Source organism: Hylobates moloch, unplaced genomic scaffold, assembly GCF_009828535.3.
Source record: "Hylobates moloch isolate HMO894 unplaced genomic scaffold, HMol_V3 SCAFFOLD_5, whole genome shotgun sequence".
NCBI lineage: Eukaryota > Metazoa > Chordata > Mammalia > Primates > Hylobatidae > Hylobates > Hylobates moloch.
In genome coordinates this window covers 110,017,797-110,161,975 of record NW_026652280.1, presented here as the reverse complement: position 1 = coordinate 110,161,975, position 144,179 = coordinate 110,017,797, and the positions used below count along the sequence as shown (strand labels likewise).

The window sequence follows — 144,179 nt, the reverse complement described above, 5'->3', positions numbered from 1 at the left end:
CAAAACTGTCATCTGGTTTTTGTTCCTTTCCAGAGCTTGGGGTCCTCTTCTATGCTGACGTGGTCATTGGCAGAATTCAGTTGTGGCTGAGGTCCCACTTTCTTGATGGCTGTCAGCAAGGGGCTGCTCTCAGTTTCTAGAGGCCCCTATAGCTCAAGGGAGAGTCTCTCATTCCAGTTGGCTAAGACGGAGTCTTATGCAAAGTAACATAATCATAGAGGTGACATCCATCACTGGTGCCATACTCTGTTGGTTAGAAATAGGTCATAGATCCTGCCCACACTCAAGAGGAGAGGGTGTAGAGCCAGGAGGCAGAGATCATAAGGACCATTTAGAATTCTGCCTACCTCACCTCATCACATTTCCCATATGACCTAGTACTTCCCCTCTGTATTAGTTCATTTTCATGCTGCTGATAAAGACATACCTGAGATTGGGCAGTTTACCAAAGAAAGAGATTTACTGGACTTACAGTTCCATGTGACTGGGGAGGTCTCACGATCATGACAGAAGGCGAAAGGCACATCTCACATGGAGACAGACAAGAGAAGAGAGCTTGTGCAGGGAAGTTCCCCCTTTTAAAACTATCAGATCTCATGAGACTTATTCACTACCATGAGACAACATGTGAAACACCTGCCCCCATGATTCAGTTACCTCCCACTGGATCCCTCCCACAACATGTGGGAATTTAAGATGAGATTTGGGTGGGGACACAGCCAAACTATATCATTCTGACCCTGGCCCCTCCCAAATCTCATGTTCTCACATTTCAAAACCAATCATGCCATCCCAGTAGTCCCCCAAAGTCTGAACTCATTTCAGCATTAACTCAAAAGTCCACAGTCCAAAGTCTTTGGACAAGGCAAGTCCCTTCTGCCTATGAGTCTATAAAATCTAAAGCAAGCTAGTTACTTCCTAGATACAATGGGGGCACAGGCATTGGGTAAATACAGCCATTCCAAATGGGAGAAATTGGCCAAAACAAAGGGGTTACAGGGCCCATGCAAGTCCAAAATCTAGCAGAACATTCAAATCTTAAAGATCCAAAATGATATCCTTTAACTCCATGTCTCACATCCAGGTCATGCTGATGCAAGAGGTGGATTCCCATGGTCTTTGGCAGCTCCACCCCTGTGGCTTTGCAGGGTACAGCCCCCCTTCTGGCTGCTTTCATGGGCTGGCACTGAGTGTCTTTGGCTTTTCTAGGCGCGTGGTGCAAGCTATCAGTGGATCTACCACTCTGAGGTCTGGAGGATTGTGGCCCTCCTCTCACAGCCCCACTAGGTGGTGCTCCAGTAGGGGGGCTCTGACCTGATATTTTCCTTCCACACTGTCCTAGCAGAGGTTCTCCATGAGAGCCCTGCCCCTGCAACAAATTTCTGCCTGGACATCCAGGCATTTCCATACATCTTCTGAAATCTAGGTGGAGGTTCCCAATCCCCAATTTTTGACTTCTGTGCACTCGCAGGCTCAACACCATGTGAAAGCTACCAAGGCTTGGGACTTACACTCTCTGAAGTCATGGCCTAACCTCTACATTGTCCCCTTTCAGCCATGGCTGGAGCGGCTGGGACACAGGTCAGCAAGTCCCTAGGCTGCACATAGCACAGGGACCCTGGGTCCAGCCCAGAAACCACTTTTTCCTCCTAGGCCTCTGAGCCCGTGATGGGAGGGGCTGACATGAAAACCTCTGACATGCCTTGGAGACATTTTCCCCATTGTCTTGGGGATTAACATTTGGCTCCCTGTTACTTACACAAATTTCTACAGCTGGCTTGAATTTCTCCTCAGAAAATGGGCTTTGCTTTTCTGTCACATTGTCAGGCTGCAAATCTTCCGCTCTGCTTTATGCTCTTTGTGCTCTGCTTCTCTCATAAAACTGAATGCCTTAAACAGCACCCAGGTCGCATCTTGAATTCTTTTCTGCCTAGAAACCTCTTCCAGCAGATAGCCTAAATCATTTCTCTTAAGTTCAAAGTTCCACCAATCTCTAGGGCAAGGGCAAAATGCCACCAGTCTCTTTACTAAAACATAACAAGAGTCACCTTTGCTCCAGTTCCCAAGTTCCTCATTTCCATCTGAGACCACCTCAGCCTGTACTTTATTGTCCATATCGCTATCAGCATTTTGGGCAAAGCCATTCACAACAAGTTCCTCATTTCCATCTGAGACCACCTCAGCCTGGACTTTATTGTCCATATTGCTATCAGCATCTTGGGCAAAGCCATTCAACAAGTTCTAGGAAGTTCCAAACTTTCCCACATTTTCCTGTCTTCTTCTGATCCCTCCAAACTGTTCCAACCTCTGCCTGTTAACACAGTTCCAAAGTCGCTTCCACATTTTGGGGTATCTTTTCAGCAGTGCCCCACTCTACTGGTACCAATTTACTGTATTAGTCCATTTTCACACTGCTGATAAAGACATACCCAAGACTGGACAATCTGCAAAAGAAAGAGGTTTATTGGACTTACAGTTCCACGTGGCTGAGGAGGCCTCACAATCATGGCAGAAGGTGAAAGGCATGTCTCACATGGTGGCAGACAAGGGAAGAGAGTTTGTGCGGAGAAGCTCCCCTTTTTAAAACCATCAGATCTTGTGAGACTTATTCATTATTACAAGAACAACATGGGAAAGACCTGCCCCCATGATTCTATTACCTTCCACCAGGTCCCTCCCATAACACATGGGAATTTAAGATAAGATTTCGGGGGGGCGGACACAGCCAAACCGTATCACCCTCAGAGGTATTTACCCAAGAGAAATGAAAGCATATGTCCACAGAAACCTGAACACAAATTATCATCAGCACTTTGTTCAAAATAGCCAAAAACTATAAACAACTTGTATGTCTAACAACAGAAGAATGGAAAAGCAAACTATGATATATTCATGCAATGAAATACTAGTCAGCCACAAAAAGGAATGAACTGCCAATATACATTTTGATATAGATGAATCCAAAAAATATGCTGGGTGAAAGAAGCTGGCCACAAAAAAGTACACATGATATGAACTCAATTATATAAAGTTTGAGAAGAGGTAAAACTAACCTATGATGATAGAAATCAGATCCGTGGTTGTTTAGGAGGTAGAATTGACTAGGAGGGGGCATGAGGCAACTTTCTGGAATAATGGAAATGTTCTGTGTCTTGATATGCATTCATTAAAACTGACAAGTTTGGGGTTCACTATATGTAAAGTATACCTCAATTAAAAGGCACACATTATTTCAGAGCAAGCATTTATTGGATATGGGATTTTGGCAGGGGTCATTAAACTTTAGTGTATATAGGAATCATTTGGGGTGCTTTTTAAAAGTGCAGATCCCTAGGCTTCACCCTAAAGATTCTGATCTAGGTCATCTGCAGTGGTGCCAGGGATCTGCATTTTTAATAAACAATTCAGGTTATTCTGGCACTGCTGGCCACTGGAATAACCTTGGAGGAACACTGTTTAAGATATGTGCTCCCACGAACTGGCTCTCTCCCTCCATCATTCTCATTCTGAGCAGGGGCTTCTCATAGCTATCATGCCATGGCAAGGGGACCTAGGACAAATTGCTCAAATCTCAAGCAGAGAGAGGAGGAGAGACAGCTTGTTGTGCCTCTGGTGGGCCAAGGTACTCCTTACTCCCTGAATTTTTATATATCTTCGAGGGGAACTCTCTTGCATGAACTCTCCCTGGGCACCACTGAAGAAAGCTCGGGTGTGTACTGCCTAGGCTGTGCCTCAGACAGGCTGGAGAAGGAGCAGCTGTCTCCTCCCCACTTGCTCATGACCAGCCCCAGCCCTGGCCTAAGAGTACAGCCTTCACTGAGCATCAGCTCAACTGTAGCTAGGCCCGGAGCCCAGCAAGTCTCAGAATGGGTGCTCTGAGAGTGTCATCTGGGGAGCCTTGAGGCTCCTAGGGGCTCCATGGCTACGCTTTTGGTTTGGCCCAAGATTAAGTTTTACTGTTGCTCCACAGTGTACATGAGACTTTTGTCCATGAGGCTTCCTCAAAGGTAGAGCCGTCTTTTCAGAAACTCATGACAGACAGCAATGGGTGGACAGGGGTTGTGGGGCCCTGTGTCCATCTGCAATGACCACAAGATTGAACGTGATGAGCCCAGGCAGGTGCTGTGTGAGTCAGATTCAGTGTGTACTTGTCATCCCAAGGCCACTCTTGGCATCAGATGCAAGGCATCCACCTGCCCCAGGGGGTTGATGGCTCTCCCTGCACCCTGCAGGTATTAAGCTGTGCACCAATTCTGGCAGCCAAGATAAATCAGAAGCCAAAGATGGAGGATGGAGTAACTTGAAAGCACTCTCTACTATGGGAGCTTCCTATGTGCCAGCAAAGAAGCCTTATGGTTTCTGGGGCCCAGGCTGGTCTCACCCAATGCACAGACCCATGTTTAAGCAGAGAGGGTTGTGTTGGACCAGGATGCACCAACCACAGGAGGGAAGAATAAATACTTGACAAATACCTACTAAGTGCCAGATGCCCTGCTGGGTGCTTTACATGCATTTTCTCTAAGCCACGCAACAGCACTGTAGGCTAGGCCTTGGTCCATCTTGTAGATGAGAATCTGAGGCTTAGAAAGCTTAAGTAACTGGTCAAAAGGCACACAGTGCGAAGTGGAAGATCAAGGATCCATCTACCTTCACAGCCCCATATTTCTTCACTAAGGTTCCCCTGGCCCATTACCAGAAAGAAGTGTGAGGTGGGCAGCTGCTGGAGGCTGAGAGCTAGTGGTTGGTGCAGAGGTCGCAGGGAAAAATATTCTAGAACCTGTGTGCTCCCAGAGCACAGCCACAAGACTGGGCTAGAGGCTACTCAGCAGCACAGCAACACTTAGGAAGTTTCAGCAAATGCTTTCACCTTCACCACCATTGTCGTCATTGTCATTATTGTTGCTATGCTGCATAGCCTGATGACTGACGAAACCTGTGCACATCCCTTCTTTTATTTGAACTTACCCGGGGAAGTAGGTGTTACTATTCTGTTCATTTTTCAGATGCACAGAATGAAACTCAGAGCAATCCTGTCTCTCGGATCCTTCCTTCCTAGCAAGCTAGCTTTGGGCTAGAGAGCTCTCAGGACAGCCCCTCTCAGGGATGGTTGGAGGGCCTGGAGCAGGTTCCCCATCCCCGTCAGTGAGGGGCCCTGCCAAATATGTGTGGGTGTGAGCCCTCACCCAGGTGAGGGAGGAAGAGGACAGGCTGAGTGGATTACTGAGCATTTGAACTCAGCCTCAGAACAGCAAATATTGATTCAAGAAGCTGCCCAAAGGAGCTGACATTTTTATAGTCAACAAATAAAGCGGAGCCCCTCCCTGGCCCCTCAGTCAAAGGCCCTTTCTCTCTACAGCTGCCAGGGTACATTTCTGTCACCGCATGTGAGAAGAGGAGGAAGAGCTGGTGGGAAATGTCCACAGGGGCCTGGCTGACATCATCACCCCACCTTTAGAGAGAAGTGGGAGTCCCAGGCCCCAGGGTGCGACCTCGGTGAACCAGCCAGCTATCTGACAGGTACCAGAGTCCCTTGGGGTGGAGCAGAACCTGACACTGGAGCCCCCAAAGACAACACACCCCTCCCACACACAGCTTCCTCATGTGGTGGCTTTTGGCAGCCTACACAGTTCTGGTTCCCTCATTCATGGATGAGGACCTGAGCTCCAAAGAGAGAGATGGCTTTCCAAGGTAAACAGCCAGAGAGCAGTGAGGGCTGCCCAGCTCCTCTGTTTCAAGGCAAAGGGAGGGTCTGCGCTCAGTAAGCTACTCAGCTGGGAATGAGAACTCATCATCTGCCAGACAGCTGTCCTTGCCCTCTGGGCTCGGCCAGCATGACCCACAGCCTGGCATTCCTGAGCCTGCCTTCACGCTTTGTCCAGCAGGTCCCTTTACCTGAAATCCTCCTACCCAAGCACTTTTGCAGGCAAACTCATCACGCATGACCCTGCTCACTTTTCACCTCTTCAGGGAATCTTCCTAACCCATTCCCCACCCTCACTCCCACCTCTGGCAGGCAGAAACCACTGCTCCTTCCTTGGTGCTCCCAAACCACATGCTTCCTTCCTGTCTTGTGGCATTTATGCTATTTTGCCTTGGGTGGATCATTTCTTGGATACTTGTCTCAGTCCTTCTTGGTCAAGAGCTCCAGCAAGAGGTTGGTTCATTTCTGTTGCCCCAGCGAGCCTAGAAAAGCCCCCAGCACTTGGCAGGTGCTCAGTCAATGCTTGCAGCGTTGAGTTAGAACAATCCAAAACATGTGGCTAAGAAACCAGAGTTGCAAATTCAGCTGCATCTAGACCAGGGAAGGAAGCTGGCCATGCCTCAGGCAAGCCCTCCCTCTGGAGGGAGATTTGTGCAGGCCCCAGGAACTCAGCCATTATTTCCTTTACTGGCCTACCCCGCCTTCTATTCACCCATCTATCCATCACCTAGGGGTTGAACTTCTACTCTGTGTCTGGTGCTGGTTGGGTGCTAGGAAGGCAAAGGCCAGGGCACACACCTGTGAACTCTGCCTGGAGCTGCTGGAGCATGCCAGGGTATGTGGTGAGGGGAATCTAAGAGGCCTTTTGCTTTCAGACTGGTCTATGGGTCAATTGCGGTGAGCTGTGGCTCCAGGGACTGTGGCTTTTGGGCTTCAGGGAAGAGAGGGCAGCTCTTCTCAGGACTGGCCCCAGGCAGAACTGTGGAGTAAGCCCCATTATCATTATTGCTATTCACCGAAAGTCCTTCCCCTTCTAGGCATGTGGCAAGATTAGATTTCTCTGCCCCTGTGATTGGGTCGGTCCATGGAGCTAGCTCAGGGGAGCAGTGGCACCGATCACTTCTGAGCTGGATGTACAACTGGCCAATTTAATTGCCCATGTAAGACCCTCAAAGGTGCTTTTCTCTGAAGTAGGCAGTTCTGTGCCTTGAGGTTATTCAAGGATCAGCCGTGGGTCCCAGCAGTGGATCTCTGCATCGAAAAGTGTCCAAGGCAGCTCTCCAAGTGGCACCATTTCCCAGATAGCAGGAAGGGGAGCCAAGCGTGCAGGCCAATGACTTATCTTTAGGAAGATGACCTGGAGGTGTCTTTGTTCATGTCTTTTAGCCTGTACTTTGTCACATGACCACACCCACCCACAAAGGAGCCTAGGAAATGTAGTTTCTAGTGGGGCAGATGTGTGCCCATCTTAAACTCAGCCATGTTCATTACTAAAATGAAACAAGGGAGAATGGATACTGGGGACAATTCGTGGGCTTCAACAGACTCACTCACCATCTCTCTCTAAACAAATGCCTGATTCTCCCAGGCAAGCCCTGGCTGCCCACAGCCCCTCCCTGAAACCGGCTGAGCTGCTGACCTTTTCTCTCCTCTCACCATCAGCCTTCCAGCTCTGAATGGCCATGAGCAAAATGCCTCTCTTCCTAGGGCTTCCTTTCCTTATCTGTCAAAGAAGGGTTTAGAGCAGTTGATTTCTGAAGTTCCTTCCAGAACTAACATTTGACCACTGTGGTTACAGGCAAGTCCTTTAACCTCTCTGGATTTCAATTTCCTCATCTAGAAAATAGAGATAAAAATAGTTCTTACCTCCAAGGGTTGTTGTGAAATCATCTATGGTTATGCCTGACATTTAAGAAATAATCAATAAATGTTTGCTGTAATCAAAACGATATGAGTTTCACTTGTCACTTCCTTAGAAAGAATCTGACGTACTCATTCATACTAAGGTCTAAGGCAGGGTCAGCAAATATCTGGCACAAGGGCTGTCATAACCCTCCCTTCTGTTACCGACATCACTGATCAATGAGGGCATTCTCTGCAGTAAGCGAGGATACAGCCACTGGATGCAGCCTCCTGGCTTTTCTCAACCTAGGGCTGCGGCAGCCTCCTCCTCTAGGAAGCCTTCCTGGTTCAACCCCAGGCATGACGAAAAACAAGAAGCCCACACATACCCCTAAAATGGCTCTTGTTCCTCCATATTATATTTTCTTTTTATTTGTTAGTGCCCCAGCTAGCCTGTGAGTTCCATGCTAGAGGGAGTAAAATCAGTTTCTCTATAGCCTAGGTCAGTCCCCAGAACATTGTAGATGCTCAAAAAAGTGAATTCTAGATCCTGTGGCTGGCAAATAGGGGATGTTTGGGGGACGGGCAGTGTGCTGGCTTTATAAAGTGGATGGCTTTATAGAAGCCCATGTTCCTTGCCTCTGGAAGCTTCTGCAGGAGCTGTGGGGAGGGTCTCCCTGCCCACATTTCCCCTGCAGGGCTCCCTGGGCACCTCCAAGTGAGCTGGTGCAGCCACCACACGTGGGGAGAGAACAAGGCCAGCAAACATGGAGGCCCCAAGACTGCTCCGAGGGAGATGCCCTCCCCAGGCCCTGTGGGTATCTGCTTGCCCTGCAGGCTCCCAGCTGCAAGGCAGTTCCAACTTAGCAACTAATGGACCTGGGAGAGCTCAGGCACCTGCCTTCTGTTCTCGCAGACCCGTGATCAGCATCACCTTGGCGATAGAGTGGAACATGGGGTGGAGTGGGGGGAGCTGCCATCTGTCCAGTCAATGCAGAGAGGTGCTCCCTGCTGGGGCTCAGGCAGACCAGGGAGGGGGGAAGGGGAGTGACAACACTGCCTTTGGGGGATCCTGTTGAGCTGCGTGGAGTGCTCATGGACACAGGAAAAGCATGGACCTGAGACCTGGTTTCCAGTGTCCTGGCTCATGGCCAGACAGTGTCGTCTGATTTTTTTGTCTGTGGAATATGGTTGCCAGACCTGGGTCAGATGTGACCCATGCAGAGCATGTGATGAGAGCCCCGGGAAGGCCTGTGTGTGCCATCTGCCTACCCTCTGGCCTGTCACAGGCCCTGAAATACCAGAATCAGGGCAAAGCCAGGAGGATCCCCTTGCTAAGAAGACTTCCTGGTTACTCAATCTATTATTGCAGCTGAAGAATCTGAGACTCAGGGAACATTAAGTGACTTCCAAAAGTCACACAGCTTGGAAAGCAGGCCATATACCTCCAAGCATAGGGCTTGCCTCACTCTCCCGCGGGACTCTGTGGCAGGGACCTCCATTTCTCTGCCAAATCCTTGATACCATGCTCTTGTAGCAGACACAGAATCCAATGGGCAAAGGGTCACTTAAGAATAATATTTTTTAAATATTAAAAATGTTATGTCCATGAACTGGAGTGATCCAAACAGCACCCCTGAGCCAAGTGCCGGGGAGTGGGATAGGTGTAAGCCACGGACTCTGACCTCCAGGACCTCGGGGCTGGAGATGGACTCACAACTACTGGATGGTGGCGCCTCACGTGTTCAATGATGGGTTGGTGGCATTGCCCCGGCATCCTTGGATAAATAATAATATTAGCACAACGTACACCTGTTGTGCAGGGAGAGTATGTGTTGAACTGTGTTTTGGGCTTTCCCCTCACTCCCACTTCTTCCACGTTTGCACCAGCCTTCTCCAAGGTCAGACAGAGCCATCCATTGCTTTCAAGAGGACTGGGATGTTACAGCAGGAATACAAAGGAAAGAAAGTCATTACGCAGATTTTTTACTTCCAAAAGAGGTTTTTAAGTCTCCCTTTCAGAAGCAATAGTTATGAAAGTCATTGCTTTTAATTTATAAAATCAAGGAGCATTGAGAGGTAAAAAGATTTTTTTGCTAATCCAAATTGATCACACTCACTTATTCAACAGGTATTTACTGAGAACCTGTTTTGTGACACACTGTTCTGGATACTAAGGCTGTTGTTTGTCCATATACACAGTGGGAAAGAGAACAGACAAGGAATTATTCTGCCCCAGGAGGGGTTGGCATTACCCTGCCTTGTGGGTTTGAGGTTGGGGGTAAAGTTGAGGTGGGGAGTGTGGAAGGAACAGATGGAGTCCAGTGGAGCCTCCCAGACCAGGCGTCTTTGGGAAGAAGAGGGAGTCAGTGTGGAGGACACTGTCCAGCTCTGCCCAGGCACCTACAGGCTCCCGTAGACATGGCATTGCCCTTGGGGGGGGGAGTGTCCATAGTGCACGGAATCTGTGCCAAGAACTGGCACAGCCCCTGACATCCCATGGTGTCCTGGACCTCCAGGAAGAGAGGTGTTCCTCCACGCCTCCAGACTTGAGCCTGCATGGCAACGCCTCCTCTTCAATGGCCCAGGACACTCAAAAGCCATGCCCTCCTAGAGGATGGGACCCAGGCTGGCCGGAGGGGACATACTTAGATGGAATTGAAGAGAAGCAGTAGAATTTCCCTCTCAGCGCACAGTGGGGATCACACATTCATACTAGCACTGTCTGCCTGACACCTGTTACAATTCCCTGTGCCATGTCACTGCCCCCTGCTCATGATGCTCCCTACCTTTGGGTCCTAGGTACTGCCACTATTTCCATTATGGACAGAAAGCTGAAATTCCAAGTGCGTGGACTCCTTTACCCAAGGCCATATGTTACCAGGTGTCAGAGCTGGAATTCACCCCCAAATCTGATTCCAGAGTTCTGAGTCCCTGGCACCATTGCACTGCTTCTCAGGAATGTTCCTGTCAATGGACTAATAAGCTGGACTGCTGGGTAGAACATTTGTTGGTGACAGAACCAGGGTCCAAAAAGTTTTGTCTAGCCAGAGTGACGGTGACTCTAACAAGATGAGTATGAATCAGGTCCAGCTGCATAAAAACCCAATGCCTGAGGCATGGTTGGTTGGCAGCAGGGCCAGGGCTCCCCCTTGGCAGCAGTGCAGGCGTGGGGGCCCAATGGGACATGGAGCCAAACTGGCCCTATTTGATCCCTGGCCACATTGGAGCCCAGAACAAGAGAAAGAGAAGTCACTTTCACTCTGCATTCATCAGTCCACGCAGAGAAGGCAGAAAACCTGGAGCCTCTTCAGGGAAAGAAAGTGTAGAAAGAACCTGAGCTCAGGCAGGCCTGGGTTCCCATATCCCTCCACCACGTACCTGTGTGTGACATTTGACAAATTACTGATCTCCCCGACCCAGTTTTCTTGTCCTGTGAAATGGGTTTAGAAATCTACTTTTCCTGGTTGTTGTAGGGGTTAGAGCTAAATTAGCTGTAGAAGGATACCTTCTAAATGGTATTATTCAGAGGAAACCGATCAAAATGTTGATAGCTGACTTGTTGAAAATCAGTCACCAGGAAAAGGAATTAAACTTGTTCCATATCCAACCAGAACCAAAGAATGATTAGAAGTGGCCAGGAAATCGATTTTGGTTGGACTTAAGGCAGCGATTCCTGGCCTGGGCTGCGTCAGGAACAGGGAAGCAGGTAGGCCCAACAGCTGCTTGGCCCATATAGGAATCTGGAGGATGGAAGGTGATGTTGGGCCAGAGCACTTCACAGCTCTTTCTCTTGAGGAACTTAACATAAGCTAGTTTAGAAAGGAAATTAATTTAAAAATCCTTTCGCCTTCACATTCGAGAGAAGATGTCTGCACATAAATCTATGTCTTCATCTGTACTTATCCTCAGAATAGATCAATAGAAGTCCTGGATCAAAGGGCATCAGCACTTTTAAGACTTGCCCTACATACTGCCAAGTCGTTTTCCGGAGAGATTGCACCCATTAAAAATTCTACCAGTACTGGGCAAGAGCACCCCGTTCCCTGTGTCCTCCTCATCATGGATAGTTAGCTTTCGAGATCATTTCTGAGTTGGTGGTAAGAAGGCACCCCATTGTGGAGATTAAGCATGGTGTCTTGGTTTAAGTTCTGGGGGCTCTGCCCCCTACAGGCTGTGGGACCTAGGGCCGGCTCCTCCGCTTCAGTTTTTTCATCTGTAGGATGGGAATACATCACGGACTTGTTGTGAGGCTTAAATAAGAAAATGTCAGCTGTGTGCAGCATAATACCTGCATTATAACATATAATATATAAATTATGTATAATTATAAATGATATATAAATTATAACATATAAATAAGAAGTACATTATTTGCATTCCATGTGCATTATTTGCATTCTTTAGCTAATAGTGAAGTTGAACTTTTTTTCATTTGCTTTGCCTAATAAAGGAGAACTCTGGCAAAAAAATGTGCTTATTTTTTGCCCATTTTACTGTTGGAGCACAGGACTTTTCCTACTGATCTTTTAACACATCTTCCTCTGCTAGTTATGTAATATTAGACCCTCTAAATTTTGTTACTATACACATCGGCATCACCTGAGAGGTTTTGAAAGTTAAATCGATGTCTGCAGGTAAAGCCAGGGCATCAGACTGGACTTGGGACGATTCTCCTTTGGAGCCAGGGCTCAGATGCAGTGTTCTATTTTAACATTGTCATTTGCTTGCTAATTTTGTTTATATACACTTGAGGTTCAGAAGTTTAAATGTTTGTGTATGTAGCCATATTTCTCTTCCTTGTCTTTTATGATTTCTTCAGTATCCTTTATGTTTAGGAAGTTCTCTCCTATGCAAATAGTCACAAGCTTCTCCTGGCTTCCTGTGCTGTGATGGCTTCCCCTGTCACCTGCTTGTGTGATCTTGGCAGGTTGCTGAACCCTTCTGGGCTTCCGTTTCCCCTAAGGGAGGGAGTTGGACTAAATCAGACTTTTCCAAAGTCTTCTGAGATGCTCTTTTGGAAAAAGAATTTCCCAGCCAAATAAGTTTGGAAAAAGCACATTAACATGTCAAAAGTTCTGAGAAATATTACAGTAAAGAGAGATTACCCAGCATTTCCACTCCTGGGTATATGCCCAAGAAAATTGAAAACACATGTCTGCACAAAACTTGTCTATGAATGTTCATAACAGCATTATTCATAATAGTCAAGAGGTAGATACAACCAAAACGTCCATCAACTGATGAACAGATAGCAAAATATCTATACAATGGATATTATTCAGCCATAAAAAAGAATGAAGTACTGATTCATGCTAACCTGAACAAACTTTGAAAACAATGCTAAATGATCACAAAAGATCACATAGTCTAATTCTATTTATAGGAAATGTCCAGATCAAGTAAATCTATAGGGATAGAAAGATTCATGGCTGCCTAGGGTGGAAGGAATTGGGAGGAAATGGAAATGACTGCTAATGGGCATCTGGTTTCTTCTGGGGTATAAAGATGTTCTATAATTAGATTGCATTGATGGTTGCACAAGTCTGTGAATTACTAAATATTAAATAATACTAAAGACAACTAAACTGTGTATTTTGAAGGGGTGAATTTTATGGAATGTGAATTATATTTTATAAAGCTATTTAGAAAAGAAAAGAAAAATTAAGACTTTGGAAGAGGTGGGTCCTTCCCAACTTTGTCTCTGGCTAATCCCAGGACCTTAAGAAAGCTTTCTTCCCGGCATCTTCAAGCCTTGGAGTGCTTATCTGAAAAACATGGCCCATAACACCACTTTGCATTGTGCAGTTGAAAGAACACTTCATACCTGCTTCTTGCAGCATCTCCAAGAAGAGGTTAAAGCAACAAATGAAATCTGAGGTGCTGTGAGGGCGAGTTGCCTTGGCTTGCACAGCTGCTAAGTGGTGGTGTGTGGATTTGAATTCATTTCCGTCAGGCTGGGCGCTGTGAATAATATCTGCCCAGCCTGGGTCACTGGGTTGCTGAGAGTTTGTAGCAACACTGTCTGAGAACTTGCTCTGAGAACTGGCAGGTGCTCTGCCGTGTGGTCTATCGTTCTAGCCAGTGACGATGGGAGAGGTGTGGTCTTGGAGAGTCACTCCACACCCACTTCTTCTGAGGATGGAACAGCATTGTTTCCACCGGAGTGGCCTCTGGTCAGCTACTCTGAGCTTTATGTTCGTTTTTGTTAACGTGGGAAGGTTGGTTCTTATTTCACGGGAGCTGCTGGGGACTGATAATAACTGGTTTATTGAGTGCTTACCCGGTGACCTGCACTCCACTGGACACAGGACCTGCAAATGCAAGTGGCAGCCTCAGTAAAGCTCACAGCAACCCTCTGAGTGAGGTGAGGTCACTCCCTTTCACAGAGGAGCAATTGGAGGCCTGATTTCTTTCCATTAAACTTTATGTTCATTGTTGGTCTTTGAAGAGGTTACTAAAGGCTATATAGTACTCTGTCATAGACATGTAGCTCCTTTAACCATTTCCCTTGTATTTGACACTTATTCCTACATTAAGCCACAGACAGTGCTATGGTGGACAAACTCATAAAATTCTGTGCATCTCTATGCCTATTTCCTTGAGGTAGATTCCTAGAAGTGGAGTTACTAGGTCAAAGGGCATGAACTCATTTACTGCTGCCTGTGTGCTGCCAAGCAGCTTTCCAGAAGAGAAAGGCTGAGGCCCCGACACTCCCACAAAAGGTATACAGGACACAGCCATGCAGGAGGATTGGAAACCAGGCTTAGCTCTGTTTTTTCTCTCATCTGTTCAGATGATCTCACAAAGACTGATCTTATCCAACCTCAACTTGTTAAAACGTACGGTAGCAAGTAATTTGGAAGAGTCAACTCTATGGGCCTATTCTGTGGATCTCTGAACATCCACGGGCACCTTCCCACAGATGCTCCTTGGCCAGTTAGGCAAGTCAAGGGGGTGTTAGTCCTGCAGGAGGTCTCAAGCCAGAGACCCTGTGCTGAGATCTGAGGTGTCATCTGCCACATGAAAATGCCAAGCCTGTATGTAAGAAATACAAGACTTGTCACCAAACCTGCCAGTAATGATAAATTCTAACATTTATTGAGTATTTACTCAATAAATTATGCATATTTATTAGTGTAATCCTGATATTAATCTTAGGAGGTGGACTTTATTAGTATGCTCATTTTAATAGTGGGAATGAGGAAACTATATAAGATGCAGAAAGTGGCTTGTCTGAGGTCACGCAGTCAGTAAACAGGTGGTGGATCCGGACCGATTCTGGTCAGTCTGACTCTATGGGCCACACACCCACCAACCATACTATACTGCTCTACTGTCTGGCTGATGGGCAACAGATACTCTAGGCCAACCAGTCTTGAGTTCCTGGTAAACACTGCTGAGAACAGCACTGGAAAGAAGCTTTGGCAGCACCTGAGGCAATCTGATGAGGTGCTGTTGCCCACTGGATGAGACGAAGTATGAAACGCAGATGGCAAATGGTTTTTATCCCTTTCCTTGGCATCCAGTAAAGGGTACATTCCTTGTACCTCTTCCCTGTGCTACCAAGAGTGACCAGGACTAAGAATCAGTGTGGCCACCAAGATCCTCTGGCTTCTGCTTAACCATGCCCATCTGCTCTCCTCCCTCCTGCGCAGGGCTGTGGGGGGTGTGGTGTGCTGGTCATGTTCGCTTCCTGGTTTGCTGGTGCAGCAATGTGCAACACTGAGACCTGGGCCCTGTGTGGCAGGAAACACTGTGCTAGCCCGGTGTGGTGGGGGCACAGCATGTGCTCCAAGAGATGGATGGAGAGAGGAAGGGCCAGGTATGTGCATGGATAGAAAAATGAATAAATAGGTCAATAAAGAGCTCAGGCCAGGTGCAGTGGGTCACACCTGTAACCCCAGCACTTCGGGAGGCTGAGCTGAGAGGATCACTTGAGTTCAGGGGTTCAAGACCAACCTGGGTAACATGGTGAGACCTCATCTCTATAAAATATATGTGTATTAGCCAGATGTGATGGCACATGCCTGTGGTCCCAATTACTTGGGAGACTGGGGTGGAAGGATCCCTTGAGCCCAGGAAGTTGAGGCTACAGTAAGCCTTTTTCGTGCTACTGCACTCTAGCCTGGGTGACAGAGTGAGACCCTGACTCTAAATAAATAAATAAATAAAGAGCTCAGCACCATTTTTTTCACTTGTCTGCACTAGACTATGAGAGCTGGGGCCCTGCTACTTCATTACCTATGGGGTATCCAGGGTCTGACACTAATTGATGCATGGTTGGTAGGGGACAAATGTTAGATGAATGAATGGTGGCAGGTGCTGTTAGACTGTCAGACATTTGAATAAGGCATTCCATTTTTTGGAGTTAGGAAGGATGTCCCTGCATGCGGCTTTGCCCCAGGCCCCAGCCAGCTCTGGGCCTGTGGGTCTGTGGAAGGGATGAGGCACTGCTTCCACCACCCAGGTCCAAGAAGCCAGGCTGCAAAACCCAGCAAGACAGCCTCTTTTCATCTGTGGGGTTTCCCTTGAGGGAGGGCGTGACTCACAGAGGAAAACCACTCCAGCTTCCTGTGGCCTTGAGTTCTGCTCAGTCTGGCTCTCAGAGGCCCAGCCTTACGGGCCCAGCCTGCTCTGATCCCAGCCCTCGGTAGGATGTTGGGTCAGGGGTTATCATGTCAGGGATTCCATTAGTCTCGTCGTTTTTAAACTTGAATGTGCATGGGAATCCCCTGGAGGTCTTGGAAAAACACAGATGCCTGGGCCCCACCCCTGGATTTCTAATTCAGTAGGTCTGAGGTAGTACCCAGGAATCTGCATTTCCAACCAGTTCCTGGGTGATTCATCTTTTGAGAACTGTGTTAGGCCCACCTCTGCCAGGCATTCTCAATTCCACGTAAAAGGGTGCTGAGGCCTGATGTCACCAGCAAGGGGTTCTGGGAGCCTCTGTAGGCTGGTGGCTGCTGTGTGGCTCAGCATGGACCCTCAACACCTGCTGCCGCTGCAGCTGCTGGTATCTGTCATGGCTCTGTCCCATGGGCCCTTCCCTTCTACCATTCCTCCCTGACCACTTCTGCTTCCTTAGCCCTCTGCTCGGGAGGGTGCTCACACCTGAACTGAGCTTAGGAGCTCCCTGCCCAGTGGAGAGAAAGAACCACTCACCCTCCTCTCCTCCCTCAGCCTTTGCTAGGACCCAGCTCCATCAGCCTTTGGGGCCCCTGTGGAGCTTCCTGTCATGGCCAGGCCCACCACGCCCCGCAGGATTGCCTCCTTTCACAGGGGGCTTCCCTCGGCTGCCTCTGAAGCCCCATCCTCCTGGTCCTGCAGCTTTCCCTCCTGTCTGTCCTCCCTTCCCACACACACCCAACTCTCACCAGCCTGGGCCTTTGTCTTGCTGGGCCCTGTGTTTGGACAAAGCAACTTATTTGGAACTTTCCTCCAACTTTGTGAAGGGGACAGTAAGTAAAGGGACCACGACCCAAGGCTCAGGAATGTGTTGGTCCTGCTGGGAAATGCTTGCTTCCTGTGGACCCAGCTGAAAAGTACATAGGAAGCAATTATTTAACAAAAGGAAAGGTAATAAAGGAGCTCAATAAATATTTGTCGAATAAGGGAACACAAAAGCTGCTTTCCAAATGCACACCCAAAAACACCTCTTTAAAAAAGCACTTTGCTTCTGTGAGAGCCCTGCAGGTATGCATGCAAAGCCCTCGATCATTTGACCCCCAGTGGGGAAATGAGAATCCCCTACACAGGACATTTCTAGGTTGGAAATTTCTCTGGCACAATGATTGCTAGTGAGTTCCGTGGTAGCTAGTGCCCTAGGCTAATAGGTGCTAAACATCAAAAAGCATCCTAGAGATAATAAATTTGGGAAGCACTAGCGTAAATAAATATAAAGTAGTCTATGTAGTGGGGGGACTTCTCTGAGCCTGGGGTAGGGAGGGGTTGCCTCAGGCCATTCCCAGGTTCTTAGACCATGAGAACCTGCCCCCAAGCCATCTGCCCAGGGGCTTGCATCTGCTCGCTAGGGCTGGGAACCTGGGGGAGGGTAAAGGTAAGGGGTAGGATGGGAATGAAGGCAGTTTTCCATTTTCTCACCTAGCTTCTAATTTCTGCCTAGGAAGGAAAAGATTTCCTTTTCTTCCAGGCTTCCATCAGCAAGGCCTTAGAGAGGCTTTCCCCTTCCCTAGACTCCCACAGAGATGCTGGGGCCTTGGGGGTGACTGCCAAGAAACCTGAGTAGCCTGATACCCGGGTCAGAGGTCTCTCTGTATACACACACACACACACACACACACAGAGATACACACACACACAGATACACACACACACACACACTTGTAAGCACGTGAGCCTTGCAGCCACAGGCCACTGGAAATGGAGTCATGGTCACCCCATGTGGGGACCCTTGATATAGAGGAAGACTCTAGTGGGAATATGGGCAGACAGCTGGACGACAGTTTGGAAGAGCGTTCCCTATGCCCTCGATGTGCACTCTCCTCCTGTCTGGACACAGAGCAGGCTGTGTTCTGACAGTCCAGGGATGTGAGGTCAGGAGCGCAGAGCAGGGTGGAAATCACCAATAAGAGAGTGAGCTGGAAGCTGGCATTTTGGGGAAGGTAGTGCCATCCCATCCTCCTCCTTCCCAGCTTCATGGCAGCCAGTAAGCTTTGCCCTCTTTGAGGACCTGCATCCTCCAGGGACCCGGTCAAGGCAGGGTGGGGGCGGGTGGAGCCCCTGTCGGGGAGAGCTGGGCTATGCCCAGGCCCTGCATGGGAGATTAACCACCAGGGAGGGCATCTGTGCCCAGCGTGGGAAGCTTGGGCTCCTGGTCCTGCCAGTTCAGGTTCCTCTTCTAGAGAAATGTTTTCTCTGGAGCTCTGGGAAAAGAAGTTTTCTGGGACACCTGTTGAATGTTACACTCACCCTTCTGTGGTTAGAGGAGAGGGTGTGCAGAATCCCTTGTCACCCAGCTGGTCTGAGACAGCAAAGGTCAACACCAAGCCTCCTTGGCCTCTTGCCCTGTTGGGGGGCACCCAGAGGACGGTATCCCAGCTCCATTGCAGTAGAGCTGCAGGAAGAAGAAGACGACAGGGTGATTTTGACTCCCAGGAGGGGACTTTCAATTTGAGACCAGAGTAGGGTTGGAATGGGGTGGGAGGTAGTCCTAATTGCTCTGGAGAGAAGCTCAGAGATGGGGAGGAGTGGGGATAGAGCAGAGTGGAGGCAGGGGTAGACCAGAGTCTCCTGAACACCTGGTAATGGCTCACACCAGCCCAGAACCTCATTCACCTCAGTCAGTCGTCATCCAGTGAGAGCCCCACTGGCCTGGAGTGGGCCCCTTCCCCCAAGTGGCCAGTGGATGTATGGCTGTGGGGCCTCTGTTTATGTCTTCCCAGGCCACCCTCCATGGGCACAGTGTGGTCGCAGGTTCGGCCTGTCCATCATAGCAGCCCCCATCCCTGGAGACCACTGGAGAGCTGTTCCTCTCTTTGCCCCCATTCATCTGGCACCCACCTGGGACAGGCTGTGCAGCAGCATGATCTCCCACCTGCCTCCTTGGCCGTCTTCTTGCCTACAGCCATCCCAGGGCCTTCACCTCCTCTTGTCCTCATCCATCCTGTTTGCTTCATGTTTGGAGTCTTGGCAGGGAACCTTCATGCTTCAGAAGGGAGTGGGACATTAAGAAAGACAGACTGGTGCTGATGGGAGTCCCCAGGCTTTTGCTGAGAGGCAGTGACACCTCATTAGACAGGCACAGATGGTTATTCAGGGCCCCCTTGCCTTCTGCTATGGCAGTGCTGGCAGGGAGGACCACGTGTGTCTAATAACAGCCAGAGTTCCAGCTGCCTTAGCCTTTCCCCTCCGGAAGCTCACTTTAGTCTGTCCTTCAACTCTTGGTGGCCCTCATTGCTTCAACTTGTGGCCTCCCAGAGCCGCGGCTTCCTTGGCAGTCAGTGGTGAAAAATCTACAAAACCTGGAGCCCACGGAAGGGTTGCTATGTAAAGAAATTGTCCCTGGAGCCTTACAGTCAGAGACTCCATTTGCCCTTGGCCTCTCCATGGGTAACTGGAGCACAGGTACTGTCCTGGTGTGGCAGCCCTTCTGGGATGGTGTGATTCTCCCTGAGCTGATGTTGGCACTGGTTTCTAGGTTTCCAAAAAGCTGTTCAGGTCTAATTGTGCAGAATAGAGGGGAGAGTGTCATTCTCCTGCTAAGAATCTGGGGCTACCTTTTCCCCCTTCCTCCTTCCCAACAGCAAAATGTCCTACAACAGTGATGGGCAAGGCGGGGAAAGGCCCCTGTTGTCCAGTCATCTCCCTTGTGGCCTGTGGAGTCTGGGATTTTTGGGGCTCAGCTGTGTTCCTGGCTGAGCCTGAGGCCTTGAGCAGTGCTCATTCAAATCTCTAGAGTCTAAGTCCTCACCTCTGAATCATGGGGCAGGGATGGGACCTCTGCCTACCCTCTTCAGAGTTGCTGGGAGGCCAGTGTGGGCCCACCCAATGTGTGTTTGCTGTGGTCACAGAGATCCTGGGCACTCCAGTGTCACAGAGATGGTATAGGAAGCTTTCAGACAGTAAAATCTGAGAGCTGGCCCTTTAAGAGATTGGTAGATTCCTAGCTTAGCCCAACAACCAGGCCAAGACCAGGAGGACTGCAGCAAGAAATGGGAAAGCACTTCCGCCAAGCTCTCTACCTAGGATTGCACCCTGTTTCTAGGTTACTGGAATATACTGGGGCCTCAGCTCACCTGCACATGCAGGGAAGTCCCCAAGCCCTACAAATGCTATTTACCCCGAGTGACTGCAGCTGGACTGTGTGTGTGTGTGTGCAACAAGGCCCCTCCAGGCCCATGATTTGGAGACCCAGGCAGCAGGACACCAAGCCCCCTGTGGGTAGTTCCAGCTTCTCAGCAGCTGAACAGGGTGGAGCTGGAAGAGCTTGGAGCCAGCTGGCCCTTAGCACTGAATCACCCAGGGGCGGGACCTCTTGGAAATGTAAGTCTGAGCTCCTAACCCTCTACTCAAAGCCCTCAACAACTTTTCTGTCCATTGTCCTCAGAAGAGTGAGGCCCAGGGCCCTGCCTGGTCTGGCCTCCCAGGCTCTGGCTGTCTGTGCTCCCCACTCCTTCCCATTCTCTCAGCCCAGCTACACTCACATGCCTCCGTCACTGTCATTGACCTGCTGCTGCACACCCCAGGAGCCTTGGCGGGTGCCGTTCTCTCCTAGTGATCCTTCCACTCCTCTGCTCATTACCTACTCTTCCCTCAGACCTCCTTGACCAGGTCAAATCCTCATTTTAGAAGGTAATGTCTTTGTTCTTCGAAGCATTTTTTGTTGCTGCAATGTTGCTTGTATTGTGCTCCGCAGATGATATCTGGTTCCCTGACTGGGTTGCAGAGGTTCAAGATGATCTGGCTTTTGCCTCCCAGAGTTCCCCAGTGCCAAGCTATGAGCAAGGCTCAGTTTGTTAGATGAATGGATGGATAGATGGATGGATGAACGGAAGGAAGGAAGGAAGGATGAGTTGGTGGACAGAGGGATGGATGGATGGATGGATGGATGGATGGATGGAGTGAAGAAAGGATGGGTAGATGAATGGATGGATGGATGGGTAGATGATGGACGGATGGATGGGTGGATGGATGGAAGGATAGGTGGATGGACGGATGGATGATTTTCACTCTGTATGTTTGCCATCCCCAGTGCTAAAATGAAATGCATCCCTCAAACCAAATGGCCACTGACTGAACTCAGGACCATTTGCTTTGGCCAACTCAGCCCTTAGCCCTAGGGAGCACGAGTAGGGAAGAGTGATATTATTCCTCCAAAGGCTGAGATCCTGACATCCTTGACCTGGTTTAACCCTCCCACCTCCCATCCAGGGCAACCCAGCCTGGTAATTCAGGCCTTCTGGAGGCACACAGACCATTGATACAAGTGGGCAAGGGAAAGGATACTGTCCTTTGATGGGCCTGCTTGTGCCTTGAGTTTGCCACCTACTCTCTGTGGGACCTTGAACAATCACTTAACTTTTCCTGGGTTTAGTTTCCTCATGTGCCCTGATAGCTTTACAAGGCTGCCTTTGCAATGGAACATGGTCATGTATGAACACCTGTAGGTGTTGTGAAACATGGCACCCTGCAAAGACCTGAGAGGCTGTGGCTGTGGCCCTGCAGCGGAGGTCTGCAGGTATGGGGGCTCGCCACACTCAGGTTGAAAGTGAAGTCTCCCAGCTCCTCTCTATTGTGTGCTCTCTTCCAGCCCCTGGCTGGAATCCTCTCCTGGGACCTCTTCTGTCCCCAGGCCCCTAACAGGTTTACTGGCCCTCACCATGGGGGAAACATGGCCTTCTCTGCCCAGAGCCCCAGGCTCAGCCCTTGGCTTCTGGCCAAAGCAACCCTTTGCAGCCACTGGGCCCACTCACCCTGTGCCTCCCAGCTCCTCTAGGGAGCATCTTTCCTCACAGCGCCCCTTCCTTACTCTGCCTCTGAGGGCGCTGACTGTGGGATCAGAAGAGACTTGGTCTGAACCTCAGTTCTGCCACACCAGCTCTGGGCAATGACTCAGTTGCTCTGTGACGGGGTTTCTGCATTTGTAAAATGAAGACCCAGTGCCCCTAGCAGGTTGCTGTGAATATGCATCAATGACAGAGGTGAAGTGCTGGCTCAGTGCCTAAAACATGGCATTTGCTCAAGAAACGTGGGGTTTCTTCTTCTCTCAAAGTCTATCTTTTCCTCACAACTCTGTTCTCCAGAATTTCCGAAGTGGTGCCGCCTGCACCTCCAGTGACAGACACAGTCACAGGCAGTTAAGGCCTCTGCCAGCCAACCTTGTGTGATCTCCTGAGTTGCCCGGCTGTCTTTTTCTGTCCTCTTTCTTTGTCCCTGAAGACCGACAGGCCCCAGGCTTAGGGCCACTGAATACAGGCCCAGGCTGGGGCCTGTGGTGTGAGGGCAGAGTTGGGGGAACTTAGCATACTTGAGGGTGTGTAGCTAGACATGACTGGCAAGAAAGGTGAGTCTAGCGTCATCAACTGTATTTGCCTCAACTGTCCCTCCTTACATATCACCCAGGAACATTTGAGCCTGGAGACAGGGTTATCATAGCACAAAGCCACAGCGAGCTTTGCTGGGCCCCGCTCCTCCAGCCTGGGGGACTCCCACTGGCACAGACAGTTCAAATCCTGTCAGCGTGATTCACTTTGAATCAACACCATTTAAATCCACCCACCATTTACCAAGCACTCTTCAGTGCCAGGCATGGAGGGAGACCCTGGGGATGCAGAGACGGCCCAATCCCCACCCTCCGTGGGCTTTCAGCATAGTTGGAGAGCCAGCTACCAATAAGCTCTATCCACACCAGTGGTGCTCAATCCTGCAGAAGGTTGTGAGACTGATACCTAGGCCCACTCAGAACATGGAATTGGAATCTGTGCCCCCTCCATGATCTGCACACACACACACACACACACACACAGGTGGACACATGCACAGACACACTCACTCATGCACACACATGCATCTGCTCTTTCCTCTCCACAGTGACCAGCTTGGGACTCCTTGAATCCTGCCTGAACCCACCCAGTGCACTGCTGCCTCCATGCTTCCTTTTAACTCACCCCTTCTCAAGAGTGGGCATGTCCTGGTTCCTCCATGAAGCCGTGTGATGCTTGGAACCTTGTCTTGATGCCCATCTAAGATGTCCAGCCCCATAGAGGGCTTGGGCTAGGAATACATTTACTTTGCTAGGAGGCCATGAAAGATTGGTCAAAAGGTATCATACATTTCAGCATATTTTAGCTGAGCCTCCACCCAGTGCCAACCTCTGTGATAGGAGCTGGAGATGTGGAGATGGACAAGACTCACTCCCTGACCTGAGTAGAGCAAGGGAAGATGACATATGAGCCAACAGGGCACAACACAGAGAAGAACAGAGATGCAGAGGGCACTGTGAGACACCACAAGAGGGTGTGATTAACTGTGGAGGGAGCGTTCAGAGAAAGCCTCCTGGAGGAGGTGACATTTGAGCTGGGTTTTGAAGGATAAATAGGAATTCATTCATGGTGTGTATTAGGGAAGGTTGGCAGGCATTTTACGTACAGGAAACAGCTTCTGCAGGGACAGGGAGGACTGGAGAATGAAGGGTCCAGAGCTATAATCACTGATAATGTCCTTGCTGAGTTGCTAGAGTTCAAGAGCAACTCTGGGAAGCAGGGTGCTCATCGTGGGCAAATGTACACTGACTGCTTTGCAGCCTCAAGCTATGTCTTGTCTGCATTCCTCTGAGTTCTGCTTCATGCCATTCTTTTCCTGGGCCTTTCTCTTTTCCTCAAACTCCCCTGACTCTCTGGGTGCAAGTCACTATGGGACTTTCTCAGTCACACAACAAGGCCTGGAGAGGTGAGGTGCAGGGCAGGGATCCCAGGAGGTAGTTGATACTCAGGGGACAGGTTGGGACCTCTCTGTGGGTGGCAGGCCCCCAGTTGTGGGGTCAGGCAGAGGGAAGGACAGGCAAGCACCCTTCTTGCTCACTGATCACCAAGTGGAGCTTAGAGCAGGGTTCTACCTGAGAGGGCACCTGGGGTATCAGCAGGGTGGAGGGTGCCTGGTCAGAACCAGCATAGGAACTGGGATAGAGAAAACGGAGCAAACTGAGGTGGTGGGGTGAAGGCATCGGTTCCGGATGCCTGGTCCTGGGGAGCAGCAGGGGGGTTAGTGCAGAGTGAAGCTGGGAGCCCCATGGTGAGGCTGAGCCCACTGCTAGCCGTTCTTCCTCTAGCATAGTTGGCTGAGACCTTGGCGAGGCTGGAGCCTACAGGCAGGAGGGAAAACAAGCTCAATGGCCTCGGGGAGGAGAGTGTCACTTCGGGTTTTGTCCTCAAAAAAATGTCCATGGCTTGGCAGGTGTGACAAGCCTAACATTTCACATTAATACCCAATACTGACGTGGAGCTTCCCATGTGCCAGGCACTGTGCTGTGTTTGGAAACCTTGTCTCACTTAATCTTCGCACCAACTCTGTGGGAGGTGGTCATCATCCCTATTTTAAAGGCAAAAAAGCAAGGCACGGGGATGTTTCAGGACACAACAAAGGCCAAGCAACTCCAAGTGTGGGGCATCTGGGAGCTGTGAGCTGTGCCCCTAACCACTGCACGGCACTCCGGCCCGTCCCCAGGCACTGAGCTGCCCTGCTCCGCTCCTCCCTTCTGCTCCCCATTTCCTGTAGCTTGGTGATGGGGGTGGGTGGACTGGGCTGTTGTTGTGGGTAGGGGTGGGAAGAACAGGGCTGCTCTAAGCTGATCCATCCTGTTCTGTCCTCTCCTCACCCCACGGAAGGAGAAGCTAGGGCCTGGGCATCTGTAAAGTGGGCTGGCCCTCCTGGGGCTGCGGAGCCACTGGAGCTGAGTCACAGAGGATTTCCTTGGGATTAAGAATCCTCTGAAGTCCATGGTACCTGGTTGTGGTGGAGGCAGTTGGCTCTTCCAGCCAGGCATTAATCCTAGTGAAATACATGGTATTTCCAGTCATTCCAGCCGGAATTAAACTTAAATCAAGTCCAAAAGAGCACAGCCAGGAGAATGTGAGTGAGCCTGCCAAAGACACCAGGCATCCAGCCTGCTCTGGCTTCTCTGATGCTGGCCTTGCTTCTCAGGAGCTGTGGGCAGTGGAGGAGGATGGAGTGGAGCACCCCACTGCACCCCAGGCCCTCCTATCTACCATGTGGCCTGGTAGCGGGCATCTCAGCCAGGTGAGACAGCAGAGTGAGGCAGCCCAGGGTCAGAGGGCTGGGATGGAGCTCTTGCTCTGCTGCTCTAAGTCCCTCTGCCCAGCTCACACATATAGCTGGTGGCAGATAAGCAGCACAGCTCAGTGGGCAGGAGCAGAGGCACTGCAGCCAGTGGGCCTAAATCCCACTCTACCACCGGCCATGTGACCAATAACCAATGACCCCTCCATGCCTCAGTTTCCTCCTTTGGAAAACAAGGATAATAATAGGTACCTCATTGTATGGTCATAAGTATTAAATGGGTTCATACATACAAAGAGCTTAGAACTCTGCCTGGCACACTGTGAGCGCTGTGTGTTACCTATTGTTATTCTCTGGGCCTCAGTTTCCTCACCTGCAAGTTGGAGCTGAGGGTAGGACTTGACCACCAAGGGCGGTCTTCATGCTGGGGTCCTCTGGCTGTGGGAGCAGCATGGGGTTCCACAATGAACAAGGCCCTGCCCTCAGGAGGGCACCTACCCTCCAAGGAGGAACTGGCTGGACAGACAGCACTACAGGTCCCACAAGCCACACCCCAACCTGTAGCTGTGCAAGTAAGGAATGTGTGTGTGTGTGTGTTTGTGCATAAGTATGTGTATATGTATATGTTTGTGGGTGTGTGTGCATATATGCATGAGTATATGTATATGTAGACATTTGACCCTTGGACAACACAAGTTGGGGCACTGACTCACGTGCACTCGAATATCCACATACAACTTGTGACACCCTGTATTAGTCTGTTCTCACGCTGCTAATTAAGACATATCCAAGACTGGGCAATTTATAAAGGAAAGAGGCTTCATTGACTCACAGTTCCACATGGCTGGGGAGGCCTCACAATCATAGCAGAAGGCAAGGAGGAGCAAAGTCACATCTTACATGGTGGCCGGCAAGAGAGCTTATGCAGGGGAACTCCCCTTTATAAAACCATTAGATCTTGTGAGACTTATTCATTACCACGAGAACAGTATGTAGGAAACCACCCCCGTGATTCAATTATCTCCACCTGGCCCCACCCTTAACACGTGGAGATTATTATAATTCGAGGTGAGATTTGAGTGAGGACACAGCCAAACCATATCATTCCCCCAAAACTTAAGTACTTATAGCCTACTGTTGACAGGAAGTCTTATCGATAACATAAACAGTTGGTTAATACATATTAGATACTGTATTTTTACAATGAAGTACTTTAGAGAAAAGACAGTGTTACTAAGAAAATTATAGGAAAGAGAGGAAATATTTACTATTCATTAAGTGGAAGTGGATCATCATGAAGGTCTTCATCCTCATTGTCTTCATGTTGTGTAGGCTGAGGAGGAGGAGGAGAAGGAAGAGGAGGGGTTGGTTTTGCAGTCTCAGCAGTGGCAGAGGCAGAAGAAAATTCGTGTAAAAGTGGACCCTCGCAATGCAAGTTCGTGTTGTTCAAAGGTCAACTGTATATGTGTTTGTGAATATGTGTGTGTTTGTGTGTATGTACATGTGCATATTTGGGTTGATGTATACATGTATGTACACGTGTGTGTGTGCATGTGCATGTTTGTGTGTATATGTATGTGTGTGTTCGTGTGCATATCCACGTGTATGTTTGCACATGCATGTTTGTGTATATGTATATGAATGTGTATGTGTGTGTTGGTGTTCATGCATGTATGTGTTTGTGTGTACATGTGTATGTGCATATACATGTAAGCATGGTATTTGCATGTCTGTATGTGTGTGCATGTATCTGTGTTTGTATGCATATGTGTATATGTTTGTGTATGCATGTGAGTTTACATGGATATGTGCCTGTATGGGTGTATGTATGTGTATGCATACGTATGTTTGTGTATGCATGTGTGTATACATGTTAGTTTACATGGATATGTGCATGTGTATGTGTGTATATATGTATAAGTGTATATACATGTGCGCATATGTGTGCATGTGTGTGTATGTCCGAGTTTGTGTACACATGCGAGTATGCGTGTGGGAATGTGTATGTGTGAGTGTCCATGTGGCGAGCACAGAGAGCCAGCCCATTTGGGTTCTTTGTTGGAGTGCAGATGGGAATGTGCCTCCACCTCATTTCTCACCTTGGCATGAACCTGTCTGAGTGGGCAGTGGAAGTAACTCAGACCCAAGAAGGAGGGATGGGGAAGATGGGGGTGGCAAGTAAGAAGAGGTACGAAAGTGTTTTGGCCAAAGAAATTCAGCAGGATTTGGATTGAAGGGACTGAAGGATGAAAGGAAGGCCAGTTACTCTGCAGTGGATGCTGTACTCCAAGCTCTGGGGCTCTTATGTTACAGCCAAGGAAAGTAAAGTTTAGAGAGGTCAAGGAACCTTCCTCGAGTCATCAGTAGTACAGCCAGGACTCGAGCAAGAGTCTGTCTGACTCCGGGGCCTGGGCTCCTTCACCACCCTGGTTGCCTCTTAGGGAAAGGGAGACAGATGGGGACAGTGCAGTCACTGGGCCTCACTCCACACAGCTCCATGTGCAGAGGATGCACTGACCCCTCATACTGGGGACGGCAACTGGCTCCAGCGTGGGGAGTGGTCGATGCTGGGCACCAAAGAGCAAGACTCTGCCTTGCTGGATGACAGTGCCCCAGCCTGCAGTTGGGGAGGAGTTGCTGAGCAGAAGACAGCCCTGAAGCCTTTGAAAGCCAGGGCAGGCAGGAGGGCTCCAGGAGGCCAGTGGGTGAATAGAAAAGGGACTCAGGGACTCGGCCTAGACACCAGGGTGTTTAGTTGTGTTCTAAGATATATATCTTTGGACGAGTCAAATCACCTTTCTGAGCCTTAATTTGTATATCTGCCAAGTGGGGCCACTACCCCTACCCAGGCCCAATCCTGCCTCATAGGAAAAAGCAGATTAGTGTCGGGATTATAAATGCAGCCTTTCATACCTTTAGATCTTTAGCTGCTGGTCAAGTCACTAAACTGCTCAGTCTGTTTTCTAGTATGTGAAATGGGGATACCAGTGGTCTCTACCTCATAGGGCTATAAGGGTTAACTCAAATAATGCCTATAAAACACTCAGAACCACACCTGGCATAAAGAAAGGGGCTAGTAAATATTAATTACCATTGATATTGCTTTTTCTGTGAGACTCTGTCACCCAGGCTGGAGTGCAATGGCACAATCTTGGCTAACTGCAACCTCTGCCTCCTGGGTTCAAGCGATTCTCCTGCCTCAGCCTCCTGAGTAGCTGAGATTACAGGCGCCCACCACCATGCCTGGCTAATTTTGTATTTGTAGTATAGACAGGGTTTCACCATGTTGGCCAGGCTGGCCTCTAACTCCTGACCTCGTGATTTGCCCACCTCAGCCTCCCAAAGTGCTGGGATTACAGGCGTGAGTCACCACACCTGGCCGATATTGCTATTATTTCATAAGATTCTTAGAAGAACAAAACGAACTTGCACAGAGGAGACTGCTGAGCTATAGAAAGGTCTGTTGGCCGGGAAGTAGACTGTATTGCTGTTTGCAATTATTCATGCCCTTGTTTCCATTGAAAGTGATATACATCCTCACCCCTTTGACTTTGGGCTTCACTGCATGGCATGCTTCAGCTCACAGAATGTGAAAAGACATGACATATGCTAGGTGTTAGCAGAAGCTGTATCCCCCTGCTTGCTTTATCCACTGCCATTAGAATGGCCTGCCCACTCACTGTGATGTCAGTGAGAAACAAATGCTCATAGTTGTGAGCCACTGAGACTTTGGGGTTGCTTGTTATCACAGCCAACCTGACACATACAGTATGAAGAAGGAGAAGGGTCTCCAAGGAGGTGTCCTGTGGGCTAATGGGGAGAAGAGGTACTTAGTCCTGGCAGCTGAAGTCAAGGAGAGGATTAGGGTAGACAAAACACACATGAACCCCATACACAGAAGCCCTCAACACTGTCTGCCCTTTATTTACACAAGTCACTGTTAGACTTAGCAGGACCCAGGAGCTAGCTAGCTTTCCCATAAGGTCTCCTGGTCCCCACCTCAAACCCAGGAGCCCCTCTCTTATTCCTGGCCTTGATTCATGGGTTGTTCTCACTGAGAAAGGCCAAGAAGCCCTTTGCATTGGCTTCTGTTTTGTTTGTTCTCACTTGTGCCATCCTGTTGTGGACAAGAAGGAAGCACGCCAACATCAGCCCCCACCACAGACCAAAGGAAACATTTCCCGGCCTCCGGTTGGCCGTGGCTCCCTTCCCGTGGGTCTTCTTTCTAGAGCCAGGTCTGTAAACTTGGAGAGAAAATGGTTTGTTGTCCTACTTTGTCCAATCCAGAAGTGGGAACCCAAGAGGGAGAGGCCAAGGACTGTGCTGTGGTGCTGCCCTCCGGCCAGTGGTCCTCACAAGTGGTCACATAGGGCCTGGCTGGCGGACCCCGCCATCTTGCTCTGTGGAAGACGGGCTGCTCGTGGATTCTGACCTCACAGGGCCAGGAAAGTTTCCATGTGGAGTGCTTTCCGTCCAGGAGGCAAAGCAAACATCTGGTTGCATAGCTCCCCTTTCCCTGCCAGCCACCACGCGGGGATTCCAGGCATTGTTCCATCGTTTCTCCATTTGCTTTCCATACCATCTCGCTGAGCTCTGGTGGCTTTGCTCATCCCTCCCAACCAGGCAGCCATTCACAGCCTCTCACTCCTCGTGTCTGCTACTGGCCCTGACAAGAATTTTCCTGTGGCTTTCTGTGGTCTCCAGTCCTGTCATTTACCATCCAGTGCTTGCAGGCTTTCACTGCGCTGAAGAATTTCTGGGCAAATTTTGGTCCATGTGGTCGCTCTGGGCAATTGTCACAGAAAGCCTTGGAGAAGCCGCCTGTGCAGCCCAGCAGCACCCGGCCCCCACCCAGCTCGTGGCAGTGTGTGCTCTGTTGTGTTTGGTGCTCTCAGGGTGCAAGGACCAGAGATGCACTCAGGCACTTTTGGGGGCTGCCAGCAGGATGTGGGGAGCAGGAGCAAAGCTTAGCCACCTCAGCCACCTTGGTCCTCCCCGTTCAACCCACAGTAGTACTCCTCAAGAGCACGTAGCTGGGGCGATGATTTCTTTCTGGCTCTGAGTTCTGTGTCAGGCCACTCACAGGTCTCTGGCAACATCATCATGAGCCTACAGATGGCTCTCTTTGAGTCAGGTGCTGAGCCACAGATCAAGTGGTTATGTACAGCTATAATTGCAGGGTATAAGGAGCTGCCTGGGACTGCTCCGCTCTGAATAGGGTGTGGGTCTGGTGGGCACCCATGGACTTCCCAGCCATCTAACAGCACCCCACTGCACTGGGCTTCAGGCCCCAGTTCCCAAGACAAGCAAACCATCATGTGTCCCACTTAAGACCAGCCCTCTGTTCTCCTACTGTTGCACAACACACACCTCCAATGGCTTCTTGCGGGTGGCCCCATCACCCCCTATGCAGTCCCACCTCCTTGATTCCATCTACCTCCTGCTCAACAGTTCTAGCTCCTCCTCAGTGTTCTTCAATCGCCTTTTCTTTCCAGGGGGCCTGTTAACCCTGCAGAGGGATGGTCCTTGCACAAAGTTTGTCCTGTACTCTTTTCCACGTGTCACCCCCACACTGCTCCTCCAGTGGGGCTGGAGCTTGATAAGGGCCACTGTGGGGTGTCAGTCGTCAACACTGTGGCATCCCACTAACCGTCCTGCTCCCTTCCCTGTGGTCCAGCCTCTACAGACGCAGAGAGGAGCGAGACAGGAGCTCTGTGTCTAGTGGAAGTGGAGAGATCAGACAGGAACCCAGGAATGGTTCAAGAATAACAGCAGTATTTGTGAAATCAGATTATGTCACTCCTATGCTTAAAGCCTACTAGTGGTTTCCATTTGTAACAAGCGTCACACTGAGCCCTCTATGTGGCTGACAAGCGCCTGCATGACCCAGCCCTGCTGACTTCTTCAACTTTCCTCTCAAGCTACACTCCCCTAGCTCACCCGGCTCCATGACCCTGGCTTCTAGTTCGTCAAAGACACCGAACTCTGCTTCTTCAGCTCATCTACAAGCTCCACAGGATGGACACTGGGCTCTTTCATTTTCATGGTACCTGAATTGATCCTTAGCACACGTAGGTGCTCAATTCATATTTTCAAGTGTCTGAATGAGCAACTTCCACACTGATGCATTGATGTGAATGGAAGTGAGAAATCACTAGGTATATTATGAGGCACAGGAAGGAGGCTGACCTGGACAGACTGAAGGGGTCAAGGGCAATGTGAGGAGACCAGGCTGAAGGGAACGTGGGTCAGTCTGTGAGGCTTTAAATGCCAGGCCTAAAGTCTGCCTCTGACCCTGTACCTTGCAGTGAGGGGCTGGAAAGCCTTGCTGAGGATGGAGCAGGAATCATTCAGGAAGAGACCTTTGGCAGCCACCAGCAGGACAGATGGAAGCATGATAAACTTGGAAGCTGGGACCCAGGTTTGGAGGTTTTGGAAATACTGTGGGCCTAGCTAAGGAGTCACATGGACTAGGGTGGGGTGTGAATGGACTTGCCGAGGCCTGGAGAGGAACCAGCAGGACTTGCGTGTGGAGTACTGAAGGAACCAAGTCCAGGAAGATGGGACTTAGGGGCTCGGGGTCTGCGATGGTTCATTTTATGTGTCAACTTGACTGGACTAAAGGGTGACCAGATAGCTGGCAAAACATTATTTCTGTGTGTCTGTGAGGCTGTTTCCAGAAGAGATTTACATCTGAATCCATGGACTGAGTAAAGAAGATCACCCTCACCAATGTGCGCGGGCAGCATCCAATCCTTTGAGGGCCTGAAGAAAACAAAAAGGCAGAGAAAGGGTGAATTCTTTTTCTCTCTTCTTGATCTGGGACATCCATTTTCTCTGCCCTTGGACATCAGAATGCCTGGTTCTTGGGCCTTCAAACTCTGGGACTTAAACCAGCAGCCTCTCTTGTTCTCAGACCTTCAGACTCGGTCTGAGTCACATCACTGGCTTTCCTGGTTCTCCAGCTTGCAATTGGCATATTGTTGGATTTCCTGTTCCTCATAATCACGTGAGTTTATTCCTAGAATATATATATATATCTCCTACTGGTTCTGTTTCTCTGGAGAACCCAGACTAATACAGGGTCTGTCCATGGATGCCACACCCTGGTCTGTAGGAAGGCAGGACCCTGGGGCGTGGGCAGGATCTGGAAAGGGGGGCAGATTATCAAACCAGGGACACAGGATGGTGGCCATGTCAGTGCAGCATGGGCTTTACCATCCAGAATCCCTGGCTCACTCCCAGCTCTGTCACTTGCTGGACTTGGCTAATCACTTAACATCTCTGTACCTCAATTTCCTTATCTGTCATATGGGAATAATAATGGTTCTAGTTGTGATGATTCCCTATGATAATGCAGGTAGAGCACACAGCACAATGCCCAACAGCCAGTCAGTCCTCAGTTAAATATTAACAACTCTTTTGCAATTAATATTATTCATAAAATAATGTATGTTACACAAACTGGAGACCTAGAAAGACTCATGCTTGGAGATTTAGGCACAAGAGCTCATTTGCAGAACGGGAGTTCCCAGGAGTACCAGTTGGGCCATGGGTACACTGTGGCCTGTGTCTGGGCTCTCAGGAAGGTCACTAAGCTTCTTGATGGGAGCTGAGGCAGCTGAAGGTTGGCCTCTCAGGCCAGTGTGGCTTGAGGGCTGGGTGGAGCAAGTCTGCAGATGGTGATGTTGACTCAGCTGTGAGGAGCTGGGGGCAAAGGGAACAGAATCAGCATGGGAGGCTGCTCCAGGGCCATGATCTGATTCGATGTCTCCATGCTCCCTGGTAATGCTTCAGACAAAACATAGGATGGGAGGCAGCAGTTGAAGCCACTGCCCACAATGTGGTCTCAGGTTTGGCTGAAGATTCTAGTCACCCTGGGGTTCCCTATCTGCAGGCTGGAATGCATGCAGGTAAAAAGTGTGCTGCATGCCCGAAGTGGCGGTTTTGATCAGCAGGAGACGTTTCTCAGGGTTTCCTGTGTGTGGAATGGTTCTTATGCCTCTGCTAAGCATCTCTGCTTTGCCTGATCTCTAGAATGTGGGGCTTACCTCACAACAGGTACTGGATCAGCATGACATTGCCCTTGTGTGAAGCCAGTATTTGGAAGGGAGGTTAGCTGATTTAGACTGAGCCAAGAGCAAGCCTGGGTCCTGCTACTTCTAAGCAGTGGGACCTTGGGCCATTCCTGAGCTTTCCTGGGCTGTCTGGATGTCTTAAAAATGGAGATAATTCTTGTCAAGCCCTGAGGTTGAAAGTTCAGTAATTGTTAGCTAGTTACCAAAATTCTTTAAAAAGCTGTTGCATACGTGATCACAGTTGCCCCTCCCAATAAAGCTGTGGTGTGAATGAGGCATTATTATTGTCCTCATTTTACAGAGGGAGCAAAGGTTCAGAGAGGTTATGTGGAGGGCTGCCTGGCACACATGCCCAGGTCTTTCACCCAGAAGCTGGGTGCTTCATTCCCTATGCCACGGGTTCCCAAATATTCCCCCCAGCTGCTTAAAATTCTGATTTAGAGGGTTTGAGGTATGTTCAAGAGGTGATCTTTTTAGCAATCAGCCCTGTTGGCAACCTGGGAGCGTTCCTACAGTTGGTGCTCGATGGGCGGAGGCTCTGCCCACTGCCTGTGGCTCCTAGCCGAGACTCTTACACCCAAGTCCCTCAGGAAAAAAGGAACAAAACAGGTTGTACTGTGTAAACAGTAGAAACTTCTCCAGGTAGAGGTCTGCTTCCCTCCAGGGCTCAGCATTAAGCTCCAAGAAAGGAGGGGGACAGGAGGAGAAGAGGAGAGGGAGAGGAGGGGAAAAAGCAGGGAAAAGGAGGGGGAAAGGAGGGTGCCAGAGCTACCTTGGAGCTGTCCAGGGGTCACCGTCATCCTAAAAAACACACTGCTGTTGAAGAGTGGTCAGCTCTGGAGCCACCTGGCCTGAGTTCAAATCCTGACTCCTCAGCTTACTAGCCCTGAGGCTTTAATAGGTCATTTAATCGCTCCAGCCTCACTTTTTTCCATATGAAACAACAGATCCTACCTCCAGGAAACAGCCCTGGGTACAGGCCCCAGCACACATGGGCACTTAATAATTGTTAGCTACTATTGTGGCTATCGCTACCAGACCAGGCAGTCTCTCCTCGGTTTCAGCTGCAGCTTCTCCAGTGTATGGCCAGGTTCAGCCAGGAAGAAACAGGCACAAGTATGAGTGTGGAGATGAGGCAAACCCAACAGAGAATTCAGGTTAGCTTTGCTCAAAAGGCCCCGTCATCCACCCTCCAAAGCCCTTCCTCAAATCAGTGTGACAGGGGGCCCACTGAGGCAGGCCAGATGAAGGGACAAGCCACCTTCCCAGCCAGACCCTCAGGCTGACATTGCCAGGTGCCACTTTGGAAATGACAGCTGCTAAGAAGCCAGCCCTGCCCTCCCAGACGTGACCGTGCAAGGCCGCTGCTTGGCGCCCTGTGACCAAACAAGTGGGTGCCCAGAGGAGCTGTCCACTCTTCCTCTCACTGTCCCGGCGTCAGGAAGACTCGGCTATTGTTTTTGGTCCTGGAAACTACGTCCTCATCTCGGGCTTTCTCCGTTACCACCAACCCCGCTCCGCTTGGATGGCTGCCCTGGGGAATTTGTTCTGTTCAAAGCAAATAAAAACATATTTCGAATTGGATCACCGACAGCAAGGGCAGTTCTAACTGCCCTCTAACCTGTTAAACTAGAACAAAGACCAAGTGTCATTCCAAGGAACCATGAAGGCCAATCCCCCACCCCTCAAGAGATACAGACGACAGGCCAGAAGGGCCTTGGGAGCTAGGGATAACACCCTTGCTGTGTGAATGGGAACCCCAAACTCAGAGAGGAGAAGCAGCTTACCCAAGGACATACAGCAAGTTACAGAGAGCCAAGACTGGAACCCACACCTCTGAACTTCTCTCTACCCAGGTTCCCCAGCTGGTTTTGTGTGGGACAGATATAATTCTTAGACGCTTTCCAGAGCTTTAAGCTCAATGAAGTAGAAGCTGGTTTACGCTGAATTCTAACTATTAGAAATGCCCATTTAGGAATTCTCAGAAATAATGATAATGGTTATCCATAATAAGGACAGCAAAGCTTTGGAAGATTAAAAAGTAATTTTTTCATCTCCAAAGATTAAATTATGTTGAGCAGAGTTTGGGAGTTGCCAAATGCTCAATATAAAAGTAGCCATCTTCAGGCTGGGTGCAGTGGCTAGCACCTGTAATCCCAGCACTTTGGGAGCATAATTTGAGCCCAGGAGTGTGAGACCAGCCTGGGCAACATAGGGAGACTCCAACTCTACAAAAAACAAAAAAGATAAAAATGATCCAGGCCGGGTGTGGTGGCTCACGCCTGTAATCCCAGCACTTTGGGAGGCCTAGGCGGGTGGATCACGAGGTCAGGAGATCGAGACCATCCTGGCTAACATGGTGAAACCGCATCTCTACTAAAAAAATACAAAAAATTAGCCAGGCGTAGTGGCGGGCGCCTGTAGTCCCAGCTACTCAGGAGGCTGAGGCAGGAGAATGGCGTGAACCCGGGAGGCGGAGGTTGCAGTGAGCCGAGATCATGCCACTGCACTCCAGCCTGGGCGACAGAGAGAGACTCTGTCTCAAAAAAAAAAAAATGATCCAGGCATCACGGCACGTGCCTGTAGTCTCAGCTACTCGGGAGGCTGCGGTGGGTAGATCACTTGAGCCCAGGAAGTTGAGGCTGCAGTGAGCTATCATTATGCCACTGTATTCCAGCCTTGGTGACAGAGTGAGACCCTGTCTCTAAAAAAATTAAATAAATAAAAGTAGGCATCTTCAAAGATTAATGTGCATAAAATCAGTGAAGCATCTAATTTGTACCATCTCTCAGTGTGCCCGGACATTTGGCAACACAGAATATCCTATTTCTCCAATGATGGACATGGGTTTTTGGAAGACTATTTGAAAAACCAGAAGTCTAAGACTTAAGAACACTCACAGTGGCTGCATGGGCATGTGGACAGCTGTGATGTGAAGGTGGGGGATGTGCTCCTGGCTGAGGAATAGCCTGTGCAAACAGGCATATGGAGCACTGGGGGCTTCCAAGATGGGTTGGAAAGAGAAAGAAGGAGGGTGTGAGTATGCCCGGGGCTGAGGGGTGTTAGGGTTGACTTGTTTATCAATGAAGATTTTGAATGGAACTGCCTAAACTGGCATTTCTTCAGGACATTAGAATTAACACTCATTCCTGCAGAACGTGGGCTATCAGGGGCTACTTATAAACATCAGAGACCCCTGGGTCCCATCCCTGAGCTACCGAATAAGGGGTTGAATAGGCCGGACATGGGAATGCGCCTTTATAACAGGTGCCCCCAGGTGGTTCCAATGGTCTCAATGTTTAAAGAACAATGTCTTCAATGAAGGAATAAACTTAATGCTCACACATGGGCCTCTCTTGACCCTTCAGGTCAAGACTCAGGGGAAGGACTTCCTCCCTGGGAGCTCCGCACAGTTTCCAATCTGAGAGACATGCCTTGTATCTGGGTGACTGACACCTGGAGATGAGACCCTCCATCCTTTTCCAGGGCAGCCTCGTCCTCAGTGTGGGTCCTCTGTCCAGATAGAGCACAGTGATCAGAGCATCTTCTGTCAGCACTCAGGGTGGGTCATCCCCTGACTGCTGTGACTTTCGGCTCTCTACTCTGTCTTGCCCTCTGCCCATCTCCCCCAGTAAGCAAGAATGAGAGGCAGCTGTCACCTCATTCAAGTTTACATGGCTGTGAACCTGACGGTTCAGAAATAGAAACAGGTTCCTAAACACTGTTACAGGAAACCTGCACCCCCAGAGGCCAGGCCGCAACAGGCATCTCACCCTCTGCTTTAGCTAATTTGGCACAGGTTAGGGCCAAAGTGGTTATAAAACCTTCCCTGTACAGTCTGCAAGTGCCAGGCCTGTGATTATTTTACTCTTTCATACAAAAATGAACCACTGGGGAGACAGGCTATAACAGCTCACAGACTCATAGCGCAGTAGTCCTTTTTGCTTTGAGAATGTCACCAGCTTGGTTGGAGAGGATCTTTGGCCTGGGATGGCTCTCCCCAAAATAAAACAATGAGAAAGGAGGGAAGGCCAAAGCCAAGTAATAGCTGCATCACCTGGCTGCTTGTAGATACAGATGTGTCCATGGAGCTGACAGCTCAATTCAGCCGTGAACCCTCGGGCTCTTGGCATCTCTTCTGCTGAGAGAAGTTTCCCTGGGCTGTACCTTAATCACTTGTGCCTTTTTCTGTGCCCTTTGATCCACCCCCATGCCCTCAGCTGAGCACATTTGGATGAAAGACACCCAACCTAGAAGCTTCCAGAAACAAACTTCATTCCCAAATAAAGTTGCTGGTACCAGCTTACCCTGTTGGATTCTCTCTGGGAGTTTGAACTTTAGACAGCAAAGGAGGCTGAGTGTGGTGGTCATGTCTGCAATCCCAGTACTTTGGGAGGCCAAGGCTGGGGGGTCGCTTGAGCCCAGGAGTTCAAGATCAGCCCTGGCAACATAGCGAGACCCCGTCTCTACAAAAAAATAAAAAGAAATTAGCCAGGTATGGTGGTACACACCTGTAGTCCCAGCTACTCAGGAGGTTGAGGTGGGAGGACCACTTGAGCCTGGGAGGTTGAGGCTGCAGTGAGATGTAATCATGCCATTGCACTCCATCCTGGCCAACAGAGTGAGACCTTGTCTTAAAAAAAAAAAAAGGATACAAAGGAGTTGAAAATTTGTGGTGGAAAAAGACTCTAGGAAAGAAAGTAGTCAGGTCTTATTAATAATCAGAAATCATTAATATGCTGCTGAGAGGGCCATGAGATAAATGGATTCCTAGATTTGCCAGGACACATTTGAGTCCCCAGATTCAGTCCTGTAAAGTCAGCTTTCCCTTACCTTTGTCTGGGGTCCCTGTGAGACTCCTGTCTCATTACCCCAGCAACTTTAAAAGAACTCTTCATTATCTGAAGCCAGCTGCAAGAGCTTATTCTGTTGCAACCTAAGGTAGAGCTCTGTCCAACTCTGTTCCTCATTACAGTGGTAGCTGGTGGCCTCAGGTTCCAAAAAGAGGAAGGAAAACAGATATGCACCAGGTGCTGTGATGGGACACACACTTTCACAGGTCACACAGGTTATCTTATGTAATTCTCATGGTCACTCCAAGTGACAGGCAGGGTGACCCTATTGTATGGATGAGGAGCCTGAGCCCCACAGGATGACACAATGTCTTAGACTGCGTGCTCAGCCCTGCTCTTGATATACCATGTATGTGATGATCAAGGTGGACTTGCCCTGTGTTTCTCTGCTACAATTTCTACACTGAAAACAAAACAAAAACAAAACTAACATCAGTGTCTTCCCTGAGGGGCCTGGGGGGCCACCTAGCAGACAGTCCCTGTGACCTCACGTGGTGAACAGTGGGCAATGGCTGGTCAGGGTCCCTTGCTCCTCAATGAGAGGGTCTTTGAAGAAGCTCCTGCCTCAGCTCCATTCTCTGCCAAGAGCTGCATGTCAGGCTGGTAGGGGCCCTGGAGATTTTCTGGAACATTCCCTCCTTTTTCAGGAGAAGAATCGCAGTCCCAGAGAGGGAAGCCTCCTGAATAATACTAGCTGACATTTTTTGATAACTTCCTGTGTGTGAATTAGCCCACTTCATCCCCACAACATCCGCATAAGACAGGTATTCTCATATCACCATTTTATTGTGTTGGGATGGGGAAGTTACTCTGTTCTAGGACCTGGCACATGCGTCGGCTTAAATGCCCATCACGATGCTGTGGGGCTGCCCTCCTAGGCTCCATTTTCCTTGACACTTGAGAAACATCGATCCCGGAGGCTGAAGTTTCTGTTGCTTCGTCACCACACAGTAAAACACGGAGGGAGAGTTTATTTGGAAAGAAAAACAAAATCGTTACAGGAAATGCCTACGTGGAAGGTCAAGTAGGGGGACTTTAAGTCAAAGAAGACGTCATTTGGGAGGTCAGCTTCAGTGTGGATGATGTAAAATCAGGGTTGTCCTTAATCGGTCAGATTTGACAGTTTTTCTTGGGTCAGCATCATAGTCCCACTTTTTCCCTGATAATATTTGAATTGGAAAATATATTTAATTATATCAGACACTCTTGGTTGCTAAGCATCAGAAAATATAATTAAGTTGGCTTAAACACTTCTAAGGAGCTGAGCTGTGTGGGCTTCTGGAAGATGAGAGTCTGGGGGCAGTATGGTCCCCTGGCTTGGTTGTCCTTGAGTTTTTGGTTCTGCCCTTGCCAGTGTGTAGAATTCATCATACCCTGGCTTTTCTCAGGGCAGCAAAACAACACAGCCATTCCAGCATCCTGCCCAGACAAGATGAATGCTCTCTGCTTCTCTTTCTCCAACCACTGAGTGCAGGCATGAGATACCTGCCCATCCTTGAACGATCACAGGGCGATGGAATGACACTGATGGGCTTAGGCCAGTGAGGACCCAGCCCTGGGGCTGGCGGTGTCAATTCTACTCAAGCGGTCTGGATCCCCAATTAGGGAAGGAAACATGGATGCTGGGCACCAGCCTAGAGTGCCCATGACATACATTTTCCTATTTTTCTCTCTTAAGTAAGGAGCACCAATTATTTTATACCCTACCTAGTATCCTATTCCAGCCTTTCCCTAGGAGTGTCTAAAATTCATTTGTTACAACTCCCAATATCTACTATTAAAAAGCAAATTGCTATTATTTACTTCTTATTTCATAGACTGAAAAAACTAGGGCATATTACAAGCATGTTTATAATTCTTGACAAATAATCAAAATTATACTCTTCTACTGAAAAATGCAAAACCATAAACTTCAGTCTCCATCACAAATGAGAGGATAAATATTACTGTTGTGGTCTTTAAAGAGGCAAACTAGATACTCTCAATTCCCTTGGAAGATTTCCAACCCTGACCTGATGTGGGCTTGGCCCAGGGGTCTTGGATGAGACTGACAGGGCCATCCTGGCCACCAGCAAGCCCATGAGGCAGCCAGGGGAAGGGAAGCCCACGGCCCACTTGGAGTCACCCTCCCCAAAGCCAAGAAAAAAAAAAAGGGCCAGATGACTTCTCCATGTTCCTGCAGACTCTGTAGTTTTCTAATGTAGAATCTGCTTCGTATTCATCTATGATTTAGGCAAGGGAATTAGTGACAATCAGTTTGATCCCATAATCTAATAGGATTCTCCTGCTCTGAACCCCCACAGGAAAAGAGTAGTGCAATGGTTCTCAAATATTTTGGTCTTCAGACCCCTTTATACTCTTAACAATTGCTGAGAATACAAAGAGTTTTTAAAATCTAAGTTATTTCCATTATTGTTTACTGTATTGGAAGCTCATAAACACACATAAGAAGCGCACTGAGACCTCTCCATTTGGCTATCCACACCCTCTCTAGACAACATTCTAACTCTGCGGGGTCTCTGGAGGCTGACTCCTGGTTGGGTTCTGCCGTGGGAGGCACACACAGGCAGTCAGAGGGCAAGAAGAGTTCAAGTGTTTCTCCTCTGGCTCCCTCCCTGCTGGGAGCAGATTAAGGGTGACCACAATCTTCAACCAAAGGGGGCAGCTCCTTGGAGCTGCAGTGAGTCTCCCCAGGTTCTGGTAACTTCTCTCCTCTCATCCCATCAGGCCTAGGTGGAAATGGTTCCCCACTGGTTGCCAGTCCTATGGGGCCACCCATGCCTTAAGGTTTCCCTTAACCTTGCCCCCACTAGCTCTCCTCAATCCCCTGTTCCAGTGTGTGCCCTTCGTTTCCTCGACTGAGACAGGAATAGAATGTGTGAGTCTGAGTGGGTGTGTGAGTGCACACACACACATGTGGATGGATGAACACCAACATATTAACAGAACAGTTGCTGTGGGGTTAGTCATGATTTATCTCTTCCTTTTGCTTCTCTGCATTTTCTGATTTTTCTGTAATGTAATTTTACATATTATTTATGTAAAATTTTTTTAAGAAATAAAGTAAAAGTTCACAGATTTAAAAAACAGTTTCTATGAGGATCAGACTCAGGGGAGACTAGAAGCCCTCAGATCCAATCCTTTGGGGACAGACCTGAGCCCAGATCTACTTTGGTGGAAAGAAACTAACGACACTAGACACTACCCCTGGCTCAGAGGCCATGAGGATTAGTGAGAGGAACATGTTGGCACCTTGGAATTCTTAATGTGATTAGAAAGGAAATAAGCAGCCCATTATCATTCCCTGACTTTGGGAAGGTCCTTTAACCTGGGTTGCCCTGAATCTTGCTGCAGCCTGACTGTGCTCTAACTATACCAGGTACAGAATAGACGCAAGAGGAAGAGTCTATCACCAGCAGGAGGGTGGCTTAGCCTGGCAGTGTCCAAGCTTTAGCATGCATAGAATGGTCTGAGGATGCAGATACGAGGGCTCTTCCCCCAGAGGTTCTGATTCAATAGGGCTGAGATGGGGCCCTGGACTCTGTATTTTAAAGCGACTGGATCTCCTCCCTCCCCTCTCCTCCCACCACGCACATCATGAGGAATAGAGGTGCTTGGGCTACAGAGTTTGGGGTGCAAGTCCTGTTTCTTTTGGCCCCTCATCACTAAGACTCAGTGAGCAGAGGGAGTGGAGAAGGGAGAGAGGAGGAGGAGAACCAGGCTGCTGAGAGGGGCAGGCGGAGTAGGCCTAAACCAACCTGGTCATCACCCAGGAGGAAACCCACAAGCAGGACATTGAACCTCGCCTGGGTGATTAGTGCTCCGGAAACCACGGGGAACCACTGGAGGCTTTGACTGATGCCGTGTTCTTTTCCATTTCTTCTCTGATTACATTGATCCTGTACTTTTGCTGATGTTGTGACAGTCTAATTATAGACTTCTCGGCTGCTGAGCAAACAGTCGTCCCCTCTCGGTAAATCCGCCTGTTACACAAGCGCCAGCTCTGGGACACTGTCATTATGTGCAGCCAACCTCATGAAGCACCGTGGGCGGGACAGCCCCACACCCTTTAGCTCCTTGACGCTCACTGCTGGAGCTGGAGGCACTGCAGGCTAGCCAGGCTGGGTCTTTTTTTTTTTTTTTTTAACAGATGGGGAAACTGAGGCCCATTGCAGTGAAGTGAACCATATCACACAGAGCCAGGGATGGATCCCGGGACCTGAGGGAGGGGTGGTTACCCAAGGCCTCTTTTTTTTTCTCCTTTCTTTTTTTTTTTTTTCCATCAGATATTCACTGAGTGCCTATTCTAGGAATTCTAAAGAGGAAAAGTATCACCTGGCCAAAAGCAGAAAGTATTGGCAGGGCGAGGTCAGCTGGATGGTGTCCCTCCTAGGAGCTTCCCAAGAGTCCATTTTTCTGGCCCTGAGATGCAGAGGCTTCGGAATCCTGTCTGCATCTGTGTCCCACAGCTAGCTGGATTAAAGAATGCTGATTTGTTTAGGCAATGCTCACAACAGACCGTGGCGGAAGGCTGGAAGGGAGATGTGCGTATTCTGGCCATCCAGCATCTGAACCTCCTTCCTCTGTTTGGAGAATCCTCTACCTTTAAGAGGCAAAGTCTACTTCCCAGAGTTAAAGCTCAAAATATCAGATGATCTGTTCACCAGCCTTCTTTGCAGCCAAGCCAGGGCTTGGCCATACCATCTGGGCTTTGCTGATTTGAGAGAATCCCACCCACTCTGGGTTCGCATCAGAAACCAGTGATGGGAAGAAGCAGGGACACAGGTTCACAGAGACTCTGACTATCTACGGGTGACAGTGTGGTGGCAGAGACAATTACATCCAGTTTCCAGAGGCAGGAGTGGCAAGGCTGCCTATGTCCTTCATGGTGTTTTCCTGGGCTAGTTCCACAGCACGATTTTTCAACCTTGTTTCTGGTAGCAGAGCCAGTTGGCCAAGTTCTAAAGCTATTCTGCTAATTCTGTGGGCTCACCAATATCTTTGAAATAAATTCCATTTTGCTTAGATCAGCCAGAGTCATTTTTGAGTGCTTACAACTAAGAATCAAGACTGATATGAGGACTGGAAGACCAATGTCTGTACACTGAGAATGACATGTGTTAGGGGAGTTCGCCATCCCTGGCAGTCGGCGGTATTCTTCCTCTGGCAAGCTATGTGGGAATGACCAGAATCTCTTCCCCAACAGGAATGGACTCCAGTGCTGGGAGCTTCAGGCATTCTGGAAGGATGGTGGGAAAGACATCCTGGGCCTAAATATAAGGCAAGCTCAGAGTGGACCCAGTGTTTGGTCATGAAATATAATGAAATAATCAATTCACAATTTGCATTTTTGTGAAATCCCTTTTCCCAGAAGGGAGATTTGAAAAAATGTTAATCCTTAGATAAGAAATCTGGGGCTCTAGAAGTGATGGTAGCCACAGCAAGGTATTCAGAATCTACTATTTCCTGCTCTCATCTGACTTGCTTCCCCAGGTGTCCTGACAGTGAAATGAGAAAGGGGTATGAGGTTGGCAATGAGACACATCTTGTGAATGCGGTGACTGCTTTCATATGTATCATTACTTCATTTGATCAGCATACAACCCCATGAAGCAGGTAGGCTAATTGCTGTTAGCATTTCCATTTTTTGGATTAGGAAGCTCAGACTCAAGAGATGTTAAGCCATTTGTCTAAGGTTTCACCTTGCCTGAAAAAAGGATTGCCCGCTGTCTGACTCAAGCCTACATCCTTTCTCCAGGGACATACTGCTAGTGAGGTGGGCAGGAAAGGAGTCTAGAGACACCTAGATTGGAGGGATAAAGTCAGCACTGCTTATATTTGGCATCATCTTTTCCCTGGCACTGCCACCACCACCACCATCCCCCTTCTGGATCCCTACCTTACCCCTTCATGCTGCTCTGGTGGCAGTGCCTCTGCTGCCGTGCTGTACTTGAGCCTGCTGCTACAGCCATGCCTGAAGATGCAGCCCCTTCCTCTCTTCCTGTCCCACCAAATATGACCAGCTCTAGGTTCCATTACTTCTGGACTTTGCTCCAAATAAAACTTACACCATTTTATTCCAAACCCAGTTCTCTTTCCGCAACACCCGAGAAAAATATTGGGCTGCAGGAGCCAGAGAGGAGAGAGAGATTTACTGGTGAGAGTTGTAGGTGGGAATTGAAAAGCCAAGTCACGTCTTTGCCCCACCAGAAACTCACTAGGATGTACACAATGACACTGTGATGGTTTTAAAATATGTAACTAACCTGCACGTTGTGCAAATGTACCCTAAAACTTAAAGTACATATATATAAAAAAAAGAATTACTGATACACATAATATCATGATAAAGACCAAATAAAAAAATAAAAAAATAAAATAAATAAGATAAAATATGTCCACAAATGCTTTGATGTTCCTTTGTTTCTTGATCTGTATGCTAGCAACATAGGTTCATTCCGTTTGTGAAATTCATTGAGCTGTGCTCTTATGAGCTGTGTACTTCTCTATGTGTATGTTAAATGTGGACAAGAACTTCACATAAAAATCACTTTAAGAAAGATAAAATGTTTAGATGAGGGCATTTGAATAAACATTTGTAATGTTTTTATTACAAAAAACGCAAGACTTAAGAAATTGCTCAAAGAAACTGATAGATCAGGAGATAACTAGACACTACACAAAAGGTCTTTCTTGACTTACAGTAGGACTACGGTAGAATTTCTTTGCTTTTCTGAAGTATTAAAATAAGAATCTATTGAGACGTAAAACTCTTTCAGGATCATCACTACAAGTGAGGTACGCTTGCATTTTAAAGACTGTTTTGTCCCTCGGTTTCCCTAGGTATAAATCAGTGAATCCAGTGAATCATTCAGAATGCAAAGAAGGTCTTTAAACCATTCCGATTGGATGTGCTCAGCAGGGGCTGGAATTTGGCAAGAAGGAGGCACCAATAATCTAGGAAGAAGAGTTTGAATATCTGGTTCCGTGTCCAACGGGCAGAACTTGGCCACTTTCTAAGACTCCTGCCAGCTCCAGAATGCCAGTTTTATGAGGCAGAAAGAACACAGTGTATTAAAAAAAAAAAAAAAAAACTCTGAAACAAAATTCTAGAAAAGTCCATTAATGCATCAGGAATACAAAGGGGCCCAAGAAAAAATATATATATATACATGTATATATATTTGAGAAACTCATATATAATGAGTTTCTTTTCTGGCTCTTAGTTCTCACCTCTTACCTACCATAGAATTGCCTGATTTTGTTCAGAAGGTTGAACAAAATTTCACCCAGGAAAAGGTGGAACTAAACCATGCTGGGTCAAATTTTAGGTTAAGAATTTCTGTCCCGTGTTCTACCTTGAGGCTAACTGTACTAATGGTTTCCAAGAGGCACTGAGAGAGTAGAAATGGTCCAAAGGCCAATGTAATAATTCGTATTAACTTTATTGTGGTTGGAGGTTTATGGAAGGATGGTTGAGTTACTTGCCCAAGGCCTTACAGATAGTGAAAGTTAAAACAATGAAGTTCTTAGAAGAAAACAAAGAAGATTATTTTTATGGGCTTAGGATTATTTTAAACAGGACGTACAAAACACTAGTCACAAGAGATAAGATTAATATTTTGAATGTCTTTAAAATTAAGTGCTTCTGTTCATCAAAAGATAACATTAGAATAATTAAAAGTCAACACAGATTGGGAAAAGATATTTGTTATACATATATTGGACAAAGGGATCATATTCAGAACATGTAAAGAACTCTTATAGGTCATTAGGACAGACAACTCCCTGCAAATGAGCAAAAGACTTGAACAGACACTTTATTAAAAGGGTATTGAAATGAACAATAAGCATCTGAAAAATTGCTCAACATCCTTGATCATAAAAAAAATGCAATTTTAAATCACAGTGAAATACACATCCCCCCACTTTTTTAAATTAAAAAGACTGAAAATACCAATACTGGCAAAGATGTGAAACAACCGGAAATCTCATATCACTGGTTGGAAACTTATTTGTTATACGAATTTAAAAAACTGTTTGGCAGTGTATTTAAAGTTTAATACGTGAACACTCTATGAACCAGGAATCCAATCCTAGGTATATATATATACTATATATATATATATATATACACACATATATATATAATATATATATAGTATATATATATATATATACTCAACATAAATGAATGCTATGTCCACCAAAAGACATGTATAAGAATGTTTGCAGCAGCTTCATGAAAGGCAGAAACATGAAGCAACTCAAATGTTCACCAACAGTAGGATGAGTACACAAATCGTTGAATATTTATATAATGAAGTAATACACAGTAGTGAAAAAGAATGGACCACTGTTATACACAACAATATGGATGAATCTCATAGACGCACTGTTGAGCAAGAGAAGCCAGACATAAAATTGTACGTGTTATGTATTTCATCCATATCAAGTTCAAATATTGGTAAAACTAATCTATGGTGAGAGGTTAAAATAGTGGTAACCCTTGTGGGATACTGAATGACAAGGGGCATGAATGAGCTGGAAAGGTTCCACATCTTGATATGGGTGGCAGTTACATGGGTGTATGCATATGTAAAAAATTATCATTCTGGACACTTTTGATTTGTGTACTTTACTGAATGTTATACCTCAAAAACAAAAAGTAAAACAAAAAATCAGATCATATGTCTTGATTTCGTGTCTAACAATAGGCTCACTGGCTTTCCTTATAAACACTCATATTGATGTCCTATCCCATTAAAGTTCCTGGATACTCACTGTCCTCTCCCTCGCTGGGAAAGACATATTTGAGAACTCTTCATAGTCCGACAGACAGGAGAACCACACTTATTTCAGGCAGGGATGGAGGAGTAGGTCGGAGGAGATGTAAATACTGCATCTGGGAAGTAATCTTTTTCCCCAGCACATAGTAGAGGATCAATACAAGTACAATAATGTCATTGATAAATAACATTGTCCAACATTGGCTACTATCTGATACATACAGCATTTGCCACACACTTTCTAACAGGCACTAGGCACTGCACTAATTGTTTCCCACGTATTTTCTTAATACTTATATAACTCTACAAAGTTGTCCCATTGTTAGTCTTGTCCTACAGATAGGAGACGCAGGTTTTTGGAGGGTTGTTTCAGTTACTTGCCTAAGGCCTTACAGAAAGTTTAAGTGGTGAATGGAGATCTCGACTCAGATTAGTCTGAATTCAGAACCTGGGCTGTAAACCACTTGCTATGGAATGAATGGATGGTGTCCAAGCCCTGCCTGCATGTTATATAACACACTGGACCAAGTGCTATGGCATTCCGAGTGGGGCCGAAGCGGCTGCGGCTGCCGACGTTGGCGATGGACTCCCCGAGGCCCTTCGTCCCACTAACTGCACACAGGTGGTCCCCGGGGCCAGAGAGCCGCCGGCGCTCTCTCCCCGAAGACCACGCCTTCACCTCCAGCCAGTTAGCTTGGGGAATCAGAAAGGTGCCCAGGGCCCGGAAACCATTAAGTTTTTTCCGACTTCAAAAACACACACCAAAGTAGGCGTGGGCGTCACCCGCCTTACTCCTGGGGGCAGGGAGAACCAACGCGAAAATCCCCAGAGAGGCGGAAGAAAAACGGGCCTGCGAGAGAACAGGATGGAGATGGGAAAAGCCTGGGGAAGAGAGAGTTATGCGGCAGGAATAGCAGAAAAGCGTACTAAGCAAAAAGAAAGGTGTCCCACTAACTCCGAAGTTAAGGAGGTGTCGACGCAGCCCCCTCTGTTGCGCTTGCGCAGTGCTGCCTCCCTGTGCACCCCGCCCCTTCCCGCCGCTGAGGATTTACTCGTCTCTTGGCAACCATTCACCCGAGGAGCCAATCAGAGGGCAGCCTTCGCCCCGCCCCTGCCGTCAGGGCCGGGCGGAAGGGTTCCGAGGGGACTGGCACCGCCCCGCCCCGCCCCTGGCTCCCCAGGGAGGGCGGCTCAGGGGCGGGGACGGGGGCGTGGTCTCGCCGTATAAGAACGGAGGGGGCGGCGGCGAGGCGGCTCAGTAGGTGCCGCTGCCTGGGGGCTGTAGAAGTCGCGCCGCTCCTGCTGGGGCCTGCCCACGCCAAGGACCTGCCTCTGTCGCCTCCTCTTCCATCGCCCAGGTGAGTCCACGACCCCCTCCTCTAAAGATGCGGGGATGCGGCAGCAGCCCCAGTGAGCCGCGAGCTCTGCCCTGGCGGGGGTCCGCCCCCACTAAGCGGTGCTCAGGTCTTTGCCCAGCCTGGTAGGGGGCAGGCGGACCCCAGGGGAGCTGCGGACAGGTGCCGAGACTCGGTGCTCCTTTCCACTCCTGCTCCCTCGAGGACCCCCGCCCCTGACACACCCGTCCCAGAGAGCCAGAAGAGATGCTCCGAAAGGGAGCTACAATTTTCCAGAGACCTGGGGCTTGGCAAACTCCAGCGAGTTCCTGCTCCGCGAGTCCTGCAGGCTGCGCGCTGGCCGGGCGCTGGCAGGGCGTCCGAAGAGTGTGTGATCGGCGCCTCCGCTCCTATCTGGATCAGACGGCGCCCCCCCGCCGCCCCTGCCTCCCTTCCTGGCTTGCAGTCCCTCGGGCTCGCCCCGGCGCTCCCGCGGGCGCGCACACCTTCGCCGGCCCGCCGAGTGCGAATTCGAATTCGGCGGTTTCACTAGGCGCAGCTGGAGACGCAGCGGTCCGGGGCTTGGATCTGGTTGGGGAGGGGAGGGGCGCTTCCTAGGCTCATTGCCAAGACCTGGGTTTTAAGGAGAAGGGCGGAGATCCTTAAGTTTAATGCGCTCACATCCGACTGTGGACACCATGAGCAGCAAAGGGATCCAAGCCAGTGACTTGTGCGCTGCGCGTCTCTCAGAAACTTCTCGGGAATGCGGTGTCTGTGAAACCTGCTTCCTCCCCTTTTGAAAATGAAACTTGCTTTACTGCGTAGGTGAAAAGCCACGGCAAGTGGGTCGACTCGGACGGATAGCGGTGTGGCTGCCCCGGGAGGTGTCGCAGTTCGGGGACTCCCTTCGCACTGGTCGCGAGGCAGGAGGGAGCAGGGTGGGAGGCGAGTCGGAGGGTGACTTACCTGAAGAATACAGGTTGGTAGCCTGCACACCTGAACTCAACGCTGGCGGGCGAGAAAACCAAGCAGCGCTACCTCCAAGTACGGGCGCTCCCCTGGAGAAATGAATGCCTGGCGAGCTTCTGGAGAACCCACTATTAGGGCTGGACCCTGCGGGAGGGATAGTGTCAGCTCCCTTCCCCTTCGCCCTTTTTTGTCCGTAGGTGGACTTTTGTAGGGCTCTAACCAGTTCCCTGGCTTAATTAAGTAGGGGCCTGCTTCCTTTTTAACATTTTTGCTTTCTTACGGAGATATAAAGTGCATACAAGTGAAGTGCTTAAAATGCACTTATAGTAAGAGAGCTTTTATAAATACTATGTGCATAATTATTTGTATTGCGACAACTTGGCCTTCAGGTTACTTTGTAGGTGAGTTAGGAGACTGAACCAGCCCAGGAAATAAAGTTAGGGTGATTAGATCCTCCCAAAGTACACTTCTGGCTGGCTCAGCTGCCCTCTGCATGCAGGAAAGAGGGTGACCGTTGTTGGCGACAGCAACCTTTCAACGTGAGTAACTTGGCAAGGAAGTGAGCCAGGAAGTAAATTGGGCAGCCGCAAGAGTGGTAGGAGAGCTTACCCAGAATTTTACTGTCTTAAATCCCCAAGGGTATTATTGAGGGTGTGAGACCAGCCACGTTAGGCCCTGCAGTGGAAAAGGGAGGGGGATGGGGAGTAAAGAATGCTGACTTTTCTCTGGGCTTTTAGGGAAACCTCTGAGCTGGGCTGCAGGGGTTCTGTCCTTTGGCATTCTTGTTTTTGAAGATAGAAAATGATCTCTGGAGTCAAGCTTAGTTTATTTCAGATAACAAACTTTTTCTCTTAAGGTATACCCATAGCTTTAGAGTACATATATTCTCAATAAAGAGTTTTTAGGAAGATTTTGGTATATTATATATAATTGTTCAGGTAGCTATTTGGGGGGTGGGGGGCTCCCATAACAAAGTTAAAAAAAAAAAAAAAAAAAACTCTGCCAGGAGGCCTCTAAATTGTTACCAAAACAAAGGTCCCTAATTTCATAAGCAACTTTAGTGAGCACATAGAATTAACAGCCATATTTCTTATGCTGTTTTTTCCACAATACCTACCTTGTATCCAGGGATTAAATTCATGTAACTTTGAAGGAAAGGATTTGGCTCTTGGCCTGCTTGTCAGAGTGAGCATGACTTAGTTGTGCACCTGTGGCTATCTCTACCTGGTTTCTTCTGTTCTACTGTGAGCACAAGTAGCCACTGAAATCTCCCGAGTTCCAGAGGCCCGTCCCCACTCGGCTGTATCTCCCCATAGTGCACACATTCAGCCCACATTCCCCTGTGTTCAAGGCCAGGGCAGATCATGCACATCTTGCACTGCCAGTCAGAGAACAGAATTCCTCATATTTCTGAAAGTCCAAGGAACAGCGCAGCAGTAAAGATAACTTAAAAGTGGACTGTAGTGCTCTTGTTTTCACAGTACCATTAACCAGACACATTTGATAGAAAATTTAAAAACTTCATTTAAAAAACTTTTTTTGTTGTTTTTACTGCTCAAGTACATAGGACCTTGTCTTCATCTTTTGTCTCTGATCGATGTGTTCATGGAGTTACCTACTAAAAAAATGGCAACCCAAAGGTTCTCGGTGGATGAGTTGAACCTTTTTTTTTTTTTTTTTTTTTGCATTACTGAGAGAAGTCGTGGAGGCCCAAAACTAGTTTCATGAGTTAAGCTAAACTTATGTTTTGGGGTTTCTTGGTTTCACACCTGTCTCTGGGTGTAATCTGCCATTTTGTGTGCGTGTGTGTGTTTAGGAGTTAAGGAGTAATGTGGAATGTGAGGTTACTTGGAATAAAACATTACTTGGGTTAGATAAGGTCTGTTGCTTTTTGTGTTGTCATTGAGGTAAACAAGGCACTGTAGGAAAATGCTTCCTGCCATCTTGGTGTTTTGACTATAGTACATTAAATTGGCATACGTTGTATTAGAATGAAGCAGACACCTCTGTGTTTAAAGAAATGTTCATGTGTTTAAAGCTGCTTGGGTACATTAGTACTGCTGATTTCTTGTGATGTTTTCAGGCCATAAGATCTCTCAAACGTTTTTACGCTTTCATTGCAGGCCTCATAAAGAAGCTTACATTTGGAATTCAAATAGTTTAGAGGAAGCATCTTTATATAGCTCAACTAGGTAAGGAAGCCTTAAGAATTGTTTAGAATTAATAGATTTTGTACAGCTGGCCCCTACAGTCTGTTCTAGAACTGCTTGAAAACTTCTTGGAACAACAGAAAACCAAATATGAAAAAAAAAAATTGCTGATGTTAAGCAACTCTCTGCATGTAGGATGTTTTTTAGTCTCGGAGCTTGAGACTAAAGTCTTGGAGTCTTGGTCACAAAACTGCATGGAGTGTTGTTTATTTCTTGGATAACCATGATTGAGTCAGTAAGTAGTTAAGTGCTTCCTAGGCAGTAGTTAGTGCCAGGTGCTGAGGACGCCAAGGCAATGGTGTTTGGAAATGCCTCTGGAAGAGCTCTGGATGCGAGAGGAGCTGGGCTGGCTGTATCATGCAGTCGAGGCACTCCAATTTCTCTCATTAGTCTCAGCCACTGGCATATGAGTGCCGGAAGGCGGGATCTGTGCTCAGGGCTGACTCCCCAGTGCCTGCTTATAGAGCTGGCCTGGCACACAGAAGGTGTTCTATCATTTGGATACATGTTCGGTTGGCGGCTTGCAAAGAGGGAGGCATACTTGAAGTGGGTGTTCTCCTGGTGGACCGAGGCAGGCAGGCCAATGGCTGAGTCCTCTTTTAAGCAGAGGCCACAGGGGTATAGGCTTGGAGCTGAGGGGCAGTGACTAGCTAATTGACCAACAGCTGAAACTCCTCAAGCTGAGCTCCAGACCCACTCCCTTAAGCACTTCCCATCCTTCCCACCCTCCCTGACACCAGCCTCACACGGCTCACTCAGCCTTTTCTCTCTCTCTGTTCACTCAGTTGCTAGTTCTGCTGATTCTTTCTCTTTTTTATTGTTTCCCACTGTCATCACTGACCTGGTTTAGGGGCCCCGAGACAGCAACTTGATGAGGGCAGTAAGTGAGTCTGGCTCCCCTGCCTCTGGCAAGTACTATAGTCCGTGCATTTGGAACTCCATCCAAGTGCACAGGGACTGCCTGCACCTCTGGAAGCTGAGCCTCCTCTTCAAGACCGTGCCTTTCTGACTCTTTACTCTTGACCCCCTCCCCACCGCATGTCAGAGTCTCCCTAACTGCCCTTCTTTGCCTCACAGAACAGATACTCATATCTGCACAAAGGAATGATACTCCTTTCTCACCAAACTTTGAATCCAGCTTCAGGCCCTTCCCACAGGCTTCTGACTGACCTTATCCCATCTGAAGACCCGCTCATTTCACACCTCGCTTCATTAATACTTTGTTGTTGTTGTTGTTCTTTTGAGACGGAGTCTTACTCTGTCGCCAGGCTGGAGTGCAGTAGCACGATCTCTGCTCACTGCAACCTCCACCTTGTGGGTTCAAGCGATCCTCCTGCCTCAGCCTCCTGAATAGCTGGGACTACAGGTGCATGCCACCACACCCAGCTAATTTTTTGTATTTTTAGTAGAGATGGGGTTTCACCATGTTGGCCATGATGGTCTTGGTCTCTTGACCTCGTGATCTGCCTGCCTCAGCCTCTCAAAGTGCTGGGATTACAGGTGTGAGCCACCATGCCCGGCCAATACCTTCTTACAGTTCTTCCTTCTACCTTCTTTTCTAGTTCTTAAATTTTATCTTTGATTGGATAAGCACGAAGTCCCATACTGTTGCCATACTTAGCCTCCTATAAAAACATTTTGAGAAGAAAATTATCCATGAACCTGGAACTGCCCACACCCTCTTACGTTGCCATAAGGTCTCTCAACTTGTTTAGCCCTTATGAAGGTAGAAGAGGTAACCCTCCACCTTTCCTGGCTGCCTGCCCCTGATCCCCAAACACACTTTGTCCATCGTTGCCCTCTGCTCGTCGTAGTTAGAGATGGGCATTAGGATCTCCACAGCTAGCCAGTGCTATATGGACTTGGGCAGTTTCAATTATCATTCCTGTGGAACAACTGCAGCACGGCAGTAGCAGAAAGAGGACTGATCCAGAAGCAGAGATGACGTGTACACTCATGAAGTGCCTGATATGTGTCTAGAGGCTTGCTCACAGCTGCTCAGCTAGAGCTAGCACCACTGCTATCTCCTGTGCCCAGGCTGTTTGTCATCTTTTTACCTCCTCTGCTTCTGAGGCTGACTTTAGCTGTGGGGAGACCTGGGCTCTGGTCCTGGCAGATCCTTTACCTCTTCAGCCTTCAGCTTCTTCATTATAATAAGGACAATAAATTAGATCAGTGCTTTCCAGTAAAAATGTGAGAGACACGATTAACTTCCTAGTAGTCCCATTAAAGAGTAGAAGTAGGTGAAATTTGGCCAGGGGCAGTGACTCACACCTATAACCTCAGGACTTTGGGAGGCTGAGACAGGAGGATCCCTTGAGTCCAGGAGTTCCAGACCAGCCTGTATGACACAGCAAGACCCCATCTGTATAAAAACAATTTTTTAAAAAATTAGCTGGGTGTGGTGGCACGTGCCTGTGGTACCAGCTACTCAGGAGGCTGAGGCAGGAGAATTGCTTGAGCCCAGGAAGTCAAGGCTGCAGTGAGCTGTGATCGAACCACGGCACTCCAGCCTTGGCAATAGGGTGAGACCCTGTATCAAAAAAAAGTGAAATTCATTTTAATAAGTGTATTTAATCTACCATATCAAATTTCATCATTTCAGTATGTAATCAATATAAAAAATCTAAATGAGGTAGTTTACATTCCTTTTATCATACTGAGACCTTGATATCCAGTATGTGTTTTTGCACTTACACTGGTGCCTACTGTATTGGGCAGCACAAGTCTAGACCATCAGCAAAAATGTTTCACTCTCAAGTTCTGATTCTGCATGTGTGGGAGGCAAGAGTTAACCCAAAGTTATGGAAGGAGAATATGAAGCAGGATATAAGCTCCACAGGGCCAGGGATCTTTATCTCTTTCTTCCGTGCATCACAAGCTCCTGGAGCAGTGCTCGAAACATAGTAGACATGCACATTTTTGAAAGAGTGAAAGGAAAGTCAGTTATGGCCAACTTACTGACAATCATTCACACTGTGCGTCAGACTTGACACTAAAACACGTGGTGTTGGATTCCTAGCCCAGTGCTCATTCTTTTTGTTTTTTTATAGTTTCTTAGAGAATAATAATAAGGCAATAGAATTTCGAGGAACTGCTGATAAAATCTTCTGAGACTGGCAGGGGACCAGGACTCAGTTTATCAACAATTAAGTTTTATCAACAATTAAAATTTGAGTGAAATTGCAAGAGGAAGTAACATTCAAGTCAAAGGTGTTTGAGCTATCTAGTGACAGCACATTAATTGATGAATGCTAAACATGAGCTGCTGCTGTGCGCAGTACCTGGAGGCCCGGAACCTGCAACTTGAATGCCAACTCCTAAGGGAAGGATCCATGCAAAACAAAAACCTAGATGGAACTATGCACGTAATTAGCATCTGCTCTGAAATGGAGGTCAGCTCACACTTAGACACTTGTGAATGGGGTGTGTTTATGGTCTAACGTATGATAAGGGTGGCATTTGAGGAACTAAGAGTTGCTTGTCCCTTTCCTGATAAGGCCTGGGCAGGGAAGCTGCTAGTGATTAGACAGGACTTTCAGCTGACTGAGGTCTTCCTTTTGGACAACTGTTTAAAGCTGTAGGCTGGAGAGTTAGATGGTAAAGTAGCCTGTGGAAGCAGCCTTTGATGAAACCCGGAGGCTGTCAGCTCTTAAACCCTGTGGATTACGTGTAAACTGAGTCATTCTTACAGTAAGCAGTCTCCTCCTTAGGAATCATCTCATTTTTCTCAGTCTAGGCAATCTCTAAAACAGAAAGGCAGGCTCTCTTTGGGGAGCTCTTTAAATGAATTCAGACCAGTAACACCTCTGATTTAGAAAGAAGCAGTTGATGGTGGGAAGGTGGTTACCAAGTAGCAACAAGGATTATTTCCATTTCAAGTTGTGTGTGTAGCACTTAATGCTGACACCTTGGAAAAAAATCAAGGCTTTTATGCCCTGCTTCCATCTAAAGATGTCTGTGTCCTGACCTTGTTAATATTTCCATTTGCAACCACGTCAGAGTATTCCTTTCAACACTTGAACTTGTGTGGCATCCCTGTTGTAATATCTAGGCCAGTGTTTTGATTCTGTTTGCTGTTTTGCAGCCACAGCATTAGTTCTTCCAGCATTATCTCCCCACCCACACTTGCCTAAGCATCATATTTTCAAAGGTGGGAAAGAGCTTTCTATTTGGAGTTGTCATTGGTGGGTGTCTGTGGACGGAGCCCAGTGATAACCATTCAGACTGTGTGTTGGCTTCTAACTTCTTAGTGGGAAGTGAGAATTCATGGAGGCCCCTTGAACAGCCAAGATCACAGCGTGGTTCTGTGGCCTGCCTGAGTTTCAGTCCAGGGCTGCTTTCCACAGTTCATGTGGGAATCTAACCAATTTTTTGACTCTAATAAACATCATTGGTAAATGGCTGGAGGATGATAATAACCTTAAGAAAATAGAATGAGACGCTGGCTGAATGCTGTGGAGCTGAGAATGAGAGAAGACCAACTGTGGGGTTTGTTGTGTCACTGACTTAGAAATGTTTTCTGTGGGCACAGCTTTGTGGCCTGGGGCAGTTACTTCTTTGAACTCAGGTGGAATGTGTTGCGGGCATTTAAGTGGGCAACTGTAAAAATAACATCTTGGAAAAATAGTGAGCATAGGATATATTTTATTGGCCTTTTAAAAAGTAAAGCATTATGTTATCTGGTTTTATTGCTTCAGGCCATTCATAATCTAAGCTGCTATTCCATGTACATGAAACACTCGAGTGTCTGTTATCTGTAACTTTCATGTGTTTGTGGCTGTGGAGGAGTCTCCAGAACGTGGGCCCCTCCCTATGTGGGGGGTCTGGCCCTAGGGAGGAGCTGGCAGACAAAAGGCTTCCTTAGACTGCCTCCAAACCCTTCCTAGATAACTTTTGGCCTTCATTCCCCAAGGAATTCAAGGAGTAAGGGAGGAGGATTTTTTTCAGAAGGCCATATCCATGTTGACCCTGGTTTTTCTCCTTTCTGCCCAGTTATCTGCTGCTGCACATGCCAAGCAAAATGACCAAGGTCCATGGTCATTCGAAGTGCCTGGCTCTTTTCTTATGGGTGAAAGAATCTCAAGGGTCAAACTACATGCAGGTGGGGGAAGTGACGGTGTCCAGTCTCAGGTTCAGCATTCATGAGGTCCTGTGTAGGTTCCAGACTTTCTGCTTTCAGTTTTGTTCCAGCTCTCCTTCCTGGGCTGGTCCTTTAAGTCCTGGTCACTGCCTGCAAATTTATCCACGATTTCTCTGTAGCTCCGGCTGGGTTATTGGCTTCTTTGATCTGAGAAGGTTGCCATCTTGATGGTAGCTAGTGTCCTGTTCTGTTGCTTCATCAGCCTATCAACACTGATCTCCCAGGCACCAGAGGAGTCTCAGTAATTGTTCCTTTATTCCATGAGCAAAGCAGCATGCCTTAGTTTTCTGGATCAGGATCAGCCCATTCCTGATCATCTCCCTCCTGTGCCATTAATTTTTCCTCTTATTACTAGTTCAGCAAGGTGACTGTCCAGCACCTTCCACTCTTGGGTTCTCTCTCTCTTCTAGACTTGGTTTCCCTAAAATCACCACTGTTCTGCAACGTAGCCAGCATCTTGGAGCTCCCTGGGAAGTTAGGATCCTAGGCCTTCATCTCCCAGCCATTGTTCCTTTAAAACAAACAGTAGCATAACGATGAGCATTTCTACACTTAATCACCTTCAGTTCTGGTGGCTCCAGCCTGGAGTTTCTATGCTGACAGTTGTTAGATACTTCAGTTCTAAATGCTTCTCCCTTGCTTTCAGAATTTGCCATCTGGCCTTACCTCACTCGGGTGGCCTTAGTGGTCTAGCCAAACTTCTTTCCTACCATCTTATTTTTAAAAAATCTTTATACCTTCCTTCCTTTTCTTTCTACTTACTGCCATCTCCTTCCTCTGACCATCTAAGCACAACCAGCTCTTCTTCAAGCTCCCTGCCCCACCAAAGCTATCCACCTTTTAGGAAGACTCTTAAATTCCATTTCTGCTACTCACCAGCAGTGCATCCTTGGACAGTTTACAGTTTGCACGTCCTCTTTGTTCTCCTGTTTTCCCATTTGTAAGTGGGGGAGTAGGAGGAATGGTATCTCTTTTATGGGGCTGTTATAGGAATCAAATGATTGATCCAGATAGAGCCCTGCAAGCACTGTTTTGCTGCCTATTTGTGATGTTGTAAAAGAGTTTGGTGGCTCATTAGGGTACCTGGCTAAACATCTAGTCACATTTGGTGTCCGCTGGCCATGGCTGTGGCTGCTGCCATATGAAGAGCCCTTGGAGGGCTCTGCATGTATTAGCCACCTGCCAGAGAAAAGGATGTGGGCAGAAGTAGATGTTTATGTTATGAAACAATTGATGTGCTCCCCCACTGAGAAGTGGGATTTCCCACACACTGTGGCAATATATTATCTTCCTTGGTGTCTCTGTGGCGGGGGGGGCACCTCTAAGCCACTTGGCATCTTTTGCTTAACTGGAATCTGCACAAAAGCAGAGAGTAAAGGCTGACTCCAGCTTTTTGCTATCTTCGGTGTGTATGGTGGGGACGGGGCAATGCAAAGATTAGGTCTCACGGTTACATAGTGAACAGAAGGTTTCTGTGTCCTTTTTTGTTAGGACCAATAACGTCTGTTTTAGAAAAGATCACTTTAGTGGCTATGAGAACTGGTGATCCCAGTGCACATGTGGGTTGTGACATGTGCTTGTCACTCTGTGTCCACCTCCCATCCACCATGGCAGACCTTGAGCTTGGTGGAAGGGAGTCAGCAGTTTCCAGACACTAGTCTCGCAGTTGAGGACCTGGGGTCAATTCGCTTAATCTTTTCTGAACCTTATTACTTAATTTGTGAAAAAGGGATAGTTGTAGATTCCTTAGAGTTCCTATGAGGATTAGATGGGAATTGAAATGAAGTGGCTCATACTAAGTACTATTTCATTTGCTTTGACACACACCTCTACACCCTTCATTTCACAAGCAAATAAGAGATAGACTTGGAGTCGTGTTTGTCATTCACTCTTGTTAAGAGAAGTGGGATGGGATAGTATGAAATGTATTGCCACCACTTTTATTTCTGCTTACATTCTCTAGGTTTTCATATGTAATGGAATGGTCTCTTTTTGTCTAAAGTGTCCTCTTGTACACGGGGGAGGAGTTTGTGTGGAAGATGTGTGGGAAGAGCCACAGGTGCACGGGTCCCCTGTTGGCCAGGAGCCAGGGCCCACAGGTGTCTTTGTTCCATGTACACACTTCTCTTGGAGTCTGTCACCAGGCTTGGCCCATTGCCCAAGATTCCAGCTCTTACCTTGGGTTAGAAAGTTTTACTGGGAAGAACCACACATTTGAGGTAACATCCAGAAACAGTGAAAGACAATTTGTCCCCAAAGGAATGCTGAAATGTGTTTGATTTTCTTTTGTATTCATAAATCCTCAGGAGGGTCAGAAGAAGGTAACACTTAGTTGCCTCTGGACTGCTGAAAGCCCTCAATAGCTGACAGCCTCAGTTCAAGCCTCAGCATTTTCCTGAAATTTTCTAGACAATCACTTCCATAGCTTTCATGTTAAAGATCACAGACCTAGACTTAGATATATGCAGTCCTTAACTTGATAGATGTATGTCTCCACACAACTAAGAACCTCGTGGACAATTTCTGTGTCTAATGCCAGGCACAAAATAAGAATTAATGTTGCTCTGACCAAATTGACTGCGTGCAAATGTTATAAATGCTCAGTTACCTCCCCTCCAGCTCATGCACCTGCCTCTCCCACTCGCCCACCTTGGGTTCCTCACGCTTTCATCGTGTTTCTGGAGTTCACTGGCTAGTCCAGAGATCTAGATAAGCTATGAAGCAGGACTAGAAATAGCTTTTTTTTTCTTTTTAGTGCTCAAACGTACGTTTTCAGACCAGTCTGCATTGAGCAGCTCTGTCCTGGGCAGTGGGAAATGATTAGATTAGACATCAAACTTTTTCTCAGGGACCTTGGTTTAACCTTCTGGCCTAGTTTGTCTTTTCCTTTCTTTTGCTGCTGTCTCTGCAAACCTTTTTTTTTTTCCTTCAGTGCATGTATTCTACCTTTACTGCAGTCAGATAATAGAAGAAAAGGGAGTTCAAAAGTACCTGAGATAGTTGGTCATCTTGAATTGTCAAAAACAAACCCTGAATTCTCAAATCTGCAGGAACAAATTATGGTTTCCACCTTTCCCCATTTCTACTGTGCAAATACAATGAAATCTGTTTCTCAAACAGTAAAAGGGAAATGAAACACTTTAGTTTGAATTTACTAGGCTTCAAATTAATTTGTTCTCTATTTTGTTAATTCTACTAACTAGAATTTGCCTTTAACCAGGGCCTTTCATGAATTGGGAATGTGTGTTCCGCGTGATTCTTTTATGTGGGGATTATATCAGTGTTGATTTAACGTGGTTAATTAAAACTAAAAACTGTTGGACTAAGCACTGATGTGTTACCTAAACACTGAGGGCCTATGACTTGGATTTATTCTAGTAATACCAATGTTTGTCTAAGTAACTTTAAAATGTACTTTTGGTATTTGAAATTATTTGGATGAGTGAGGGACAATGAAGAATCCCTTTCTAATAGGCACAAGTGACTTATTTTATGCTCTTCTAATGAGCTAAGCACTTAGTATGAACTCAGCCTAAATTTGTGCCTTCAGTGGCTTAAACTCCTCTCTGTGTAAATCATGGTGAATTGAGAAAATGAAAAACTACACCATGGACTTGGCATTTGTCATGTCCCACACTGTGCTTTTATACAGACTTTTTCCCCTAGAATTTAACTCCAATGTTCATATATGTATGAGAAGAAGTTGGCATGGAAGATGCTAACCACAGGCATATTGTATTTCTGAAAAAAGCGTTTGTTAAAGTTTTTGCAACTGTAGCCAGTAACCAACTTAACAGTATCAAAAGGGTAGCTACTTGTTTGAAATGAGAAATAGCAATTATGTGAAACTGAAAAAAAAATTTTCTTTTGGTTAACATAGAATGAGATGAGAGGAGATGGATTTGCATGATTTAGAGAGTTTGAGGTTTTTTTAATGAGCATCTTCTATTAAAAAGTATATGAGTAGAAACTTGGTAGAAAGGCATTCTAGAGGAAAAACGTCTCTCTTCCTCTGTTCATCCCCTTATCTGTAGAGATCAGCGTTTACGTCTTGGCGATGAAGCTTCCAAGTGTATTTAATTTTGTCACATGGATGTGGAAATGCAGAATGTGGAATGTAGAGGGGAGGGGTAGGAAGGAAAAAGGGGATTGAAGAAGTTCAATAAGGCAGCAATAGAAGACTCCTAAGGGAGAAGCTTTAGGACATGGATCATAAGGTTTTAATTTTTCTTCAACTAATACATATATCGATTCCAAATTCAGAGGGCACAAAATAAGTTTTCTTCTTCTAACTTTGAATCTACTTCCCCCAAATGAGAGGAAGTATTTGGTACAGGCTAAAACTACTACCTGTGTATGTTTCCAGAGACTTTATATGCTTATGTAAGCATAGACTTTAACAGTTTTGCTGTTAACAGTTTTGCTATTAACTTGTTTTTCTATTAATGAGTCTTGATGAGCATTTCACAGTCATACAGAAAGAACAGCCATCTTGAATTGTTATCTTGAATTGTCAAAAACAAACCCTGAATGCTCAAATCTGTAGGAACAACTGCATGCGTTTCTGTATTGTTTTATACACACATCAGATCATTTAAGTGTCTTCTATTGGTGAATACTTACAGCTTTATAAATAATTCTCCAATGAATATTTTGTGTATACTTGCAAATATACTAATGATATAATTCAAAGTAGACTAACCAGAAGTAGAATCCCTATGTCAAAGAGTATATCTCCTTAAAATTAAGTGTCTTGTGTCCGGAGAGAGCCCACAAGCAGTATACTAGAGGGTGTCTCTGATTCCCACATGTCAGACTTACTGATCTTTGCCCATTTGATGGATAAAAATGATACGTTGAGGTTTTAATCTGCCTGTCTCTTAGGTAAGGTTGTTGACTGTAATATGTGTTTGAGATATAGTTTGTGTCCTTTGTGTCTTCTCTGTTGGGGTTCTTCTGGTGTTTCTGATTTGTTGAAGCTCCTTATTCATTAAGGAAATGAGTACTTTGCCTAATGTTACAAATATTTTTCCTACTTTTGCCTTCTGACTTTATGGTGTTTTTGAATTATATAGTCTATAGCAATTTTTGAGGCTTTTAGGTTTTGTGTGACTTATTTAAAAAAAAAAACTACCCACTCTGTAAGTATATATAAATGCACTTCCACCTCAGTACTCTTAGAGTTTCATGCGTTTACATTCAGTCTTTGATCTGTCCAATCTAGATCTTAGTTTGGCATGAAATAGGGAGTCCCTTATATTTTTTTCTTTTTGATAATTTAGATAACCATCCAGATGTTTTTCTTCACTTTACTATTCTGAAATGCCTCCTTTAATTATATACTAAATCCCTTTACATATCTGATTTTGTTTCTAGATTTAAAAAATTTTGTTCCATTGATTTGTCTTTTTGGGCCAATAACATGCTGTTTCAATTATTGTGGTTTTGTGATATCTGTTACAGGCTAGTACATATCATTCCTATTTTTCACAATGTTTTCTTGCTATTTCTGCCTCTCCTGCCTCACCTTTCTGCCATATGAACCTTACAAATTCTAAAACAAATTCTAACTTTGAGTCTACTAGAAGTTCACATACTTTAAAATACATGAAAACTCTCAACCCTGTGTACTTCCCCCCCACCAAAAAAAGGCTTGTAGCTTCCAGGCTATCACTAGTCTCAGATGTCCCTCCTCTATGTTCAGAACCACCGTTCTAGCATAGGCGTAGTCCTGACTTTAATCCTATGTGACATCTTTTTGAACAACTCCTTAAAAATAGACTTGAGTCAGAATGTATTCCTACAGTTATTCTCCTCTGTAACATTATTGAGGTTCTTGCTGGAGATTTTTAAAAAATTGTTGCTTGTATCTCAAGTACTGATTGCATTACAGCTTCTGGTTACCATGTGACTTCTCATGCCTGTGTCATAAAGATGAGCTTTGAAAGCACAACAGGTGATTCACACTAGCAAGTGAGTTGTATTTCTTTAGGTAGACCAACATACCTGAAATCTATAAAACCCATGCCACCAAATCATAGTCTAGCTCTGGTCACAGTAAAGCCAGCACTGTAACTTTCTGTAATTATTAGAACTTAATTGTGTAGCTCAGGGTTCCCCACCCCCCAGACCACGGGCCAGTACCAGTCCGTGGCCTGTTAGGAACTGGGCAACACAGCAGGAGATGAGTGGCAGGTGAGCGAGCATTACCACCGGAGCTCTGCCTCCTGTCAGATCAGCAGAACATTAGATGCTCCTAGGAGTATGAACCCTAGTGTGAACTGAGCATGTGAGGGATCTAGGTTGTGCCCTCCTTATGAGACTCTAATGCCTGATGATCTGAGAGTGAAACAGGAACAGGTTCATGCTGCAACTATCATCCCCCCCTTCCTGGTCCATGGAAAAATTGTCTTCCACAAAACCGGTCCCTGATACCAAAAAGGTTGGGGACCACTGGTGTGGCACATACAGTGGACACAAATGTACTGTGTGCTAATCATGGGAGACCACAAAGAACTGCTAAGTGTTTAAAGGGCATGGCAAAAAGAGAACTCTACTATCCCAAATCTGCCTTGAAACCAAATGCCAGTCACAGTAAACATTATTCATCACAGATTTTTGCTTGGGATCCATAACCTAGGAGTGCTTTGTAGGATGATCTAGATAGCCTAGGACTTTTTAACGCTGTTCAGAGGCACTTTTGTCTTCCCCTCCACGAGTACTCTGTAGCGAGCAATAGAGCACTCATCCCCGGATTGGTCCTGCAGAGCCTGCTGTGATCACATACTCAGCCCACTGCTTTCTGCCTCTCGGCTCCAACCAAGAGCTCATGTTGTCTTTCTGTTGGCTTGTGTGCCCTCTCCATAAGTGAACTCTGTGGCCTTCCTGTTCACCCCAACCAGGGACATCCTTTCTTCCACTTTTATATTACATTTTATTTCCACCACTGGAGTTGTCTACACCACACACTGCCTTGTATTGATACCTCGTATTTTCACCTTCTTCTTGATGGGAGAGCCTGAAGAGCTCATCTCCATGTGCCCAGCAATGCCCTGACAACCAAGTAACAACCATAGGAGATCCCTGGCACCGGTGCAAGGCCAGAAATCCATGTTGGAACCCCAGGAGAATGCATGCCTATGCGTATTCAAACACAGCAGCTTCCAAACAATGAAACTGCAGAAGTCACTGGGATGCGTTTTGTGTGGGTCTAGCAAGTCAGAAAGGCGGAGGGGGTGGGAAAACTGTTTACAGTGAAATCTGAGGACAGCGCCTTGACTCTTCATTCTGGGTTTTACATGCATCTAGCAAATATTCGACTCGTGGCTCTACAGGCACCTTGACATTTTAATACATGAGTATTTGTTTTTAGGATTTCCAGGGATCCATTGTGTTTTATTTTTTGATAAGTATAACGTAGCTGAAAATTACTTGGGAAGCTTTGTGATCCTAGCAGATGAAGTGGTGTTTTTCTCCTAGTACTTATTGCCAACTTTATTCTCCTTGGGTAGCTTTAAGGTACTATTTTTTTCCCAAGTACACTTGAAGGCACACACTGCCTGGGGGAAGTTGGCTATGTCCTGTGTCGGGCATCCTTGCCAGGAAGAGTGGTTCCACTACATAGGTGACCTAACCTTTTGTTGACTAGAAATTTTGTCATAAAAACAACTCCTTGGTTCTACCCTAGATGACAAGTACTTGTTAGGATAGACTTCTCCTATAAATGAAAGGGACATGGGAATTTTGCTAAGAGAACATACTTTATTCTAGTAGAAGGGGTTAGACTCCCACTTGTTGGTGAGATTGTAGCCCAAAGTTGAGAATCCATCTACTTGTGGAGTGAAGGAAGTCGTGTGTGTGTGTGTGTGTGTGTGTGTGTGTGTCTGTGTGTGTGTGTGTTGTATATTCTGTGTGTGAATGTTGTAGCCTAGAAGAATGTAGATATTCTTCTCTTTTTCACTATAAGACACCTTCAGCCTGGGTGTCAACCAGGTCAAGATGTGGTTAGGGAGCCAGAAAGCTGGAGAAGTAACTAATTCTATTGTGGTCCTATATGGTTTGCTAACATTCTGTTTTCAGAACATTTGAAACACACTCCGTTTCAGCACACTCCACCATCACCCAGAAAAAACAAAACAAAACTGTGAAGTAATCTAAAGTAATGTAGAATGAGTTTGTGTGTTTTTGTCCTTCTCTGCAGAGTCACTGTTTTTTACATATTTAACTCATTGAGTCCTCACGGCAACACTGAGCAGTAAGTGCTATTTATCACCATTTTACAGGAAGATGTTCAGAGATTGAACAGTGTGAGTTCCTCGAGCTGCTTTGCTATGCAGAAGTGAATCCTAACTCTGTTTCTCACCCCTCACTTTCAGTTTCCCCAGCCAGAACATCCCCCGAAGATGGCAGAGGAGAGCAGCTGTACCAGGGACTGCATGTCCTTCAGCGTGCTCAACTGGGATCAGGTTAGCCGGCTGCACGAGGTCCTGACTGAAGTTGTACCTATCCACGGACGAGGCAACTTTCCAACCTTGGAGATAACGCTGAAGGACATCGTCCAGACCGTCCGCAGTCGGCTGGAGGAGGCAGGCATCAAAGTGCAGGACGTCAGGCTGAATGGCTCTGCAGCTGGCCACGTTTTGGTCAAAGACAATGGCTTGGGCTGCAAAGACCTGGACCTAATCTTCCATGTGGCTCTTCCAACAGAGGCAGAATTTCAGCTGGTTAGAGATGTGGTTCTGTGTTCCCTTCTGAACTTCCTGCCAGAGGGTGTGAACAAGCTTAAAATCAGTCCAGTCACTCTGAAGGAGGCATATGTGCAGAAGCTAGTGAAGGTTTGCACGGACACTGACCGCTGGAGCCTGATCTCCCTCTCCAACAAGAATGGGAAGAACGTGGAGCTGAAGTTTGTCGACTCCATTCGGCGTCAGTTTGAGTTCAGTGTGGACTCTTTCCAAATCATCCTGGATTCTTTGCTTTTCTTCTATGACTGTTCCAATAACCCCATCTCTGAGCACTTCCACCCCACCGTGATTGGGGAGAGCATGTACGGGGACTTTGAGGAAGCTTTTGACCATCTGCAGAACAGACTGATCGCCACCAAGAACCCAGAGGAAATCAGAGGCGGGGGACTTCTCAAGTACAGCAACCTTCTCGTGCGGGACTTCAGGCCCACGGACCAGGAAGAAATCAAAACTCTAGAGCGCTACATGTGCTCCAGGTTCTTCATCGACTTCCCGGACATCCTTGAACAGCAGAGGAAGCTGGAGACTTACCTTCAAAACCACTTTGCTGAAGAAGAGAGAAGCAAGTACGACTACCTCATGATCCTTCGCAGGGTGGTGAATGAGAGCACCGTGTGTCTCATGGGGCATGAACGCAGGCAGACCCTGAACCTCATCTCCCTCCTGGCCTTGCGTGTGCTGGCGGAACAAAACATCATCCCCAATGCCACCAATGTCACCTGTTACTACCAGCCAGCTCCTTATGTCAGTGATGGCAACTTCAGCAACTACTACGTTGCCCATCCTCCAGTTACCTACAGCCAGCCTTACCCTACCTGGCTGCCCTGTAACTAACCTTGAGACCTGAGGGTTTCCACAGTGGGAACCCCAATAGGGCTAGGGCTCTCAGGTAGGGGAGCCTCCTTCTAGATGTAGGTGTTTGGCTTTTAAAGGGGAACTCAGCTCTGATTCTGCTTTTTTTTTTTCTTTGTGTACCCATTGGAATGGGTCTACAGTGTATCATGAGCCAACCCTAAGAGGACCCGTATTACAGTGCCACATTGGAAAACGCTACAGGAAGCATGACCTATCCACATCTTTCCAAGATAGACACTAACATGTCACGTCCCAAACATTAGCACGTGGGGATTGAGCTCTGTGCAGTAATTGAGATTGGGAGAACTTGGGCAGCGTGTGAGAAGTGCTAAGCTACTTGTTTTCTCACTTGAGCCTGGGTAGGCTGCGTTGGCCCTCACTTAGGATTCTCAGCAGTTACTGAAAGTTGTGCTGATAATCTCTTGTACCAATTTTAGTCAGGCAGAAAATGGTAAACATGAGGGTGCTGTTGTGACTTAATTTTTGTTCAAGGGACTAAATTGCTTATGTTTATTCCCTGTCAGTGGAGCGGAGAATGTCATTCATCAATAAACCAAAGCCAATAGCTGGAGAATTGAGATCTGGTTGAAAGTGGTTTATGGTTTACATGCTGTACTATCCTGAGGAATTGCGAGATATTGCTGAGGAAAAAAAAATGACCTTTTCTTGAAATGTAACTTGAAAACAAAATAAAATGTGGAACATAATGTTTAATTAGAATTGTGGTGGTGGTAGTGGAAGGGGATAATTGTAAATACGAAACATGAATGTTCATTTTTTTCTTTAAAGAATTCTTATTAAATGGCTCCCTGCCTTTTTTTTTTTTTCTTTTTTCCTCATCAGCTCTTCATGGCTGAATTTTGTTTTATTCTTCCTAAGACTAAGGATTGTGCTGAGTCCAGAGTCATTGTGGTAACTGACATGAGGGTCTTCCCATGTTTTAATTGGAAACCCATTTTGGTCACATTCCAAGTATGACACAGCTGTTCTTCTGGAGTACTTTAGCTATTTTTTGTTTTTGTTCTTTTCGTTTTTTGTTTTGTTTTTTTTTGTTTTTTGTTTGTTTTTTGTTTTTTTTCAAAAATAGTGACTTCCTTCTCCAGGTGTGTTTGACAGCAACTCAATTCAGGAATTTCAGTAGAACTGAGTGACCTGTGGAACTGCTTTAGAATCTAATCTGCTGTCTTCATGCTCTGTGTGACGGGGAAGCTGGGGGTTAGCATGAAGTCTGGCCTTGTGTGCATTGGAGCTTCCAAGGCACTTTGAAATCATTCCAGTATATTTGGGAAGAATTGAGTGAATGAGAATGCTCTTCCTTATTCTGGTAGATTTGACTTGTTTATATTCTGCACTTTAGAAGGAAAACAGTGTTAATCTGTAGTCGAAAGAAAGCTTAGTAGGTGAGAGAGTTCTAGGCTACTGTGGCTTTTTCCAGTAGATTTAGATGAGATTATGTGTTTTGAAATGTTTTGTGGGATCCCTTAGAAAGCATCACTTTAGGGCAGAGACACTCAATATTGCCAGCCAGCTTGGGTTCTAAAGTGATTTAATCAAATTTATGCTCCTGATTTTTTTTTTCCCTTCCTTTGGCTATGAAAACCCAAAGCCCAGAGTGATTGTTTTCTCCTTGCTTTAAGCAATGAAGTTATCCTAATGCAAAAGACCTTAGTAGCAAATGAGTGGTTTACCTTTTTCTAAAAGTATATTTTCAGGTTTATTCTGGAATGTGATATCTTGGTCCTCTTAAAAGCGGATCAGCCATGACTGAAACTCAAGGCTTAGCTGGTATCTGTGTTGTGCTACATTAGGTGACTAGAAGCCACTTCTTAGTGTAATCAGCTCCTGTTTCCCTATGAGCCTTAGTTATATTTGAATTCAGTGGCTTTGAGTCAAGGCCGGTTCTAATTGAGGGGACCCAGGGTGCTTCAGTGTTAAGAGTGGGGCAATGAAGAATGAACCCCAATGAAGAGTGATCCCAACTTTGAAAACTATCTGGTCGTTCATGACCTTAAAAAGCTGCCACGGTGGTCAAATGGCATGTGTTTGCACAAAAATGACCGATGTGTTTAACCAAAGCTTTGAAATGTGATGAAGCCACCAACATAAGCACTTGCCTAACAGAAATCAGTATTTCTTCTACTTAGAAGGCTTGGGGCCCAGGGTAATGAGGCACCAGATGAAGATAAGATCTGCATCAAGGAATTAAATTTCCAGTTTGTCCTTGGGGTTCTTTCTGCTTATGTTTTTTCCCCCCTATCTGGTAATAGTCCTCTTCTGAGAATGGAAGGAGGTACAGAAGTTGCGAGAAAGACCCAGTCCCCAGTCTTTGCCACCATTGCACCATGGTTGTCTCGGAGTCCCTTCACCTGACCTTTTTAGTCAGCTCAGATCTTCCTGTAGTTTGAGAACAGACGTGTTCAAGAGCTATCAGGGTTAAAAGCTGCACTGACCAAAGCTGTACTTTCAAAACACAACCCCTGGGCTAGTGATGTCTTTACTTGCTCTATGAGCCTTTTGCCAGCCTCAGAATAGGTGAGGTAACCTTGAATTTCAGGTCCCTGGAAATTCTAGCTGAAACCTGCCCTTCCTAATGCTCACACAAGCACCAGGTACCCTGAACTTATACTGAGTCCAGTGGTTCCTATTTTATGTGTGTGTGTATGTGTGTGTGTTGAGTAACATGAAACTTGGCAGTAGCAGAGAGCACTGAAGTTCACATGCAAGTTCTAATCTAAATTTAAGCAGTCTCTTATTTGTTTAGGGACTCTAATTTGACTCTTTTTCTGATGCTTTCGGCATGTCTGCAGCCTGTTCTCCTAGCCTGCTGCTTGGAGTCAGGTTGAGCATCAGTGAGATGAAGACAGTACCTTTTCCTCTCACATTGGCAGAATAGCATGCACTAGATGCTTGACCTTGAGCTCTAGTCTCCCCTTTAAATCTTACCTTGGCAGTAACACGCTATTCCTCATTCAATAATTTCAATGCTGAAACTGAACTCTATTACTAATGCCTTCCAATCAGAGTTCCTGATGGGATGCCTATGGGATGTGGCATGGCCCATACCTGGGGGACCTGGCAGATGGGGTGAGTTGGGTAAGGAAGATGATGCTTAGTTCCTGATAGATGCTACAGATGTAGTTTGGCATTTCAGTTTTTTTCCAGTTTGATTTTCACTGGGGTTTGAGTCACAGCAAGCTGTGTATGAACTTGTGTTTTGTGGTGACACATTAATAATCAAATTGCTAAAGCCCTGAAATTCTTCAGCTTCACCTCTGCACTAACCCCTTACCCTTATGGTACGTTAGGATTTTAACTAGTACTGCTTTGTTGACTTTGGGAAATGGTGCCACTCAAAAGCAACTTCCTAACTTTAGGAATAACTCCTTTGTAGTTTACTTTCTGGTACTCGTTGGTGCCTTGTATTGGGATACAGCTATATTCTTAGCTCGAATGTCCTCTTTTAGAGAGCAAAGTAGTTATCCAATGGTGAGAAGAGACCCTGACGCTCATAGGGGCCATTCCTTCCTGGGTGTCGGACCAGGGTTCTGTGTCAGGGAAAACCTTCTGGGTGGATTTTGTAAGAATCCAGTTTCCAAGGTTAGATTCACATCCTTAATCTTGCAGAGACTAGAATTTCACAGCTCACTTTGGAACATATTCCAATTCAACCAGTTAAAACCAGAGGACCAAGTCGTGGGGCAGGGGGGCGGTGTTGAGGAGAGGTATTTTTAAAGATCTGGCAGCTTTTCAGGATTATTTGTGGAGAACTCTAAGGTGAAGATCAGGAAATAAAAGACTGTGTGTGTGCGCGTGCGTGTGCGTGTTCAAGTGCCTAAATCTTGTTTACCTATCACTTAAAAAAAAAAAAATTGAAGTGTAAGCTAAATAAAATTCTTGGAGTTTTGCCTGGGCTAGTGAGAGTTGGTGCAAATTCTCGTGTGTGTTTGCATAGGAAGGTGAGATGACCATCTACTAAAGAGGAAGTAGCTAAATACAGATCTGTGGGTGTTTTTAAAAAAACCTATCTGGTATTTTATTTTAATGGATAAAAATGTAATTTTCCTAAGGTAGCAACTTATTTCCAAATTAATATAGATGAAAAATAGATACCCATTAGACTAAATTGAAAGCTTTTTGTTCTATGTTTATATAGCCTCTGAAATATTAATTTCTTGGTGTCTAGGAGGTCTGGGGATTCCTCTTTCGTAGTGGTCACTAACCTTACTTGATGCAGATAAAATCACTTGTCAATGCAAAATATGTTAGAACTTGATAAAGCTTTGAGTTTGAGAAATAAAGGTATATTTAAAATTTAAATAAAACTTGTCATTTATGCTCATTGATTTGTTTCTCCTCAATGATGAATTTTAGGTTTTAGGAAACATTGAATAGAAATAGGAAGCTGTCAACATCAGCCTTGGATGCTTCTCTGAAGGACAGATGCTTTTTTGGGGGGGAGGACTGTGTGGTTACCTTGGAGACCACAAATCCCTTAATATTTGGGTTCTTTTTCAAGGTGCCCAGCTAACTTAAACTAGGCTTGGTTGTTGACCACAGCCTTCCAGGTAATACCCACAGCAGGTGTAATCTTGCAGTCTGCCTTTGCTGGCACCTTGTTTAATTCAGTCCCCTTAGCTCCTAGCCCACTTCAACAACAACAAAGGAAACAACTTCAGCCATACATGTACAACTACTGTAGTTTCTTCACATTTTTAAAGAAGTATAGAAGTGAACAAGTGATACTTGGAGTGATTGATAGATATTTGAAGGGTATAAAGAGATGCTGTAGACTTTGGTTAGCAACCTTCCTCCTCATTCCTTTGATCTAATTCACAATAACCCCTGCCCACCCCAAGTCTTGCCCCTTCCGTGGCCTCCCTTCTGTGTGGAATTTCTTTGAATTCCTATGGCATTCTCCTAACTGTCCTCATGAAACTTACGTCTTTGTGTAAAATCCTTCATCCCCTTACCTCCACCTGTCCCTGCTCCTCCTCAAACCTTTCACCCAAGGATGTGCATGCTCTGGAGTCTGGTAGGTGTGGAGTCCTTCCGATCACATCTTTGGCACATTTACTCAGTAAGTAACCCTCACTCCTCTTAAGCCCGGACTGCCAGCTCACAATATCCATGTTGCCTCTTCACTCCTCCCTTCATTCTGCCCATCCACATCCATGTCAGTGGCCTCTTTAGTTTTATGATGGACTACCTCTGTTCTAGTCATCTACTCACATCGGTTAGACACTGTCTGGATCTAGAACTGTTCACGAAGGCTAGAGTGACGTTCTTCTCTTTTTCACTACAAGAATTGGGATCATCAAAGGGCAATTTTCTGATCTTATGCTTGCCCATCAGCCATCCCCAGGATCTTCTTCCTCCTCATTTTTACTGCGTGTACCTTCGGAAAAGTTCCTTGACTCTGCCCTTCTTGGTTGCCTTCAGCTCTTGCTTGGGCTATTTCATGAGCCTTGTCTCGTTTTTGTTGACTCTTTCAAGGGCTCTTTCTAAAACAGATGTGCCTGGGCCCCTCCCATACATTAAAACCTGTGTAAGACCCTACTGTGCAAGAGCAGATGTCAGACTCAACATGTCTGTGCAAGAGCAGATGTCTGGAGCCCTTTGTAGCTAGCTAGCCCCAGTCTACCATCCTATCCTGTGACCTATAGTACTAAGCTGGCCTACTTGGAGTTCTGGAGCACACAGCTTCTTCCATGTACCTGACCCCACAGCAGGCTTCTAAAATCTCAGCTAAATGTCACCCCCATCTTCACCTCCTCTGGCTTACCAAGCCCATTTCTGCCACCTCCCCCTTCTTGCTCTTTCTATTCATGTTCTTACTGGGTTGTATCAGCTCTTCACCCACATTGTGAACACCTGCATGCTTCATTCTCTGCCCACTTTTCACGTAACTGGCATAGATTTGGTGCTTCAAATGTTGAACTGGATGGGTTTTTCCCTGGAGGACTTGTCCTTGGGCCACTAGCCACTTAGAGGGCTGAATCCTGGATATTTACCTGAATGTGTTGTAATGCCTCATTTTGGTGCCAGAAACCATTTCAGTCCCAGACATTGTCCAGACCAATATTTATACGCAGGACAACTTGTGTGGGATGTGCTGGTGCTCAGCTTCCTGGAATGAGTAGTCATGTCCTGGACACTAACACAATTGAACACAAGCTCTTGGCCCCTGAGCAAGGTCAGCACTAAGGGTTGCAGTCTTCACACTCAGCAGTATTATTTCGAACTCCCCACCCAGCCAGTCCTCCTGGCAGACCTAACCTTCTGGTGTTTTAGTTGAATTCCTCTCGTGACATCTCCAAGTGTTCATTCCTCAGCCTTGGAATGAAGGTCCCGTTGTTGCCACCCGGAACCTCTAGGGTTCCAGAAGTACACTTCTAAATGAGCGGGGATTCTTTTTCTCCTTCACTGTCCGAGTGGTCGCCTGGGCAGAATAGTAATGTGCTTGGTTGTAATCTGGGGTTAGTATCAGCTGGAAGATGCTGAGAGCATCAGCAGGAGCTGCGGGGGTTTCACACATGACCTCTGAGCAGCCAGAGCCTCAGTGTGATGGTCCCATTCTGCCAACTTACCTTGACCTGGAGCCTCATCCTCTCCAGAGGCCTTCAGCTCCATATGAACTTCTGGCAGATGGAGTCAGAGGCAAGTCAGGGCTGGTGCCCAGACTGGGCTGAGTGGTCTACCCCTGCTCCCTGCCTAAAAGCTGAGTCAAGTGACTTCCTGTCCGAAGTGACGGCATTGGAGCTGGGGCCATGGTGCTGGTTTGCTGCCTCCTGGCCCTGTGCCTTCTGTAACACGGGACTGTGTCCTTCCCTGGGGATAAGTGCTACCTGGAAGCATGTGCTGCCTTGGCGATGAGCCTCTCTTCAGACTCTGACTGTCATCACTCTCTCAAGCAGGTTTCTGTCAGTGCTGCCCAGAATCCAGGGAGCTGGAGAAAGTCGGGAGGCTTGGTTTCATACCATTCCTCACCCAGCTCAGAGCAACCCAGGCTACCCGTTCTGGCCATGACTGGATCACAGGTCTCCCAACTCAGGGCATTTTCACCACAGCAGGCCATCCCAGAGCCACCTTTTACTTAGGAAGTTTCTGAAAATGGGAAATGTCCCTAAGGGAAAGGCATGAGAAGCTGGAGTCGCCACCTTTCTTTCGGACGCTTCCCTGGGAAAAAGGTATCCAAGGCTATAGTGTTCGAGAGAGAGAGATGGAGACGGGCAGCACCACAGCAACTTTGGCCAGGCTGTTTTCAACCATTTCAATCCATCCCTTCCATATGGATAGTGCATGAGGTTTTGCTCAAGAGGCCTGTCGGGAACTAAACCCATGAGAAAATGGAATGAGAACTCCTCGCTTTAGACTAAGGCTTTAGGTTGACCAAGTACACATTGCATATACGTAGCTTGCAGGCCTCAGAAACGTGGGCTAGGTAGCAGTGTTTCCACTGTACACAGGAGCCAGAGGCTCAGTGCGCCTCTGAGTTGCCCAGGGTTACATATCTTGTAAGAGACAGAGCCCATGCACAAAGATTTGACTGCAAAGCCTGGTTCCCCCACTATTATAACACTGAAAACACTCTGTAAACTATAACTCACCCTGCAAATATTAGTTTTTATGTCAGCCCCCTCTCAAGGGCCTAAGAGGTGTTGAGTTGCCTGGTAATAGATCCATTTCCACTTATCCAGGAAAGGAATTCCTTGGACAAACCAGCAGCTTTCCTCAGACAACCCTCCCTTTGTCAATTAGGTGTGAGGGGACCCATTGCAGGCTCGTTAACATGTTTGGGGAATGCTCATGGAGCACCAGGTCCCGTGCTAAGCATTAGCATTTAATCTTCCAAAAAGTCTGAGATAGGATGATTAGGTTTACAGGTGAGGAAACCTAAACGTCATACAGCTGCTGCAGCCAGCACCTGGCTCTGGGGTGTCTGACTCCAGGGCTCCAGCTCTCAGTTCTGTTACAGTATGCTATTTTGTCTTTGTCCTGCATTTTACAGGGTGGCACATGGAAGAGGCATGGGAGAGCAAATATCCTGCCTTCCAACAGAAGCCTTTGAAGAGGAATGAGGAGGAGGACAAAGCCACTGATTAAATTGATTAGTTAAAATTAAAAATTAAGTCAACTGACGAAGTTAAAATGGGGTTCCTATTGTGGTTGGCATGACGTTTTAAATTAGAATTGAAATGGAAACAGCATCACAGTTTCCCCATGCCTTATCCAGGCAGCCATGTACTATGGGGGTATTTAAACTACCTGCAGGCTGGAGAGGAGGGCGGGGGAGTGCAGGAGGGCTTTTGCAGAAGTCAGGAAACCAGCTCACCTGCAATGCTGAAACAATGAAACCAAGAAGGGAGGGGACTCAGAAAACTAATAGCACAAACCCAAGCAGTTCCTGGAGTCAAACACCTGTGGTTTTTCATGCACTAAATATAGTGGAAGTTGGATCATCTTATCCTTAAATAAACACTACAGCTAGCAAAGACTTTTTTGAAAAGAATCTTTACATTGGCTCAGGTAAGCGGGAGCCTGGGAGAAGCAGCGCTTGGGTGGCTGTGAATGGTCTGCGGCAGCCTCTGGTCCTCACATCCCCTGCCATCTCAGGATCCCACACAAAACATTCCTCTGTGGTTTTTTCCCTGCTCTTAAGTCAACTGCATTTACCTTGTTGTCCCTATGCCCTTCATCCCCTCCCCCTATCGTGAGAGATCAGTTTCCTTGGCCTTCACCTGATCTGACCAGGGATAGCAGGAGAGGTGCCCCCTCTCTCTCTAGCTCTGGCAAAAGAGGCAGCTTTTCAGCAGGCTTATTTTCCAACCTACTTTAGATATTACTGAAAGGAAATGAACTCTTCTTTGACTTTGCCTTTTGAATTTTGGATGCTGCTGATTTGGGCACAGTCCCTACTTTAGGAAACGTTAAACCAGAGGCTTGTGGCCAGGTTTCTGGCTTGCTGCTTGAGTGGCAGTTTGGTGCCCAGTAGGGTTCAAGGGATTCAAAGTGAAGAGGCCTTTACAGACAGGCAGTGGGGCAGAAGAGCTGGAGCTTTGGAGCTGGAGACTCCAGCTCAGCATGCTCCTCTGCTCCCCTCATGATTACATAAACCGCTCCAAGCCCAGTGTCCTTGTGGGTACAAGGCAGGTGATGATGATGCCGGCTTTGGGGTTCCTAAGAATTAGGAAAGCCAGGTTTTTTTTTAATAAAGCTCCAAGCCCAGTACCGGGTGCCCGTAGACGGTATCTATTACTTGATATCCTCTGCTCTAGAGGAGTTTACAGTCTGCTTGGGGAGTTAAGAGAAATGTCTAAGTGGTATTTAAAGCATTGACATATGTGTGCCACAGATTCTTTGGTTCTGCTGGACATCAGGAAGTAAACCCTGGCTACAATTTATTAAGACCTAAAGAGGCCAGTTGAGGGCATGATACACACTTTCACGATGCTCGTGACAGCCCTGCCAGCTAAGGGCGGTAGTCTGTCCCCCTACTCCACCTGCTACTTAACGGAAGAGAAACTAAGGCTCAGAGAGGTTGAGCAACACACCACAGCCTGCACAGCTTCCTGGGCTGGCAGTTTCACACCTGGCGCCAAGATAGTGTGGACCGTGTCCAGCTGCTGGGCTGGGAGCCTAGGGCAGCGGCCAGTGCTCTGTCCTGGCTGACTGCCCTGATGCCCATTGGCCTGTGGGTTGCAATATCATCATAATTCCTACTAAGCAACCCATTAGCCTCACTCTCGAGGTATTGCCGAATCACCGAAGTTTCCCAGAACTTCAGACCCACTTCTCCCACTCCTCTGCTGAGGGTAAGCAGAGAATGAAAGGTACTGCTCTGGAGGACTGTGGCAAACTCTATACAATGAAGTCATTTCGTCCTTTCACTGAGCAACTTCCCTGTACCAGGAATTAGAATCTGCACATTGAAAAGGCCCAGAACCCTCCTGCTCTAGTGTGGCAGGCGCTTTTGTAAATGTGTGACCTGCTGGTTTTGCTGGGATGTGCACATTTCTAATAATGGTGTTGATCAACAAAGAGGACTTTGCATGGCAGGGGCGTGCCCTCCCTCCAAAGCTGCTGTTTCAGAGGTTCCTCCACCATGGAAGCCCTGGACCTGGGACACACTCACACTCCCTAACATGGTTATGTTTCCTGTGAGACAAATGCCTCTTCCACCCTGAGAGTATTTAGTGACTTCAAATAGGGTCAGCAGTCCAGGCCTGGTGAAAGAGGGCAGGGAGAGAGACCCTGCCCAGCCACGGAGGGTCAGCTCAGGTGAGTTTCTGACCCCAGCACGGTGGAAACCGATTAGAGAAATAACTTATTGGGGACGTGATGAGGGTTGTTCTGAATCCAGAGGCAGCAATCTTTTTCTGCAAAGGTCTAAATAGTCAATATTGTAGGCTTTGCGGGTCTCTGTCACAAATATTCCACCAATGTTGTATCATGGAAGCAGCCATCAATGACACACAAATGTAAGGGCAAGGCTGTTCCAATAGAACTGTATTTATGGACACTGACATTCGAATTTCATGTCATTTTTACGTAGCATGAAATATTCCTTCGATTTTCCCTAATCATTTAAAATCCAGCCTATTTTGGCTGTTCACAAACCAACAGCAGGACAGATTTGGCCCACTGGCTGGAGTTTCCAACCCATGAACTAGAGCACAGGGTGCCTCACAGCAAGACCCTCCGCCTGTTTTTTTCTGCCTTTCCCCCACCCCCACCATGTTCCTCAGTAAGGTAGAACGGCAGACTGCCAGTCCTGTTAGCTGGGTATTACCTGCCTCCTTAGTGGTTCCTCCATTGCACCTCCTCAGGGTTGGTTGTGGTTACCTGTTGACAGCATGAGTTGCTGTCACTGCAACTCTGAAGCTGGGCCTTGAAGTTCCAACCACGTGGGCGTCACTGCCCTCTGGTCCCAGATGGTCCTGTTGGCCCACCTTCCACCATGCCCCTCACCACTGGAGAATCTCCTCTTCCCATCAGGGTCACAGTTTCTTATGTTCCCAGCAAGTGTGGACTTCCTTCCCCGGTTCTTCATAGAGCCCCCAAATATTAGAACGCCTGCTAGGCAGGCTGGTTCTACTCCTTAGAACTCCTCTGAAAGAGCTTGGGACAATTTGTTTGGAATTTAAATTACGCCCCATATTGCTGGGCCAACATATCCTTCCTGCCCACAGTCCCCAGGTGCACCCCCGAGGCTAACTTAGCAAGCCCTTTGTTCTGGTGTCCTGAGGGTGGACTGCAGAGCCCTTTACCACTTTCCTGAGGGGGGCGGTGGGTAGGGACTGTTTGAAAATGCCGCAGCCCACTGGACCCCAGGCGTGGCCAGCAGAGTCGGCCCCACTGGAATCAGACTCCTGGCCCTGGGAGCTCAGCCTCTTTGCCTGCAGCAGGCCTGCAGTCTGTCGGAAGTTGGAGAAATGAAATCCAGACATACCAAATGCTCCCGATGAGAGGACATTCCAAATGGAAAACTATCCATTCAGATTCACCCTTGATGAGTCCAAAGGGGGATAGGGAGGACCCTGACAATATCAGTATAACTCTGTGGGCCGTTCAGGTTTGCAAGGGAAAAGATGAAGGAAAGGCCATCATGAAAAAGGCTTCACTCTGCCAAGAATAAGTCAAGAATACTCAAGTTGGCCGGGAGCAGTGGCTCACGCCTGTAATCCCAGCACTTTGAGAGGCCGAAGCAGGAGGATTGCTTGGGCCTAGGATTTCAAGACCAGCCTGGGCAACATAGTGAGACCCCATCCCAAGTCATTAAAAACAATTTATTTTTAAAAGAATGCTTAACCCATGAAGGAAGTTGTCTGAAAAATAATAAGCTTCAATAAGAACAGGCAGAGGATAGCCCTACTGCCTAGGGAGGGAAAGGCTGAAGTGAGTGAGGCTGCAAAGAGAGCCCAGTGCTTGCTTCCTCCTGGGCTTCTCTCTTTTCCATTGCAGAGGGAACAGGCACTGAGAGTGAGAACTGAGTGGGCTGGGGAGCTGGATAGACTTTACCCTGCCATTTCCTAACCCTGTGACATTCGGCAAGTTCTGTTTCTGCGGCTATAGAAATGGGCATGCTTACCTGCTGCAGTTAGTATAAGGATTAGAGGAGGTAAACTTAGTAAAGACCCTAGCACTATGTCGATGGTTAATAAACAGTAGCCTAGATACGTGAGTACGGGTGCTTAAACAAGGCGATTCATCAGTAAAGTAGCAACCTTCATTTTGGTCCTCTGATGCCTGATTAAAATCACCTAGAGTGCTAGTTCAAAATGCAGACTCCCAGGATCCCGCCCTGAGATTCTGATTCAGAGGGACTGTGGAAGGGCTGAGGAAGGGCCAGGGAGTCACGTCCGGATAGTTCTCAGGTGCCCTGGAGTTTGGAAGCCGCAGTCATAAGGGTTAAGGAGGAGGTGCATGATGGGAACAGGGACAGTGGGAGAGTCCTTAGAGCTGGAATGAGGGTGACCAGCCTAGATGATTACATCCCAGGGGACGGAGGACACTTGAACACGTCACAGATCTTCATGAGGAAAACATCAGACCAGTAAGCTAGATGTCCACACTTAGGATTCAATTTTTAAAAGGTGGTTTTGATTAAAGGGACCAATTTGCTTGTCATTTTTTTTGGACTATTAGATTGGGGGTGGAAAGATTGTTGTATTTTGTGTTTTTAGTTGCCTATTGTTAGAATAGTGCATTTTTACTTCAGATTTTAAAAAAGTCACTATGCTTGAATGGTGATAAAATCAGGGGGGTTTGTGGTTAGTAGAACAAAACTAAGATTTGACGTCGGCACAGCAGGCAGTGATGAGGGATTTCTCACTTCCCCTAATAAAATCCCCAGTGTTGAAGGGAGTCTTCCATCAGGAGGGGAAGGTGACCAAGCTACTTTTCCCTCTGGAGCCCTCACTTCAGTGGCCCTGTCCTTCCACTGTCTAGGAAGCTGCTCTTCCTTTGCAGACTGCCCCTAACAAGAGTCCCCACAGGCACCCTTGGTTCCCAGAGCCAGCGGAGACAAGCTGGATGTTTAACAAGATACATTACTAAATTTGTAAAAGAAAATAAATCTAGAGAAAACACAAATTATAGGACAATATAGAGTATCCTCATGATACTCCCTTATGGAACTGGGTCTTCTGGGCCCCAGTCCACACCCCCAGCTGCCCAGCTCTGTGCTCAAGCTCCCAGGGGCTGGCTGCTGTCCGAGCCTCCATTGGTGGGACCCAGTTACTATCACCATGACTCCAAGACCATGTTCTTGACCTCTTGACCTTCCTTAAATTCAGATTCCACAATCTAGGGACAGATTCCCCGTTGTTCTTTATCCAGGACCTTCCCTTTCAATTTTTACATCTGCCAAGAGATTTTCCAGCAAAGACCTTGCCGTTCAGGTGAGACTCACTCTGCCCCTTCCCTGTGCGCTGCTAGCTGTGGCATTCATAAGCCAAAGACAAATCACTTATGGGGGCAGTGGATCTGCTCAGGTCCCTAAAGGCCTGCATTTCCCACTTCTCCCTTTAGCCTAAAGCCCTGCTGCAATCAAGTCACCCTGTTCTCAAAAACCTTCAATAGCTCTTCATTGCCTGTAGAACGAGGCTTAGGATCTCTCAATAGCGAAAGTTTAAAGGAAGTCTTGGGCCAGACACAGTGGCTCATGCCTGTAATCCCAGCACTTTGGGAGGCCGAGGTGGGTGGATCACCTGAGGTCAGGAGTTCCAGACCAACCTGGCCAACATAGTGAAACTAGAAATACAGAAATTAGCTGGCATGGTGGAGTCTATACTAAAAATACAAAATTAGCTGGGCATGGTAGAGTGCACCTGTAGTCCCAGCTACTAGGGAGGCTGAAGCAGGAGAATTGCTTGAATCCGGGAGGCAGAGGTTGCAGTGAGCTGAGATCATGCCACTGCACTCCAGCCTGGGCGACAGAGTGAGACTCCACCTCAAAAAATAAAAACAAATAAAGGAAGCCTCAAATCACCTTCCAAGTCTATCTCCCATCTGCCCCAGCCCCACATGCTCCACTATAGCTTCCGGGGCAGTGAGAAGGGAGGATAGGGTAAGGAAGCCCACATTTTCTCTGGAAAAATGGTCACCAGTTTCCAATTAGTCCCATTTCACATAGGGTGAGAGCTGGTGGGGCACTGGCCTGGACATCAGGAGACCATGTCCTATTCTGGTGTGTGCAGCCTTCTAGCCTCAGGTGAGGCACCAGCCTTTGCTGGGACTCAGGTTCCTCATCTGTAAAATGCAGATATTGGATTAGCCTATCTGTAGGATCCTTGCCCACAGCTCCACAGTGGCCTTTGTGACTCAAAAAAGCTGGGAAGGACTCAGTTGCCCAGAGAAGGTCTGACATGATGTGGGACCCTTGCTTATGCTGGTGACAGGAGTGATTCTGGGCTTTCTCTGCACTCAGCCTTCTTGTGAGGGAGAAATGGCTCAACTCTATGCAATGAGCACAGGAGTAGTGCTCAGCACATCCTGTGCACACCACTTTGCCAGGCCCTGGGGGTCAGGGAAGGATGAGAAATAGTCCCTGCCCATAAAGAGCTCCTGGGAAATACAAGACAAAAACACACTCGTGTCACGCTGTGGATGAGTACTGTGACAGAGGAGGACAATGTTAGGGTCTCATTGGCAGGGGATGACTGGAAGAAGCCTCAGAAAGCAGGGGCCTTGGAGCTGCACCTTGCAGGATGAGCCCAGTTTGGCTGCACACTCCCTGGGGAATGGGGAGGCAGTGCGGAGCCATTGAAAGCTTTTAGCGGGGGAGTGACAAGAGAAACACCTGCATACAGCAGCTGCTTGGGAGATAGGATCCCTGTGTGGGGACTTGAACAATACCCCAAGTACTATTTCGAAAGATTCGTGTTTGTGTTTCGAAAGATCACTGTGGCAACTGTGTCATGGATGAAGGGGCAGAGGTGAGACTGGAAACAGGGAGACCTGAAAGGCAGCCGCAGCAATGGTCCAGGCAAGGCGTGCTGACAGGGTGCAGACCTGAACTTCGGCACAGAACAATTACAGAACCCTTTACAAACCTGGGCATAGCCACAAAGAATTCAATAGTAGAATTTGTTCAGTAGACTCATGGGTGTCAGGCATACCTGTTTATTCTAGTCAGTCATTGTATTTTATGTCCTGGAATAGTTTCAATAGTTTCCCTCTCCTTCCTTCTCCCCATTTCAGCTATCTTCTCCACCTCACCCGACTCACCCCCATAGCATTCTTTTTTTTGAGATGGAGTCTCGCTCTTGTCGCTCAGGCTGGAGTGCAGTGGCGCAATCTTGGCTCACGGCAACCTCTGCCTCCCGGATTCAAGCAATTCTCCTGCCTCAGCCTCCTGAGTAGCTGGGATTACAGGCACCCACCACCACGCCCGGCTAATTTTTGTACTTTTAGTAGAGACGGGGTTTCACCAAGTTGGCCAGGCTGGTCTCAAACTCCTGACCTTAGGTGATTGGCCCGCCTCAGCCTCCCAAAATACTGGGATTACAGGCTTGAGCCACCACACCCAGCCCACCCCCATAGCATTCTACACCCACTCAGCCCCACTTCAAGTATAAGCAGCCTCACAGTGAAAGCCAAAGAAAGTATCTAATTCAGCATTTCTCAAGGATGTACTTTTGGGATTATGGGCAGAGCAATTCTCTGTTGAGGGACTGTCCCATGCATTGTAGAACATTTAGCATTCTGGTCCTTAGGGAGCTGATGGCTCTAGCATCCCCTAGTGATTTTGAGAATCAAACAATATCCGCCAGGCTTCCAAACTTCCCTTACTGGAGCAACACTTGGGGTATTGTTCATGCCCCCACACAGGGGTCCTATCTCTCAAGCAGCCGCTGTATGCAGGCGTTTCTCTTGCCTGCCATCCCCTGAAAAACCAGCCCCCAGGGACACATCATCTACCACCTCACCGTCTCACATCAGGGTAGACTGAGAGGATAGAGGGCCCACTCAGTCAGCCTGCATGTATGTCTGAAATAGCTTTATTCTACCCTCATCTTGGATTGAATTTGGCTGAGTATAACATTCTTGAATTTGGCTGAGCATAAAATTCTAGGCTGGTAGTCATTTTTCTTCAGAATGTGGAGACATTTCCTCATTATAAAAATTTTTTAAAAGCATGTACCCTCTTACTATAGTCTTAAAAGGTTCATGGAACTAATCTAGGGACAGATTTAGGCAAAGAGCAGAATGCTCACCTGAAAAATAAAGTGTTAGCAAGATACCAGGACGATTTGACCCTTGCTAGCAGGTACTTGGAACCATTAATTGCATGCTTGTTTTATTCGTGATTTGTAGTGTTCTGGGATACCAAAAGTAATTCTAATGGTGGTTGAATTTAACAAAAAAATTTAAACCTCATCTTAGAATGTCCACTGATTCATCTCACGCAATGAAAATATTCAATGTTTAAAGGAACATAAAAACAAACATGCACACAACTGTGCAGTTTTCATAAAGGTCTATTTCATGATTGGTGAGTAGCACATTTAACAGTTCAATACATCTAAACAATGTATAGATAACTGCGGGACTGCAGCACTGGTAACTAGAGAGAGAGAGCCTATTCAACTAGAAAGCAGCTAACAAGCAACTGTCTAGAGATTTAAAATACAGCTCTTGTTTAGATCATCCTTCATTTTGATCACCTTCTCAGGGTGATCAAATCTTCTGATATCCATTCCCAGAGGTTTCTTTCATCTGGATTAAGCCTGCAACTCCAGGGCAAGGCCAAGTGTGTGGCCTCCAGCATCCATGCTCTTCCCATCTACCAGAGCAGACAGGGTGAGCTTCACACCAGGCCTCAGTGGTGGAGTGTAGCTGACCCCAGTCAACCAGTTGTTGACTTTTGCAGAAATGGAAGCAGTGGGTTTCAACTGGAATTTAGCTGCAAGGCCAAAACGAGCGCAGCTGGTACCTGATGTCCAAGCAAGGTTTACTAAAGCATCAAGATCTTCACATACTTTCTGATAAATTGATCCTCCAAATTCTGCCCCATCATTGACATTAGTGTGCAGCTGGAAGTCCCCAGTGCTGTAGCCCACTGCAAAGTTATTCTTTGTCCGCTTTGACTTGGTGCTGTCAAAACTCATCTGGTACCCAGCAAGCTGAACCATGAATTGCAAGTCCAGCAAAATCAAAGTTAACATCACAGCCAAGCTTTACACGCTCCTTCTTGTAAGAGGACTTGATTTTGCCACTTTTCTTTCCTATGTTTGGTGAGAAGCTAGTATCTAATATCATTTTCAAACCTTGACAAATTTGGTCTTCAATTGTGATTTCTGTCCCCAGAGTGTCATCAGTGCTCCTTTTTTCTGTGAAAGTCAAATCATACTCGCACCATTTATATTTGGACTCCAAGATCCCAGTAATTTTAGCAGTATCTGTATTAGATGAACCAGACTTTGAGAATTCCAAGCCACCACATACATGACTTTGCTTTTACCTCGTTTTACTAACTTAAAACCAAATCCTTTGAACCCTCTCTGGGAGCTTTGACAAGGTGAGCGTATGATGGAGGAAGACACACTGGCTGTGTACAGGTCTTTCAGTAGGTCGACATGGTCAGGCCTCAGGAAGAGGTGATCTGGTAGTCTCCTTAGTGAGGCTGCTGCTGTTGCTCCACTTGCAGGTGAGGCCACTGGACTCACTCATGGAGCTGCAACTGCAGTGGCTGGAAGGCAAGGGAAGGAGCTTCATTGTCTTTTAGCTTCTAGTATTGCTGTTGAGAAGTCTGATGCCACTGATGCTTTATCCTTGTATGTGACCTGTTCCCCTAACCCCTGCCCTTTGAGAGTCTTCTCTTTACTTCTGGTGTTCTGGATTCTATGATAAAGTGCCTTTGTCTGTGTGTGCCTCTGTATGATTTGTATGTGCCTGTGTCTGTGTCTCTGTGTGTGCATGTGTGTAAGTGCCTGTGTCTGTGTGCCTGTGTGCCTGTAAGTGCCTGTGTCTGTGTCTATGTGTGTGAGTGCCTATGTCTGTGTGTCTGTGTGCTTGTGTCTGTGTGTGTAAGTGTCTGTGTCTGTGTGTCTGTATGTGTATACGTTTACATTCACTGTGCTGGGCACTCCATGAGTGATTTTAATCTGAAAGTTATATCCTTCAGTTATGGGAAATGTTTCCTTTACTATTTCTTTAAAAATGTTTTCTCCCTTTTCTCTGTTTTCTCTTTCTGGATTTTGATTATTCAGATGTTGGACCTCTGGACTAACCTAGTGCTACTGTTTATCTCTGGTTTTCAGTCAGAATCTCTCTCTCTTTCTCCATCTCTCTCATTTCTCTGTTTCTTTAACTTTCTGAGTGACTTTTCTGAAAAAACATTGTAAACTTTCCATTGAATTTCTAAGTTTTGCTATCAACTCTTTAACCTGTTTTTGAACACATACCCTTTTTAAGCTTCCCTTTTCCGTTTCACAGGTACAATATCTTCTATCACTTTGAGAATATTATTTATAAGTTTTGCTGGCATTTTATTTTGCCCTTGTACTCTCTTTTCTCCTAGTGCCTTTTCTCTGTTCTCTGTTAATGTGTTTTATTCCTTGTCTTTGATTTTAGAGGTGTTCTTCAGAAGGCGGCGATCGTTACCTACTCATGCTTATTTTGGTATGAGTCACATAAAAATTAGTTAGAAGCTCTAGTTCATGCATGAACCTCACAGTCTTCCAACCTTCTCTGTATTCAGCCATATTTTGTTAGGAGACCCCCAGATGTGGATATCTGTAGGTATTCTCTCCTGGGCTGGTCAGTTTTCCCAAGAGGAATCTTCTGCCAGCCATATGTATGTCTGGATGTACAAGCCTGACTCACAGTAAAGCATGTGGATTTCACTTAATCCCACTTTCAGAATCAAAAGTCTCAACCATCTTCTGAGCTACTATTGGTATCTCCAAATCCAGAGCCTTTCTAATTTACCTTCTGCAGAGAGTAAGCCTCCTTTCTTCCACTTGGGTGAGCAGGTACCATTGCTGGATAGTACAGGCTTGCGGTATAACTGCTCTTTATGAAGACTTTTTACAAATCCTGTGGTTTTCTGTCCACCCCCACATTCTGGCTTTCAAAGATATCTGATGTTTCTCATTCCTAAGCCCTGCTGAGGCTTGAGGTGCACATAGGCTTGCTTCTTTTTTCATTTTTCCACTTTCTAGCTTTGATTTCAGGGTTCTCAGGTCTGCCAAGTCAGTTACTGCCCATCCAACTGCTTCTCAACTTCCCCAAAGCATGTGGATTGCTCTCACCATCTGCCATTTCTTCTTCCATTCTCATTGTAATTATGAGTGTTTGCCTTTTGTATTCTTTCTCTGTCATTTTTGTTGGGATTAAGGTAAAGGCAGTGTATAGCCTCTTCAGATTTTTTTTTTTCAGCTAGCAATATGCATTTTAGGTTCCTCTGTGCTTCTATGCATTCACCTACTGAAGGACATCTTGGTTGCTTCCAAGTTTTGGCAATTATAAATAAAGATACTGTAAATACCTATGTGCCATGTGCAGGTTTCTGTGTGGACATAAACTTTTAACTTATTTGGGTAAATGCCAAGGAGTGAGATTGCAGGATCATCCGATAAGAGTATGTCTAGGCTGTTGTTGTTGTTGTTGTTGTTGTTTTGTTAAGAAACCACCAAACCCTCTTCCAAAGTGGCTGTACCATTTTGCATTCTCACCAGCAGTGAATGTTGCTCTACATCCTCACTAGCATTCAGTGTTGTCAGTGTTTTGGATTTTAGCTGTTCTTATAATAATATTTTTAATGTCCTTGTCTCCTAATTCTATAATCTCTGTCAGTTCTGGGTCTAAGTTGATTGGTTTTTTTCCTTATTATGGGCTATATCTTCTTGCCTTTATACATGCCTGAAAATTTTTTATTCATTACAGAAATTGTGAATTTTACCTTATTGGGTACACAATATTTTTGTATTTCTATAAATATTCTTGAGCTTCGGTCGGGATGTAGTTAAGTTTGATCCTTTGGGTCTCTTAAGCCTTGTTCGATAGGACCAGAACTGCATTTCATTGTGGACTAATTTTCCCCCACTATTGAGGGGAGACCCTTTTGAGTACTCTATCTGATGCCCCATGAATGATAAAATTTTACACTATGGCTGGTAGGAATAGGAACAATTCCTGGCTCTGTGGATTGTTCTCTCTAATCCTTTAGGGTGCTTCTTTTCCCAACCTTGAGTAGGTTCCTCACCTTTATGCGTGGATCAGGATTCAGCTGAAGGGTCCAGGGAGACCCCCTGCAGACCTCTGGGGCCTCCGCTCAGTGGTGCTGTCTCCTCTCTGGTACTCTGCCCTGCACCCTCTAGAGGCCTTGACCTCCCCAGATTCCTAGCTCCATCTCTGAAACTGAAATCCTCTTGGCTTCTTCCTTCCTATCTCAGGGGCCTGGAAACTCTCTCCAGCCAGTAAACTGAGGCAGTCACAGGGCTCACCTCCTTTGCTTCCCATCTCTCCGGAATTGCTGCCTTTCATTGCCTGATGTCCAATGTTGTTCAATATTTTGTCTTGTTTTTAATTTTTTCAGCCAAGGAAATAAAAATGGTTTATTTTATTTCAACTTGGCTGGAGATGGAAGTCTAAAGATTTCTTTTGAATTAAACTAATTCATTAATAAAGACAAATCTTTATTACTGTAATGTTCAGAATAGATAGTCTCCACAGCAGCTGTGGTCATGATAAAAATAAAATCTAGCAAGTGCAACCCTTTGGTCTGTCGTTTGGGTCAGCTGTGACGGAGCCACCAGGAGGCTCGTGTTATCTGGCCACTCCCTCCCTAGACTGGGACCTGCAATGGTAGCAGTCAGTGAATCCACAGTGGAGGCTGGGTCTGATTTCCTGGAAGGCCAGAGGCCAGTCTCTGTCTTTGGGAAGCAGAGCAAGGGCGTAGGATGGTGGGTGAAGATGAAACCATTGGAAAAGTGATTATGATATCATGCTGTTTTTCTTATTAAAAAGTTCCATCTAACCATTTGGAAAAAGGAATATTCCTAAGTAGGGGATCTATGTTGGCAACTTGAGAAAGACCATGTAACTGGATGACTCCCTGGACCTTCATCTCTTATCTCCTGTGGCCTTCTGGTGCTATCCTGCTGTTATCCTGCAGCTCAGGGGGTGCAAGTCTCTGGGCCAGCTTGTTTCTCACATACCCAAAGACGAGCCCTTTGATCATAAGCACTTCAAAAATTTTACCTTCATGATAGAATTCTTTCCAAAATTTATTGCATACTTTCCTGCCTTGGTAAGAATAATAAAACGGCAATACTACTACCACTAATAATGAATGCTTATTGAGTTTGGCACTGTTTAAAGTGCTTTGTGTGTGTTAATTCATTTAATCCTCACAACAACCCCGTGAAGTAGGTACAAGTATTCTCACCATTTTGTAGATGAAGAAACATACACAAGGAGATTAGGAATTTATCCAAGGCATACAGATCACACAGCACAATTTTATCTATTCTTGGCCCCTTAGAGATATCACTAGGATCATCAAATATTAGACTGTGGCCATGAATGCAGACATGAACGTGGATGGGCCTACAAGTTTGTGTACGAAACTGAGGCCCCTCGAAGTTAGGTTCCTTGTGAGCCCACTGAGGACTTTGTCGGGGCAGCACTTATTCTACATGAAAGCCTGCAGAGAAGCAACTCTGGGGGTGTCTCCTAGAAAATAAAAGTCGCAGGAGATTGATGAGGACAGGGAAGAGTGGAGAACTGGAAGCAATGTGGTTGGGGGGGCGTGGTCGTGGTGGTGGAGGACATTAAAGGTGCACAGATGGCAGCCACAGTGGGCTTCCCTGAGCACGAAGAAGCCTGATTGAAGTTGATTCTTCCATAGATTGAATGGGACCATTCAGACTTGGGCTCACCTGTATTGACGGTGACCCTGACAGTTACCTAACCTTGCCATGGGTTAACTAACACACTGATATAATAGAGAAAATAGTACTTAAAATTTAGGTATGACTGGCTTGGATTGGCTCAAATATGTACATAAAGTGCTTAGCAGAATGTCTGGAATGTAGTAATAACTCAGTGAATGGTCTTAGCTGTTTTTAATAATGAAGCTCTGGAGTGAGGCCAAGAGGAACAGTTGCCTTTGGTTACATAATCCATCTTGTCCATGACTTTGAATTTAGTCTCAGGGACACAATGGGCAGGTTTCTCTGGAGGATGCTGGTTCCCTGAGAGGTGAGAAGCTGGGCACGTAATCTTGAACCCATGTTCCCACCCCACTGGGCAGCCTTACTGGGCATGGCCCCTTCTGTTCTGGCTCCCTGGGACTTGGCTCACTGAGTTTGGCTCTGGGCAGAGTCGTATGACTGGTCCTCACTGCACCCAGCTTGCTCTGGCGGGTATCAGGTGGCCTGCAGCTTGAAGAACTCCTATGTCAGCAGCTCTGGAAGCCAGCAGCTCTGAGGGAGAGACCGGAGGTCTTGAGCTGGAGACACCCAGAGGCCCAGCGACAGACTAGTCTAGAACAGGGACATCAGACCTGGCAGCACATGGCTCAGCCCTGTGGAGTCCAGACTGCAGTGGCTTCAACCGGCCCCCAGGCTCCTTCTCCTCTGGCCTAGATATGAACCGCACCCTGTGCAGACTGGAGGACTTTACCTCCTAGGAGCCGCAGCTTCCTACAGAAGACCAGTGGGTGCGCCAGCGATGTTAGAATGGGCCCACGTGCCCCAGGGAGGCAGCCTTTCCTGCAGCACAGAAGTGGGAGAGCATAGCTGGAAGGAATGAAGGAGAGGGGAGCAGAACTCAGGACCAGAGGGAGGCCTGAAGGAAGTTATCTTAGTGTAGTCTGTAATAGAAAACTTTTTTAAAAAGAAAAGTAATTTTAGTATTTTCAAATCCTGTATCTAGTATTTAAGGGAGAACTGATGCCCTAGGAATGTTTGACATTTTTCTTTTCACATCAAAACCCATTCTGTAAATGAAATTGCTGGTGGAAGCCCAATGCAGGGAGCAGGTTGAAGCAGGGCGGCTGTGCTGTGGCTGACGCAGGCGCCCGGAGTCCTGCCCCCGCTGTGTGTGGCTCCCTCAGGAAGCCCAAAGCCCACCACTACAGAAACAAGGGCCATGCTTTGAAACCTCTGTAAAATAAGAGAAAGAGAAACCCAGGCACTGCCAAAAGAAGCGGTGCCCCATAACAGCCCATGTCCCACTGTGACTTATGGGCAGAGGCGGCTCCCATTCTACAGCTTCAAGGTTCAATTCATGCCCCATCTTGAATTCCCACTGATTCTGGACTGGCAGATCCAAGTGAATGAGCATTTTATTTTATCTTATGTGTTTTATGAGATGGAGTCTCGCTGTGTCATCCAGACTGGAGTGCAGTGGCATGATCTCAGCTTACTGCAACCTCCGCCTCCCGGGTTCAAGCGATTCTCCTGCCTCAGCCTCCTGAGTAGCTGGGATTATAGGTATTATTACCACCGCACCCGGCTAATTTTTGTACTTTTAGTAGAGACAGGGTTTCACCATGTTGGCCAGGCTGGCCTTGAACTCCTGACCTCGTGATCCGCCCACCTTGGCCTCCTAAAGCGCTGGGATTACAGGTATAAGCCACCATGTCTGGCCAGAATGAACATTTTAAAAAGTAACTTTTGAATTAATGAGATAAGATTTATGCTTCGTTATTTTTTTCGTATTTGTCTAATTACCACCCACTTTGCCAAATGAACCATTGCCAGTGCTTGAGAAATCTCAAGAGCCCCCACTGCATCATTCTCCTCTTCCCCAGAGGGTACCGCTATCCTGACCTTTGTGGTACTCTTTTTTTTTTCTTTTCCTAACAGGTGTATCACCTGTGTATGCATCTCTAAGCACTATAGTTTAGTTCTGCCTGTTTTTAAGCTATATAGAAATGAAATCATAATTTCATTCTTGTAGAAGTTGCTTCTTTCATTTAGCAGGATGTTTGTACGATTCAGCCATGTTATTGAATTTCTACTTGCAACAGATTTTGAGCGTATCGTTTCCATGTCTTTGGGAAAGTCATTTAAATTTTGAACCTAGGTTGCCTCATCAGAACTCCAAATTCCTCTCTTACTGGAGAAGAGAGAAGATAAATGTAACACAACAGTCACAAATCACTACTGGGGATGGGAGAAAAGAGAAGTAGACAGTTATCTATGAGTACTGACTCCCTTTTCACTGAACTCAAGCAGAAAAAAGAACATATTTGTGGACAATAGGAGGTTGGGCACTATGCTATGCAGTCTTTCTCTGTGTTAATTGATTAAATTAAGTAATTAAATATTAACTGAGTGCTACTATTGTGCTAAGCATTAGTGATATAAAGATGAACAAGACATAATTCCTCAAGGAGCTCCAGTTTCAATGAGAGAGAGAAAGAGAGACAGAGAGAGAGAGAGAAAGAGACAGAGAGAGAGAGAGAGGCGGTAAGTAACTGCTTCTCATTCAATACAGTAGGGCAGTAGGGGTTGTCATGGGGTTTTACGCACACTGCCTAATTAGCCCAGGGGGAAAAGTGGCTAATTAGACCTTCAGCACTGTGCAAGGTGATGCAGAAGGGGTGGCATTTGCATGATGTTTTGAAGGCCAAGGAAAAGAAAGTAGAGAAGGGGGACATGGATGAAGCTGGAAACCATCGTTCTGAGCAAACTATCGCAAGGACAGAAAACCAAACACCACATGTTGTCACTCACAGATGGGAATTGAGCAATGAGAACACCTGGACACAAGGTGGGGAACATCACACACTGGGGCCTGTCATGGGGTGGGGGGAGGGGGGAGGGATAGCATTAGGAGATACACCTAATGTAAATGATGAGTTAATGGGTGCAGCAAACCAACATGGCACATGTATACATATGTAACCAACCTGCATGTTGTGCACATGTACCCTAGAACTTAAAGTATAATAAAAAAAAAAAAAGAAAAAGTAGAGAAGGGAAGCTATGTCAGTCCAGGAAAGAGCATGTGTATATTTGTAATCTATTGCTGTGTACAAATTACCCCCAAACTTAGCAGCTTAAAACAACAAACGTTTATTACCTCACACTTCCATGGGCCAGGCATTTAGAAGCAGCTTAGCTGGTAGACCTGGCCAGGATGTCCCCTGAGATTGCTACTGAGAAGTTGTCTGGGCCTGCAGCCATCTGAAGGCTTGACTGAAGCTGGAAAATCTGCTTCTAAGCACTCTCCTGGGGCGATGGGCAAAAGCCTCTGTTCCTTGATGGCTGTTGGCCAGAGGCCTCGGCTCCTCGTCACATGGGCCTCTCTGGAGACTTCTTGGGTATCTGTGTGATGTGTCAGCCAGCTTTCCGTAGAGTGCATGATGAGAGAGAAAATAAGCAGGAGGCCGCAATGCCTTTTATGCCTTAGTCTCTGAAGTTGCTGTCATTTCCACATTATTCCATGTTAGAAGGTAGTCCTAAAGTCAGCCCACACTGGAAGGAAAGGGAATCGGGCTCCACCTCGTGAAGGGAAGAGTACTAAAGCATTTGTAGTCACATCTTAATTCTATCACCAAGTACAAAGGCATGAGGTATGGAAGTTGCTGGCATGTGTAGAGAAAAGTGAGATGCCCGTTGTGACTAGAATGGGTTAGTGTGGATAGGTGGAGTAAAGGGGTGCCCAGAAATGAGACTTGAACTTGAGGCTGGGCCCTATGGTCAGAGCCTGGCATCCCAGGCTGCACAGCTTGGGCTGCAGCTTGTTTCTCCAGGTGTACTCAGGCTTGAAGCGCCCTGGGGCTGGGAGTGCCCTGCCTCTTAGTGGTATACTTAGTGCTTTGCTGGGAGCTCAGCACCATGACTGGACATACGACTCAGAGGCAATGGGGCCACACAGGCTGGTTCCCTAAGAGATTCAGCCCCAGAGGAACTGTGAGGCCTCAAAGCTAATGGTGCTGGGCGACACTGTGAGCTGACAGTCTCTCCTCAAATAGCCACCAGCCAGGCCCAGTTGTGCCCTGATGGAGTGGCACAGCCAGAGCTGCCCACCCTCCTCTGCCAGAGCCATCTCGCATCTTAGAGGGGAGCAGAGTGCTGAACTGCCCCCACCAACACTCTTCACATCAGGGGTTCTGATGAGCCTGGTGGAAAATTTCAGCCACTCTTTTCAGGAAGATGTACACGCATAACTTGTGCATTTGTGAGCCTGTTGGGGCTTTTCTAACCCCTCTTAGACCATCTAGGCACCTCTCCCCTACCACTCCTCCAGACCTCCCCCAGCCACAGGTTAAGAGCTTTGCTGCTGTGCTGTGGCTCCTCCATCCCAGACTCTCCTAGTGGGTGGGTTGGCGGGGGCAGGGGGTAGATAGGAAGAGACAGCTGGGCACTCCCCGTTTGAGTCCTCAATAAGATTGTCTCAGTAAGGTTTCTCCAAGTCCTTACTCTCTGGCTTGGGAAAGTTTCAAGCCTTTCCTAAGATTTTCCCGTTGTGGTCACCTTTATGGTCACCTCCAGCTCTAAACTCCTGATTCCACAGAACTAATTCAGTTCGTGGGTTACCCTGAATCCCCTGTGCTACTCCTGTTCTGTGCCCCCATGGTCCCAGAACCCAGAACCCCAATTTAGCATCTTACATAATTCCACAAAACACCCTAAATTGTACGAGACATGGTGTTAATTATAGATGTGACTGTAAATCTACAGGAGGAGAGATTTATGTCATAGCATTCAGGGTTGCCAGATAATACCCAGTATACCCAGTTAAATTCAAATTCCAGATAAACAATGGATAATTTTTTTCATTGTATGTCTCTCCCTGCCTCCAACCTCCCACCCCTAAATTTTTTCCTAAATCTGGCAGCCCTAACAGCAATGCCAGCAACCTTAAATTGCACATTAGACATCCCTGGTCCTTGGCCTGCCCTCCATTGGGGATTTTTCACAGGCCGTGGCCCCTCTGTCGTCCCCAGTGCCCCGCATCTCATTGGCTCTCTGCTCCCCCCTTTGCTCCGGTTCCTCTTTTGTCCTAGTGCAGGTTAGCTTGCATATCTTGCATATCCAAAACCATCCTGGCTCTGAGCACAACAAAAGGGCCTTTCATTCACCCAGATCTGCTCTCCTTCCAAGGTAGCTCCCTCTCTTACATAAATATCATATGATAAGACTCTTAAAGCAGGCCGCCATGGTGACAGCAAGGCCTTGCCTTCCCCTCAGGATGGTCACACAGCTCCCTTGCAGGCTGTGGTGTTCCTGGTAGAGGAGGTATGTGAAGCTGAACTATTCACACATTCAGTGCACAGTTATTGCATCGTATACTTAATAGGCCCTAGGTATAAAATGATGAATACAATGAGGTGTGGGGCATTGAGTGGTGAGTGAGACCTCAGGACGGGGAGCCACAAGATCCTGTAGCTGGTTCAGGGTGGAGGGATACTTAGTGAGCTATGAGATCCCATAGGAAAGGTCAATCTCAGAGGGCTTCTTGGAGGGCGTGTCATTTCAGCTAGTCCAGGATGGATAAAAAGGACTTCACGGGCCAAGAAAAGGGGACAGATATTCATTCTAAGCAGAGAAAATATAGGTACAGGGAATGATAGAGAAGTTGGCATGGTGGGAAATGTACAGGTAAGGCCAGTATGACGAGGTGGTCCTGAGGTTTGTGCTGAGGTTGCTGCACCCCTGTCTGTTGTATGCCCCTGCTTACAGCAGAAAGAGCTCACCTCCTTTTGTTCACACATAAGTGACAGCAAGTGTATTTATTTCCTGTTGTCCTGTAATAAATTAGCACAAACTCAGCACTTTAAAGCAACATGCATTTATTATCTCATATATTCTGAGAGTCAGGAATCAGAACACGGCTTAGCTGGGTTCTCTGCTTTAGGGTCGCTTTCAAGGCTGCAGTCAAGGTGTTGGTCAAGGCTGGGCTCTCATCTGAGGCTCGACTGTGGAAGAATCTACTTCCAAGCTCACTGATGTGGTTGCTAGTGGAATTCACTTCTTTGCAGGTTGTTGGACTGAGGGCCAACAATGTCTGTCAACTGGAGACCACTCTCAGTTCCTCGCACATGGAGCCATCTGAAGTGGCACTTGCTTCATTGAAGGATGCAAGCCAAGAAGGCAATAAAGAGAGTCTTTCAGCAAGATTGAAATTATAATTAATGTAATGTAATTATGGAAATGACATCCTACCACCTTTGCAGTGTTCTTTTGGTTAAAAGCAAGTCGTAGGCCCTGCCCACAGTCAACGGAGAGACAGACAAAGGGACCTACATGCCAGGAGGCAGGGGGCATTGAGAGCCATCTTAGAATCTGTCCACCAGGTTAAGCAACCATGAGTTGTGTGAATATGTGATGGGGCATGGCTGGCAGTGATGGGTCCCTTTGGGGAGGGAAGTGCCATATTGGTGAGAGAAAGGGGCAGGGAGACCTACCCAGGACAGATTTGTACAAACCCACATGCTGGTCTCATTGGGTTAGGGAGTGCTGGCCTTCTCTTAGCCACCCCTGCACAGAGATGACATTCTCTCTCTGGAAGAAGGCCTGATGCCTCTGAGTTGGCATAGGCCCCTTCATCCTAGTTTCACCCCTGGGGCCCTGTATACCTTGCCAAGGAGGTTGATAGGACATGAATTAGGGAGTGGCCATAGGGATGGGAAAGAAAGACTGAAAAAGGATTTAGAAAGAATATTGGATGACTTATGACAGATTCGATGTGGAAGAAATGATGTGTAGGGAGAGGTGTGGGAATACGTTTTTGCAGTGGGACATTTGGTAGATGGTGATGTCATTAACCAACAGAAGAAAACATGGATAGAAGGTCTGGGGTCTTTGGTCATGCTGATTTCCAGAAGAAGATGCTGATAATTACCAGTATAGTTTCAGAGCTCCAGACCAGGAGGCCGGCTAGGGATGGACAACTGGGAATCACAGTGAGGAGATGGTAACTGGAGCCTCCTCTGTGGGGTAAAGCACCCAAGCAAGCAAGAGTCAGCCAGGACAGATTCCTTGAGAAGCATCTACTCAGAGAGAATTAGCAAAGATGAAAAAACCGGAGAAGGCTGAGGAGCGGACAGAGAGGCAGGTGGAGAACCAGGACAGTGCAATGTCCTAGGAGCCAGGGGAGGAGCAGTTGGCAGCATCAAGTCTTGTACAGACAGGAGAATGGATGCCGCACATCACTGTGACTTTGTAGAGTCAGGTGCACGGAGCAGAGGGGAAAAAGCCCTATTCCAGGGGGCTGAAGAGTAAATGGGAGGCAATTTAAAGAAAGGGGACCAAGGCTTAGTGGGCAAAAGCATGAAATTGGAATGCTGGCTCCACAGGTTGCCAGCTGAGCGGCCTCTAGGCAGGCCCTGGCCTCTTGGAAGAAGAGGGCACACAGCACCCCTCCTAGGGCTGTTGTGAGGTGTAGTGAGGTTGTGCCTGTGACAGCACAGGAGGAACAGCACAGAGCTCATCTCTACTTCTGCTCCTGCTCCCGCCAGTGTCTTCTCGAAAAATGGTCTTTTAAAACTGTTGCCCTCCCCAGCTTACATGTTCCCTCAGTGTGTGGGATAACATTCACTTTCCCTGCATGAGTTGGCCTCTACTTATCTCCCCATCCTCACACCCTCGCTCCTGTCCTCCTTGAACATGTGAAGCTCTTTCAAACCTCAGAATCCTTCCCTGCGGAGTTTCCCCTGCATGGGCCTCTCTTCGACTTAGTTGTTGTCAGTCACCCTTCTGGGAATTGATGGCTTAAATGTCATTTCCTAAATAATTCCTCTGGCTCCTGACCTGAGTTAGGCTTCCTGGCATCTTCTCCAGCACCTGGCACAGTTCCAGATGCATAGCAGGAATGCAAACAAATGCTCGTCCATGAATAAAGGAGAATATCAGCAACTGGCTGTGTGACCTTGGGCAAGTCACTTCACCTCTCTGTGCTTTAGAGTTTCCTCCTCTGTAGTAGGAAGGAGGACTATGTATCTCTAAGATCTCTTTTGGCTCCGGCAATCTTTGGCTCTTTTATGCTAGTGTCTGTACAGGTTTCTCATAAGGCTTCACGGAATAATGCATGTGAGAGCCTTGTTGAATTGAAAGGGGAGGGGAAGGAGGCTAGGGAGCTTGGCAGAGGCAGCAGAGTACCCACAACGAGGCCCACTCACCCACTCATTTCCTCAGCCACTCACGGGGCCTGCAGTCCCCACCTGTAGCCTGATAGGCAGGGACCAGGGGACAGCCAGAATCAAAACCACAGCCTCCTGTTCTTAGTGTGTGGGCTTCAATTTGATGAGCTAGGGAGGAGACTTCTGGAGAAAAAATACTCTGTAGGGTCACATACACCCAGACAGTGTGGACACCTGCCACACACACATACCAGTATGTGCGTTTACAACTAATTACATACAAAGGAAAGCACACACACACCCAGAGGTGCACAAGCACACAGTCAATGCCCTGCAGAGCCCACCTGCAGCTTCCCTGAGCCCAGGACAGCTCTGTTACCCTCTGAGTCTCTGGGTCAATCTTTACCCTTGCCCTCTGGGTCTTCCCTGTCTCAACAAACCCTGAGGCTGGGCACTGAGGCCTAGGGGATTCAGTGCTTTCACTGATAAGGCTGAAAACAGGCAGGAAGGGTGGGTGACTTACAGTGCTCTCCAGATGTTGCAGTATTTGCATTTCCACAGTCTATGTGTCTGAAAAAAACTGGGTTTAGTCTAGAAACTTGGTGGTATGCAGGTGTAGCTTTCAAGAGAACCGGGAAACAATGCCGTATGGAGATGGCAACCACTGTGAGCTGGGGCAGTTTCACTATTTACTCTACAGGCTGGCCATGATCTCATTGAACTCTCAGAAGGGCCTTCTGCGCAGGTAATTTATAGGTGATGAAACTGAGACTTGGACATGTAAAGTAATTTGCCCAAGGCATGCAATTTGTAATTGGCAGATCTGGGACTCAGGGATTAGGCTTCTGATTCCAAAGAGAAGTGCTCTTGCCACCTCTACCAGCTCAGCCTCTTGCCTCTGGTGTGTGCTCCTGCCCCCTCCCGCCTCTGGGCTCCACATTCTGGCTGCTGACTCCCTCACACATGGCCTGGTGGAGCCCCTACCCATGCTGAGTGAGGCTGGGAAAATGGTGAATTTTCTAGAAACTTGTGAAAGCGCCGCCTATGAGAATGGCTGCCTGGGACACTCCAGCTGCAGGCCCTGGGGCAGTGCCCTTTTGGAAGGTGCAGAGTTTTCTGGAGATAAGCAAACATGAGTCAGGAGAAAGAGACAAACAGCTCACCCCTGCAGATTGGCTGCCAGGATGTGAGATGATCATGCAACGTCAAGCTAACAGCCTCAAATCTTTTTGAAATCGAGTGCCCAGTTGACAGTTAAATCAGTCCGGAGACACAACTTCTCTCCCTCTCAAAACATACACACACACACACACACACACACACACACTTCATGTGGATTGTGGGACCGGAGCATGCAGGACTTTACAGCTCTAAAGGACCTTCAAGCTCATTGAGCTCTTGACCACCTTAATGTCAAGAATCGCCCAAAGTACCCATTTAAAAGACAAATTCCAACCTCAGCCCATTCCAGGTCTCCAGAATTCTAAGGGAATCTCTAAAAATCTTCTCAAGAAACTGGATGTTTTACCAGGTTCCTGAGAGATTCTTATCACATCAGAGTTTGTTCCTTCAGGGTTTTGGAACACTGAATCTAGACTAACCCCTTCATTTTATAAGCAACATTTTAGTGATCTACAGCATTTGTGTGAGCTGTGCAAATCCACACAGCAAGTTGGCAGCAGGGCAAACGTGGATTCCCAGCACCGGGCCTCTCTGTCACACCACTCTTCTGACCACATAGAGAAGGAAGGATGGAAGAAAATCGGAGTTACTGAGCACCTGCCACGGGTTGGGGTATGCCGGACAATTCAGTAGTAAGAGCAAAGGGAACCCCCTGGGTGCCAAGTGCTGTGCAGGGCGCTTTTCCTGCTTTTGGAATTTAATACTTATAGTGGCTGTTGGCTGGGAATGGTTACCCTCCTCACGTGCGAGATGAGGAAATGGGCACACAGGGGCTGGGCACTTCTCAGGACCCAGAAGCCCCAAGAGCTAGAGGCAGAATTTGAAGCTGGACCTCAGCTGGAACCTTGAGAGCCCAGGCTCTGAAGCACTGTGCTGCGTCAGCTCTCAGAGACACACTTGATTCTGTGGCTGAGTTCATCAAAAGCTCACAGAAACCTTGTGATGTAGGTGGCATATCATAGAGTTGAAGAAGCCAAAGCCCAGGATGACAAGAAAACCTGCCCGAGATCATGCAGCCAGCAAACCATGAAGGCAGATTCAGCCCGGGTCTATCTTGTGTCAAACCCACGCACTCCTCACCACACGTGGTGGTTTCAGAGGCTCCTTCCTGGGGCTCCAACTACAGACTACCTCTTCCGACAGTCTCACCCCCGCTGTCCCAGCTCGAACCTTTACCCTCTTTGGGCAGTCTGCATCTGGGGCCCCCTCACACCCAAGTGCTACTGTGTTTACACTTCTGTTTGTTCCTGAATTCTCTTCTGACCCTCAACTGCTTTGAAGTTCTACAGCCAGGCTCTGCACAGTTTTTGAAAAGCGGAAGAGAGTAAATCTTTCAGGCTCTGGGGACCAGACCATCTCTGTTGCGGCCACTCAACTCTGCCCTTGCAGTGTGTTTAGTTCAGCCATAGACAATTCGTGAATGCGTGAGCATGGTTCAGTACAACTTTAGTTCATGAGCTGTTGTTTGCCCATTCCCCTGTTCTAGAAGAATGCTGAGGATTTGAAATGCTGAAATTTTCAAATACTGAAAATCCATTTGAGCAGATTTTCATTTGATTCTGCTCTTTATGGGATAGAAGACAAGTCTGTTTGGGAAGGCATGTGTTTGAAAAGAGCCTAAAGGTGTCTGACCATTGAGACCCTAGTGCCTAAAAATCTGGAAGAGACTGCCTAGTTCTCCGGGAATGTTCCTTCCTTCCTTTTTTCATTCATAGACTAGTTCGGAACCCCCGCCATGTGACAGGCATCATGTTGAGCCTTGGTGAGACAGACGGGCAAGTCTTTGCAGAGCTTATAGCTCAGTTACTGCTGGGGCTGCCAGTGTGATGACTAATAGCAAAGAGTGTAAAGAAGGACACGACTTAGTTGGGGGCTGGGGAAGACTTCCCGGAAGAAGCAGTGGGTAAGCTGATTCCCTTGACTGGGAATCCCAGTGAGGGAAGAGACAAGGTACAGTGTAATCAATGCAGGGAAAGAAACATCAGGTGACAGGCTTTTACATGCCATTTTTAGAGAATATGTGCACTGCTGTATTGACCCTTTTGGGAGGGTCTGATTCTTTTAGACAACAGGAACATCCGCTTTTCCCACTGGCAGATGGATCAGGCTGTTGATCCTGTTCTGTGATCCAAATGGCTCAGTCTCCATACTGGGAGATGCGGAAGGTATAGCTGATGTTTTGTGTGAGTCGGTGAATTGACACAGAAGTAGACAAAACCATGCAAAATTTCCATTTGTTTCTTTGGATTTAACTCTGAGCTGAGTCTCTCGGATTATTAGGAAAAACAAAACAAAACAAAACAAAACAAAACAGACACCCCAGATCACAGAGTCTAATAGGTAGAATGTTATTTTTAAGGCAACACTTAAAACTCATGTTCGTAATGTAATATTTATTTAAAACAAAATAGTTTAACCGTTTTTTTTTTTAAATGAAAAAATCTTACCTAATTAGTTCCTTGTTCTTTTGGCCCAAAAAACTCAATTTCACTTTGTTAAAGAAAATATAAGAAATACCAACTACATGAGAAAGTTAAACTGATGTTTGATTCAAATACTAATTATTTTTATTTTTTAATTTTTAAAAAAATTTTTTCACAAAATTATTATTCACTCATTTTATACACATTTTTGAGCTCATACCATGTGCCAGGCATTGGGCTACAAACATGAAAAAGACATCGATCTATTTTTATTTTTCAATATATTTCTCTGAACTTGTGTCATCTTAGGAGTGTCTGTGCTGCTGATTGGGCTCAGGGCACAGGTGCTGCTGGATGGTGTTTGGTGCTTTATGTGGTAACCTATTTCCCCAACAGGACATCATGGCTGCCGGGACGAAAGCGTATGCCTGTGGGCTGCATTGACCAGTGGCTTTGTGCATGTTTGGGGATGATTACAAGGATAATAGCATTTGGGGAACATTAGTGACAGCACAGCACAAATGAAGCCAGTGCGTGGCCTGTCTCCTCCTTGCACGGTGCTTCTGGCTTTCTGCTGGTAATACAAGATCCCCTGGATAGATGCTCGTGGCAAATGTCCCTTGGGCTGCTGGCTGTTCACATTGCCCTTGAAATCTGCAATACACACCCTAGGGATTGAAAACTGCTGGAGGCTTCATGTTCATGGGGTGAAGCTGAGCTGTACTGGTGAGAAGAATGGCTGAAAATAAGTCCCTAGAGTAGCTTGGTGTGGAGTTTCTAAACAATTTCACATCCGGCAGGTTCCAGGAAGGGCACGAGGCTACCCAACCAGGTCAATGAGAGGAGGCCATTTGCTGGGTGAGGATGGGACGGGATGGGCACCAAGGAGGGGCCTGCTGTGTGTGTGTTTGAGGGGGTGGGGGATGCAGAGGGAGGAGGAGGTACACCAGGCTGCAGTCTTGTACGACAGGGACTTGGAGAAGGGTCTCAAGGTCCTGATGTGAAGAGGATTGAAGCTGGCCTCAGCGGAAGCTAATCGTGGCATGAAGGAGACCCTGGGCTGGGGCCTCAGTGTGTGTTGTGGTTCTGTGGGGACAATTAATGTTTCCGGGGTTCCTGAGCTGCAAAGCGTCCTCCTTTCAACACCAGTGCACCAGGTGGCCCATGTCAGCAAGGCAGGAAGGAAAGGGCCCCTCACCCTTCCAGGTGTCTGTTTTACCCCCAGTCATAGTTTCCAGAGCGCCAGGAGCTTTTTGCTTATGCCTAGTTTGCTGAACTTAGTACAGGAGGAGCCCATCCTGTGCATGTACCAACTACCAGGTTGGCAAATAGGTTTCATCCTGAGTGCCAATTCTGGTCAATGCAGGAGCTTCCTGGAGGACTTTGCTGAGACAGAATTCTTAGGCCACCTCTGGCCCTGCAGGAAAGAGGCTGTGATCAATTATTGATGCCTGCCAGGGATTTGCCACCATCTTACTATCTCTATGACTCAGTTGTATTTCCCTAGATCCACGTGTGTAGACCCACGTGCTACCTAGATCCACGTGTGCAGTCTTGTGGGCAATCCATAAATACCTGTGGAATGAAATTAATCTACCTAGAGTGCCTCTCCTCTTGAGTGTTCAGTAGATTCTGTACTTCCTCAGATGGCTTAGCAGGTGAAAAGGGGAATATCCCTTTCGAGTTATCCTTGGAAATCTTATGGTTGGGCAGAGCAGGAAGGATGGGGTAGATGCCTTCATTCATTCTGCAGCTGTTTATTGAGTGTTCACTGTGGGCTGAGCCATGGAGGCTGGGTGCTGGGGATACACAGTGTGTGCTGGAGCTGGGGACAGACTTGAGGCCCCCTCTCTCTGCTGAGGTAGAGAGCAGCGAAGGCACCTCACTGCTCAAAGGAGTCAGAGAAGTCTGTGCTTCTCGGTGGCTGAGGGGCTGGGGAGGAAGTCCTCTGCCAGAGCGCAGGAACCTTGGCCTCAGGCCTGACAGGTGGCCCTTTTTACCACTGTGCTGCAGGCCTCCTGGGCTCCCTCTGGGGATGCTTGCAGCTTTCACTGAGCCAGTAAACTCTTCTCTCGCCTGTACACACTGGCAGAGGACTTGAAGTGCTTCCCAAAAGTAAGCTGGTTGCCCCCAGGTCCTGCTAAGTTCTGGCAGTTCCAGAAGAAGCAGATAAAGAATGCAGAAGGTCCTCTGGCTTCAGTCTACCAGGTTGTCTCCCCTCCCCTCAGCCAGCCCCTTCCAAAGCCCACTGGGTAGGTCTGATTTCTCATCCTCAGCACATGCAATCCTTAGATAAGAATGTTCCAAGAACCTGACTAGCAAGAGTTTCATTACCACTCATTTGAGTAAGTCATGATGTGCCTGTCCTTGTGATCAGCTCCTAAAAGCTCAGAATTTGCCATCTCATGCACTTAAAATGGTTAAAGAAGTGTTTTTGAAAATGCAGATGTTAATATTTCAAGTCACAAAATAACTTTACAACTATCTTGTAAATACAAGTAGGAGCATTTTTGGTTCCATTTTGTATTCCGTTTTCTGAAAAATTAAATAAATTAAAATTTTACCTGTTGAAACATGTATACGTGGATCTGTTCATGCACATTTATACCCTCATGTGTATAAGGAGCCACCATCACATGTGCTTATGCAGATGTCCATGTGTGAGTGTGCAGCATACACACACACACACACACACACACACATGTCTTCATGCCCACACGCTAGCCTTTTGTTCTAGTTTCTGATTTTCTGTTATGGTTAGTTTGTAAAGAGTTTATGTCCCACAACATGAGGCTTGGAGACATAAGTGTTAGCTGCTACATCTCCTTAACGTATTTTTGTTTTCTCAATCTTCCTTTCATTACTCTAGATGTTTGTCATACATTCAGTTACAAGTTCATGGCCATCCAAAGCTTCCCCAGGTATGTGTCCTTCCTGCTTCTGGAGGCAGAGTGGTGTGGCAGGATGAGCATGGCCTTTGAAGTCACTCGCGTCATTCACTGGACATGAATGATAAGCTGCGTGACCTTGAGCAGAGACTTAATCACTGGAGTCTCAGTCTCCCAATTAGTAAAACAGTGGTATAGCTGGGCACGGTGGCTCATGCCTGTAGTCCCAGCAACTCGGGAGGCTGAGGCAGGGGAATCACTTGAACCCGGGATGCGGAGGTTGCAGTGAGCTGAGATTGTGCTACTGCACTCCAGCCTGGTAACAGAGCGAGACTCTGTCTAAAAAAACAAAACAAAACAAAACAAACCCCAAACTCAAAAAACAAAAAACAGTGGTATGATGATGCCTGCCTCATGAGGTTGTGGTTAGGATGAAAAGAAGTGACACATGTGAAACCAATGCTTCCTACCTGCCACATGGGAGGGGCTGGCCTCTTTCCCTCTGTAACCAGTAGGATAACTTCAATACTGTAGAGTAGAAGGGAGCCATAAAGGTCATGGCCATCCCCACGCCTGGCCTTCTCCAATCCTCTTAGTACCCCACACATAGAATCAGCACCAAGTTCCAGCCAGCAGCAGGGTTGCAAAACCCTATTAGATTGAAGCTTCTGGATGTACAGCCCAGTCCTGACCAGTTCTAGGGATTAGGAAGGGAGTTTCTTCTGCAGCAGGGAGCTCATTTCACTATCAGCTATGTCAGGTACTTGGAAAATACTTTCTGAAAAGACTGGACAAGAACAGCCAGCGAATGGGTCGGGAGGTGCAGGTGACTGTCTTTGGAAAGGGAAATGACCTGCAGAACCACTGTTGGTGCCTATATTTGTTCCTGGGATCAAGAAGAGCACAAGATTCATCCACTGAGATTCCTTACTTGCTGCTGCGTGTTGCCAACAACCTTTTCTGCAATTACAAACTAAGAACATGTGGCATGGTCTGGACATTTGTCCTCTCCAAATCTCATGCTGAAATGTGATTCCCAGTGTTGGAGGTGGGGCCAGGTGGGAGGTGATTGGATCATGGGGGTGGATCCCTCATGAATGGTTTAGCACCATCCCTTTGGTGATGAGTAACTTCTCACTTAGTTAATTCACATCGGATCTAGTTGTTTAAAAATATGGGATCTTCAAAAAAAAAAAAAAAAAAAATATGGGACCTTCCCCTTCACTCTCTTGCTCCTGCTGTTGCCATGTGATGTGCCTGCTCCTGATTCACCTTCTGCCATGATTGTAAGCTTCTTGAGGCCTCACCAGAAGTTAAGCAGGTGTTGGTGACATGCTTCTACAGCCTGCAGAACCATGAGCTTTTGTTTATAAATTACCCAGTCTCAGGTATTTCTTTATAGCAATGCAAGAACAACCTAATACAGAAAATTGGTACAGAAGAGTAGAGTGCTGTTATTAAGAGACTGGAAAATGCAGAAGCAACTTTGGAACTGGGTAACAGGCAGAGGTTGGAAGAGTTTAGAAGGCTCAGAAGAAAACGGGAAAATGAAGGAAAGTGTAGAACTTCTTAGAGACTTGTTAAGTTGTGGTGACCAAAATGCTGATAGAAAAATGGACAGTGAAAACCTGGCTGAGAATGTCTCAGATGGAAATGAGGAATTGTTGGGAACTGAATTAAATGTCACCCATGTTATGCCCTGACAAAGAACTTGGCTGCATTGTATTCATGCCCAAGGGATCTGTGGAAATTTGGTATTAAGAGTGATGATATGATATAGGGTGTCTTGCAGAAGAAATTTCTAAGCAGCAAAGCATTTGAGAGTAGCCTGGCTGCTTCTAACAACCTGTGATCAGATGCGGGAGCAACAAAATGCTTAAAGTTGGAAACGATATTTGAAAAGGAACCAGAGCATAAAAGTTTGGAAAATTTGCAGCTTAGCCATATGGCAGAGAAATAAAAAGCCTTTTCAGAAGAGGAATCCAAGCAGGCTGTGGAACAACCACTTGCTAGAAATATTAGCATGACCAAAAGGAAGCAAAGTGCTAATTTCCAAAACATTGGGAAAATGCCCTGAAGGCATTTCAGAAATCTCTGAGGCAGCCCTCCCATCATAGGCTCAGAGGCCTAAGAGGGAAAGAATGGTTTTGTGGGCCAGACCCAGGGCCCCATTGCCCTGTGCAGCCTCAGGACACTGCTTCCTGAATCCTGGCTGCTCTGGCCCCAGCCTTGGCTCAAAGTGCCCCAGACCCTCCTTGGGTGGCCACTTTGAAGCACGCAAGCCACTGCTAGCCTTGGTGGCTTTCACATGGTGTTAAATCTGCATGCGCCTGGAATGCAAGAGTGAAGGAGGCTTGGCAGCTTCCCCCTAGATTTCAGATGATGTATGAGAAAGCCTAGATGTTGAGGCAGAAGCCTACCACATGGGCAGAGCCCCCACAGAGAAGCTCTACTAGGGCAATGTGGAGGAGTAACTTGGAGTTAGAGCTCCCACAAAGACTCCCCACCAGGCACTGCCTGATGGAGCTGTGGGAAGGGGCCCACTGCCCTCCAGATACACGAATGGTAGATTCACCAGCAGCTTGTAACTTCTTCCTGGAAGAGCTGCAAGTACTCAACTCCAACCTGTGACAGCAGCCACCATGGGTTGTACCCTGCAAAACACAGTGGCAGGGTACACCTTGGGAGCCCACCTCTCACACCAGGATGCAGGATATGGAATCAAGGATTATGTTGGAGCTTAAAGATTTAATGCCTTCCCTGCTGGGTTTCAGACTTGCATGGAGCCTATTACCGCTTTCTTTTGGCCAATCTCTTCCTTTGGGAATGAGAATGTTTACCTAATACCTGTATCACTCCTGTATATTGAGAGTATAAATAATTTGTTTTTGATCTCACAGGCTCATAGGTGGAAGGAACTCATCATCATTGGTAAGACTTTGGACTTTGAACTTGAGACTTGTGAGTTAATGCTGGAACAATTTAAAACTTTGGGCGACTATTGCAAAGGCATGATTGTGTTTTGAAATGTGAGAAGGATATGAGATTTGCGGGGGGCTGGAGGTGGAATGTATGGTTTGAATGTTTGTTCCCTCTGAATCTCATGTTGAAATGTTATTCCCAGTGTTGGAGGTGGGGCCTAGTGGGAGGTGACTGGATCATGGGTAGATCCCTCATGAATGGTTTAGCATCATCCCCTTGGTAATAAGTGATTTCTCCCCCAGTTAGTACACAAGAGATCTGGTTATTTAAAAGTCTGGGACCTCCCCACTCTTGTTCCCTTGTCCCCTTTCTTACCATGCGACATGCCTGCTCCTGCTTTACTTTCTGCTATGATTATAAGCTTCCTGAAGTTCTCACCAGAAGCTTAGCAGATGTTGGTGCCATTCTTGTCCAGCCTGCAAAACCATGAGCCAATTAAACCTCTTTTCTTTATAGCAGTCTTGGGTATTCCTTTATAGCAATGCAAGAAAGGCCTAATACAACATGGGATGTATTTTCTTTTTCCTCTGATTATATTATCTGGGCACTACCATGGATCAAAGCCACAGTCATGACTTCATCATGTTGCTTCTGGGCGACAACGAAACAAATTTAAATATGAATTTAAAGCACACACATTTCTAGAAATCCAGTGTCAGAAGCCTTAAATATCAGCTATTTATGTGAGTAGTCATCAAGCGTCTGGTTTGTGACGACTTTTGCACTGTTTTGTCACTATCTGATGGCTTACAGGAAACCTCCCCATTCTACGTGGTCGAAGAAAGAAGAAGTGACACCTTGATGTTTTTCTCAGAAGCTATGGTTGGGGACTTCCCCCTGAAAGCATGCAGATAATTAGTCATCTTGGAGACTCTTTTTTAGTACAGGGTAGTCACAGGAAGGCCATGTGAGTACGGAAAGTTATGAGGCTTTGGTTCTAATCCCAGTGCGCCTTCAAAATGTCTGTGGGATCTTAGGAAAAATCACCCTTTCTGAGTCCCAGTTCTCTCAGATGTAATAAGAGAAGGTAGATAGAATGCTACCTAAGGGATTTCTTTTTTGTCCTGACATTTTGTAATTTTTTTTTTTTTTTATTATACTTTAGGTTTTAGGGTACATGTGCACAATGTGCAGGTTTGTTACATATGTATCCATGTGCCATGTTGGTTTCCTGCACCCATTAGCTCGTCATTTAGCATTAGGTATATCTCCTAATGCTGTCCCCGCCCCCCCCACCCCCCACCCCACAACAGTACCCGGAATGTGATGTTCCCCTTCCTGTGTCCATGAGTTCTCATTGTTCAATTCCCACCTATGAGTGAGAACATGCGGTGTTTGGTTTTTTGTCCTTGCGATAGTTTACTGAGAATGATGTTTTCCAGTTTCATCCATGTCCCTACAAAGGACATGAACTCATCATTTTTTATGGCTGCATAGTATTCCATGGTGTATATGTGCCACATTTTCTTAATCCAGTCTATTGTTGTTGGACATTTGGGTTGGTTCCAAGTCTTTGCTATTGTGAATAGTGCCGCAATAATTTTTTTTTCACGCACAAATAGAGAATGATATTTTGTGATTTTAGTATAACCACAAAACTTACAGATCTGCAGAACTTTAGTCTACATTCTCATCACCTTCCTATAGAGCCATGAGGAGATTCTTCTAACAACTCAATGTCTCTTCCTAGGTCAGTCTTTCTGAAGTGGTCCTTGGGCCTTTCAATACCCGAGTGGTCCTCCTAAAAGATACAATTAATGCCTTTTTCCCTTAAAAAAAAATCTTAATTGGAAATGATTTACCACTTTTCCTCTTAACTATAGGTGGCATTTTTCTATTTCTTCACATGTCTAGTAATTTTCTTTTTTTTTTTTTTTTTCGAGACAGAGTCTTGCATTGTCGCTAGGCTGCAGTTCAGTGGCACTATCTTGGCTCACTGCAACCTCCACCTCCTAGGTTCAAGCGATTCTCCTACCTCAGCTTCCCGAGTAGCTGGGACTACAGGCATGCGCTACCATGCCCAGCTAATTTTTGTATTTTTAGTAGAGACAGGGTTTCACCATGTTGGCCAGGATGGTCTTGATCTCTTGACCTTGTGATCTGCCCACCTCAGCTCCCAAAGTACTGAGATGACAGGTGTGGGCCACTGCACCCGGCCTGTCCAGTAATTTTTTATCGTGTGCTAGACTTTGGTGGATGATACTTTGTAGGGAGCCTGGATTTTCTTGTCTTCCTTTAAATGGTGGTGAGCTTTGTTCTAGGAGATAATTAAATTACTAGCACATCTTTTTGGTCCTGTTAGGCTTGGTTTTATTCTTTGTTAGGGCAGGTCTATTTCTGTTTTGAACTTAGTCCTAGGGCATGCCTCTTACCCTAGAATGCGTTCCCTACTTTTAAAGTATGGTGTTTCTTGTATCACCACTGAAAGCCTGAGGTGCTCAGTGAGGTCTCTCCACTCTGCCTGGAACTCTAGAGTCTCCAATATTGCATCATCTCTAGAATTACTGTCCACTCTCAGCTCTGCAACAGGTGGTCTTTGCTAAGCAATGGTCTCACCCAGTACATATATACTTTAACCCTGGATCAAGAATACTTATCCAGATTTCTGCCCCCATCCCCTAAAACACGTACACCATGCGCAGTTTCCTCTTCTTTCTTTCCCTGCCCCACACATCCCAGCTGCTTCAGCAGCCCAGAACTTCACTTCTGCCACGTCAGTTCAGCTTGAGCTCTACCTCAAGAGCTGAAGGAAAGAAAACCTCCCTAGACAGAAAGCCAGGCTGATCATGTGTCTTACCTTGTATGTTTCTCTTCTCTCAAAAATCACGGGGCCCTGCACTACCTGCCATTCAGTGCTTGAAAACATCATCTCATGTGTCTTGTTTGGTTTTATGATTGTTTTTGACAGAAGGGCAAGTCTAGTACTAGTTAGTTTGTCATCCATTGAGAACTAAATCCCCATATTTCACAGCAAGAAGTTTGTAGATAACATCTAAAACTGAATATTTTTATTTTTTGAGACAAGGTCTCACTCTGTCGCCCAGGCTGGAGTGCAGTGGCACAAACATAGCTCACTGCAAACTCAACCTCCCTGGCTCAAGCAAGTCCTCCCTTCTGAGTAGCTGGGACTACAGGTACAGGCGTGTGCCACCATGCCAGCTAATTTTTGACACGATCTCACTATGTTGCCCAGGCTTGTCTTGAACTCCCGGGCTCAGGTGATCCTTCCATCTTGGTCCCCCAAAGTGCTGGGATTACAGGCAGGAGCCACCACACCCAGCTAAAGCTGAATAATTAAGAAACAACCATATAGGCACATTTTCAGTATATACAGGTAATCTGTAGACAATCCAATGTCAGAAATAGTCAAAAGTAATTCTGTCTACTTTGCAATTGGGACTGGCTGGGGTGAGGGATGGGGCTGGGTTCAACTGCTTTTTTAAGAAAAAGTCCTTCTGTACAATTTGATTTTCTAAATCATGTGTAGGTATTATCCATTCTTGTTTATCTCTGTATAAAGCCCAACCAAACTCTTTAGTTTAGCATACAAGGCCCCTCACCCACTTCATCCCTGCACTTCAAATTCCTCAGCAGTGAACCTCTCCCCCTTTCCTTGACATGCCATGCTCATAGCAGGATGCCTTGGCTTTGCTTCGTTGACCCTACCCATTTACCTCATCGTTTAGATCCCGAGGCCTTTCTCCCCATCATGCTTTGGCCCTTGAGGAGTGTGGGAGCCCCATGTTGGTGCTTGGCATACGGCGTGCCAGGAGCGCTGCCGCCTTTCCACGTCTCTCTTAGTCATGTCACCTCTTGTGCATTTCCTCTCCATCTGTCAGCCTGGCTTGCTGGGCCTTACACATTCACTCCATTTTCTCATGGATAATCTAAGAAACAAAAACTGCTCAGTAGTCTACCTAATTCACAATGCATCTTGCTGGTAGAATAATCAAAATGAAATTTTAAAAAGTGAGAATGGCAAAAAGTATACTTGATAAAATTGTTTTTTAACCAAAAGATGTATAAAATAATAAGATTCTAGACTATATTGATTTATATAAAATTTGACCCAGGAAAGTCAAAGTTGGTAGAATTAAAGGCCTATGTACATCTATCACCATGAAAAAAGCTTTATTCAGTACAATTTGGTGTGAACAAAACAAACAGATCAACGAGTGAAACTGGTACTATACAATGCCAAAGGAAAGAAAAGAATAAGATGGCAAAAATAATTCTGATAACATAAAAGTGAAAGTCAAAAAAATAGGAAACTATTGAATTGCTTTGCATTAGAAAATTGATGAAGGAAATAAATTGGCTCAACAGAGTTTATGCTGAAAAATATTTTCTTAACAGGAAAATATCCCCAGGATGAAGATGATGGGTTTGTAACACCCACTGTGTTCTTCCATTTCTCTGAATTTTTGTTCAAGGCCATCCTTTTGTCTAGAAGATGCTCTTCTGACTTGGCCTCCTCCCAACTTCTACTTACCCCTTGGTGAGCTCATGTCATCTCCTCTGTGAAGACTTCCCTGCAACCCAAGGCACCTTCTCTGTACCTTCTTTGCACTCCCACTATCCCTTGCACATCTTTTACGTGGCTTGACTGTGTTGCATTTTTTTTTTTTTTTTAGAGATACAACTTCCCTCTGTGGCCCAGGCTGGAGTGCAGTGGTGCGATCATAGCTCACTGCAACCTCGCACTTATGGGCTCAAGTGATCCTCCTGCCTCGGCCTTCAAAGTACTGGGATCACAGGTGTGAGCCACTGTGCCTGGCTGATTGTGTTGTATTAAACATGCATCTGTCTATGGGCTTGAACTCTTCCATGTATCTTGATGTATTTGGTTTTGGATCACCAGTATCCAGCAGATTTTTTGGTTCAATACACATTTGTTCAATATGAGTAAGTTTTGTAGGAAGGGAGAAGAGGAGATGCACAAAGGTGACTAAGATATAGCTCCTGTCCTCAAGAAGTGCGTTATCTGGCAAGCAGATGGCCAAGGGAAGTTTTAAAAATGGCCACAGTGTGAGGCCGTGAGAGGCCCTGTGCCCAGGGACAGTGAGCTCAGAGCTGGCTGAGGGAATCTAGGATTTCTTTCTTAAAAAATACAGTGGGAGGTTGGCCAGATACAGTGGCTTATGCCTGTAATCCCAACACTTTTGGAGGCTGTGGTAGGAAGATCACTTGAGGCCAAGCATTTGAGACCAGTCTGGGCAACATAGAGAGACCCCCCCATGTCTATGCTGAGCATGGTGGTGTGTGTCTGAAGGCCCAACTATTTGGGGTCCTGGCAGGTTGAGTCTGGAGTGAGCCATGATCACCACTGAACTCCAGTCTGAGCAACAGAGTAAGACCCTGTCTCAAAAAAAAAAAAAAAAAAAAAGAAAGAAAAGAAAAAGAAAAAAAGTGGTATTTTGCTTGCATTATAACTTTTAAAAAATGAAAAATTTAGACAAAAGAGAAAATCACTCATATTTCTATCACGTAATATACCTATTTTAAGTTTTTAAACTTCTTTCTCTGTAAGTTTTGGGGATTGAAAAAAACTTTTTATTTTGAAATAATTATAAATTCACAGGAAGTTGCAAGAACAGTACAGAGATGTCCTGTGTACCCTTCACTCAATTTTCCTCAATGGTGACATCTTACATGTGTATAATACAGCCTCAAAGCCAGGGAAATGACATTGGTCCAATCCCCAGATCTTACTCAGATTCCACCAGTTTTACATGATAGAGCTTTTTGCTAACAGAGTTATAATGGGCTTATATGTGTAGTCCATATCTTATTTCTTGAATTAACTTTATCTCATGCAGCTTTTTAAACATTATTGCATAAATCATTTATAAAGTCTACATAATGAACATTCACCCACCTCAAGTAGCAGCTGGCTAAATTTGTCCCCCCTTTCTGAAGTTTACATTACTTCCAGTTACACTGTTAGGAACAATGCTTCTGTATTTTATATTCTTCTTATATACATCTATGTTTTATATTCTTAGAATAAATTAAAGAAGAAAGGAAGGAGATACAGGATGATAAACGCTTAAGGGGGATATGTAATACTTTTTTCTTAAGATAGGAAAGAATTAAACATACACTGGTTTTGGGTCTGACCAAGTACAGAGGGAGCAGTGGAAGATACAGGGGAGAGGTCTTCTGACTGGAAAACACATAGGAGGGGATGGGGACATGGGAGGCTGAGAGCATTCATGTTCTCAATTTTTTACCCCTCCCTGTCTGCAAGCCCTTTGCCGTGTAACTTTGGAGTTCTTCCCATAAAAGCACAGTATTTACTTCCCTACTCTGCAGGGCTTGCTTTGGCATGCAGAATGAAGCAAAGGGTCAGTGTGCCAGTTCTGAGCCCAGGCCTCAAGGGGCATTGAGCGTTTCCAGGGCTCTCTCTTGAGCCTCTGTCATAGATGTGAAAATGCACCTGAGCCAGCCTGCTGGAGGTGAGAGACCAGGGAGCAGTGCGGGATCTCCCTGGCTGCCTCTGCCAAGGGTGGCCTAGATCAGCCAACAGCCCGCAGCCCCTCACACGTGATGTGTCCAGCCCAAATCAGCAAAGCTGCCTGACTGACCCGAAGCACAGAAGCAGTAAAGTTTATTATTGTATGTCATTGAGGTACTGATGACTTTTTACCTGGGAATTTTGCAGCAAAAGCTGACTGATACATGGCGCCCAGGATAGAGGTAGAGGGAAAGAAGGAAAAGAGGTTTCAGATCTAGGTAAGTCCAGGCATTACAGAAAGAGCTGCTTTTCTGTGGATGTGGTTGTGTCCTTTGCAAAGACTATTTGTCTTCTGCCTCTGATGGTGGGTGGGCAGAGGATGACCATGCATCTTAAATGAGCCACTTAAACTGTACATGAGGAATTAAACTCTTTTTTTTTTTTTTTTTTTTTTTAAGATGGAGTCTTGTTCTGTCGCCCATGCTGGAGTGCAGTGGTGTGATCTCAGCTCGCCACAAGCTCCACCACCCGGGTTCAAGCAATTCTCTTGTCTCAGCCTCCCGAGTAGTTGGGACTACAGGCATGCACCACCACACTCGGCTAATTTTTGTATTTTTAGTAGAGACAGGGTTTCACCGTATTGGTCAGGCTGGTCTCAACCTCTTGACCTCAGGTGATTCATCTGCCTCGACCTTCCAAAGTGCTGGGATTACAAGCGTGAGCCACCACACCTAGCTAGGAATTCAACTCTTAAAGTTTTCTGTCTCAGCTACCAGGGCCAAGATATAAGAAAAGAGAAGTTAGACTTTTGTTTAAAGAAAGCATGAGATAGGCCACCCTACAAACCAGGGCTGCCATAGACAGTGATGCAGGCCGTGCCCTGCACAAGGGCTCCTGGCCAGGGGCAGTGTGAGATGCATTCAGTGCAATGAAGCATGGATAGGTAGAACATGTCTGCATCAAAGTGCAACTTATACTCTGTGTACCAAAAAGAGTTTCACTGATAAGAATGAGGGGAAAATAGCACCTGCAATTAGATACAGAATTTCCTCAGTATCAAAAAGCTAAGTTTTTTCTTTTCTGAAGCCCTTGATATACAATAAAAATAAATCTTATGCCCTACAGATAACGCTGGTTTAGTTTCGGTATCTTGGTGCCACCAGGAGCTGCATGCTCTCTTTTTGAAATGATGAGAGTAGGTAAAAAGTAAGAAGTCTCTGCTGTTTCTCTTTACAGGATGGTTTTCCTGCTCTGTTAAGTGGAGCTCATCCTTCAGCTCCACACGCAAGGAGCAAGGACTCCTGTGGTTAAATATTCTGAGATCAATGCCACAGAGGGAAGCCACTCAAAGGGAAAGTCTTGGGCCTACGGGTGTGGGGCAGGACTTTCTCGAGTTCCCGTGAGTCAGAAAGTCTCAGGAAGGGAAGGATCAGCGGAGTCATTCGGACCACACTTTCATTTAACAAATGAGAAAAAAGAAGAGGGGGAAGGGACTGGTCCAGGGTCACGTAGCTCATCAACGCCACAGTGGCAATGAAAACCCAAAGACTTTTACTTCTCTTCCTTCATTCTTTTTCTTCCATTCTTATCAAACCCGAAGAACAAGGATGGATGGTTGTTATAATACTGGGCCAGGAGGAGAGGCTTTAAATCAGAGTCCAAGTAAAAGTCCCTTTCAGAAAGCTCTGCTGGCCTGAGAGCCTTCCTCAGTGCTTTGGCCACACGGCACTGCGCGATGCTGCCACGGCACCTCATGCCTCAGTGTGCTCTGGTTATATCTCAGGTCTCCCTGACCAGGAGAAATCTCCTGGAACAGTCAGAGGCAGGTCACACCCCAGGCCGAACGCCCTGGGCCCAGGGTTAGGATTCACAGAATTGCGTGCTGAAACCTCCCAACAGCGGTTGAACTCTGGGTTCTGACACATGAGTGGATCAGGACCGACTGGGTCTAGATTTCTAAAATGCCCTCTGAAATGCTGCTTTTCCAGCAGTGGCAGAGAGCAGGGTGAGCAGTGGGGACAATATAGGGAGGGGAAGACTGTGCTCCCAGACACCAGGACAGCCAGCCCAAATACACACCAGAGCCTGGGCCTGGTGGGTTCCAGTCCTGCCCTGTGTAAGTTGCTGTGCAGCTTTGGGCAGATGCCCTCCCCTATCTGGTCCATGGCCTCCCGATCTGTGACATGAAGGCGTGGACCGGATGGTCACTGAGGCCCCTCCCAGCTCGGCCATATGTCCAGCCTTGGACCACGTGTAGACTCAAAGCAATTAGCCAAGAAGAGGAGTCTCCAGACACTTCCTCTTGCTCCACCCTGCCTCTGTGTCTGGTTCCTCTCCTGGCATTTTCTATTTTCTGCTCTGTCTGGACAGAAGGGCTTGCTTGGCTCTGTCTGTCTTCCAGCCTTCCCTAGGAAATTATCTTTGCTTGGAGCACAATGACGCACAGGGGTGCCCCCTGCCGCTCAGCTCTGTGCCATGGGCTCCCAAGGGCTACAGAACAATGGGGTGGAGGGGGAGCCTTTGGGTCAAAGTCTTGGGCAGCTGCCAGGCAGAAGGGAAGTGCAGAGGCTGGCCCTGGTGCAGGGTCACAGAGCTTTCCCTTCTCTCTCTGCACTGTCTCCTTGGCCTGGGTAAGCAGAAGGTCCTGGATGCTGCAGCCACAGAGGCGGGAGGCAGAACAGCAGGGACCTGGGAAGGGTAGGAGTGACTCTTCAAGAATGAGGTCTGGAGACCAGAGCAGGAAGCCCTCAGAATAGAGAGAACATGGGCAAGGTGGTCAGCAGGCTGGTGGGCAGCCCTGCTCAGATCCCTCCCCTAGAGCAGAATGGTCACAAAACCTGGGCATAGGGGCCTATTCTGGAGTGGCCTGGCCCAAACAGCAAATTGTTGTGAACCCCCATATTTTAACTTGAAAATCCAGTGCCTGTCACATGATGGATGCTCAGTAAATGTTTACTGAATTAATGTGAATCCTGCATTCTACTGCATCATCTGTATAATTCCTGATTTTTGAGCTCTCGAGGGCTTCTCGTACCCCCAGCTCACTGCCTTGTACCCTCTGAGAAGCAGGGCTGGGATGGAGAGAGCTCTGCGTGTGTTGTCGGGCACCCTGAGCCATCACTGGGCCAAGCCACTGCACCTACCAGGGCCCTGGTTTTCCCATCTGTGAGACAGGATAGAGAGGCAGGACCGCAGGCCTCAGCCAGCTAGGGAATGGCAACTGCTGGCACTCCGGTGTCCATCAGTATGTCTGAGATAGCCGGCGAATGGAGCACTGGGGCAATGTTTGAAGGGAAACTGAACCTCACTAGGGTGAAGCTTGTGCCAAAGCAGCAGGAAAGCGTGTTCCATACTCTGTGCCACCTCTGACTGTGTCTTGAATATTCCATGCTTTTATGTTTCTGGGTATGACCAGAAGCTTGGAAAAAGTTCCTTGCATTGTGACCCACATGTATATCTGTGTTAAAAAAAAAAAAATGCTGAAGTCAGCATCATGCTTTTTCAGATTTGTTAATTCATTTGATTATTCATTCGTTTATTCATTCATTCAAAAAACATTCATTGAACACTACAATGTGGCAGATGGTAGGGTCCCTCATTGGGAGGAGACACCCAGTGAAATAAACAGACAATTACACTGCAATGCGCAAAGTGCTATAATGATGGCATGAACAAAGCGTTTAGGATGGTTTGCAATGGCACTCACCTTTTCCTCTGGAACACGGAGTGTGTCCATATGCTCATCACCATCACTCTCTGAAGAGGGGACAGTGTCTATGGAAGAGGACACTGAGGCTCAGAGAGGTTAAGTGACTCACACAAGATCACACAGTCCTTATCTTCTGACGCTAAACCCAGTGCTCAAGGGATTACTTTGTATGTTACCCCACAGCTATGGATATAATGTTATGACTCACCTCCTTTTGGGGTTCTTTTAGTGAATTACTATTGCTTTATTAAGTCTCTTTTGTCCTGCTAAAAAAAAAAAAAAAGAAACTAGTAAAACTATCTGCTTGACCACTTTCTTTATAAAACTGGGCAGTCTGATGGGCTTGTGTTATCCTTTAAGAAAATGAAAATATTTTAAGATTTTCTTTTTTGGCCCTGCCTTGGGCTGGACAGTCATTCCCATCCCTTCCCTCCACAGAGAGCCATGGTCTTTAGACCATCCAGGAGAAATGTGCCCAGGTTTGTGAGCTGTTGGGATCATTGTTACCACTGTGGGTCCTTTCTCGGCCTCGTATGTATCAAACTGACTTTGCTTTCCTTTCAACCTTCCAGAAATTAGACCCACAAAACATAGAGATGGGTCACATAAGTCAAAATGGAGGCAGAGGCTGGTTAAACCCTTTACCCTCTGACAACAGTGTTCCTCAGGATTCTTGGGAACAGGTGAACACATTTGAATTGAGCCCTGACTTTACTCTGTGACTCTGTCCCTGTCCTTGAACCTCTCTGAGCTTCCATGAGCTCACCTGTCATACAGATACATTAACAGTCACACAACTCACAAAAAGATGCCAGGGTTTACAAAGCAATTTGTAAAAAGTGACCTCCTTGATGAATGGAGGGTGCCCAGCAGGCTTCTCTAGGGTGTGTGAGCAAGGCAGCATGAATATTGGAAAGAGACTGGACTTTGGAGTTGGAAGATCCAACTTCAGACTCTGAAGCTGCCTCTTATGAGCTATGTGACTTTGAGCAAGTTTCCAACAGCCCTAAGACTCAGCAGCAAACCCAGGATGATGATGGCACCCTCCCCATCCACCTTACTCCCAAGTTGTTAAGAGAATGAAAGCAGCTGAAGCCCTGCTAACCAGGCAATCTGGGCTGCATGCTGGTCAGTGCCAGGACCAGGGTTGAGTTTATCCTTCAGCAACCGCAGTCCTCCCAGAGGATGGGAGTCTTGTGTGCTTCAGACAATAAGATCCTGCCAAGACAAGAAAAGGAAGCTGACAATTTCTCACTTCTTTCAGCTGTCTCCCGAGCTCCCTCCACAGGCCCACATCACCCCACTAGCCTTCTACACTCCCAAAACACTTTTCAGAAGGGCTTGTCTCCCTTCCTTCTGGCATAGCACCAATGCTCTGTCTAGTCCGGAGGTGGACTTGCTGCTTCACACTCTAGAAAATGCGGGGCTGTTGAGTGACAGTGGCACCCACCACGGCAGTCCCACTTTTTTACCCTACAAAGCTCATCTGGGCGGGTGCCAGGTTCCTAGGTTTGGGTTCCCTCCACTATGAGGGGCTCAGCCCACTTGGAGTCAAGAGGAAACAGCCCAGCTACCGACTTGCAGAGAAGACCCTCTGGGTAGGTTTGCTGGTGGGAAGACCATCTCCGGCTGCTCCTTGAGTGTTGCCGGGCTGTACTCTGCTCTGCCTGCAGGCCTCCCCAGCCCAGGAGGACCCATTCCACCTGTTGGAGATTTGCTGGCTACCTCCAGGTGGCCAACGAGGGTGTGGCAACTTCACAAATAAGGAAAACCAGGATAAGAGGCAATGTTTGCCTCTGTGAAACAAGTTTGCGATAGTTTTGTGATAATTCTGATTAGGCTGTTCCAAAACCATTGTTTTGCCAACAGCAGCTCTCCTCCATTTTTTTCTTTCTTTCTTTTTTTCTTTTTAGAAATCAAAGGCCATGACTGTTCACCTTTCCTTTGAAGTATTATGTCTATTTGCTTATTTGATTCAGATAGGTTGAGAACCATATGACTCTCCTTTTTAAGTAAAATTTTCCTTCTTTAAGCCACCGATCCATAGGAAGCAAACATCTGTGGAATAAAACAAAGTACACCATACAATGAATATTGACTAAATAGAAAATAGGCATTCATATTTGAAGGCAAGATACATAAGTTATATCAGTAATCATTGACCATAAGCCGACTGTCAACATAACCTGAGGGGGTAAATGCTCCACCAGTGCTCAGGTTGTCTCTAGAAATTCCATCAGGTCTTCTAGGAGGATGGCATTTTCTGTGTGGTATAACCATTCTTAAAAATATTTAACATAAGTACCCACATAATGTTTTTCTGACATATATTGCAAAAATAATTCTGGGAGAAAATCCATAAGCATGTCACATAATATTATACAGAATACAGTTGAGAAAAGTTGCCTACAAGAGCAAAAGCAAAGGCAGATTTTGTGGGTTCCAGGTACCAGGGTACACATCTAGCCCAGCTTAGGACAGTGGAAGACAGTCAGGAATGTCCAGACCCCTGCCAAATTATTGAAGACTTGAGCTCTGAGGGTCTGCAAACCTGTGGAAGATGTCCCCTTCCATTGGAGGGCATGACAAGGCCAGAGCAATCAGTTCAAGCAGCTCCCCACACCTTGGGTTTCTGCCTATAATTCAAACCACAGGAGAGGCACAGCTTCACTTTTTCTCTTTCCTCACTTTTGTTCTCATCTGAGAGGGCACTGAAACCCTCAGCCTTCCTTCAGTCAGTCCGGTACAGAGCTGGACCAGACCCAAAAGGCCGTCAGTCTGTCTCACACTCCAACACCAAGGACAGCCACTGATTGAATACTTCAGTGACAAAGAACTCAGTGTTCTGGGCAACCATCTATTTTATTTTCACATCACTCAAAATAGTTGGTCCTTATATTGAGCTAAAATTGGCCTCCCTGAAATTTTAGCCGTTGGTTCCAATTTCTTGCTGGGAAGCTATGCAGAATACAGTGTATGCCTTCTTTCACATGACTGCCTTTACACATAGACGACGATAGGTCTCCGGCCAAAGCATCCAGTTCTTTCAACTTAGGGAAGAGTGTTTATTAGTGATTTGGGGGATTTGGGCCCCGTTCCAGAATCCTATTAAAACTGTGGATCATCTCCCCAGAAAGATGCACACACATCTGCATACAACCCCATTTGCAAACATCCTTCCCCTTCTGAGCCCACCCATGGATCTCTTTAAATGCCAATGGACCCTCGGTAGGCAATTTGCATTGGAACTCTAAAACCAGATGCCGGAGGTGGAAAGGAACTTAACGACCCAATCTCCTCACTTCAGAGATAAGGATTCCATCTGTAGGCACTTTGCTCCTGGCTTGCTGGCCCCAGCATCAGGCCTTGGCTGCAATCAAATGGTAGTAGAGCCTTCAGTAGTGCAGGGTAACAAAAGAACTATGAGAGCTGTTTTGGTGTTTCCTCCCCAAGTGGGGATATCAATTAGTGCAACAACTCTGGCCTGTCTCCATCTCATTACTTGGGGCTTCCCCAGGGAAGGGAGTGACTGAACTTGCTTGCTGAATTTGGGCAGAACAAATCTGGTTTGCTTAGTTGCTTTCCACCTGTCTCCTTGGGAGTGAGTTTCCCCCTAACCCCCACAGGCCATGCGACTCCCCTCTTTCTCTTCATTCGTAAGTCTTACCTGGGCGGGACCCTCTGACTGAGTTTTTGTCCATAAAAATGCTGATCCTCTAGCTCCCATCAGCTGCTCCTTGGCTTTCCTTCTCAGTGTTTCCTGAACTCGATCAGAAGAGAGGTGCTCTCCCCATCAGTCTCCTCTTAGAAATGTGGAATTGTGGCCAGGAGCGGTGGCTCACGCCTGTAATCCCAGCACCCTGGGAGGCCAAGGTGGGTGGATCACCCGAGGTCAGGAGTTCGAGACCAGCCTGGATAACCTGGTGAAACCACATCTCTACTAAAAATACAAAAATTAGCCGGGCGTGGTGGCAGGCATCTGTAGTCCCAGCTACTTGGGAGGCTGAGGCAGGAGAATCGCTTGAACCCAGGAGGCAGAAGTTGCCGTGAGCCAAGATCATGCCACTGCACTTCATCCTGAGCAACAGAGTGGGACTCTGTCTCAAAAAAGAAAAAAGAAAAAAAAAAGAAAGATGGAATTGTACAGGACATACTGTTTTGTAAGCTGCCTTAGAAATATTTTTTGCTGGCCTGGCACGGTGGCTCACGCCTGTAATCTCAGCACTTTGGGAGGCCGAGGCGGGCGGATCACGAGGTCAGGAGATCGAGACCATCCCCGACTAAAAAAAACAAAAATTACCAGGCTGGTGGCTGGCCTATCCCACTACAGGAGGCTGAGGAGAAGGGGAAGAAAGACAGAAATATTGTTTGCTTAACAATATACTGTGATGCTTCTCCATGTCATTAAATATTCTGGATTTTGGAGGAGATTCTAGAGGCAGAGAGGGAGAGAAAGAGATAGAGAGACACAGAGACACAGGAGACAGAGAGAAAAAGGAAGGATGTGAAGGAAGAAAGAGGAGGAGGAAGGACCGCAAAAGAAGAAAGATATAGAAACATAAGAGAGACAGACAGAAGTGAGGGAGAGAGAGAGGGAAGAATCTGGAGTCTGAGGGAAGCTGAATCATAAATAGGAGGGGTGGGGAGGCAAGGATCAGAACAGGAGATGGGCTTTGGCCACTGGGTAGCTCAGGGATCTTTTGCTGCCCTTTCCACACACTGACAATTACCACACTTGCTGCATTCCCCAAGGGCCATCTTGAGGGGCTGCTCAGTCTCTGATAAGCCCAGAGGATTTTGTGACTCCCTGGGGAGCAGCGTGCATGGATGGCAAGTTGGCAGGGAAGTCAGATGCAGGCCAGCACTCCAGTGCCTCTCATGTGACACAGCTTCTTGACCCTCTAGTGTCCTGGTTGTCCTCCAGGGATGACAACTATTTTGGCAGTGACCTCATAGAATGTGATTTTTATCTTTAAGCGTCCATAGATTTCTCAACTTAAACTTTGTCATTTTTGTTTTACAAAAGTATTCTGCAAGTTACCCTGGCACCGCTTCTTCTTGAGACGGCTCCCCTATCCCAGGCCTTGTAGCCCCAGCCTGGGGCGACTCTCTTCTTTGCTCTGTAGCACCCAGCCCCTCCTCTGTCACAGTTCTTATCACACTGCATTGAAATGATCTGAAAGCCCATTGCTGGCAGGGAGCAGGCGGTATTCATCTCTGTCTCCCTGTAGCACAGCTGGCAAATGATCTGATCAGGTGATTCTCAAACTGGGCCTAGCAGAGTCCCTGCACTTCCAAGGAGGTGGTATGTAAGGTGTCCCGGCAAGGGGAGGTGGTTTGGGGCACTGCTGGGGGGACCCCAGGTCCCTAACCAGAGCACCTGTGCTTTTTCTGGTTATGTATTGAATTTCCAAGTGAGGTTTCACTTTAAGAAGAGTTTTCTTTTCTTTAAAACAAAAGTTTCAAGAATCACCAATCTAGTCTGTTTCCTTGGGTCATATGTACTTTACACATTCATGGGAATTGCAGAGGAAAGTTTAATATCTGAGCACTAACCTGCTTTCTTCTTCCTTCTCTAGTCCCATTTTAGGGTTAACATTCCCACCTCCAACCCTCCCCTCTCATGGGGAAAAGGATTAGAAGAGGATTGAATACCTGTTGTAGAATGAAAATGCTTGTCCTCTAAAGAATTACATCAGTGACAAGAGGGGGATGTTTCTAAGGAACAGGGAATCCTTATGGCCAAATTACTTTACCTTTATTCTCTCAAGTCAAAACTAAACTGATGATTCTGTGTAAGTGCTTTAGGTGACACCAGGGTGCACACTATATTGCCTGTCCTGGTACCTTTCAGTTAAGTTGCGAAGGTAAGACTTACTACTTGAACTACCGGGATTGTAAATGTTTGTGAGGCAGGCTACAGCTGCAAAATTTCCCTGTACCCTGTGCAAGTGAAAACAGAACTGCGCGGTGGAAAGAACAACTCTGAGTCCCAATGCCTGGATTCTGGTCTCTGGGTCCAATTTACAACTGTGTGTTCTCAGATACGTTATTAACCCCTGAGTCTCAGATTCATTCCCAAACAGTTCTTTATTCTGATTATCAAATAAGATAGTATATGCGAACTGAACATCTTTTATAAACTATAAAGATCAGTTAGAAATGATTATTATTAGTGATAATGAACCTGAACCTGAAGGTGGGAGTGGGACCATGTTATCTTACCAGCAGCAGAGGGCCCCTTGTCCAGGAGAAAGGAGGCCTCAGGGATTTCAGAAGTTTCCTTTGTCGGGTAGCTTTGGTCTTATTCTCCCCACTGAAAAGAAGTAGGTTCTCTTATTTATAACTCCAGAACTGTGGAATCTCTGGTCTGATTGACCTATGTAGATTGCATGTGCTGATAAGGAACGAAAATCCAAGCAAGCACTGCCATGGGTTGGTGCTTAATTGCCCTGGTGTCTATTATGGACTGGTTGGAGAGTGGCCAATAGCTTAAATGGAGGAGTGTGCTGGGGGCTGGCACCAGCCAGACACCTTGGGTGGAACTGTGAGGGCCAAGGCTATTTCCTGATTAGAACACCCTCTTGTCCCCCACCAGCCCCTGACCCCTCCATCTCAGGGAAGCAGATAAACTGAGGTGCAAGGGTGACAGGTGGGTTGCTAAGCAGTTTGCAGCTGAACTGTGGAAGCAGAAGCAGACATGCAAAGGAAACCGTGGCCCAGAGAAGTGACATGGCAGCTACAAAATGGCTAAACCCAAGCTAGACCCATTCCTTCGGTTCTAAGTCCAGAATCCTTCCCACGGCATCCTCTGCTTTCACCTCTCCAAAGGGGGACACGTGTATTTGCTCCTCACACCCTGCCGTTCCTGCTCGTTCATTCCCTTCTCTAAATGCTGAGGATGCCTTACCCAGGCTTCAGGGTGATCACGTCTGTAACGTAAGTTACTAGAAAAAAATGCTCACAGACCATCAGTGTTGACTTACGTTATTTTTATAATTAAATATGTACATATATAAAACTGGGTATAAATTCCCAAACCATACAACTCTAAGACTAAAATAAAATATGCAGATTAAATATCATCCAGCGGTCACAACAATAAAGTTAAGTGTCTGTAATCTAACTTGATGAAGGAGGTGGTTTCGCTGAAAGATGATTGCCTCTCATAAAATGACAGCCATAGTTCAAGTTCTTCAGCATCCAGCTCGCCATGTACTATGTACTAGTCAGCTCTATTTTAATAACTGCAAAAGCGCGGTACAGTCATATCACGTGGCCTTCACGTGGAACAAACTCATTATTTCTGTATTGCATCTGCCCCTCTGCTGTACTCAGTTGTTCATGCCAATGAAAGTGCTGCTACTTATTGCCAAATGCCAAGGACAGGTTTGAAGTGCAGTCCTGAATTGTAAGATGTCATCTGGAATTCAGATAATGTTTATACTTTAACTTAGCATAGTAATGAGAACAATGAGTATAAAGATTCTCCATGAAAAGCACATGGATCCCTTAGAATATGTTCACGGGTGGCTGTTTTGTCCGGGGACTTTGGAGGAGAAAAAGAAAAGCTCTTTGTGAGATGGAGATAGGGATTTTGCTCCACACTGCTCCCTCATGGTGGCCTCCTCCTCAACCACACAGTTGCTAGTGTCTACCTACCCAGCACAGTTCTAGAGGCATGTCAGTCAGTGCCTAAGAGGGGAAGGGGAGAGAGGATAGCAACAGGGAATCTTCACATGTTGGCTGGGCTGAGCGTCTTGGGCAACAGGATGAGAATGTGGGTGAGGTAACCTAGGTCTTGGTTAAGTCTGAGTTCTTTATCTCACATGCTCGTCCTTCTTTGCCTCCCACAGCCACTTCTACAGGTACCATGGCTATTGTTGAAAAGTGGCACAGTGTCAGTCCTTGAGGAGGAGTCTCAGACCCTGGGACGGGGGATGTAGCCCCTCTCAGAGTCAGTGATTGGGACTCCCAAGGCAGAAGCAGCAAGTGGAGTGGGCCCACAGGAGGTGGGCTGCCCCTGGGCTCCCTCCGAAGCTGGAGACGGGATGCCTGCCCCAGGAGCAGGGTTTGGACTGCAAGGCCATCTGGAGAGCTCAAGATTCTCCAGACCCCATCTCTGCCCACGTTAAACTGTTGGCCTCGGCCCTGGTAATGTCACCAGCATTCACAGTGGCTTCAAGAGGCTCTTTTCAAATACCTAAGGGCGGGAATCATAGGCTCTTCACTACTATGTCCCCTCTCAAAATAACAAAATCCTACCCTTTCATCAAGACCCTGCTAAAATGCTGTTTGGAATCGCACAGACCAGCATTCAAATCCAAGTTCTACCACTTACTCATTGAGCCATGTTTCTTAATGCTTCTGGGTCTCAGTGCTCTTACCAGTAAAGTGAGAGTAATAGTGCCTTTTGCTTAGACTTACGGTGAGAACGAAATAAGACAAGGTCTTTAAGATGCACAACCCAATGCCTGGCACATGAGGCTTTTGATGATTATAAGGCCCTGGTGCCCTCCTCAGGGCCATGGCAAGTCACATCCTTGTTGAGTCGAATACTTTTGAAACCCCTCGGATGTTTACAAACTTCCACTCTAGGGCTCTCCAGGGCTAACCGCAACTAGCTATGGCCACACTGCTGGCTCCATGACCTTGCCTACACCATTCACCATTCATTGGCCCTATCACTGGATCCTCGGAAGATGCTGCCACTCTTCCCTGAACAAGGACAGTCCTAGGTTTTATACTGTGACTTTCATTTTTTCATCCAGAGGACTTTCCCATGCCCCAAGCTGCCTGTGTAAGCTGTGTATTTGGCCCCTCTCTGGTGTGTGTTATGCTCCAGCCTGGGGTTGTGGTGAAGCCAGGAGCTATTTTGAGATCTTGCCGCTATTTCAGGCTCTAGCTTAGACGTGGGGAGAGAATCCAGCACTCTCTGCCCATGTCTCAGCCACAACTTCCAAGACTGGTCCTTTTATGTTCCTGACACCCTCAGATCCAAAATAGCCCTGACCTGGAGGTGGTGCCTGGGACCAGCTCAGATGTAGCAGCGATGTGCACGTGCCATCCAGCCTGCAGCTAGGCTAGAGAGAGTTCTGGAAGAGTCAGGTCTTAGGGGGTGGGGAGAACTGAGCTCCAGAGAAGCAGCTAGGGTTATACCCTCAACCCACTAGCTGGCAGGCTTTTGGGGGCTGGAGACAGCTCCATGTGGAGCAGCAGCTGCTTCTAGTCCTGGCCAGATAAAGAGGGAGTGCATTTTCTGCCTGCTGACTTCTCAGGTTGTATACCTCTTTCTGGGCTAGCTAGCATTCATTCATCTATTCCACAGATATTACTGAGTGCCTGCTATATGCCAGTCACTGTTTAGGCTCTGGGGTATAACTGTGGTCAAAACAGACAAAAATCCCTGCTCTTGTGGAGCTTACAAGTAACAAAAATCATAATAAATAAATTGCATTGGCCAATCTAGCTTGCAAAGCACTTTTCCATGCCATTTCTTGGTAGAACATCCAATTGAATACTCTGTGCTAACACAATGTGTGTGTTTCTCCACTTGCCTGTCCTCAGTTCATCCTTCCAGCAATCCCCTGAGTTAGACACCACTCCATTTTACTGACAAGGGAACAAAGACTCCAGAAGAGGCAGTAAATTCTGTGAGGTCCACACAGCCAGGAAGTGAATCTTAACCCAAGTATGTCTGACTTGAGGGCCCAAGCAAGATCTTAACCACTGTGCACAGAGAAGCTGGTGGCACCCACTTGCAAATATAGAGGCTCAGTGAGATGCAGAGTTTGGAGAAGGCAAGTTCTTCTGTTGTTCCAAGAAATGATGAAACTTCACAGGTAGAAGAAAGTTAACTTGGAGGTTGCCAAAGACAGGACTCGTTCTACCTCAGCCTGGGTGGATGAAGAACTGGACACTGCTGAAGCACTTTTGGGCTCTAGGGCACTTCCTGCATGAGGGGCAGCCAATACCAGGGCTGAACACTGTGATGATTTGATGGTCCTTCCTGTTTTAGGAGGAACTGTCTGCTCCAACCTGTCCACTTGGCAGGCCCCTCGGGGACTCCCTTCCTTCAAACAACCCTACGCAACTTGGCTCTGATTTGCTTCTTTCTCACCCCAGTAAACAGCATACCTCAGAGAGGGTGCGGCTGCCTCCTCTGCATTCTCACAGCTTCCAGCCGCACATTTGACACAGTGCTTATCTCCCTGTGTGGGAACATCCCTGCCTCATGCCTGCCTGTGCCACTCCACAGCACGGTGCTGGCACATGCGAGGTGCTCAGCCCATGGTTATTGAGTGGCTGATGAAGGAATGGATGATATCTAGCCATTTTCAGTTGCATGGAGAGACTGGGCCAGTTATTCTTTGGCTGCAGCTGCCTCAAAAAGAGAAACGGTCCTCTTTCATCTTTCCTACAGTCTGGGTCATGATATTAATGTGGCCTGTGGCTTTCAGCAAATACTTGTGGCTTCAGAGTCTCCTTGTTTGAAGGCATTTCTGGAGGCTTTTGCTGGCACTATAATTCCTGAACTGACAATTGGTGTGAGATGGCTGGAGGCTGAAAGAAGATGGGATGTCGTGGTGTCTTAATCATAAACTGCCCAATCACCAAAGAAATGGATCATTTCTGGGAGATCTAGGAGGACATACAATAAGATCCCTTAATGCCATGGAAGATGCCAGGACAATGCACATGTCCATGGCTCTGTGGCTGGGTCCTTCTTCTCTGAAGCTTCTGCTGTCCCAGAATATCAACCTGTGACAATCCACAGCCTGCCTGTCATTTGAATGGCCCCTGCAATCAGCTCTCCAGGAAGGTTCTTCTATGTTTTTCTAACTGCTTCTGTTGTTAAAAGATCTACAGGGTCCCACAAGATTACTGTTCAAATGGCTGTCCACGGACCCTCCCTTAGCCTGGACCTTCTTGCCACAAAGGGAAAATAACGGAGCAAAAAATACCTATGGATTCCTCAACACCTGAGTTTGGTTGGATAATCTTTCTTTAAATCGCTATTCCTTCCCAACTCAATAAAATCCTATTTTTGTCTGCAGTGCCTACTTTAGGTTAATCCCCATTTAACTTGTGGCCCGAGGGCTAAATAAGGCAAACAGATTTTTTTTTTTTTTTTTTGGTTTAGAACAGGATTTTTAGCAAAACAATGTTTTAAGGCAGGGTATGCATTTTCCAGTTGTCACAGTTGCTACCAGCCTCTGCCACATTGTACAGAGAGTCTGAAAAGCACTGCAGTGATTGCTGGTGTGGTGTGAGGCCAGACCTCATGAGTCTGAGTTCAGGAAGCTCCCTCTTACTAGCTGTGCACCTTGACCTCTCTGTACTCCAGCTTCATCTATAAAATGGGCATCATCACTGTCATTATCATTATCATCATCATGGTACCTGTCTCCCAGGTTCGTTGGGAGGATTAATACATCCAAGTGTTTAGGACATACAGTGAATATTTATTTGGACACCTGCTGTAAGCCAGGCCATATTAGGGACAGGCGATACATGAGGGAGCAAAACAGACAAATCTCTGCCCTTATAGCACCTATAGCCTGGTGGAGCATGGGAGAGACAGATTATTTAGTAAGCATCGTGATAAATGCTATGGAAAAAGACCTAGCAGGAAAGTGAGGGGACAGTGCTTGGGTGCAGTTAAAATAGGGTGGTCAAGGAGCCCTCACTGAGAAGATGACCCTCCAGGAAAGACTGGAGGGAGGTGAAGAGTGAGCCACCTGGAGAACCCAGGGAGGAAGAGTGTTGAGCCAGATGGAACAGCAGCCACAAAAGTTTTGAGACAGCCCATCATGTTTGAGAAAATGTCAACTATTTTTATTGTGAACTGTGAGGTCCCCAAAGGCATTTGAGTTTATGACAGTGCTATCAACTTTTGTTGAAAGTGGCTGTGGAAACTGATCTTGTGACTCTGGTCTTGATTGGCTAAAGGCTGAGGGCATACAGAGAGAGCATGAGCAGTGCAAGAGAGACAGTCGAGAGTCCAGCATCTCCTCTTCTTGAAGGCAGAGACCATGGCCCCCAGCCTGTGCTTGGCTGATACCATCTATAACTGTTAGTGCGTGTGTGTGTGTGTATGCTTGAAGGCAGTCTTGTCCTGGGCTGCAGGGGCTGGAAGAGAGTAAAGAATAGTGATGGAGAGGGATGGGGTTGAAATAAATCAAAGACATCAGGAGGCTTTGTTTTAGGGCCCCATGTTTCTAGTGGTGCTGATGATTCTAGGCCAACAGTTGGTAGCTTTAAAGGGAGTTTTGTTTCCAGGTCGTTAGAAACAGTCAATTGGTTTAACTGCAAGGCCAGCTCCCAATTTGATGCACATCTAAGCAGACTGGAGACATTTTTGCCAGAGTTGCTATTTTAGCAGGCAACAATTTGTATGCCCACCAGGAAACCAGGTTTGGTATGAAAATAGAGACTTCCCCTGGCATCTAACATTCAGGAGTCAGCAGTAGCTGGCTTTCTAACCGTGCTGCTTCTTATGTGGAAAACAAGGCTGAAAAATGGGTGGGGAGAGAACGGTGGCTGCCAAGGACGTGTGCTATTTACAGACACGAGGAAGAATAACACTCTGGTTGAGCTGTCAAGTAAAATGAGGATAACAACACCTGCCTCACATGGTTATGGTCAGGATTACATGGGATGGCCTACATAAAAGTGCCAGGCACATCACAGGTGTAGGGAAATATCGGTTCCTTTCTCTGTCTCCTCTGGACCCCACAAGACAGCTCCCTGGAGACTGATTTTTCTCCCTTCCACTAAATCAGGATAGAGAAGAGGGTTTCCTCCCTGTGAGAGGTAAGCCCTGGGGGGTAAAGTTTGGAGAGAAGAAATCCAGCAGGAGGAAACAGTGGGATATGTGGGGTCCTTAGATAGGCCACTATCTAAGGCAGGCAGCTGGACCCCATCCTGAGAATGAAACTGTCATGGGAGCTGCAGGTGGGCACAGCCACCAAAGCCCTCCTAGGGGTGCTTTCTGCCCACTGCTGGTTGGCCCCGCCAAGTGCAGGCAGCACAGTGAAACCAGACACAGCACAGTCTCAAGTATGCAACTGCCAGGTAGGACAATCACAAGTCACAGCTGGCAGGTGGATTGGTATGATGGCTGCTCATGTTTTCTCATCTCTCAATTTTGTTCTTGTTTTCAAAAAGTAACCCAGCACATTTAAGGTTCACACAAGCTGTGTAACTTTGATTGCAAATACCAAGACCTCACCTCAATAAGCAAAACAAGGAATTTATTCCTCTAAGAATCCTAAGACATGTAGAACAACCAAGCCTCGAGGATGTGGCTAGAACAAGAGACTTAAATGCTGCCTATTATTTTGTTCTGTTTATCTCTGCCTGTCCCTTTGTCACTGCAATCCAGCTTTCTGGAAACATGACTGGCCATAGCTTCCCCTATGAGAGGGAGTCTGACCTTGATTTCCTCAAGGCCTGGTTAAAAATTCCTGGGGAAGAAGTTCATTGGTTCAGCATGAGTCAGAGACCATCCCTGGGTCAGTTAGCTAAGGCCAGTGGGGTGGGGACATGCAAGAATCAGGACACTCTTGCCTTACTATGAGGCTGAGAGCAGGCCGGGTAGACAGTTCTATGGATGTCCACAGCTTATATCTAACCTGGACATCAGATGTTTTACAAGTGTTAGTAGCCACCTAAGGGCTGATGTCACTGTGATTTCTTCAGCAGGGCACAACCCACATCTTTAGATGGCTGGAAAAAGATCCTGGGCTAGGAGGCTTCCCGGGGGAGAAGGGAGGTGTGGGGCTCCAGGTGCACAGGCAGCCTCCCCTTCAGGTGTCTTTTTACTCCTGTCCCTCCCAGTGTCCCACTCACACACCCCACTCTGTTGTGCCAGGTGTCTCTGTGGGTCGTCCTTGCAGAGTGAGCAGCAGAGCATTGGTGTGTGCTCGCATTTCTGATGCTTTGGCTGGCAGAGTTCTTTCCCTGCTATTCCATTCCCATGCCACCCTTCCTCCTCAACCAGCAGGTCCTTCCTTGTGGAAAAATAGCTCTTCTAGTAGTAGAAACTGATCCTGGGTCTAAGGGCAAAAGGGGCAGAAGGGAGGTTTATTGAAATGATTCTGGAGTATCTCACAACCCAAGGGGGCTATGGGAAGGTCAGAGCAGGGCCGCTCTAGGGCCTCTATGGTGGGAGTTCACGGACTCTATGGTGCTGCTGATCACACGACTCAGCTTCCACTGAGTCAGGCCCCTTGCTGCTCAGATCCATGCTTCACCTTCCTGGGGAGGGAGTCGAGGGGCCCCAGTTTGGTCAGTTATGTGCCCTGGATCAGCCAGCTAATGAGATGTCTGGCATATTAGATACCTGAAGTGAATAATTTTGTAACACCTCCCCAACAAAGTTATTTTCATTGATAATCATGAAATACAGTTAATGTATGCATCAATATAGCTGATGATGACGCCAGGAAAGAAATGCAAACAGTGAAAAAACAATTTATTAAACTGTGTATATACAGTCATACTAATAAAATATAAATAAACAATATGATACAACATAATTATTACAGTATAATAAAGGGAAAAGTAATGAAAATACTTTTATTACATTAATTTTTTTTAGAGAAAAAATAAATTTAGACTTGCATATTGGTCTGTCATAGTAATGAATGATAATAGATCACAATTTTCATTTTCAGGCTATAACTTTTGCAAACTTGTAAATAATTTTATCAAAATTAATCTTTGCATATTTAGCCTCAATAGTCAATATAATAAGGTATGTCACTCTATCATTGCTCATACTTCTTATTAATTTTAATTTAAAAAATTCATCCGAAGTAACATATAAGTAAATAGAAAAAGTTTTAAACAGAAGGATAAGTTTAGCAGACACTCACAAAAATCTCATTTTACAAGAAATTCTAGAAATTACAATCCCATCCATGTTTTCATGTCTTAGGGAATGAGTCTAGTAGCTTTCAAATGCTGACACAGTTGAAAAATTTCTAAAAAAATTAGAAAATTCATCGTTTAAAAAGTTGTAATATCTCTTTTTTATGTATCAAAACCCTTACTAAACAATGAGTTCTGGGTTGCAAAAGAGGATTTATTTTTTGCACCTCTCTGTAAGTCTTTGTTCACAGTTAAACAAAAACACAAGTGCAGTCATATGTTTTATTATTATTAGTTAAAACTTCCAAAATTTTTGTTCTACAAAAATTAGAGTTACAAACAACTTAACAGCAACATCTCCCCACACCAAATAATCCCATTAAAAATGGGCAAAGGACCCAAGTAGACATTTCTTAAAAGAAGACATACAAATGGCCAACAGGTATTTGAAAAAAATGTTCAACATCACTAATCATCAGGGAAATCCAAACCAAAACCACAGTAAGACACCACCTCACCTCAGTTAGAATGGCTATTATAAAAAAAGACAAAAAATAACAAATACGGATGAGGATGCAGAGGAAAGGGAACTCTCATATACTGTGGGTAGAAATGTAAATTAGTATAGCCACTATGGAAAATGGTATGGAGTTTTCTCAAAAAACTAAAAATAGTACTACCATACAATCCAGCATTCCTACTACTGGGTATTTAGCCAAAAGAAGGCAAATCCAAAAGAAAGTGTATCAAAAGGATACCAGCACCCCATGTGTATTCTAGCACTATTCGCAAAAGCCAAGATATGGAATCAACATTAAGTGTTTATTGATGAATGAAGGGGTAAAAGAAAATGTGGTATATATATATACAATGAAATGCTATTCAGCCATAAAAAGGAATGAAATCCTGTCATTTGCAGCCACATGGATGGAACTGGAGGTCAACATACTAAGCGAAATAAGCCAGGCACAGAAAGACAAATATTTCATGTTCTCACTCATCTGTGGAAGCTAAAAAAGTTGATCTTATGGAGGTAGAGAGTAGAATGATGGTTACCAGAAGTTGGAAAGGGATGTTCAGGGGGAATGGAGAAAGGTTGGTTAATGAGTACGAACATATAGTTAGATAGAAGGAATAAGTTCTAGTGTTCAATAGTTCCGTAGGGTGACTATAGTTAATACTAATTTATTGTATATTTTAAAATAGCTAGAAGAGAAGATGTGAAATAGTCCCAACATAAAGAATGATACATTTTTGAGGTAATGAATATCTTAAATACCCTAATTTGATCATTACATATTGTATGCATGTACCCAATAAATATGTACAGTTACGTTTCAATAAAAATATCAGCATTCATGTCTGAATATTAGCAAATACTAACATTATTCTACCCATTGCTTTATATCAGGTGTCCAGTTCTTGGTGATAATGATCAAGACATTTATACATTGCTCTTTTGATTTTTGCTGGCAGCATAAGACCAGCATCCTTTTGTCATTTCTCCTGGCATTCACAGAATGATGGAATTAAAGTAACTCAAATTCTCTTCCTTAACTTCTGTAATCACTGTAAGATTATTGCTTATTTTGAATCTACTGTCTAGATGCAGGAGTATGTGGCACCATGGGGTTGGGCACATGAAGTCAGCTTGAATGATTTTCAAACTGTCAGGAACTTATTCAAAACAAATGTGTGTGGCTGAGTTGGTGTGTATTGGGGTGTGACTGTATAACTGGGAGTTTGAATTAACTTCTAAGTAGAATGCAAGCTATAAAGGATAAGTAATTAAAAAGTGCTAATTTGAAGCTTACATGCATATTATTAAAACTCAGTAGTAACAAAGCAATGGTTTAGAACTTAGACCCACAAAAGGTTTTTTTTAGGAAGAAGTACTTTATCACTGACATTGTTTGGAATTGCCGGCACATGGTGATAATAAAAAGCAGACTGACTTCTAGCTGGCTTTATTATTGTTTTTAAATTCTCTACAGATTTCTTTATTGCCTTCCCCCAGGCAGACTGCTTTCCTTGCCCAGCCTTTGGTACACCACTGTATCCAGCTATTGTGGTGGTGGGAGCAGAGGATGCCACATAATACAGAGAAAGGCTTCATGGGCTCATTCTGAGTTTCAGAGGCTGTACTCAGAGAAGAGGGCATCAGGTGCCAGCTCCATGTGGTGACTGTTACATTTTCCTTTTTAGCTGTTTAGCATTAAACACACACACACACACACACACACACACACACACACACACACACACAATACACTTCATCCCATATGGCCCAAGATGCTCCTATTCAACATGACCTGATAACCACAAATGCAATGAGCTACAGTGCAAAGTCACACCAACTACTGAATCCAAGTTTACACCGCAGAGCCATTTTTTTCTAAATCTAGATAGCTGGGTAGTCTTCATTCCTTTTTTAGTTATATTGAGATCCCATCTGATATTCATCAGGCTATGGATTACTTAGTAAATGAAACCACTAATAACACACCCTATCATCAAAATCTATGCCAACAGAATATCCCCAGTCTTAATGATATTCCTTAGCTAGTCTCTGTGTATAACTTCTTTCTTCCCTGCATTGATTCTGCATAACCCCATCCAGTCCATGAAGAGTTCAGATGCTGGCCATACAGTGGGCATTGCTGAACAGAGGGAGCCCAGTGGGCTGGATTGTTAGTTTCTTCTGGCTGGTGGGAATGGGGGTGCAATGTGGGAACATTTCAGAGAGGTTAGAAGCCTTTCCCCAGTTCCTCTGACTCCTCCCATGGTATCTCAGCTTCCATCTCTAGGATTTTACTCTTTCCTGATCATGCTGTATCTACATATGAAACCTAGTTTATACCTGCAAGTGGAGGTATAATTCAATACCTTAAAACATCAATTTCTAAATTTGGTTTTTTGTTATTTCAGGCTAGTAGCTAGTGGGATCATATTAAGACTTTGACTTTGATTTTACCTATATTTTGCCTATAGGAGAGACTTACAGGACTGTTTGCTGTTCTCTTACATTAGGTTATCCTGATACACTCAAAACAACCATCTAACCTGTGGTCTCAGCTTGTCTCCTTTCTTTCAAATTGCTTACGGTGCCAGCTACTGGGTCCCCCAATACCTTTTTCCCAGTTTCTAGTTGACCACAAGAAATTCATTTATTGCTGTTTTGCTACTTTTTAGCAAGCATTGCTAATTTCATATCTCCAAATATAGAGTAGATTACTGCCTTCCTTCACTTCCACCTCAATAAAATGACCCATTACATTTTTCTTGAAGGTCTAGAATTCACAGCATACTCTCTAGAATTCATAAATTATTTATTTTTCTTCTTATTTGAAAACATTAGATACTGACTCTAGTTGGTTTTGGCAAAAAATAATGAGGGGAGGACATTTATTGAAAAAAATATGGGCTAGGCACGGTGGCTTACACCTGTAATCCCAGCACTTTGAGATGCCAAGGCAGGAGGATCACTTGAGGCCAGGAGTTTGAGACCAGCCTGGGTAACATAGCAAGACCCTGTCTCTACGAGAATAAAAATAAAAAAATTATCCAAGTATGGCGGTGTGCCCCTGTAGTTCCAGCTATGTGTTACTTGGGAGGCTGAGGCAGGAGGATCACTTGAGTCCAGGAGTTTGAGGTTATAGTGAGCTGTGATTACACCATTGCACTCCACCCTGTGTGACAGAGCAAGATGCTATCTCTAAAAAAGGAATACTAGGGCATCTATAGAGGGCAAATTATTGAATAAGCAACTAACCTGTGGGAAGGACAGAAACCAGGGCCATGCTAAAGTCCTTAGTAGTGGGAATTTGTGACCCTTCTGTCTGGAACCCTGCTAGTAATGTGAATCAGCCTCAGTGAAAATCAGGTTTAGTGTTTCTTAGGATGGAATTCGAAGTTGGCCCAGTTTAGAACTGGCGTCTGACTACGGCCAGGGCAGGACTATGCAGTAGAGAAAGGGTCTGCTGGGGGATGGAGGTAGTGGTGCAGCCTGTGTATCAGAGGTTGTACCAAGAGAAGGGACAGTTCTTGTGAGACAGGCAGCTTCCCCAACAACTATCCACTTCGGTTTGGGGGGATGAAGGTTATTTCCTCTGCTTCCTTCAATATCTTTTGTCCTGCAGTGTTTACCACTGTCTGTACACACTAGGACGCACTAGATAGCGTTGACTGACTGATTACATCATTCATTATCTAAAAATAGGGATTATTAGACTAGGTTCAAGACCAACATGGCTTTTGGATAGGAAGATACTGGTGATTTGGTAAGGGAGAAAAGAAAACAAGGAGTTGATTCTAAAATCCAGAAGTGATAATTTAAAAAAAAAAATTATCAATTTGTGTGACTTTGAGGCTTTTCCTGGCATCCTTAGCTCTGAAAGAGCCCTCTGCTCTCTGAACTTCCACTCTTCTCACCCACATTGCTCATTTGACTTGGAGCATGGTTATCTGCCGTGCCCTATACATCCCTACATAGAAGTTCCATCTCCCAAACCACACTACAGGATCCCCAAGGACAGAATCCATGTCTTACATTTTATTTTTTGAGATTCTCAATATATTTTAGTATCAGTTAGGGCAGTTTTTATTCCCTGGCCTCTTGATTCTCCATTTGTACATGTTTATTTTCACAGGTGAGTTTTAGACTCTCTTTATCATATTAGCATATTCTTACAGTTTTTGTATCTCCAGTACCAAGCTGTTATCCCTTCATACACTAAACAGGTAATTAATGTACTTTGCTGAGGACAATATGATAAGCCATACAGAGGGGTTTGTCACAGACATAAATGGGAGAATTAAGTTTTTCTATTCACACCTTTTTAATTTAAAAAATGTTAACTTGGCATAGCAATGACTGTGTAAAATTGATATTCCATTTAGAACAAGATTTAAATCATTACACAGGTAGAATTTGTTCTGTTTTTTATTCACCATTAATAAACACCAATTTCTGGTTTCCCTTCCTTCCTTCCTTCCTTCCTTCCCTTCTCTCTCTCTGTCTCTTTCTGTCTCCTTCCTTCCTTCCTTCCTTCCTTCCTTCCTTCCTTCCTTCCTTCCTTCCTTTCCTTCTTTCTTTCTTTCCTTCTCTTTCTTTCTTTCTCTTTCTTTCTTCTTTTTCTGTCTCTCTTTTCTTTCTTCCCTTTCCCTTCCCTTTTCCCCTTCCTTTCCTTTCCTTTCTCAGAGTATTGCTCTGTTGCCCAGGCTGGAGTGGTGCAGTGGTGCAATCTCAGCTCACTGCAACCTCCACCTCCTGGGTTCCAGCAATTTTCTTGCCTCAGGCTCCCAAGTAGCTGGGACTATTGTGCCACCATGCCTGGCTAATTTTTGTATTTTTAGTAGAGATGGGGTTTCATCATGTTGGCCAGGCTAATCTCAAACTCCTGGCCTCAAGTGATCAGCCTGCCTCATCCTCCCAAACTGTAGGGATTACAGGCATGAGCCACCACACCCAGCCAATTTCTGGTTTTCTTTCAAGCTCATGCAGATGACACATTTCTAACTCTAAATGAGATAATGTCTATAAGAGATCTAGCAAGCTCCTTTGCACAGAGTAGGTACTCAGTAAATACCAACTAAAATATAGTGATTATAAAAATAACTCACCTTGAATCATTTTTAGGCTAACCCTTTCATTTAAGGCCCTTTGGAGCTCTTTAACATCTTGATTCCTGAAATCCTTTATAAGAAACTTTTATTTAGCCTAGTGGGTCTCAAAGGCTTGAGGCAGGGCTTGACCAGTAATCAGAACCCTCCTGGAGGTATTTTTTCTGATTCCTTTCCCCACCTTTTCGTTTCACTCTTTTGAGAATCAACAGAAATTATGTTCTCTCTCAGGTGCTTCATGGTGGAAAAATATATTGAGATCACTTAGCCTTGTCTTCTCTTTCTTTCTTTTTCTAAATGAGAAACACTTAAAACTATATGTTTATGATTTACCTGAGGAAAGGCTGTCTTTTTTTTTTTTTTTTTTTTTTTCCTGCTGTCAGATAAAAGCAGAACTGAAGAGAATAATTATGTTGCAGGCAACATAGTCAAAATAGTTCCAGAGTTGTGTTGCTAACCCAGCTTAAAGTTTCTCTTTGCCCCAGACTTTTTTTCTTGAGACTTGCTCTTCTTAGAATAGCACTGGCAGACATAGAGCAGTTTACAGCCTGCCTTTTTATAAAGACAGCCCATTTCAAGAGGAAGAATAAGGAAGGAAGGGTGTAAAGGCAGTGTCTGGGCTCAGATCGCATATTCCTACCTCCTAGCTGTATGATCTCTCTCGGCCTCAGTTTTCCATCTGTAAATGGAGATAATACTAGCTTCTATTTTACAGGGTTATTAAGAATTTAAAAAGCACTTGGCACATAATAAATACTCAATATATATTAGTTCACATTATTTTATTTTTATTTGAGACAGGGTCCTGCTCTGTCACTCAGGCCAGCGGAGTGCAGTGGCACGATCATAGTTCACTGCAACCTTGAACTCCTGGGCTCAAGCAATCCCCCCACCTCAGCCTTTCTAGTAGCTGGAATCACAGGCATGAGCCATCATGCTCAGCTAATTAATTTTTTTTTTTTGTAGAGACAGGGTCTCACATGTTGCCCAGGCTAGTCTCAACTCAAACTCCTGGGCTCAAGTGATCTTCCCATCTCTGCCTCCCAAAATGCTGGGATTACAGGCATAAGCCAACACACCGGGCTGCTCTCATTATTTTTAATGGACATCTAATTATTGAAAATTTGCTATGTGCCAGCCACTGTGTGTGTATGTGTGTGTGTGTCTGTGTGTGCACATAGTATATGTACAGATACCCACATACTATGTAATATTTATTTATTGTGGGTCTTCCCTAATCTTCATGGAGGAAGGTTCTTAGCCTGTTTTACTCACTGCTGTATTCTTGTACCTGGAACAATGCCTGAGACATAGGAGGCATCCCAAAATATTATTATATTTTTTATATATATATATATGTGCATATACATACGTTTATATTCACACGCATACAATTATATATACACACATATATATGATTACACACATACACACACATAATTAAAAATGTATTTTCTTGCCAGAAATCTTGATACAAAACTAGGAGTCCAATTTGCTAGCCAAGAGCAGATTATGAGAGATTTGGTTAGCACAATCCAATTTCAGGAAATAGCTTAGTATATAAATCCTGAGGTTTCAGGAAGGTAGAGAAGAGGTTAACACAGCAACTGTGATGGAATTGAAGAGGAGGGAGTGGGAAGTTGTTTCCAGTGAGGAGACGATGCTGAGGGAGGAAGAGAGACAGGGGAAGCTGCCAGGCCAGAACTGGGGAATCTGGGTTGTTAGAGCCTTGATGCTGATTGGCTGATCGGCTGGCGGTCACAACTACCCTGATTCCTCCCTCCAGCGGGGCCGCCCTGGGTTCTCACAGAGTTTGTTCGGGAAGGGGGTGAAGGCAGGTTTGCACCCTTTGCTGGTCATTTGCAGGGCTTTCTCTGGACCCTGCATCTAGTGAAGCAGTAGCTGCTTCTCTCTAGCCATCCAAAAGTTGCTTTTCTATTTACGTCAGTTTGCTCTGTTTCCCAGAGCTCTGGGAATTGCTTTAAATGACAATTTCTGGACATTGTAATTCCTTTGCTGAGTCACTGCTGAAGAACTTTCCGGCAAAGTAGTCTGAGACTCCTCTGACTAAGGCAACAGGCTACAGCACTAGAGCCCTAGCAACAGGCCCAAACTAAACAGAAATGGATTTTGAGGCTGCTAAGTGCTTAACATGGGGGAGAAAAATCCCAGGTATCCCTGAAAGCTGAGCCACCCACTCTCAATCTGGAACAGACTTCCTCCATGTCCTTTACTCCCAGGAATCACAGGCTGCAGAGACCTCCAGCTGCAGGGCTCCCCTAATGCTCTCAGTTTCTCCTGGGGCTTCTAGGAGAGCAGAACCCCCACTGGCCTGCCCATCCACTTCTCCATCCTGGTGTCCCTGGAGACAGTCTAAGCATAAATGCTCAAACCAAAGAATGTGAGGGGCTGGCATGGATCACTTAATGTGCTATCTGCTCTTTGGAGAAACAGCAGAGATCCACATAAAATGTAGCTTAGCAATCACATACTAAGCCAGTAGATCTCTAACAATGTTAGTCCAGCTCATTTGGGAATTTTTGAGGCTTAGGAGTATTCAGCATAATTCCATTCGTTTAGCAAATTGATGATGTAGAAAGAGAGCTTCCTATCCACTTAAACAGTAAACTACTTTGGCAGCAAGCTTTCATACAACAACAATTATAAGCAAATTACAAATGGTTTTATCCAGTTAGCAATGGTTATCTAGTTAGCCTTTAAAATGAGCTTTAAAATGAGCCTTTAAAATGAGCCTTTAAAATGATTAACCCCAGTTCCAGGAATGCCTTTTAGAGCTCCAGTTTATCTATTTTTTTTTTTTTTTTTAATCTAGTTAGCCTTTAAAATGAGCTCATTTATGTAAGCATTCATTCATTGAAAACATAGTGAGAGCTTGCTATGTGGAAAGCTGCTAGGCAAGTGGGGAAGGCTGATCTCAATTAGGAGGAATGAATATTTACTTATGCTGCACATAATGTTGGGTGCTTTTCCAATCTTAGCATTTAATCTTTGCAACAACTTTGTGAGGTAGGCATGGCAAAGACTGGTATTTGTTCCCCCATATTCATTCTTAGCTTTGATTTTGGTAACAGAACCTTCCTACTCTGAGTTTTGGTAGAGTATGTGGCTTCCCAGTTATTGCTGAATAGGATGACTGAAGAATCAGGGGCTTGGGATTGCTGAGCCTTTCTCAGCCTCCCTTGTAGCTAAGTGTGGTCATATCATTCTAGTCAATAGGATTTGAACAAAAGTGACTGTGCAACTTAAGGGGTGAAGTCCTTATAAAAGGAGCTGTTTTCTCTTTGCTTGCCTTCCTGGGAAGTAGAAAGAGATATGGTTGTGGAGCTGATGAGTAAGCTTTAGTTTATCTGGACAATGGCAGAGCAATGAACAAAAAGAAGCTGGGGCCCTGGATGGCTTGGGAGAATAGAGTCTCCTATCTGTCCTCATCTGTCTGTCCATCTCCTTGTCATTATGTGAAAGAACAAAGGTTTTATCTGAGTCTTTCTCATTAGGGGATCTCCTTGCTTTATAAGCCTAATTTCTACAGTTCTAATATAGTAATAAGAAAGCTACCCTAATGATGAAAAATATAAAGAAGTTAGGCAAATGTTCTGAAATCTCTAAGGAATTATATGGCAGAGCCCAGACTCAGACTCAGGTCTGCTGTGTTCTGCTATATCATGTCACCTTCCTTAAAATAAGCAGACAGACACAATGTGAACCCCCTGGGTTTCTCAAGAAAAGGAGTTCTGCTGTTGCTGCCATGAGATTTTACTGGGTCATCTTTCAAAACATCTACTAGAAGGGGGAGGCTCTCACTTTTATTGAATACCTACTGTGTACCAGGAACCCTGTTGTACACTTTACGTGTGGCATTGCACTGAAGACACAAATGCACACAAATGCTGCTCTCAAACTATGCACAATGACACGTACTTAAGTAGTTCCACATGAGAGACAGAGAGTGCTAAGTGAGTGCAGAGGAAGAAGAGGATGTACCTGGCTGTGTGGGATTAGGAACAGCTTCAAGAAGGAGGTGGCACTGGATTTGAGTCTTGCAGAATAGGTAGTATTTGGGGGACAAGGCATTGCAAGTAGAGAAAACACCATGAGCAAAGGATGAGGAGCAGGAGAGCACTAGAAGCAGGTCCTTAGCATGTCCAGAATGTAAGCTCCCTGATGAGAGCAGGGAGGTGACAAGGACAGGTAGGCTGATGTCAGATGAGGGAGGGCCGGGAGTGGCAGGCTAGAGAGTTCAGACTTCATGTATGGGGTTGAGGGATGCCTGTAGAAATCTGAATAAGATGTTGGAAAAATCAGAGCTTCAGAGTTGATGAGCATTTCTAAGCCATGACTGTGTCCCAGGCGCTGGACAAAGATGAATCTACCAGTAATGGGGACAACAGAGTGGAGAAGGACAGACAGGAAACCAGCAGGCCAGTGAGGAAGCTAACTCAGGAAGCAGCAGCAGGAGAGAGGGGTGGGGACAGCAGAAGAGATGTTGCAAGGGCAGGACTGACGGCACTTGGCAGCCTCCAGGGTGTGGGAGGTAAGGGAGCAAGAGGAACCCAAGATACCACAGAGGTTTGTTTTTGTCTAGAAGCTTGAAAGAGAGAAAAATTACTTAAAGATATTCTGGCTAGCTTTTTTCTTAATTAACACGCGGAATGGGAAGTTTTACAATAAGCTCAAAAGTCCTCTCTTTTCTAAGGAATAGTTTATAATTAGATATATAAAAGGTATGGTTACAGCACATTTGCTTTCTCTGAAGATAAAAGCGTTGGCAGAGAACTGGGATTAATGATCCTCTGTGGAGACGAAAGCAGCTCCATCTTGGATGCTAACCTGCCAGGTTGACTTCTGATTAACCCCAGTTCCAGGAATGCCTTTTAGAGCTCCAGTTTATCTATTGTTCTTTGTGTAAGAGCATCTACACATCTTTTCTTTCTTTCTTTTTCTAAAAGAGAAACACTTAAAAGAGTTTCTTTTCTAAAAGAGAAAACACTTTAAAGCCTGCCCTTAGGGCGAATCCCTACCCATTCCCTCTGAGGCAAGTGTGCCCCTCCCCTATGGTATATAATCCCTGGGTCTGGTGGGTAATGGTAGGGGATCCACCATCTTGTCTTGTGGCCAAACAAGACACAGACATGACTTCTGTTCATTACGTCCCTACTAAATGTTTCTTTCTAAGAAACTGGATTTGTCAGCCTCTTTCTTTGGCCTATCAGCTAGAAGACCACAACAATGTTATCAAGGCCCTAGTGTGTGACTCTGGTTGATATATATAATTTTAACTGTCAGATAACTTTTTAATTTGCAAATTTCTTCGAAGTTTGAAAATACCTTGGAAAGTCTTAGAAATCTCAGAAATTAGTGATTGGGATATCTCTACATTCGTGATATCTATAGGTTTCCTGCATGTCCACTCAGAAGGCTTCTGAAAATAGAGGTAATATGAGAAGTTAATAATTGTTACTTCTGGCTTCCTTTCTCTCTTATATCTTCAATCGTCTTTTTTCACTGGACACGGATAACTCTTTGGGAAGTGCTAAACTGTCACAGTAAAGTCAAATCAGAGTTAAAGGCAAATGTTTAATCAATCATGTTCAAATACAAGCTAGCAGATGAAGAATTTTAGGCTCAAAGAGTCAAATACTCTGCATTCCTGAGAAATCTCAGTTTCTTATTCTGGGAAATGTTTTCACATTGCACTTTGCTGCCACAGCCAAATGGGTATATCTTTTTGAATTTTTATTACTAAAAGGTTTAAATTGGGATTTAGATTAGATTTAAATTAGGAAACTGAAAGAAAACATTTTGTATCCATGCATTTTTAAAAAAATACACCCATAAAAAGAGAGCTAGGTGTCCGTTTCTGATGTGGGGGCAGTGTTCTCATGGAGGTAGTGTAAGACTAGGTCTGTCCACTTCATTTCTTGTTTTTTGACAGATTCTGTGGTGCCTCTGTTGCCTTGTTCAGGTTCAGAAAACTCACTCAGTGTTGTTGCAACATCCTCATAAGGCAGCTTGTCTTACAGCCAAGCATTGTCAATCAAACCCAAGATACCCCATCTCTCTGTACCTAACTATCCAGCCTCCTGAAGCCTTGATTTTTATCAGATGGGCACCTGGCTCGGCACAGCACCCACTTCCACTGGGCCAATTTTGGTTGATTTTTGTCCCTTCTCATTCTTCCTCCACTGTCTTACATCTTGGCCCCTGTATGAAAGCTATGGTGAGACCAGACCTGGGACCCATCTTTCCTTAGTGAGGACCAGCAGAGCTGTGAGCTCTTGTGTGGGTTGGGGTGCAGTGGGTGGCAGGAGTGGGAAGCAGTTGGCATCTTTTTGGGGTCTCATTATTCACCCAGCAATGGTTATTTTATATCAACTGTTTAGTAAGCACTGCTCTTGGGGGCACAAAGATAAATTCAAAATAGACTTACCTTCAAAGACCTCATAGTCTGTGGAGGAGACAGAGAGAAACGGATGATTACAACCCAGTGTGGAGGAAGAGCAAGGGAGGCTAGCCCAGGGAATAAAGGGAACAGAGGCAAAGGGCAGCTGAGCCCTGATGGTAAATGGAAAAAGCAATCCTGACTCCTTCCAGATCACACCCATCACTATTGTCAGTATCTTCATTCTCCATGGTGTTTGACTCTTGATAAACCTCCTTCTATTTTTAATTAATTTTGTTTTAATTAAAATATTCAAATTATAATGTATTTCAAGCATGCATCAAAATAGTGAAAATAATATAAGAGATGGCACCTCAGGTGGTGGTTTTGTGTGACTGTTAAGAGCACAGACTCTAGAACTGAACTGTCTGGGTTCAAATCCCAACACTCCCTCCTACCACTGAGTGACGGTTGGACAGGTTATTGTCCCTTCATGCACCTTAGCTTCCTCCTCTGTCAAATAGGGGTAACAACACTCATCTGGGAGACTGAGCAGTGCTGGCACACAGTCAGCATGTAGAAGCGTTAGTTTTTATGCTTTCCAGCAGGCAGCATAGCACAGTTTTGTAGTCAAGCTGCTGGCATGTAAGTCCCATCCAGTGCCACACCACCTGTGAACAGTATAATATTGAGTAAGTTATGTAAGCTTTCTGTGCTTTGATTAGACTCTATGAGTCTAAATTATATTAGAATAACCTCATAGGATTGCTTTAAAGGATTGAGTGCGTTCATACCTATAAAGCTTCCACAACAGTTCTGGCATACAGTAAGCTCCCAACAAATATTAGCTGTTATTATGAAACAGAAACTCTTTACCTTCACTGAGCTTTAACAGGTGAGAACATTTTGTCATATTTGCTTCAGATCTGTTTTTCAATGGAATAAAATTACAATTAACATGGAACTTCCATCTTCCCTCCCAATGCCCTCTGCTCATTGCCAGAGCTCTCCACTCTGACAGTGTGTTTCCTTCCTATCCATAGTTTCTTGTCTCCCATTGTCTCTCTCTCTCTATAATATAGATGTATTGTATATTAATATAGATAGATGTACATCCATAAATAATGCATAGACTATTTTTATGTTCTCAGCTTTTTGTTAAGTGTTGTCATGCTGTATATATTCATCTGCAACTTGGCTTCTCCCTTTTATCCAACTTAGTTTCTGAGACTTAGCTATGTTCATTCATCTTCACTACTGTGTTGTACTTCATTGGATAAATAAACTAGAGTTACTTGATCCATTCTCACAGGATGGA

General features: G+C 46.2%; 1 protein-coding gene, 1 non-coding gene and 1 pseudogene across 6 annotated transcripts; 1 reads left to right on the top strand and 2 right to left on the bottom strand.

The window, feature by feature from the left end:
- Nucleotides 1-48,199: 48,199 nt before the first annotated feature.
- Nucleotides 48,200-66,982, top strand: TENT5C (terminal nucleotidyltransferase 5C). 5 transcript variants are annotated; one of them, XM_058439414.1, is made up of 3 exons: nucleotides 48,200-48,378; nucleotides 65,052-65,986; nucleotides 66,800-66,982. In XM_058439414.1, the coding sequence occupies exons 2-3, from the start codon at nucleotides 65,079-65,081 to the stop codon at nucleotides 66,825-66,827; spliced, it is 936 nt and encodes a 311-aa protein (XP_058295397.1). In that variant the 5' UTR covers nucleotides 48,200-48,378; nucleotides 65,052-65,078; the 3' UTR covers nucleotides 66,828-66,982. The 5 variants fall into 5 exon arrangements, with proteins under 5 accessions (XP_058295397.1, XP_032010760.1, XP_058295395.1 ...); XM_032154869.2 differs by adding an exon at nucleotides 51,447-51,515 and having other exon boundaries at nucleotides 48,204-48,378; nucleotides 65,052-66,982; XM_058439412.1 differs by adding an exon at nucleotides 49,180-49,333 and having other exon boundaries at nucleotides 48,204-48,378; nucleotides 65,052-66,982.
- Nucleotides 66,983-82,999: 16,017 nt separating this feature from the next.
- On the bottom strand, nucleotides 83,000-83,856 carry LOC116469543 (voltage-dependent anion-selective channel protein 2-like; annotated as a pseudogene).
- A 47,133-nt stretch (nucleotides 83,857-130,989) lies between these two features.
- LOC116470076 (small nucleolar RNA SNORA40) lies at nucleotides 130,990-131,111 on the bottom strand. Its single transcript, XR_004248507.1, has one exon. It is a non-coding gene; the product is annotated as a small nucleolar RNA SNORA40 (small nucleolar RNA).
- Between the last annotated feature and the right edge of the window lie 13,068 nt (nucleotides 131,112-144,179).

What these genes read in the sequence shown, in the direction of transcription:
- TENT5C (XM_032154868.2), top strand. Translation starts at nt 65,079, where the DNA reads ATGGCAGAGGAGAGCAGCTGTACCAGGGACTGCATGTCCTTCAGCGTG.